At 32.3% G+C, this 109,158-nt stretch overlaps 5 protein-coding genes across 12 annotated transcripts; 3 read left to right on the forward strand and 2 right to left on the reverse strand.

Moving 5' to 3' along the window:
* The first annotated feature begins 3,274 nt into the window (after positions 1-3,274).
* LOC148625625 (uncharacterized) lies at positions 3,275-13,185 on the forward strand. Its single transcript, XM_088569252.1, has 15 exons — positions 3,275-3,622; positions 3,863-4,110; positions 4,342-4,482; positions 6,187-6,322; positions 6,680-6,841; positions 7,183-7,337; positions 8,111-8,266; positions 8,715-8,755; positions 9,357-9,470; positions 9,826-9,936; positions 10,216-10,329; positions 10,717-10,830; positions 11,220-11,344; positions 11,889-12,100; positions 12,285-13,185. The coding sequence occupies exons 1-15, from the start codon at positions 3,509-3,511 to the stop codon at positions 12,460-12,462; spliced, it is 2,121 nt and encodes a 706-aa protein (XP_088425378.1). The 5' UTR covers positions 3,275-3,508; the 3' UTR covers positions 12,463-13,185.
* Positions 13,186-13,721: 536 nt separating this feature from the next.
* Positions 13,722-67,487, reverse strand: LOC148625626 (cytoplasmic dynein 1 heavy chain 1-like). Of its 7 annotated transcripts, none has more exons than XM_088569239.1 (90): positions 67,144-67,486; positions 66,333-66,435; positions 65,950-66,123; positions 65,246-65,501; positions 64,042-64,228; positions 63,566-63,786; positions 63,001-63,221; positions 62,462-62,624; positions 62,035-62,126; positions 61,517-61,733; positions 61,236-61,322; positions 60,679-60,834; positions 60,202-60,336; positions 59,651-59,785; positions 59,338-59,409; positions 58,948-59,031; positions 58,581-58,760; positions 57,881-58,039; positions 57,554-57,700; positions 56,389-56,526; positions 56,151-56,254; positions 55,932-56,004; positions 55,631-55,741; positions 55,236-55,355; positions 54,335-54,574; positions 53,932-54,055; positions 53,501-53,646; positions 52,813-52,923; positions 52,259-52,468; positions 51,712-51,858; positions 51,188-51,354; positions 50,558-50,731; positions 50,192-50,357; positions 49,719-49,904; positions 48,977-49,180; positions 48,465-48,747; positions 48,047-48,147; positions 47,748-47,910; positions 46,986-47,220; positions 46,488-46,671; positions 45,930-46,142; positions 45,377-45,529; positions 44,810-44,895; positions 44,305-44,461; positions 43,607-43,840; positions 43,115-43,318; positions 42,560-42,727; positions 41,929-42,162; positions 41,515-41,689; positions 41,149-41,302; positions 40,772-40,937; positions 40,107-40,270; positions 39,460-39,646; positions 38,694-39,170; positions 38,215-38,306; positions 37,708-37,801; positions 37,107-37,295; positions 36,421-36,600; positions 35,847-36,000; positions 33,945-34,140; positions 32,648-32,981; positions 31,961-32,099; positions 31,723-31,823; positions 31,228-31,482; positions 30,117-30,263; positions 29,573-29,662; positions 29,295-29,355; positions 28,825-29,078; positions 28,240-28,374; positions 27,792-27,886; positions 27,133-27,235; positions 26,572-26,643; positions 26,014-26,089; positions 25,449-25,609; positions 24,823-24,934; positions 24,178-24,362; positions 23,466-23,489; positions 21,660-21,773; positions 21,124-21,294; positions 20,543-20,644; positions 20,234-20,352; positions 19,692-19,798; positions 19,035-19,201; positions 18,587-18,601; positions 16,980-17,172; positions 16,388-16,530; positions 15,630-15,740; positions 15,388-15,442; positions 14,902-14,998; positions 13,722-14,284 (listed from the first exon to the last, which is right to left on the reverse strand). In XM_088569239.1, the coding sequence occupies exons 1-90, from the start codon at positions 67,385-67,387 to the stop codon at positions 14,113-14,115; spliced, it is 14,007 nt and encodes a 4,668-aa protein (XP_088425365.1). In that variant the 5' UTR covers positions 67,388-67,486; the 3' UTR covers positions 13,722-14,112. The 7 variants fall into 7 exon arrangements, with proteins under 7 accessions (XP_088425365.1, XP_088425366.1, XP_088425368.1 ...); XM_088569240.1 differs by lacking the exon at positions 33,945-34,140 and adding an exon at positions 34,715-34,910; XM_088569242.1 differs by lacking the exon at positions 23,466-23,489.
* A 2,512-nt stretch (positions 67,488-69,999) lies between these two features.
* On the forward strand, positions 70,000-81,535 carry LOC148625627 (uncharacterized). Its single transcript, XM_088569259.1, has 6 exons — positions 70,000-70,135; positions 73,796-73,872; positions 74,370-74,417; positions 75,723-76,569; positions 77,546-77,619; positions 79,932-81,535. Exons 1-6 carry the CDS (start codon positions 70,078-70,080, stop codon positions 80,025-80,027), a joined length of 1,200 nt encoding a protein of 399 aa, XP_088425385.1. The 5' UTR covers positions 70,000-70,077; the 3' UTR covers positions 80,028-81,535.
* Positions 81,536-83,303: 1,768 nt separating this feature from the next.
* Positions 83,304-87,794, reverse strand: LOC148625628 (enhancer of rudimentary homolog). 2 transcript variants are annotated; one of them, XM_088569262.1, is made up of 4 exons: positions 87,719-87,794; positions 86,042-86,129; positions 85,588-85,708; positions 83,304-84,485 (listed from the first exon to the last, which is right to left on the reverse strand). In XM_088569262.1, the coding sequence occupies exons 1-4, from the start codon at positions 87,719-87,721 to the stop codon at positions 84,392-84,394; spliced, it is 306 nt and encodes a 101-aa protein (XP_088425388.1). In that variant the 5' UTR covers positions 87,722-87,794; the 3' UTR covers positions 83,304-84,391. The 2 variants fall into 2 exon arrangements, with proteins under 2 accessions (XP_088425388.1, XP_088425387.1); XM_088569261.1 differs by having other exon boundaries at positions 83,304-84,865.
* An 82-nt stretch (positions 87,795-87,876) lies between these two features.
* Positions 87,877-101,388, forward strand: LOC148625629 (zinc transporter ZIP9-A-like). The gene is made up of 7 exons (XM_088569260.1): positions 87,877-88,080; positions 90,786-90,891; positions 91,602-91,793; positions 93,356-93,436; positions 96,298-96,383; positions 97,533-97,667; positions 98,457-101,388. The coding sequence occupies exons 1-7, from the start codon at positions 87,985-87,987 to the stop codon at positions 98,700-98,702; spliced, it is 942 nt and encodes a 313-aa protein (XP_088425386.1). The 5' UTR covers positions 87,877-87,984; the 3' UTR covers positions 98,703-101,388.
* Positions 101,389-109,158: the final 7,770 nt, after the last annotated feature.

A 109,158-nucleotide genomic window follows, 5' to 3' on the forward strand; every position in this document is an offset into this window, starting at 1 on the left:
GACATAACTATTTTGAATACCATCACTAGGAGGGATAAATAGAGATCATATGCTTTTTAACCCGGGAAGACTCGTCGAGCAAAAAAACGTGTCTATAGATTAAAAATTATGGTTTGCATTCACTTGTATATTCAAGAGCCAATTATCGATAGTCTATAAATTTACTTAGCATATCAAGGAGGAAGAAAACACGTCAAACATTACCCTTGGAAAATTCTTTAGAATACTAACTAATCAGAATGAAGAGTAGGCACCTATGAACACTGACTAAAAAGAAAAAAAACAGGACGTAGTTTCAAAAATATGTATACCATATATAAAAATAACCTCTGCAATGATAAATTGTTCTGTTATCTCAAAGAATATGGGTCGAGTTGCTTAGTAAACGTTCTATGATAAGAAATATTTATTAAAAACATGAAAAAATTATACTTTATATATAAGATGCCTACAAATGTAATGTTACTTTTTGTATACATGTTATGTAAAAATGAATGCAAGGAAACGTTTCTAAACTGTAAATAACTTCATAGTTGATAAACATATAATGTTTTGGGTTTTTTTTTAATTCTTATTCTTTGCAATAACACGAAACTTAATCTGGTATCATTAAAAAGAATGTCCTGGTCTCAACAATTATTTCGTATTTATCATTCTTAAGTATTACTGCGGTTCAGATTGTGTATCCATGCGATATTGTTTTGGTGGGTGGGACCGATGCATTTCATATTCTCATCAAAAAATTTTGTCCTACCGTTACAAAAATAGTTATATAAGTCCATGTCCTATGTCAGTTGTGTATATAAAAATGGGCGCCAAATTTAATATGGTACAAATTAGACATGATTTAAAGCATGGAAACAGTACATCATCATTGCTTGTGAAATAAATAAGTTAGTATTTCAATTAAAAGTTTAGAAAAACTTTTCGGTGTTGGAAGTGGAAAAAACTTATCAGGGGTCCTATCAGAAGGGTGGGGGAGTATGTGTACTATTATATTTTGTACAGGTCCAAATGCCGTAAATATTGACAAAACACTAAAAACAACTATGTTATATTCTAGTCGTTGAAGCGTCTTTCGAACTCGGGGAAGCAGGGAATTACATCGAGGGAAAAATAGATGAAAGAAATGCGTTCACGAAAAACGATACTTCAACAAAAATTGAATCTTACAGATTTCAAAATTTCTCATTTTCTTTGTAATAAAACATTTACAATGTATTGTACTTTAAAATGAAAAAATAGAATAGCCTTGCATTATTTGCTTGAGAAAGTGGTTCCCTGTGTATTTTTTTTTTTTTTAATTTTTTAAATTGTAAAGGTATTATCAATTCTAACACACTCAAATAAAGGAAGCAAATAGACAGAACAGAACAATACGAACATATGAAGTATAACATAATGCCATTACCGAAGAAAAAAACAAACAGTATTAAATACTTTACTTATGAAAAGCGGAATATAGTGTCAGGCATTTTCTTAGTGTCTGGTTTTGTTAGTTATGATAATAAGACAAAAAATAAGCACGTTTATTTCAATTTTTAAAACAAATTGTTTCTAGGAACGCCTTAAATGAAGCTGTGAAATCAATGTCCTCCTTACTATTATGCTGGACGCCTTGTACGTGTATTAATTTTCGCACACGTTGATATATGATTACTTAAGAAGAAGTCTTTGTAAGAATCATGCACATTCTGTAAAATGTGATACACCTAAAAAAGACAACATATTTTTATTTTTGGTATTAAGTTGCTTTTAATGTCTATATGATGAAAAAATTCATCCCAATCTCTCTGCTCTTAGGAGATAATTCACACCAAAAATCTAATAGTTTCTATTGCATTTTGATAGTGTCATTTACAGTTATCTTCCTTAATTTTGAATATACAGACATTCTATATATTTTTTATCTCCTGTTTGTTTGTTTGTTGGGGTTTAACGTCCGAGTAGCAATATTTCAGTTATATTCAGACGATGAACATGGAATTGATGATAAAACGAACATGAAATGATGATGAAATAAAAAAGGGATGGGACACAAGGACAATGGGGTCGATAAATTTTGATTGCCACTGGAAATAGGGAGAGGTGGGTAGGGTCGGGCAATTTAGCCTCCTGTGGCGGAGCCCTATGGTTCCTACTCCGAGAGAATACCACAGTAGGGTTCTTTAACGTGCGAGGAACGTGGCATCTTTCCCAACACGGTGCACCACTATGGTTTGCGGTCAGGTTTTCCGTATTATAGCCTGACAACCCCAGCATGTAACACGCCAGGGGTACCCCATTCCACCACATGGGGCACACATCCCAGTTGCTCTGTGGGCAGAGCGCCCTAGCCCCCGGCTAGGATTCTGAGCACTATTTAGTCGCCTTTTACTACAAGCATAGCGCTGCTGCAGGCCTATTCTTTTGACACCCGAACCTGCACGGGTCTTTTATCTCCTGAGAGCCCGGGTTATTTGAAAAGCCACATGTTTTTTTCATGTGGTTGGCCTACATATATGGTGTATGAAATTGACACTTTACAAGAGTTATCGTTCATTATTTGATTGGATTTGTTTTTGTTTTTGTTTTTGTTTTTTTGTTATTTGTTTTTGTTTTTTTGTTATTTGTTTTTGTTTTTGTTTTTTGGTTTTTTTTTTTTTGCTCTAAAAAGTATTTATCTAAAAACTGAAAGGACTTTTGCCACATAAAAATATAGCATATGTAGACCAAAAGAAAGCATTGTTTGTTTGGTTGGTTTTCCTTTCCCATATCCGGTGTTTGAATTTATAAGGACTGGCCCTTTCTGTCGTTATAATGGGTGTCCTACGCTCGGATGGGGAGAGCTTTGCGTGTCTTTAATATCGGACATTGACTTTAACCTCCCTATATATTGTTCAAATGAGCTTGTGTAGATTCTGAAGTAATGGCAAAGTAGAAATCTATTTTTTTCCTTACATAATTGCCTGAATTTTCTTTACAGATATATTTCAATTCAAAGAAAAATGACTAATTTCGAAAATTTAAGAAAATAAATTATACACGCTAGCTCAAGTAATAGGCCCAGTTTTAATTTTAAAAGCTTTAGACAATGAAACAGTAATTCTATATGTACATTTGTTCAGATGTAAGTGGAAGTGAGGTGATAAATTACCTAACCATGATAGAAATACCATTTTATTAAATATCCAATGGTAGATATTTCCAAATTATATTTACATCCGACTTATATTGTCAACAAGTATTGGCACCGGTACAAAGTAGATATCGCTTGATATTTAAACCGATCCAAGACTCGTCGATCAAAGAGGAGTCTCACTTTCATCAAGGTGTCGAATGACAGATAATGTAATATGTATATATGGTTGTGATCGGAAATCAATGTCAGGAAAATAAATTCGAATAATGCTATCAAATTAAGTTCCGAAAAAAATCATAGTTACTCAATATTTTTTAGGAAATTTACAGTGTTACTTATACGGACGATACAGAATCGGGACTTTATTCTTTGTATAAAGAATTGATAATGAAGTCTGAAATAATATTTTCAATTTTTGTGATAAATTTTCGGACAATTTTTGCTGACTTTTACAGTGGAACCATCAGTTGGGAAACAGTAGCACTACCTCCATCTACACAGGTATTTTCAATTGAAACAAAGTAAATACAATAATAGTACTTGACCAATTGAATTTTTAATTTCTATAAGTTGTGATTGTAAAAGTGACAAGAAAATACGACATTCTTTTTGAATCAATTGAAATAATTACAATTCAATACTGTATCTTAAATATCTAGCACTTGCATCTTTCGTTAAGGGTGACGAAATACTAATTGTTGTCGAAAAAACTAGTTTAAGTTTTCATTATCTGAATTGAAGGTGCGAATTCATGGAAGATACGGTTTTAAATACAACAGCGGTCCTGGTTGTGGAAGTGTTCCACCAGGTTCGTTTGCCAGTAGCCTTGCCAATAGCAACGAATTGGCGTGCACACATGGGTGTTCTCCGGTACAGAATATAACAGGGGGCGATTTGAATTACTATTGTGCATCCTACACATCAGAGTGGGAACAGGGAGACGAATTTTTAACTCATAGCTTTCCATCGACTAATTCATTCACTGTTTCGTAAGTATATTTCAGTTTTCATTGCTATTAATTCGTGAATATTGCCATGCATTAAGTAAAACTATATTCATATGCAATTAAACAAAGTGAATTCAAATGAAAGCAATTTGAAACAAACTTTGTCGTTTCTTTTACGAAGTTTTTGCCTAAAATGAGTTGTTAAAATAAATGTCTTATATTTTAATGGTTGATGTCTTCTATTAATCTGCGATATAATTATTGAATATTTAGATACACGGGACCACCGTGGCTTCCCCATGACCATGGAGCACCAGGAAACGTCCACTTCCGGACAACAATCAATTTACGGACTAGAAGTGATACGGGTAGACCGAATTCATCGCCTGTTTCATCATCATTTCCAATTTATACGTGAGTATTAATTTTAAAAGATATTTCTTGTATAGAAATGTGCGGATTTAAAGATTTTCCGCATTGTATAAACATCGTCTTCTTTATTTGTGATATTTGGTCAGAGTTATGTGCAAAATATATATACAATTTGACAATTCTAACATCGTTGTGAATTTTTCAAACCCTTCTATATAATTATTTTCCCTGTATCAATTTGATTCGATGGAGCAGTGTAGCGAATAGAGTTTTCACATTCTAAGACGTTTGTATAAAATCGATTTGTTGTGACGTGTATCGTTAATGTGATCCTCTATCCTACATAATTACACCTAGATGAACTGTCCCCTACTACCATACATCGTGCACTAAAAATACGGCCCTAGATTAATCCTACGAGAAGGAATGACCCGACCAGCGAAAGCTATATTTTTATACAGCCATGCTGACTAAGTGGTCTAGGGCGCTGAACTTTGTGCAGGCGGTGTTACCACAGATGTCACAGCGGTACGAGTTCGAGTACTGCGGATGAAACGACCAAAAATTTGCTTTGCAAATTTGACAGTTCTAACATCGTTGGGAATTTTTAAGACCCTTTTGTATATATATATATATATATATAGAGAGAGAGAGAGAGAGAGAGAGAGAGAGGGAGAGAGTTTCTGTGTATTTTTATTTATTTATTTATTTATTTTTTGTATGATTCTGATCTTTAAAAAATAAAATTCAAACTGAAAAGACTCTTTTAAAGTTTTAAATTTCATCAACTAAGAGTAAAACTGTTTATTAAAATACATATATAAAACAACGACCAAAGTGGCTATAATCAGATGAAAATCATTTATGTAACCAGAGGGCGCCGTTATGTCTTGGATACGGACTATCATTTTCGCAGGCAAGGTCTCGTCGACCTCCCGTCGTCTTGTAAAATATTTCTTTCCCAGAAAAAATCTTCATTAGTGTAATGGACAATAAAAGGTTATTCAGAAGACAAGATCCTCTTTTTTTTAATTTCCTTAGATTTTTTTCATACATAAACTTATTCCGCTCTTATCAAAAAAAGTATCCAATACAGTTTGAATTGTACTTAAGTGGCTTTACTAAGATTATATTAAAGAACAAGTATAACAAATGTTATCAAACTTATTGTTTGGGTATATCACAGTAGTGCTCTCCGAGATTTTAAAAACATAAATTTGAACATATTTGTCGAACTGGCGGAGATATTTTTTTTCAAAGGGTAATATCTAATAATTGTCCAGGATAAATCTTGTTTGGTTGGTTTACAGCTTACGTGCCAAGATAAAATTTTGACGGTTGCGTTTATCTGGTTTGTTATACAATAACTTAACAAGGCCGTAATGTAAATGTCTCTACAGATTTCATTATGGCAAATGTTCTAAGCATTAAGTTTGATTAATTGGCAAAAATTCAATGTCCAGACAAAATTTCAAAATTCAAATTCGGCTTACGCCTTATAATTATCCTATCATCATAACTTAATGTGTCTGATTTCGCGAGTCTGTCATCTTTCCATGATATGATATATTAAGAAAGGATCATATTTTTCTACAGGACCGACTTTTATTCACCAACCCAAGAACACTTCATAAGTATGAATTTTATCATTTTTATTTTTAATACTTCATCACACCACTATTTGTTCTGTTAGACAACCATTACCACTATATTTCTATGGTATAATACATTTCCCATTTTGTTCAGGATTCCCATGGACTGTATCACTAGTATACAGCTACCAGTTTATGACCCTGACGATGACACGGTGGCATGTAGGTGGGCCGCAGGTACAGAATGTGGAGGAGTGTGTAACGGACTTCCGGCATCAAAGATTGATACGGTATGGATGTATCACTTTAAATGATATTGTCAGTAATTATATTTCTTACTATGCCCGAGGGTGGTGTTAGAGGGCCAAAGGGTCCAATAATGGATGAGGATACTTTACTATTTTCCATAAGATAATGTTACTCAGGAAGGGGACCTCCAGACTCTTGAATCCACCACTACCCGTCGGGTTGAATTTTGTTCATTTTTCTAAACCTTAAATAGTGGACCTGCCGGTAGTCTTTATCGAATGCCTCTTGAAAACTCATCAAGAGGTTCAGAGTTCGTTAAGTATAAAATATGCTCAGATCAGATTTATATGACCAAACTTCAAAATGTATAACCTTCATAAATCAACTGCGTTTTTCAGCAAAGATGTATACTGACAGTACAGCCCAAGTTAGTAACTGGGTTCAAAGCTAACGGTGTCTATGTAATAACACTAACGGTGGAAGATTTCCCAAAGAAAACAATTACAGTTGGACCAAACAGAGTTGGTCCATCGAACCCTTTGAGTCAAGTCCCACTTCAGGTAACTAATGGAATATGATAAAGCTGCTTTAATGCACTTACTCACAAATGATGTAACTTTCATGGGTCAAACTTTTTTCAAATACATATTTTCACTCAAAATTGGTTAATTCGTAATAAAACATTATGTCTTGAAATGTCTATAGCGATAATATATATTAACATTATATATTTTTGGATTAACCTGATTAAAACTAACTAAAACAAATGAGAACTAAAAATGAACGAACTTAATGGCGTGCATAGTAAGTCTTTTTAATCAATCTAATTATTTTTTATCACAAAAATATTCGTGTAATGAATAAGTACTATTTTTATAAAACAAATACTATTTTTATTAAGTTCTTGATCAAGACGGTACAGAAAACAACAGGAACTTGTTCCGATGTACCAACAATCAGTAACCCAACGCCACAGAACGGACAGGTGTACATCGTCCCTAAAACAGATACATTTACTCAGAGAGTGTATGCAACCTTCCATTCTCCAGCGACAGGGTAATGTGTATTCCATTATAAAATTCTCAAAGGCACGTCATATAAAGAAATTACGGCAGCCTGTTGGTATCATGGGTAGTTTTATCATACCTCCCACCAAGTTTGTTTTAACTTGGCTGCTATGATAATTTACTTAGCTAACTTGTTATTATAAAAATATGGAGAAATTTGTCAGATGTATGTCGGCCTTATTTTCCAGTGGCCAATCCAAGCGGGATTTTGGAGGCGGGTTCTCTGTCATTGTGATGGAAAATTTGTTAATTCGTGCAAATTTAGACAAAAAAATGAGCAAAATGATAACGTAAAATATGTTTTCTTGATGAAGATGGTACAGAAAACAACAGGAACTTGTTTCGATGTACCAACAATAAGTAACCTAGCGCCACAGAACGGACAGATTTTCATCCACCCTAAAACAGATTTTAACCTTTTTCTGAGCCCCTGTCGAAATTTCTGGATCCGTCTCTGATTTCATATCTTAACCATGACAATAGATACATTCGGATGGTTATATCAGTTAAGAGGTTATATAAAATATTAAATGTAAAACTACGTGTGATACCAACGGGATTCCGTATAAAACCCTTTTACTTATAAGATTACTTTTTGTACTGACATTCGTTTGAAGCTTAAAAAAACTATGGAATGGTTAAATAGTTTGCAAATTTTGTTCAATGTAACCAGAATATATATTATTTCAAACGAACCAAAATAAACCATAATTTTTTTTAAAGATGTTTATAAGGAAATTTATTTCGTGTCTGTATTTTAAGAATTCAAGATTTCGTTGTGTCTGTACCTTACGGTACCCGGAAGTCAGTGTTGAGATCAGAAGGCGGAACTACTTTCAGTATAGAGTTGACATGGCAACCAACGCAAGATCAATACTCTACAAACACATTATGTTTCCAGGCAAAGGACAATCGAGGGCAAGTATTTCAAATAAAGAAAACCATATGATGCTTCTAATGCTTTCATGACTATATTTGTTTAAAATAATTACCCATCTTAAAACCATTCATTTGTACTTTGAGAATTAATTAGTCTACACAGAACTGTCATTAAACAATACATTGCATTATAGTGTTTTGCTCACAGTTGTACAGACCTTAAACAATTGTGTTATTTATAATTGTACTAACTTAAATTCTTAACAGCGTGAACGAATATCTCTTTCCTTAAACTTAACCAACAAGTTACTGGCTGTACTTCCAAAGTAAAACACTTGCACAGGTCTTAAACATGTTTTTTTTTTTTTTTTTTTGCGCGCGCGCGAGGCAAGATTATTATTTATATAACAGCTCTCGTCTTGAGTTCCTTAATATGAAAAACTTAGTTTTTCTGAATTAAACTAATTATTACATGCACTGTTTTTAGGGTTTTCAGTGAACAACACTGCTTCACTATCTTGGCTGGAGGTAGGTTTTTTTTTCTTCCCAGCTTAACTTGGTGCATAGTTTAAAGATGGCTTTTTTTGGGGGGGGCATAACACATTTGTTAACGTTTGTAAGTTATAACAAACAAGTTCATAAATCATAACTTAAAAACAAGTATACATGCATTATTCTGAAAAAAAGTAAATGGAAATCTATTTAAAAGAATAATAAGCATAATAAGACCAGTTTTGAAAACAGTCTTTTCTTTTCAATTTGTTTTCCTGACACTTTGAAGAGATATACAATAATGTTACTGTTAGTCCTTCATTGTGTGTGTAACAACCACCAAGGGTATCCATCATTAAGAGGAGTTTGACCAACTTAGCACATAGAAATACATAACAGTTTCGATTTTAATGCCACAAATCAATGCTAAATGACGCACAAAATCAAGTATATAAACTTCGATAGACTTTCACGCTTTGCGTTGCTCTTGTTCGTATTTATTTAATCTTATTTTTAAAATGTGTATTCTATCTAATTGATAATCATTCTACTATAACCAAGCGTTCAGAAGTTATATCTGCCAGACGATAATTCATACATGTATCCTTCTAAAACCGTACTTTATTTCACATTTCAGTTGAAGACCCATGTAATGCCAATCCTTGCTTAAATGGTGGCTCATGTCGGGTAGAACTTGACAGTTATGTTTGTACTTGTGCAGCAGGATACAATGGCAAAAATTGTTCCATAGGTTAGTTTTAAAATTGTCTAGATTATATTTAGATGCTGTATTTTTTTCCTATCAGTTACCAGACGTCTGTTTAAGAGGATGTCCATGCAAAAATCAGGCAGTGGGTAGAACATAACAAATGTTGTTTTCAAAAATTGTTCACCCATTTCCAATCATTGATGCATCCTTTCTCATAGTTGAATGTTAGTTGTAGATAAATTACAATACTTAAAGAGAAAAAAAATACGTAGAAAGCATTGAAATTCATTGAATTCATTTGTTGTTCTCGATTTATCTTAGCGTAATTAATCTAACGGGGTAAATTGTCTTGTGATCATTTTCGCCTTGTCTTTGATGAACTGTTGTCCCCTTTTAGATATAAATGACTGTTTGAGTACACCTTGTAAGAATGGAGGTACATGTATGGACCAGGTTAATGATTATCTATGTTTCTGTCCAATCGGTTTCATGGGCAAGGACTGTACTGGTAAGTACGTGTAGTAATATAATCAGAACGTGTTATGTTTGAAGTACAGGTTTTAGATTAGTGTGTCTGTTTACTTTATCGGAAATACTGACCTCCAATATTCATCGACCAGAACTCCAATTACAGAAACACGAAATTGTTAATACAAAAAATCCAGAAAGTAAACCGAAGTTGTAAAATTCTTTGAACAAATAATGTTGCTTCATGTCATCAATTTTGTTTTGGGAATTAGTGCATGGATAAACAATCTCATTATATATAAGCTAATTCTACTTACAGCTATTGACCATTGTGCTTCATCACCATGCGACAACTTTGGAACATGCACCACGACCAACACTGGTTACATATGCACTTGTAGTACAGGTTATATTGGCCCTCGCTGCCAAACAGGTAAGACTTTGTTTCCTTCCTGAAGTAGACCAAGTACCATAATTATTTATTTTAAGTCAAATTTTTCTTCGCAGGCGCGAATTCATAGAATTTTTTTTTTTTTTTTTTTTTTTTTTTTGGGGGGGGGGGGGGGGTGGTGGTGGGGGTTGAGTGGGGGAAAGTAATTTGTTTACATGAATTCTTGACATTTTCATTTCTCGCTTCGCTCGATCTTTTATTCTATTTACGTGTCTTTTACCTGAAATCTTGGACACGCCCCTGGTTCATCTAATACTCTCAAGATGCTTTGTTCAAAATGGCAAAAATGAAAATGATTGATTAAACATTTCATTTTATAAGAATTCTGACTTTCCTGTGGTATATCAGTACACTTACATTTCTGTACAGAGCTTGACGAGTGTGCTTCCAGTCCATGTGAGAATGGTGCGACATGTGTAGACATGGTTGGTGATTTCTTCTGCCAGTGTCCTATTGAGTTCAAAGGCAAAAACTGTAGCACTCGTAAGTATTTATCTATGGTCTGATGATAAATCGTGAAGATGAACGATAATCAAGTGAAAAATGCATTTAAAGCGGTTAGATACCCAGATTTTTTGTACTTTTACCATTATTTTAAAGGTAAACAGCATGTTTACATACTACAGTGCATAAAGTCTCCTTTTTTTATACGTAAGAAGGGCATTCTAGCTAAATTGTTCACTACTACAAACTGTCCAGCGGGCATTACTGGGGTTACCTACTTAACTAAATTGAACAATTCTATAAACATAACGGATTTAACAGAGCAATGCATCACACATATCTATTCTTACCTCTTCCATTCTCTTGTTTCTACAATACTATCTGGATCTGAAGTAAAATGTATCAACCTCTTGCGCAATGTGTTTCAGCTAATGACTTTTGTAACCCGAACCCCTGCCTTCACGGTGGAGTCTGTACCAATTACGACAACAGCTATAAATGTTCCTGTCCGCGTGGTTATATAGGTCTCGACTGTGAGATTTATCAACCAGAGGTAAAAGCTTTACCCGGTTGGGGTCGCATAGCTATAGGTGTTAAGTCTCTCTCTTTCGACCGGAACCTCCCGATATTTTAAATAAAACTAAATATTCTCCCGCTTACGTGTCTGTTTGAAAGCGAGAGATATAGCCAATTCCGCAGATATTTGTCCCGTTAATTTGAATTTTCAGGATAAAATTGTAATAAATTACTTCAACACCTGTCAATAACTGTCGCAAAAACAAAAACTCGGCGAATCTCCCGCTTTAGAATTTTCAATAGATAACACCCGAGTCTTCATATAGATTCTTAGCTTTTCAAACATGCTTTTCAATCATTCTGCAAAGCGACGAATATTTTTATAAACTCGTTCCGTTTTGTTTTTGATTATCTTTGTCTTCTACTTAGATGTATTACAGAAATATTTTAATTAATATATAATAACAATACTGCCGCGGTGTAACTCAGAAAACCAGTTATTTGAATATTACATTAATGATTCAGTGGAATATAGTAAATGTAGTAATAGCTAATGGAATATGATAACTGCGTTATTGCAGAGCTGTAGTGCCGACGATGAAAACCACTGTATGTGTTTGTTAAATGGTCGGAGGGTAAAATTACCCTTCCCACAAGAAAAACAGGATGGCTTCACCACAGACGACTTGGTCGCTGGAATTGTAGGGCTTCCTATTGGCATTGCGGTAGGAGTGCTGGCCTGTGTGATTTGGCATAAACTTATTAGACCCAGATGTTGTAATGGGTCCAATGGGTGAGTAATTAAATATCTCCAAAAAGATCTTCACAATCCAAGAATAAAATCTAGGGTGTGTATCGATCAAGGTTTTAAATACTCAGAAAGAATTACCTAAGTCTGTAAGCTTCAACCTAGTACAATGCTATCAAATACTTTTATTGATAATTTCGTGATTTTTAACTATTTTTACTCCTTTCAGAAATCGTAGACCAAGGGAAAGGCCAGGATCAAGTAGTTCAGACAAATCCCTTATAAGCAGAGACAGCACGGCATCACCTAGCGACATAAGAGCAAGTGTCAAATCGCCGGTTTCAATGATTAGTCCTGCCTTTACTAATCCATATAGACATAATAGGTCAACTGACTGGAGTAGTTGATAAATATGGCTAGTTTTCACGCACTCAGGACGGATTTTTCTTTACACAATTCTACCTTGACAGTTCATTTCAAGTAGATAATCAGATTCTTTTCTCTTCATACTAGATATCTTGCTGCTTTATTGTCAGCTAATGATTTTGATGGATAGCAATATTGTATTTTTTACTGGATATAGAGATTGCTCTCAATCATACTAGTCCTGTCTAGGCACTGCAGCTTTTCAATTGAAATGAAAATAAAACAAATGACCTTACATAGGGACAATTATATACCAGTAGTTTTTGTAGTTACAGCAAGTGACATAGTTAACTTCAGGGAATAGGGTTGGCTGTCTCTTGATTGATTGACCATTACCTGATGAACTTCCTTTAGTAGTTAACTGAACAACCTTTCATTCCATAGGTATTTAAATCGGTGTCTGATATAAAGTTTCAACTCCTTTTAATTTTCCAATTAACTACCTACTATATTTCATTATGTCATGGTCATCCAAAGGAGTCCAAATCTATTCCCTGAAGAGAACTATGTTACTCGCTGTAGTAGGTGTTATTTCTAGTGTTCTTACCTTATTTAGTCATGAGTTGTTTATTTTACTTAAAAGAGCAATACATTGTGTTTTTGTTTGTTGATTTTATTTATCAGGTGAACTTTTTGGATGAGACATAAATAATTGTACATATATAACTCTGTTAATAAAAAATATAATAAAATGTCATACATAATATGTGATCTTCTTTCTCTTCATTGTTAAAGAAGGCCTTATAGTGAAAACAATGATGGCAGTTTCAGCCTGAAATCTCTCTATTTATTCAAAGTAATGAATCAAGTGTGTGGAAAAACTCAATGTGATATGATCTTTAAATAATTTGAAATTCTTTTCTTTTTCATTGTATCTACATCTGCACTACCACTGACAATGATTGTTGATACACACTCTAAATCATGATCAATCTGTACAAAATCTAATCCTTTTAGTTAGTACTAAGGTAATTTTCCACTGTATCTGGGTAACTCTTACTGTAACTTATGTACCATGAGCATATTACAGACCTGTTTATACTACTTGATGACAATCCATATTTTTTCACCATTTTCTATGGAAATGGTAGTTAAATCCTGAACGTTGTGAAATTTTAACACAGGTACTATGAAGATATTCACAACCCCTAAAGTGAAACTTGCAGTCAAAATTTGTAGAAAATATGGAGAATCCATAGATGTAAACATTCCTGATATCGTGTATAGAAAAAAAATCAAATACTGCACACCAAAGCTATTTATTTAAGAAAAGCAAAGACAATATTAAGTTATCAAAGTTTCATGACAAGTAGTACAACCCAACCAAGTTAATTTTAATTTCATTTTAGAAGTCCACACATCAAATTTCAACCTTTTTCACAACTGTGAATCATAATAATAATAATGGATATTGTATATTGTATTTTAATCAATTTTCAAGATTCTCATAATTACCATTAGCAATAAAGCCTAAAACTTCATTTCACAATACACAATTTTAAGCACTATCTTTAAAAAGCATTTTTTAAATGTAACATACGGAATAATAAAGACAAATATAGCAACAACAGAAAGTTCTTAACTAATTTCAATATCAAGCCAGTTCTTTATTTTGGACACAGTAAATTGGTTTAACCCAGATCTGAGGAGATGATGGCTACTCCTCTCTCATAGAAACTATGGTCGGTTCCTGATCCTTCACCTTCAGTCTCAAAGTCTAAAGTGAACAACAACTGTCCTCGTGTAGCATTCAGATAAACTGGCAGAGTTACCTTCCCTTGTCTGCCTTTCTCTGTGTCAATCCTAAAAATAGATTCAGTAGCATTATAGCATGATATATCATTTTTATTGCAAATCTTAACCAAATAATAATTATAAGAAAACTGAATGCAACTTTTGAGTAGATATATCATTTTTGTAGTTTAATTTGACAATTTTCACCATCAGAAACAAGGAAAAAGGTTGAGGTTTTCCATATCATGCTGGACCATAGAGTTACAATTTCATTGAAATGCACTGAAAATGAACATTTCAAGGGCAGATAAGTGGGTTTTTGACATGCATGTTTCTGATTTTCCCCATATTGCCTTATTCTTACAAACACTTGCACTTCATAACTTGACTACTATGAAATCCCTTGCTGATTTCAAGCTTTTTTCCTGCTATGATTTTAATACAACCCTTACATGAAAAATGAAAATATATCCGTTCCATACTCAATTTTTTTTTTAAGTAATTCATAAGAAGGTATAAATGTTTGAAAATTTGTATGTCAAGTTTCATGATGATTCAGAAAATAAATGATCTTCAAAGTTGAAAGCATAGACGTGATATCAATACACCATCTATAAATTTGCGTGCAGGCTATAAAAATGTAATATGTTTTTAGAATTCTACAACAACAAAATTTTCTGACTTACTTCACCCATCTTAGTAATGTAAGTGGTAGATCAGTAGAGATGGTGGATGACAGTTGTAGTTTATTACTCTTACATACAGCTCCTTGTAATATCAGTCCTGTGAACACAGTAAAAAAAGTTGTTTCATTTTTGTACATTTCTATGACGATTTACTTTAAGTTAATAAAAACATGAAATATCAAGTCTCCTTCATTGTTGTGCTAGGTATATCCTGACTAAGCAACAACAAATACCAAATCAGTATAAAGCCACATACCAAATTTGAAGTAAATTCAATAAGTAATAATCCAGATAATTTAAACAAAATGAAGGTAGACAAACAGAATGGCAGAGGGTGAATCTAATATACCACTCACACATTCTCTTATGAACAAGAAGGCTGGGACTTGCAGAAGAATGCCTTGACAATCTAACATATAGTATTAAAAGCAAAATTTATTCTTTTAGAGAATAATTGCCATATAAGCTAAAACAACATAAACCTACCTGAAATACCGAAGCTGCAGGCATCAATATTTTCTTTACCATCAGAAACCTTCACCTGAAATTCACAAAATATTGTTTCATTAAAAATGTTAACTTCATTAGTCTCTTCTTTATGTTCTACATTGTATGTAAATGAAACTAATGTTAAAAAATGCTATACAGAAAGTATTTGTGGTCTGTACTCCTACAGCATATGGATCAATTCATGAATGAAAGCTAATAGTAAACAAATTCAATCTTACATCCAGGTAAAGTTCCTCAAGGGACCAGCTGTTTGCCTGGGCAACATACTGTCTTGTAGCAGTAATGTAAGCTTCTGGGATGAACAATCCTCCTAGCCACACTGTCAAATTCTGGAGAAAAAATATTTATAATTTTAGTTATGAAATTTCATGTATACTATTTATACACAATGGAAAAATTAAGTAGCACTCCAGCTAAGAATCATGCAAAATGTGATACATGGTTGGAAAGCCTACATATTTTTATTTTTAATATTTAGTTTAAAATGCTTTAGTAAATAGAAATTAACATTCAGTTTTTCATTTAACCCGTGTTCTTAGGAGATAAAAATTATATAAAATGCACTGTAGATTTCAAAATTAAGGGAGATAACTCTGTAGATGACACTCAAATACAATAGAATCTATTGGATTTTCAATGTTGATTATCTCCTAAGAGCAGGCAGATTTCAATGAATAATTACACATTTCATAATACAGACCCATAAAACAACTTAATTACAAAAATACAAATATGCAGCTTTTTTTGGGGTGTATCACATTTTTCAGATTTTGCATGATTCTTACAAAGACAGCTACTTAAAACCTTCCAGTAACTTCTTATACAAACACAACATACTATACAAGAATATCAAGGGAACAAAGATTCAAGCATTAACTGAAAGAACATATTCCAAGGATAAAGACTCAACAGGGAAACAAAACCTGTTTTACAACAAAAAGACTGTGGCGTAAGAAAAATTAAGTTTCCTTCATACCTTCAGCTCTTTAGCTCCACCTTGTGTAGTTGCCTGTACAATTTTCTGTAATTGTTTAACACGACCTGAAAAGTCAGTAATCCACTGAATAACTGTGATACCCTGTGGTACTGTGTATCTTCTCCATGTCTGGGGAATGATTCCTACAAGAGAATGAAAAATATTAGCTAAATAGCTATAAAAAACATTTGTATTCTTACAGTACATTTACAGTTTTTGATATAAAACATTAACATTAGCTTTGATTCAACACACTGCATCATGCACTAGAAGAAAATTTCTGAATTTCAATTCAAATAAATCTAATATAATATATTAACTTTACTTGGAATTTTTAATATTAACATTCACACTTTGTATTTTAAGAAAGCAAATGTAAAAGAAAAGTAATTAAATCAATGCCTGAACTGAAAGCATTGAGTAAATTGAGATAAAATGGGAGAACAAAATAAATAATTCTGTAAAATATATAAATTGACCAGCAGTTGCGTGTTCGAAACAGAAGTGATCACGGGTTCAATAGATTGTATTGACTGATCTAAAAGAGATCAATGATGGATCTCAATTATGTTTTCAAATACTTAACACCTACCTTTAGCTAGATCAGCCATCATTGTTCTATGATGGTTAGTAGGTTTCTTTTCTCCAGCACAAACCATCATAACATCATTCAGATCCTGTCTAACATCATGTAAGAGCTGGGCACCAGAGTTAACTTCTCTCTCAAAGAATCTGAACAATGGATCCTTAATATTCTCAACAGTTCTCTTCATAACTCCTACAGTCTGTCAAATATAAAGTCAGCACATTTTCAATTACACTAAAGAAAGGTTTTAAATAACTTTTTTATATTCTCATGTGTAAAGGAGATTTGCCTTTTCAGGGTCATCATATTCACAAGAAAAATGAAAATATCAGAGCATTGGCTTTTCATTTCAACTGACAGAAAACGTTAAAGTAATTCCTTCCCTTAATATAAATTAATGGTATATACACCATTAGTTTACACTATTTTTGTTTAAATTAGTCATTTGCTTTTCCAAAAAAGGCAACTCTTAGGTGCATGTATGGTTTGGCATGTGACACTAGTGTGACAACTGGTGTTTACATAATGTTGTTAGTTCATGATAGTAGAATATATACAAATATTATCCATATGGTTGGCTATTAAGCATTTTTCTAAACAAACAGGAAACTCCCAAAATATATATAATGTTCACTACTAATAAAAGTTTAAACAAAACTTAAAATATCCCAAACCCAACAAAAGAGAATTAAAAAACTAAAATAAACCTTTCCAATAATTGTAACGTTGGTTGTTCAAAATTTAGCAGGATAGGGTTTAAAGTTTCTCTAACTTAACTCAAAAATAAAGTATTGACATTAGAGAACCATAATTGAGGTAAACAAGCTAAAAAGAAAATCTGCTTTATTCAGAAGATATTGAGGTGGTGAATTTACTTGTGGGACGCTTTACTTACCACTTCTTCATATCCCTGAGTTAGTACATTATTGTGTTAATATATGTCAAAATATTTTGTAATAATAAAATTGATTTTATATTGCATACATATGAAAAAGAACTTTAAATTGAACTAGGAATGTATATCTGTACTTTTTAATTATGAAAAAGAAAAGATGAAGAGAAAAAGATATCTTTTAAGTTTTATGTCCACAATGCATTAAAGCTGTAAATAATTCATAGCTTAAGGAATACGGAAACAAATTGAACCTTCAAGGTAAAATTATCAGTAAAGTAAAAACTTTCATATATATGTAGATTCTGAATCATGTAGACAAACAGCACTAGTCTGTCTCAAAAAGAGAGAGTCAACTTGAAACAAAAATGACATAGCCAGTCTGTCAAAAGAGAAGTCTACATGTTGAAATTCATGCTATGAAACTGTTTAAGACTGATGAGGACATTGCTTCAGATTTAAGTGCATGGTTGATCTGTATTTATTTCCATGGACAGAAAAATGAATACATGACATAAGGTAAGTAAAATTCAGGTCAAATTATATTCAACCCATTAACATAATATGTTGTGTTCTAAAGAATAAATCACAAAAGCAGTAATTTTAAGCATACAATACTTAGAAATTTGTTTCAAAATACAATTATCTTATAGTAATTTTAAGGCAACAAGTCATATATTCATTAGTGGCGAGATGGTCAGAGTAAGAGGGGTGTACTTACTTGCTCTTTAAAGCCCTAGTTTAGTCAGTCAGTTACATGTTAGTGTGTTGATTTACCATATATAATAAACAATACCACAAGGCAATAACTTGCTTTATGGCTAAGAATATATTGTACAAAAATTGAACTTTCTCATGACTTGACGACAGACATTCGTGATCACGAGTCCCTTACAACTAAACTTATTTAGAAAAGCTTTAAGTAACAAAAGCTTTATGCAAGATATCTTAATAAACAATAATACACTCTTTTAATTACATAAAAGTTATGTATTACAAGAATTGACAGCAAAACTATTGGACTTTTCTTCCAGTGTTATAAAACTGTAATACATTTAAATTAACAACCACACAAATAACATTACATTATTCAATTTGAAAAAGAAGTAGAATTTTTTTTTTACAAACATCTGAAAATAAAAGTAAACCATTAAAAATGTTTGCCTTACCTTAGGGACAAGGGTCATCCATGTTGATACAGAAGTATGAAGTGTCTTCATCCATGTAGGACGGCCATCAACAACTTTCTGTTCCTCATCGGGTGTAGAACTATAAGCCAAATCATCATCTTCTTCTAGAATCTGCATCTTCATCAAATTAGCAATTACCTCAGATCCTGAATGAAGATTTCAACAGTTTGATGAATGGCAAAAAGAGTTATTACTGAATTGACACCTCTTCCCCTCAAATATTAACTACTCAACACATGAGCTGTACTGCCTATTTGAATACATGGTGAAAGTACAGACATGTGAAAAGTCGCTTCCTTGAAGATTTTTAAAATTTTGTTCTATAAGTAAGAGATACTGTAGGTAAACTACTGCTTATACTTAACACTCCTATTATAAAAATCCTTAGCTTTAACATTGCAAACATATGACAATAAATCTCTTTCATTATGAACATCAAAATATAATCATGCACATATGTATATGATATAAAAATGTCATACATGTATAAAGTTTCATTATAATCTGTTGAACAGTGAAGAGGGCAAAGAGACTACAAAAAGCATTCCAATGTGATAGACTTTTACCATCCAACTTAATCAGCGGGGGTGGGGGGACGGGTGGGGAGTATATAAACAACTTTACATCTAACCTTACCCAAGTTAGTCAGAAGCACTTTCTCAGCATTATTGGGCAGTCCCAACCAAGATGGTGTCTGCCTGTCTCCTTCAAGTTTCTCAGAAAATTGAACAAACAGTTCTCTCCTAGAAAGTAAATTACATTTAACTACAGTAACATGTGTACAGTGACTTGGATTCAATGTAAAATACACACCATAATAACAAGCTAATGAAAACTACAATTCAATTTCCTCATAATACAACCTAATAAATTTTTTGTCACAATTAACTCAGTTAACTTAGAAAATGTCTTTCAAGATTGTCTTTCAAGATATATCATTCAGATAAGTGGGAAAATCAAATGAGGAAAATGTAGCAAAATGACACTGGAGCTCTAAAAGACATCTCCATGTCAATGAATATTTTAACTGTATTAAAACAGTGATGTTTAAATAGTTCCAAGGAGAAGAAAATCTCATTTTTGAGAAGAAATTCACTCCTGTAAGAGAAAATCATGACCTATAAAATATCAAATATTTTACAGTAAGAATCTACTAAAAATGTAACCTAACAACTTACTGAACACCATCAGGCATGAGTATCTTTTTGCCTTTACCATCCACATTGGCCACCAGACTGAAATCTCCTTCAAAACTCTTTGGTGAAAACAATTTGTTGACAAACGTAGTCAGCAATCTCTGCAAAAAATAATACAGTAATATAAAGTATATCTTCAAACCGAAAGTATATCATAATTTAACTTAATTTGACCAGAAAACACAATCTTGTTATACATATTTTTAGTTTTGGCTTTCTGAATTGATGCATCAGCTTGAACTAATTACATGAAATTTATTTTTTACACGTTATCAAGATAAAACAACAAACCTGATCGAAGTCATTGTCAATCTTTCCACCATAGATACACTGTGACAATAGAGTTCTGATAGCATCCCATGGTACTTTGTTGGGAGGTACATTAGTTCGTCCCTGAAAACACAATTACAACATAATCACAACAACGATATGGAATGATATGAAATACATGTACACATATATATAAACGTCTCAGAATGTGAAGACTCTATCAGATCAAATTGATACAGGGAAGATAATGTAAGCATAGAAGGGTCTGAAAAATTTCCAACATAAGAACTGTTAAAAAATTGTCAAATTTATATATATATATATATATCTTTGGTACACAGGATAGTAACAAAATTTTTGCTATTCATTTTCATATTTGAAAGTACGTCACTAAAATACAATCTTTGATAAATATATATAGTTATATATCTCATCAAGCATGAGATTGGAAAAATGTTGGATTCTGAAATAAATAATCTGGTCAAAGTGGTCTTTTATCCTCAATTTGGATCAGATGATATGTGGATGTGTAAGATGTATCAATCAGACTATATTTCACTATTTCAACCTTTTTCTTTCTTTTTGACGACGCTGGTACATACCATAGCAACTGAATCAATCCAAGTGTCCAACATGTCACAAGCTACCTTCAAGTCAGACTCGGTGAATTCATACTTCTTGGCCCATCCTAGAGGAGTATACCTCATTCTCTCCTGAACTATAGCATGGAGCCAGGCCAAAAGGAAATACAATCTAGACCTCTCATTAGGAGCCTGTAAGGTAAGAAATAATTAATAAACAGCTCTGTTAAGCACACAGCATGTTTGCCCCCTTCTTGAAGTGTTAAATGTCCCATACTTCTGGAATGAAAATTCAGAATTAAGAAAAACATAACAGAGTTCCCTTCCAAGAAGACAAACAGACAAACTCAGAAAGTGTATGAGTGGCCATACTAGGCATGGACAAATGAACGGTGGTGTACTGTAATGCATACATCAGACAAATGTCTTCTACATGTAGCTTATGATAAGTGCATAAAAGATCTATCAAATGCACTATAATCATTAGAATGTGTAATATTCCATGAAAACTGGCAACTTATCTTTATCCACTTACAAAAGGAATGATTTCTACTTACTTTACACATTCTAGATGCTGGTACTGTGCTGAATGTTCTCAACAAGTTAGCAGAGACACCTGGTGGTGGTTCAAATACAAACACTCTTCCAGCTCTCAGTAGGTTGGTTGGAATCTGAAATTCATGTATGAAAAAATATTTTAATAAACAATTAATGATGAAATAGTTTGATTTAATGCTGATGGTATACATGTAAAGAATGGTTAAAAAGTTAAGAAATATAATCATTAGAAAAAAGTCTGACCTGAGATCTACTAGTGGAGCTATTAGGAGAAAATTAACTAGATACATCCAATTGAATTTGAATTTATAAGTCATAGAAACTTTGAAGTGTACATAATAGCCATTTTATATAATGCATCACATGCAATAGTTGGTATACTTGCATGTTGGTAAGAAGCTGCATGCTTTAATGATCCTTTCAAGAACATTTATATAATAAATTTTGCATAAATTTTCAAATAAATTCAGGAACTTTATTTACCCCTTTTATTAAGGAAGAAAGTTTTTTTTTATTTAAAATACAAACACTATAAAGGTCTCTGTCACTCTCTGATAAGTTTTTCAGTATATCTAAAATTTAATATCAAACCCCTCTATCAGAAATTTCAGAGATTTCAGAAATCAAAAATGGTTTAATATATAGAAAGTTTCCTTATAATTAGGACACCATCATTATCATCAAATCAACTTCCCTCGGGTTTAATGGTGAATTTCTTCCCTAGTTCAACTGAGAAACATCATTCACAGAAACTTCAGATCCAAATTTGCTAAAGATATAGGATCAATTGAACTGGTTCACTTGCATTATTATTAATTAGATTAACAAAGCTTAACACAAGAAACCTAGCTAATGAAACTATACATTCTACTCAAATCTCACATGATGCAAAATATACTACATGTATATATTTGTTCTGCTATAACTGTATTAAGTATTGAGAGTTTACATGTGTAACCGGAAAACAAAAATTACCTCACAAATATTAAAACTGTTGCCACTGGGGATCTTACGCTAGACCACTCAGCGACATGTCATTGGCAAACCGATTTGTTACCAAGGTCATTTAACAGACATTTTAAATCTGATTACTACATGTACTACAATACAGGTAGGCCATCCCGTCACACATGATGAACTCACTAGTATATATACGAGTGATTAAATGCTAGAAAGTTATGGTTATATATAACACATGAAAGTTTAGAAGCTGTATAGTATAATAGTAATAGAATCTGTGTAACACACATAACAATATAAATGTGGTTTAATGACGATTACTACTGATCAAATATAAATAAATCTTCTCTTCGTCTTGAGTAGCTGAGATAGTTTCGTTAGCCAGCTATTTATAGATTATTTAAGGACACATGTACAAATGTACTTAGACTTTTCTTTGGGTATATATTCAGAAAAAAATTTATATATTGCCACATGAAATAATTAACATTTTACCTGAAATTAGAAATTTATTTAGTAAAAATTGTAACCCATCAAACTACAAATTTTTCTTTAGAGCTGGGGTAGCTTCCCTAGAAACACACAATTTACTGACCAAGACCAGTTATAACTGAACCAGGCAAAATGGACCAAATGCTTGCTTTATGAATTGCTTAATAAAATTAACAAAATGCCATTGAGTTTAAGTATTATAAATTTTCATTTATTTCTAATGGTCATGGTAAAGGTTAAAGGTCAAACCACACATCAAGTAACAAACAAGTCACACAAAACACTCAATAATTAAAAACAAAAGCTAAAACTATCAAGCTAATACTGTATTAACAGGAACACAGTGACTTTACCTTGAAAGCATGTGGATCAAGTATCTAAACAAAATTATCATAGCAATATAATAACTCAGAGTTTGAAAATAAATTACAACAGATTATACTTGCAGATAAGGCCTACATCACACAAAAGCGAAGACAATACACTGAAAGCTGCATATTTTGTATTTCAGTAAAATTAAATTCATTAAGTGTGTTCCTAAGTATCTCATACATGTACTTTGTTTCTCTTCCCTTTACAGTTCTACTTAGAACCAGTACATGACTGTGACCATGACTGGCATCATCCCTTTAATTACTTTTTTATCCAGAATTACAATGTCCATGTGACATCAATAAAACATTCAGGCCAAAGAAAAGAATAGGTGTGTTTACTGCCATCTGCTGAAAAAAATATAGGGGTCAGTAGGGGTACAGTGAACACACGTTCTATTTTGGCCTCACTTTCACTAATTAATACCAATACTTGTAGTACAGTAAAACATATGTAAAACAGTAAAAGACATTTCAAAATCTATCTTATAGGCATTTCAGAGTATATCCTGAATATTTTACATTTCTTTATTTCAACAAAAGCATTTGAGACCTTATTCATGACTACGAAGTCCACTTCATTTTGGGGGGGAAATATGATGAGACAATAAAATATTTATTGTTACCCCACTACAATATAAAGCCCACCACATTATAACATGCAGAGCTAATAGGTAATGGTTCCTCATCTTACCTTAGGATTAATCTCCATGGTAAGGAACAGTCTGAAGTTGGGATGTGGGGTCAAGTTGTGCAATTTCTTCTCCAACTGAACAAGCCACTGTGGTGCCAAGTGGACATTCTTCAACATGACCCATCTGCCAGACTTACTGGAGGCATTGATCACTTTCTCTGCTTGTGTGAAACCCTCAGCAGATCCTAAAGAAAAAAAAATGAACAAAAAAAGATAAAATTCACAAAACATTATCAAGACCAATATTAGTCTACTTTCAAAATTCTATAATATTGATAGGGTCAAAATTCTAAAGGTCACAAGAAATAAGAAGTTGTTAACAAAAACAACTTGCTATAACACATGATATTCTAGTCGCCCCTTTTTTCAGGGTTTCAGAACATCAAGACTCAGAAACAAAAGGATGGAAACTAATGAAAAATGAAGGAGAGCTTTCATCCATGTAGATCAACCTTTTACCAAAATAAATCTTGAAATAAGTCTAGAAGGACTTTCTGGGGTATCATACAATGTGTGGACAAATGAAAGTTCTACCAAGAAACAGGTGCATACAACCGGTTGGGAGAAGGAAAGATGGACACTGAACACTACAGGTCATCTTTATTATCCAAAAAAGCCTTTAAAACAAGCTGCATATATCCTTACCAATAGCAATTGGTGTCATCTGCTTGCCAAGCTCAGCAGCCAAATCATCTACCCATCCACTGGCATCGTAACCAGGTACGGAACACATCAGCACTGGGGTGTTGGCTTTAATCTGAAACAAAGAAAACCATTCTTCATATAATACTCATTACAAACATTTATTTTTTTAGATTTAATCAGTTAATACAGCTTCTAAACAAGATTTCATTAGGAATTGTGCAAGGTCATGAAGGTGTGGTTGTACACAGAAAATATACAGCCATTTTCTTTATTAATTGTATAACAAATGTTCTTTGCAGAAAGTTTCCTTATTTGTCTAGTGCTTTCACAGCATAGAAGCAGTTTTCAGAGTAAATAGTCCAGCAGTATGCTATGTCCTTCCAAGAAATTGTAGGTTCATGAATTCTTCCCATATTCTATCCATTATAAGGGCTATTAAAAAACAAATACATGAGACCAAACTAAAAAAATTAAAAGTACTAATTCGATTAAAATTGATTGGTCTGTTCCATATTTGCTTTTATACCATGATCAATATATTTGATTTTACAATTGTACAGACAGTGGGACACCCTGGAAACGGCCTTTCAATAATTCAACATATACATGCCAGAAAACAAATTTACCTCATCTTCCACAATAGCAGATAGATTTAGTTCTTTCTCTCCACTGTGTAGGAAAGCTGTTCCTAATGTCTTCTCAACAAATACTCTGGCCATAGCTATCAATCTGTCCGGTCTCAAGGCTTGGATTAGCAATAATCCATAAACTGCCTTTCCAATGGCATCTACAATTAAATGGGAAGCACACTTTAAATTTCTATCCAAATAACCTACAGATAAATTAAAAATGCTAGCAAGAAGAATATTCAAGTTAATTGAAATATACACAAAAAAACTTGCTTTGAATAACCAATTTTAACAATATTCTGAGAAAGTACTTATATTCATGAGATACCAATTTTCGTGGATTTCCATGGTTGGCTCAAACCAGGAAATTAAAATTCCAACGAAACACATATTTTCTGTTTATTTGTACAGTGGGAAATATCAAACCACAAATTTAAGAATCCACGAACCAACGGTGTGTCTGCAATCCACAAAAATTGATATCCACAAATAAAAGTACTTTCACAGTATGCTGTTCCATTATCATTGAAAACTTTTATATTAAAGAATGAAATCAACATACTGAATGGTTTGTCTTCTTCCCACAACTGTAAAACATCCTGTTCTGGTGTAGCACTTTCCATCCATGTCTTGAAATCCTACGAGACAATTGAAATGTTTCTATTAAATTTTTTTAAAGAAATACATGCTTGCTAGTAAATGGATTTAATCCAAGACAAACATGTCAGCTGTTAATCTTGGCTTGCAAATATAAAATAAAAGTTTACTTTCTACATGTATAAACAGATAACAAGAGAAAAGTGACAACTTCAATGCCACCCAAGAATTTCATAGTCTTAAAATGAATTAAAGGCTGTGTTAGTGCTGTGTCAAGATTGAAATGTAGGTAGTTGTCCTGTATTGGTTGTGTAACAAATGAGAATCTGAATGATTTCTAGTCCTATGCTAGCTCACTTTAAAGGAAGACAATTTTTCACTAGCACAGGGTATATCAAATTTGACATCTCTACCATATTGCACAGCTTCACTGGCATATAACATAAAGTTAAAATGCCCTCCCTTATTCTCCTTCATCTTAGGTTTTTTTTACTTCAGCCTGATTACATTTTATCAAACTTACATTGTTTCCTTTAATTTCCTTCACAAGTGTCCTGAAATTCCTCAGTTTGCTCAACCTGACAACTGATGCTTGCTGTAAACATAAATATTCAGAAATGAAAAAAAGACACATTACTATTTGAAAATCAATTAGGTAACACTGAATAATTCTACTAAAATACTAAGGGCTGTTCCATTAATAGATATGAGGTACCTGGTGAAGGCATTTTTTTTTATTTTGTCAGGAGACCTTAACACCCACCAATGTGTAGAAATAAAAATGCTTTCCTCCCCTTCCCTAACATGTCTTTCTGGAACCACCCTAAAGGCATTTCAACTAATTTTCACATCCTTCATTCTACTTTTAATTGACATCCCTCACAAAATAATGAAATTTTTAATACTGACTGATATCAGATGCTGAACAAATGATACAATTCAACAGATAAATTGGAAATTGAAACACCTTCCTCTAAAGACCAGCTATCAATATGTTTCACATGGATACAGAACAAGTACACATGAATTAAAAAGAACTAATATATATATTTCTCTAATGGACTTTACAGCCCCAAAAACTAACCTGATGTGGAGACAAGCCTGGTATATCAACTGAGGCCTTGTCAGTTAACATGGCTTCTTGGCTTCTCATAAACTGGTTAAACTCCTGGTCATAACTTGATTCACTGCAATGGAAATAAATTATCAAATGTTGATGTGATTCATTTAATAATAAACATTTTTTTCCTAACCCCCCCAAAAAAAACAACAATTTCTCCATTTGATATGACTTAATTAACAAACCGTTTTCCAATTGCTGGTATGTATTCCTTAATTTAAAATTTTGAAACTTGAACAAGACCAGACATGATCTAGTTCACAAAAGCTTATTCATCTGAGAAAAGGGAAATAAATTATTTTTCTTCAGATTATTTCTCAAAATCAGAACTTCTAATTTTTTAAAAATGAATACAAATAATATTAAGATACCACAAAAGATGTTAATTAATTTTTTACTGTGAACAGAATCAATGTCTTCAATTAGTCAGACTCAATTTAGCAAAACGACTACATTAAGAAGTATATAACAGTAATTAGGATTTAACTTCTTGAGTTACTCTGAAATACTAAACATTGGGATTTTTTGGGGGGTTGAAGTTGGAGTTGGGGCTGTGATTTGCACAAAAAGACACTTCATGTAAAACAGCACAACATGCGGTAAGTAAGTAATACCATATTTACCTCTGCATCCCCTGTAAATAGATTCTACACAACTGTACGGCTATAGTAGTTCTGTCATGGTGGAACATTCCTCTACCAACTCTACTGTAAGTTTCCTAAAAATACAATATACAATGTGAACGATATTGAAAAAAAGTCTGAATTAAACATAGTAAAATTTAGTGGCAAGTAGTATCACTAAACTATGACTGTCAGTGAGTACATTTTTGAAACATACTTATAAAATATAAGAACTTTTATTGGAAACTGAAATTCTTGATACTATCCACCAATCTGTCACACATAGGTACGTGTACTTCCTGAAAGGCTGCATTTTACCAGTACAAGTTGGTTTAAAAAGACAAACAATATGTATGCTATTTTCACCATAGCCCAAATTCTCAATAATGTAACTATTAGAAAGACTGTGTTTTCACTATGCCATCAGACAGCTACACATACAGCTTACCATAAAGAGTTCATTGGTAATGATAGACAGTCTGGTACCATAGTCCTTCTGTCCTTTCAGTTTCTCTGTGTTTTGTAAGACATAGTGGAAAATCTCCAGGAAAAACTGCAGCGAATGTTGGTACAAAAAATGCACCTGCAAACACAAATAATCAAGTTATATTTGTTTTTCTGATGTATTACAAAGACAAGAGTATAAATAGGCAGTGCCTTTAATAGATACTGAAATCTAAAGAAAGTCTTTGATAAAACTACCATGATTCATGGCTGTACATGTACATACATGATTCTGTTTTTTTTAAATTAAGCTGCTTTGACATTAGCTTTCCAAATTGCTTGTAATAATACCATAATTCGGTAATAATATACTATTATGAAGCTTCTGCTTGTGCACATAATTTCTCTACCTAAACAATATGTACAAGCCGAGTTTTTCAACCTTAGAGAATGAAGTTATTTTGAACAAGTGATTATCATGCTATGAAATGCTAAATTTCAGAGCTTTTCCTCTAGCATTCAACTTAACTATACTTGACATCCTAAACACCAATTTCATTACATAACATTTTTACAACATTAATCTTACCTGTTTAAGAGCCTCCAGAGTGAAGTAAATACTACTACATGACATAGCCAATGGTACATACTGCTGAGAAACAGTCTCTACCTCAGCCATTACAATGTCAGTTTCCTCTACTTTCTTAGCAACCTCTGCAGCCTCCTTCTTCAGTGTTTCAAGGTGGGTGATGATACTATTGTCATCCAAGATCTTACCCTTAGATTCATTCAGAGCTTGCAGTAGAGACTTTTCTAGGTGTCTCAGCTTCAGTTGGAATTCACCTGGTACAACATTGAAATAATGATCAATATTCTAACCAAATTCTTTTTCCCCTACATTTTCAAACAGAAAAAATCTAGATGATTTTACTACATGTAATTCTCTTATATTTAATGAAGCATTCTTCAAAAGTGTTTGTCTTGTTTCTTAAACAGAAAAACTATAACCGAATTAGTGTCATGCCTATTCCTTTGCAACTACAAGTGTATAACATGTACCTTGCAATTTCAGAAGATCAGACCTCTTAGCATCAACATCAGGTCTCTCAGACTTCAGCACCTGAAAGAAACAGTAAGCATTTTCTTTAACGTGTAGGATTGACCTATGTTTACATTTTAAACATTATCATCACACAGAAACCTAAAAATAAAATTTAATTAATATTTCATCCTTTAAACGAAGTAAAAAATTGAAGCAATTTTCTCCCTCAAATGAATAAAATTTTGACACAATGACCTATGGTTGACAGAATTTTCTTTTACATTAATGTACAGACCTGGTTCAAGCACTGATCCTGCAAACTTCCCTTAGTCACTGTGAAGTTAACAAATGTCACCCTAGAGCATAGATCTGGAGGGAACTCAACCTGAAAATAGAAAAAGCATTTAACTGATCATGTAAAAGAATGTTAGTTAAAACACAATGTCTAAAATTAAAAGCACTAAGTCTCAAATTAAAAGATCAAAGTTTATTTTTTCAGACAAAAACCTTTTGTCTCCCCCAGTTTCAAAGTTAAAAGGGGTATAACTCCAACAAAAAAATCAATGGATAAAAATACCTGGTTATAAGCACTACAAACATGTCAAAGTTTCATGAATTTGTTTCAGCAGTTTAGGAGGAGTTGGTGCTTACATTAGTGTGACGAACAGATGGACAGACAGACAGACAATATGTTTATCTACTTAAATTTCAGTGCATTAACAAAATTCTACAAAATTACTAAACAAGAACCTTATCATGCTAATGTTGTCATGGTTTGTACTTTATTAACAAATGTCAAATGTACTATTTTAAAGGACTTTCACTAAAGAGTAACTCACCAATGGATCCCTTGTGGACAAGAAAATAGTGAATGCTGGAGACAAATCAATGTCCTGATCTCCAAGGGTGATCAATACACGACCACCTGTTCTTCTCAGTTCTCTGTTCAAAACTGGGTTCAGAATTGGATCATAACTTTCCACATCCTAAAAATTCATAAAAGTTTAGAATATATAAAAGTTTTAAGCATATAAAACATTAATATCCCGAGGCTCCTTACACTACTTCTACCATAAATTGGAAGTTAGCTCTGCTTTTAACATAAATCTGATACAAGAACATGTTCTTCTTTCCTTGGTGTTTATCATACTGGCATGTGAAAGCTATTGCATATATATGTGTATATCCAGAAAATACAGAGGTAAATAAAACTGAGCAATGATCCAGAAAATACAGAGGTAAATAAAACTGAGCAATGATACAGAAAATACAGAGGTAAATAAAACTAAGCAATGATACAGAAAATACAGAGGTAAATAAAACTGAGCAATGATACAGAAAATACAGAGGTAAATAAAACTGAGCAATGCTCACAAAACTTGAATGATAAACATGTTAGGATTAGGCTACCAATACAGGTTCTATTATTTTACTACTTGCTTATGTCAAATTAGTAATTTTTCCCAATGAAATACATGTAGTAAACATAGATGTAAGAAAAACTGTCCAGCATGAAAAGGATCTACTCAAGAAGAAAGAGAAAACTTTATAATAAAAAAAGAAAAGAAATCCACTGAAAGTGAGCAATTAACTTTAAATAAATCTACTCTTTATTTTAAATCCAATCAAGTATGATTAGCACCAGAATGTGCCTTTAATATTCTTCTTTCCCTTCCTCTTTCATCTACCCTGGACTGGACTTTTTATGCGCAACTTGGTGGGTGTTTCTTGACAAGAAGAGGAAGCTTATCCTATCTAGTCCATGCTCCCAGTTATTAGTGGAGTCTTGAATTGCTCATTTACTTATGTTACTTTGTATGTATTATTTTGGTTATTTTATGTTCTTTGTTGTGTTTGTCGGTTTTTTTTATATCTGGTCTTTGAATTACATTCTTCTAATTTTTGCTAGAATCTTTGTTACCTTGAATACTCCTCCTATCACACTCATACCTGAACAAGCAGTGGGTTTCCAAATCTCAATGCACTTTCTAAGTTCTTCCTGAAAGCATCATCCAAGAAACTTGTCTTTGTGATTTTCTTTTCTTTGTATTCATTCATGATAAACTCAGTGGCCTGACCAGAGGGGTCAATGATCAATGGATATCTATTGTATCTCTTCAGCATGATAGCATTCTCAGTACACAGATCATCAGCTGGCAGGGTGTTAGCTTGCCATCTCAGTCTGTCATCAGCATTAGACAGGTACTGAAAAAAAAGATACTCTCATTAAACATTGTGTGTAAACATTCAAAATTTTAAAATTACATTCTAGAAAGCTACATGTATATCACTGACTTATTAAATTTCAGAATAATTTAAAGCACTAATCAAGAATGCCAATTCCTCTTTAAAAGTGAGCAGTAGTTTTTTTTCTAAATCAATCCCTGAAAGTGCTAAGACAGTAGCATAACTATAAATCTTGATCCAATTCAACAGTCTACATACTTCAGTTCTTGCCAGGTCATTTCTGAACATAACATGAGCTTGCTGGAGATGCGCTGACCATGCAGTAAATAGATTCCTTCTCATCTGTTGGTCAAAGTAACCTGAAAAGGGAAAGTATACATAAAATAGTGGCTAGGTAATCTGTCTTAACTAATCAAAAGCCATTTAATACTGCGAAATTTACCTACTCTTTTATGATTTTACAATAAAAAAACACAAAAAATTATATTATACTAACCAGCATAAGCCATGAAGGCAGATGACAACAGGACATCACCAATAATTGTAGACATTTGGCTCTTAAATGTCTCACTACCAGACTCCCATCTCTGCTTCTCTCCATCCAAACTCTTCAACAAAGCTACACTTCTCTCCACCTACAATGATTAGTAAAAGGAGTTGATATGAATCAAGAAAATCTTTTTGAAGTTTGTTTACCCAACAATCCACATATCTAATGATTCTATTAAATTATGCCATACCATCTACATGTAAATCAGTACAATATTATACAACTGTATACAATCTATCTTAGTTCTACAGCAGCCAGACCCTCTTTGATGACTAATATCTCAGTATTCTGTATGGATAATTTGTAGAAAAATTCCTTTGAAGTGTACTTGCTGATAACGTTTGGAAAAGCAAACTAACTTGATTAAAAGAGCTCATATGACATGAACTCTAATCAAAACAAAATGCCATTTATTCCATATATATACATAACAATTATGTGAAACATGTAAACCAAATCCTGTTTGGACTGTAGAATTTAGTTTAGATAGGTGCTCAGTTTCTACAGGTAAAAAATAATAAAACTTAAATGAAAGGATTTCTAAAGTCAGGTTTTTGTTCTTTTTTTTAATGGGTTGTTTTAGACAGGTTTTTTTTTTCAGGAATAGGTTCAGACAGTTTACATTGTATGTACCTTAGATTCCACAGCAGCCAGATCCTGTTTGATGGCCTGTGCTTGACTAATAAGGACAGCATACTCTTCCTTGTACTTCCCAATACTCTTCTCAAGTTCAGTGATCAGTTTGTTCACCTCAGCAGCTTTCATTTTGTTTTCACCAGCCTGATCCTCTAGCTCCTGTAACTCGTTCCTCAATGGTTCAACTCTCTTCAACATGTCAGCATACTGAATCTGAGCAATGGCCCATTTACACATAGGACCACAGGCTAAACTAGCTCTGTTGACTTTCTCATAATTATAGTCAGGATTGGAAAGGTAATTCTTCTTCATCTTGTTTCTTATGTCATCACTAGAAATCATAGAATAACTCAAGTAAGGATTTTCTTAACCCCTTTACAACACTAGGAAAACATTTTTGAATTTGCAAGAAATGTTTACTACTTTCAGTCGTTTACATTTTCTTGTATAGAGTTTTTCTTACTTGGGAGTCAATAATTATTTTCATTATCAAGTTTATTTGGTACCTTTTACATGTAACGGTTTTTGACAATAAGAAATAAAAAGGAAGTACTTCTAAAGATCTATTCAATACACTATACTCGGCGTCACATAAATAACATACTATTAAAATTTGAATAAAAATATTTTCTACGACTTTATTGACACATACCATCGTTTAAATTGTCTTAAATGACTTGCTCATACATTTAGCCAAACGGCTTCTCCCTAAACACTGAATCGTTAAATTCTGGTCAGATTTTAATTCTCTGTGCCAATATTTACATTGTAAAAAGTCAGCCATGTTTACAGTGATCGGGTTGCTAGGAGATGTTGTTTACGTTTAAATGGTTTGTCCAAAAACTGAAGAACCCAGAATGCATTTCAGCGTTATTTTGGATATCTCAAATTTATTTTACGCGAACAACGTACAATACCGAGAAGTTGATCAAGCAGACCATTGTCACCGGAGTTCAACAGGAACTTACGAACTTCATTTATAAACAAATTGTCCCATAGAAAGCAACATGACGGATATTAGTATGGGATTTTCCCGTAAGAATTTGTTACGCATGATTTAAGCTAATAAGCGATTCGTTGGTACTAACATGTCATGCATATATGCAAACTATCTTCATATTAAATAAAAGAGAGACAACTCTAGCGATAAGTCCCGACGGTTTAAAAAGTAGAGCTTCAATTCGAAAATGTGTTGTATGTGACGTCGAGTATAGTCATTGTGTGGCAGAATTATGACAGAAACAATCTAAGTCTTCTCTTCACATAACCTGCCATCACTAGAATGTGAACTAACCTGATATCATTTGTATTCATATTAACAATATTAGTGATAAAGTTGTCCTTGACAATAACAGCACGGAGTGACTTCCAATCAGACACCTGCTCTCCCAACAGGAGGCAGATAGATTCTAGTGTCAATTTGACAACCGGTGGAGGATTGTTCATAGATTTGACTTCTACTAAGTCCTTCTTCTTGATGCCTTTGACAGCTGTAAATGCCAATAATTATCATCAATATAGGTGTAGTGGTATTACTATTAGGTTAATGTGTACTAAGTTGCAAAGTTTGTTTTTCAGTGGATAATACAGTGAAACCTGTCTAAACTGAACCCTGAATAATCTAAAAAAAAAAATGTCAGAACCAGACACTATTTACTTCCCTTTACATCAATTTAAATGTATTTTGAACCTTGGTAAACCAATCACCTGTCTAAACTGAACCATTTTTTAAGTCCAAAAGGTGTTTGGTTAAGACAGATTTCAATATATATCCAGTTTTTCTTCCAACACCTATACAAAATGAGACCTTGCAACTTCATGTACACACGGCCAAGTTAAAATACCATTACCCCAAGAGTCACTGTTAGAATAGTTAGAGCAGCTCCAAATCCATAAAATATATAAACATGCAAAATTAGAAGGAAAAGCACTAAGTTTCAGAGTATAAAACACATTCCAAAAATGCAAATCAATTTTTGGATTTTCTCATGCAAGTACCATTCTAACACTGCTCAAAACTACTTCACAATTGGGTATCACTGCATATCAGCACACAACACTTACGTAACATCTTCAGTCTTGTAATTGATGATTAGAGAAATGAAGTTGTCCTTCATTATAATACTCCTCAGAGATTTCCAGTCAAAATCTTGTTCACCCAACATGAGGCAGATAGATTCGATAGCAAGCTTAACGAGAGCGGGAGGGTCACGCAGTGCTCTCACTTCGACAAGGTGCTGTCGTTTGATGCCTTTCACAGCTAAGGACAAAATAAAGTGCAACATAAAGGTACTAAGCATGCAATAAACTAAGGCAATTCACCAAAAAATGCATAATACAGGAGAGAAAATGAATGCCTATGATGCTTTCCAATATGTCTATGGTACCCATGACAACATGCTATATATATATAAATGTTTAGTCTCTTCCTTTGTTAAATCAATTAATCTTTCTTGATTATTAAAGATGGACCCAGTTACAGTAATTAGTTGGACATATAATGTAGTATTATCAATATCCATGATACCAAGAAGTGGAAAGCATCATTAGCAATATCGCAATATCGGGAAATAAGGATTTGAGGTAGAATTTTGATATGCAGGAAAATCAAGTTTAAGCAAGGTATAATCATTGTAAACTTCCAAAGGAAGGATCTCAAGTTGAAGAAACAAGCAAGATAAAGACAGTATTTTTCTTCAACAAAAAAAAAACAGGAAAAGAGTTCAATATACTTGTATTGAAATACCAAAGAACATTAACTGAAGGAACTATTGTGATGCAATGCAGCATTTCTGGCATCTTTTACAGTTTTCTCTACATGCAATATACCCTTAGATCTCCACAGTGTGTTTTGTTAATCCTGAACCTCAGTTCATGCAGTTCAAGTTATACTTTATCATTTCTCTGTTTATAATTGAAGTTAATATCTTATAATCTGTGATACAGGATGTAAAAGAACAATAAATACATCAAAAGTCTTGATAAAGAATGTAATTGTATACATGTATTTCAAAAACAGGTTGTTAAAATACTTTCTCTGTGGTGTTGTGTTTTTTGTTTTGCTTTTTGTTTCTTGAAAAAAGGTTTAAAATGTAGCAGATAAGACAAATGATCTCTGAACACAATTATCATTTCACAAATATGACATTTTAATACCAAAAACAGTAGGACACAAGCCTTGACACAATCAACAAACCTTGTTGGGCCTCCATAACAGCTGGTTCTACTTTAGCCAGGTCTTCCATTACATTGCCCTGCTTCTCATTGATTACTTTAGTCTGTTCCATCAAAGCTACCTGAATTTCTTGAGAGGTCACCTTCTTACGTTCAGCTTCCTGTTGGTCTTTCACCTGTGATAAATGGATTAAGATTCACAGAGTTTTTCATACGCATATAGTTTGTTATGAGAATTTTTTTAGATTCCCTTCTAAATGCAGAGGAACTGGATTAAGAAAATATTTTGCAAATATTGATTCCAATACGAACACCTAGAAATGTCAAATAATATATTAACCGATTTATCTATCCCTTGGCGATTCCGATGAAAAAAGTCTTTTAGTCATATTAGAATAGAAATAATTCATGTAAGACATGGTGTTGTGCTCATTTACACAGACGGCTGGCTTTCATATTTGCCTTTTATACCTGGCAAACCCTTGAATCAAATATAAAGACCCAGCTTATGTGTTAATGAGTACAACACACCTATAAATTATTTCCTAATTATCAACATATCAACATATTTGTCCTTTACAATTCCACTAACTCACCATTTGTTTCAGTTTAGCATTAGCTGCATTATTTTTCTCCTCCAGTTCTATACGTTTGATAGACAGTGATTTCTGTAAGTCCTCGACCTGGTCCACAGTCTCTCTGATCTTCTGTAGACCAATGTTCAGATGGAGCTGTTGCTCTTCCAAGTCTGATCTCTTTTCATTATACAGTTTCACCTTTGAAGGAATGGAGATTAATTTTATTCTGAACATTTTAATAATTTTTTTCATAAATAAATTATTTAATATGAGAAGCAACATATTTTCTGATTGGACAAAATATGTCCATTATCTAATAGACTAACTTTTGTAATGTGACTATGACATCATCAACCTTTTTTAATGATTTACACGTAGAATTTTGATACTAAAATTTAGTTTTAAGAAATGACTGTCTGTCTGAAATAACCACAATGTCTGTGGCGCACACTTGAAAATTAAGTGTGCACCATGTGATTGAGGTTATTTCTTCATAGACCAAAAAAAAATATATAACACTCATTCCTGAAATAAAAATTCAAAACTTTTTTACTTCAATGCAACTCAAATGCAATAAGTGACGGCAGTTAGCATTATTGATACACTGGGTATAACATTTTATTAAGTTCCAATATCAAGAATAAGAAATAGATGTTTTCTAACACTACTGCAGTTTCAATTTCAGAAATTAGTGCATTACTTACAAAGTGGTGGATGAAGTCTAGGTAATGTCTGGGTGTTATGGCCATGGTACGACCACCCCTCTTTGATACCCGGGTGTTTGCTTGGTGTAGAGATTGGTGGACAAACACAAAGGCATTGATCACTACATCTCTGTGTGTTGGAGGCATAGGCATGTTCTCATACATAGGCTGTATATCTGGGGGTTGGAACTGTAATACATAAAGAAATGGAACTGTAAACATCAAGAATTGTCAGACAGTGGTGAATAGCTTTTCATCCAAGATCCAAGATGCAAGCACAAAAAAAACCTTATCATACAGCATTAAAAGATTTGATCACTTTACTTCTAAGATATTGCTAAAATTTCAAATGCATAAAAAACAAATATTCATGTTACAATAACAGCAGAGCTAGACAAATGACACAACAATTCACTCATTTTCATACTGAAATTGAAAAGATGCTTCTTGCCATGTACACAAGCATTAAGCCAACTGATTATTGAAATCCTTCAAAAGGTTTTATAATGTATGCTAGGATAGACAGACAGTGGAAGACAAGACATTAATCGATGAAACCCTGTAATAATCATGATGTCATATTTGTTTACAGCTGATGTACCTTTGGTTTCTCTAGATCAACTTTGTTGGTGAATTCTTTTCCTACTTGGTAAAGAGCTCCATTGGACCAGTCACCAAACCAGTTCAATACACATCTGCAAAATATGGGTACTACTTCATACAAGCAATATGGTAACCCAAGGGATTGACATGTATCATAAAACCTATACAAATGTACAGCCCATATATTTGGATTGTAGTATTTTTTTTTCAGTCTAGTCTAAAACATCTTTTTTTTAAATTCTAACCTAAGTATCTATTTTATAGAAACTTTTAGAAGTTATTTACTTTAATCCAAAAAAAATAATATCTGTTTAGGGTTACATTGGATGAAAAAATAGAGTAGGAAGGCAGTTAAAATCATATTATTTTCATTTCTAGACTTTAACAGGGCTCAACTAAAAAATGGTAGTTAAGCTGCATCTTATATATAAAAAAAATACCAGTAAAATGTGCTATGGTAGGTAGGATATCCTTTAACAGACATATTTCTATTATCTGGCCATACCTGTTGAACAAAGCAGGAGAGGTTGAAGCCCTGTCCTTCAGTCCTTCACTTGATGGATTCATTGTGAACACAACATGAAGATTCTTCATTACCTACAATACACAAATTATACCAATTACTTAATTTAAATTTAACAATTGGAAAATATCAATGCAAAATATAAATGAAAATTTATCATAACTCCATAACCTAATGAATAAATATTACTGAAACTTTTTTTCTCTTTGTACCTATAGAACACTATCAACAAGACAAAACTTTTTCTGATAATGGAAACAAACTGGAAAATGTTTTTTTTTTAATGCAATTACATTAGAACTTTAAACTGGTAAAATTGAAGTCACAGTTACATGTAGCTCTGGAATTATAAAACTATCAAATACATGTAAATGTATCAAGAATTACCTATGTACATGTACATTAATAAATAAGTAACAAAGTAATGTAAAATAGAAACAGACTTTTAACTAACAACTAACCTGTTGGGTAAACCACTTGTACAATTCCTCACTGGAATCTAACATTAGTCCTTCTCTCTGTGCTCCTTCCTTACACTGTGTCATCAATGTCGTGTTCTCATCACCCTCAAACAAACCTGGTACTTCACCATTAGCCAGTAAAGTGTTCATTCTTTCTAAGAAACTTGAGTCCAATACATTAGATTCATCCATTATGAAAGCAATCTTTTCACCTTTACATCCAGACCTCCTCAAAACAACTCTGAGGTCTTCATCAAAGTCTGCTGCAGTATACTTGTTATGAACTTTAATCTGGTAAGTGGATAGACCATTCATCCAGGCAACAAATCTTGACAGTGTTGTCTTTCCTGCTCCACTAACTCCAATCAACAGAACGTGACCTGATGGCTGTCGGAAAATTCTGTCAATTCTCAGAACATGGTCTAATACTTCATCAAACAAGACCAATGGTACATCAAGCTCTTCTTCATAAAATACCTGCAAAAACAGTATTAGTTTTAACTAAGCTGACACCAAAAAAAATGATACAGAAATATTGGCACCTAAATATGATATTTAAAATTTACATATTTGATGAAAATATGATGTGCAAAGGTTAAAATAATCCAAACTTCAATGTGTTCAATTTTACCTCAGTGTTTTGATGTACACCAGTATTTCTCAGAAAATTAATTTTTAATAACTCCATTTAAAAACACAACCTTTCATGCCATACTTATCTCTTTAGCCCTTTAACTACAAATTGTATGATCCCACAACCACAAACCTTCAATCTAGCCTTCACATATTCCCTCAGTTCTTCTCTATCAACAGGTACATAGTCTTTACATAGCCAGTTACTAAACAGTATAGGTCTGGTTAGAGCTTCATCTTTGTTGATACTTGGGAAATGTTTCAGGGCTACTCTGTCTATGTTCTCATCTGTCCATCGTCTTTCTTCATCATCTATCAATCTAATTAACATAAAGATTATGCGATGAATACTGGTAGTCCTAAACAGAACATACTGTCAAAGTGTTATTATTGTTTGTAGGGTATCAATTTTTGTGGTCTTGGTGGATTTGGTAAACCATGAAATTTGTTCCCAATAAAAAAAAAAATTCCATTGCATTTGTAAATTGGAAACTTCATGAATTCAAAAATCTACAAACTAACATTTTTTTTCCTAAACCACCAAAATTGGTACTCACGAACAAAAGTAATTCCACAATATTAGAAATTAAATAGAATGCATATGACTATACAAATTTACTTTGGAATATCAGAAATAATCATCTTGAGGATAAATCAAATTATTATACATGTACATAACTTCTGCCAATACATGTACATAACTTCACATATTCACAATATCATCAAATAAAATAAGCAGTTTTAGAGAAAAAAAACAACACATTCTTCTTGTTATCATACCTGTCTTGGAATAATCTAAGAGCTTCATGAGCCCAGATCCTGACCAGTCCTTCTACTGACAGATTATCTAAAGGCCTTAGAGCTTCACATATACCTCGGACCCATCTGGTCATCTCACGAGGACTGTAGATATAATGGGGCTGCATGTCTTGGGTAAATCTTTCCTGGAACAAATAAAACATTATCATGAACGTTATCATTTCCATTAGAAAATAACATCTTAAAGTTGTTTATCAATTCTGATTATATTTAATAACTTTTTACTAAATTTGTGTAGCAACACATATTCTAGTTGTTTATAAACTGACCCAGAGATAAATTTCATTGGAAAGATAAACAACAAGAGTAGTGCTCCTGGTCGCCTGCCTCACAACCAAAGTGATATTATATGGAATATTAGTATTGCAAAGAAAAGTTAACCGCCACAATGTCAAAGTTTAAGTTTTATATTGGAATCTGAATTCTATACTCCCCCGCTGACCTCAACAGCTTTCAAATGTGTAAGATTGAGGAAAGTCTATGAAGGCATTCAAAAGTTATGCCCCAGGAAACCAATATCAGGCCAACAGACTGAAGAAAAGCCAATTCTATACTCCCCATTTTTGTGAATAGCAGAGGACAAAAAGACAAACTCGATGAAAATGATAACAGAGCAGAAAATTTACCTGTGACATAAGATAAAACTCCACCATAGCATTAGTAAGTGGATCAGCATATGGTTTCAGACTTGGAACCAGTCTTAACATAGCTCTATTGAATGTTCCATAGATTTGGGACAGTGATAGTTGTCCTGGGTAGTCAACATATACTACTGGGACATGTCTCAAGAATCTGTAATAAACATTAACAAATATGAAAGTGTGAGAACCAGCCTTTTCTATTTAACTGGTTAGAATTGTAAAAGGAAAGTTTCAAACATGCATCTCCTCACTACTTTGCAATTTTATCAGCTGGTTATCTAAATGTGCCACTGATAGTCAAAAACTTCAATAATTCAATAAGGTTATTAATGACTACTAAACAGTAGAAGTAATGCTTGTACCTGTGTGAGAGTGGTTTTCTACCAGGATCAGTTGGAGGATTACAGGCTCCAACAAATTGTATCCTTTCGAACTTGACCCATGCCTGGTCAGATGGCCTGTAGAATCCACCATACTCCAACATCTGTCTCAAGAATGATATTACTCTCTGGGTACCTGATAGCAAGATATGGATAAAATAGGTTATTCCACAAGACAATTTTAGACCACCATAAAGCACATGTTAACTTTACTCAAGTTCATATAAGAGACATGCATCTTTTTAAAGTCCTTTAAAACAAATACCTCATTAGTTTTTATATCACTTACAAATAACTTACACAGAAAAAATACATTACAATGACTTATAAAGCTTTCAGGAGGCCTACCATATTTGTCCATGTTTGGCAAGTTGATTTCATCACAGAAAAGGACAAGCCATTTATTTAATTGAATTGGAGACAGGATAACTCCATTGGGTGTTCTTCTGTATTCACAGTAGTGGTCAAAGGTCTTCAGTAGTAACTCTGGGGAGGTGGCACTAGAGAAATTCAAACCAACAACCTAAAAATGAAGATATATTGTATAAACTATACATAGATACCTTTGCAAACAACATAAAAATCATGTAAATCTACCAAATACACTGCTTTGCTATAGAACTGCATGACATGAATTAAAGTAAATCTCAAAACAAGATGTATCAGTTACTGATGTCTTTGGAGAATCAAATTTAACAAAAATGTCTTACAGTTTCATGCATTATCAAGAAAATATATGTTGTAATTTTCAATATCTCTTACCTCCATATCTGGAAGTGACCTAAGTGCACTGAATAGGGTCATGGTTTTCCCTGATCCAGGTGGACCACAGAGTACCAGAGGTTTATGTTCTGCTAACCAAGTATACAACAGAACCTCATGTCTGACCGTGTCAATGGTGGGGATAACAACATCAGCAGCAGCAACCTTGTGGGTTTCTACCTCTATCTGTGGTACCTTAGACATCCATGGTATCCATTCACCAGATATATTCACCTACAATTGAAATTTTTTTTACATTTCTTTAATTTTTTTTTCAAAATTCGTGCTAAAATATCATGCTCTTGATAAATATAGAAGCATCAGACATTTTCAGCCTATATTAACACTCACTAGGGCAGCGATTTTGAATAGAGGGGCCATGTACCATTTTTTGCAATCCAGCTAAAAATGTTCTATTTAAATCAAGAATGTTGAAAAATTTCCTACTGAAATTCTTGAGAACAATAAAAATGGCCCATTCCCAACTTTTTAATCCCAAGGATTACATTTTTACCCTAAGTATAGTGCAAAGCTGTTACCTACATAACCAACCTAATCATTAGAAACAAAAACATCCAACTTACAAGTGAAAAGCATATTCATTTTAACTAAAAAAAACATCAAAATTTACCTCAAAATCAATGATAGTGTTGTTAGTAGTTGGAGGTAGAGGTACTGTGGTAACACCTCTGATGAAGTTTCCCATCTCTTTTCTAATCTTCAGACGCCCATCTCCTGACATGGACCATAACAAACTATAGATCAAGTACTTGGATATGTACTTCTCCAATTGGTCTTGCTATAAAACATGTAGATAGTGGGTAAGTGTATGAAGTTATATGTGGTATAAAAAGTGCCAGTATAAAAAGTGCCAATACAAAACCTTATAAGTTTAGACTGATGGATTGATTGGGTTTTAAAGTTCTTTGGCAGTTATTTCATGCAGTTCAGGATGAAAACGTTTGACAAACAGAACAGACCATGTATTTGTCAGTTGGACCAGAATTTCATTGCACAACCTTGTAAGTAGTCAAAGAAAGGTTTAATATCATCATTCATATCACATCATTGTTATCCAAGTACATACATTTTCATTTTATATTGAAAAATATCTTGCCTTTCAATTCCATGAGGTGTATTGAATTGAAAATGATGAGAATAGAACTGCAAAAAGATGGGAACAAACCTGCATTTCGAAGTCAGCATGAGATGAGTTGTATGATAGAATGTTTCTGACTCCCTGGTTTAACATGGAGAAGAGAGAACTCAGGGCCCTTAACCTAGTGAAGTCCATAATATGATCTAAGTCATGAGCATACTCTAAACACTTGATAACTATTCCATCAGAAGCAAAGTATGGTGTAAGTATCGCTGCACAATCATTCTGGGTCTGAAAGGTAGAAACAATGTAATGTATTTTCATATACAGATCTCTTCATTCAAGTTTTAACAACTAACCCAAATATATTCCTATGGCATTCAACAAGTTTCATCAAGTTGGTAGTGACAGCATGAAAATTTTTAATGGGCAACTCCTTATTCAAAAAGCTGAATTCTTGCATTGGACAAAAATTACTAGAATACCCTTTATAATCATATAACATAAAATCTTTTCAAAAAGTCTTGATCAATACCGATTGGATGCGTATTTTTCTAAATAGAACATCTATTGTTTTACCTGTAAAGCTGGTGAAAGTGGTTCTTCCTCTTTCTTGGTACCAGTTGAGGCACCAGGAGGTTTAATAGCCTCCTCCTCACTATCCTCTACAGGTACATTTCTGAGGAGTTGAAGGTAGTTGTCAAAGATCATCTCGGTAGAGAGAACATCCTCACTAAACCATACCATACCACATCTACTTACAGTGGCTAAGGTGGCATACTTCAGGTCTTGTACTTCAAACATTATCCTCACCTGAATAGTAGAAAGAACTTCTATATTAAATTTAATAAATTTTATAATTCAACCATTAAATGGTTTATTTTAACACTCATAGAAAGTCAGTTTTATTTCAACAATTATTGACAATGATTTCTATTTGAACACTCATGGACAGTCAGTTTTATTTGAAAACTCATGGTCAGTAAGTTTTGTACACTCACAGACAGTCAGTTTTATTTGAACACTCATGGACAGTCAGTTTCAATATTTGTTGTGTCAATTTGAGTCACACAGATGTTATTCAGACATGATTTTATGAATCCAAACATACTTAATGAAATCGAAAATGAAAATATGATTAATAAAAAGTTAATTCAGTTTTCAAGCAGAAGAAAATAATTTTTGATCATTAATGTAAAAGTTTGTATGGTATAACATTCATTATTGTTGACCAAAGAACACTTTTCATTGTAAAAATAATTGTCTTTGTAACTTACATTAGGTGGTATAGCTAAACGTTCACCATTAGGCAGTGTCAACAATTTACTGTCATCCAACACAGAGTTGAGATTTTCTACCCATTCAGGGTCAACATCACCATCAAATATAATCCACTGTCTCTTTTGTAATTCTCCTCTTACATTGTCTATGATCCTGAAAGATATAAAAAAGAACTTTGTTAACAATTAATACAAGCATGGTTAACAAAAGGAAGCTGGTTAGTTCAACAATGACATCCATGCATTCAAACTTTTTGCAGTGAAAATGAGACCATTACTCCTAAACTACAGATACAATATATGCCATAATGAAACATGATCTGTATTTATACTCTACAGTTAGATGTTTAAGTAGAAAAGATGTAGTTAGTAAATCTTAATAAGAAACTAAAATGTTACATACACACAAATGAGGAAGAAACAAACAAATAGGTGGGCACCAGGTACCCCATATTACTCCTGAGTTGGGCAGTCATATAATTCAAGCATTCAATTTACTTACTTTCTAAGGATATGTGTGAACAATCCATCAGTCCATTCTCTAGTGTTGGGATCCAAATTACCATACAACAAGGCCTTGGAAATAGACTGAAAGAAAAATACTGTTGATAAAGCAAATCTTAATATGTATATATGGAAGTAAGCCTTTTTCTACCTGCCATATGACACCATAAAACAGTGATTTACATGACCTTTTATCTGTATTACAAAAATATTTATTGCCAACTTCATCATTTCTCCATTGACATTACTGCCTGATACTTTCCTGATAATCTCAGGTTATTATCATAATAAAAAAATATCAGGAATTTCCAATGACAATGTTACGTATATTCAACTGTGATGTAGTCAACAAACAGAAATAATGCCAGTTTTGAAAGTCTCCATAGAGCATTACATTTCCTCAAATTGAACACACTGTGATATTTTCTGTCACAACTTCAAAACTGCCGTTGTTCTGTACATCTTTCCCTCATTAACATTCAAAATTTGCATATAGAAAGAAAAGGTACTACTTCCACACAGCTATCTCATATTTTTTCTCTTAAATCTTAAATTTGTTTTTTACCTTCGGATCAATAACATGAGCAACTCCCTCTGTTCCCTCCAATCTTTCCAAAGCTTTCAGTAGGACTCTCCAGGCTTTAGATTTACCACTGCCACTAGGACCAACCATCATTAAACCATGGTGAAGGTTGGTGATCTGGTACAGCTGCAGGACCTGTTAAACATTACAAAATCTTAGTTTTACATCAAGAAAAAAATAGGTGAGACGGAAATTGCTGATTTCATTTAACAAGAAGTTTATATCCCACAGTCCTGAGAACAGTTCCAACCATATAGGGCCTTTACCTCATGCTGGTAACCAAATATCAAGAGGCTGCAATCTCAGTAGTTGCTGAGAAAAGTGTAACAAAAATATTTTTTACCGTCCGACCAATATTCACCATACTATAACCTGATTTTCAACCATGACAAATTTGGCCAAAAATAAGATAAATTTACAATTGTTTTGTATTAAAGTGTCTTTTGTCCTGTTCTTACAAAAACTGATAAACAGTTCAGTATGTAAATATGTTTAATAGCGAGAAAATACCACAACATGAGTTTTGTATAAATACCTTGTCAACCCACTGAGCTCCATAATCATCACCATCAGCATAGGTAAGATACATTTCCTTACAGACTTTCTTGATCTCTGCTCTAAGTGCCTCCATACCACTGGGTTGGTATTCTACACCAGGGAATACATCATGTAACAGACTGTTCAGTAATGGTATATCTTCTGCTACCAACTTAGGTACCATGGTCTCCATTACACTCTGTATCAAGATCTGTAAGGAACAAAAAATGAGAAGAATTATTTACCATACACAGACAAGACCATGCTAAATGTTGAGAAAATGCATCAAGTAATTACATGTAAGAATAGTATTAACTCCTACTTCTAACATACCCATAATTTATGTTTCATAAATTTCTGAAATAGTTTTCCACTATTTAAAAATTACATTACTGAGTGTCATACATGTGTAGATCAAACACTGTATTGTCTGAAGACAGCGTTACAAGAAAGTGACCTCTTCATTATTATCAGCATATATCTTCCCTTCTTCCTGTATATATACGATTGCCTTGAGATGTAAAGTGGACAAACCAAGCACATTTTCATAATTTACCTCCTGTTCAGGTAGATTTTCAGCAATCTTTCCTTCATCTACAGTTTCTCCTCTCTCCAACATTCCATCTTTAATTCTCTGTATTCTATCTCTCTTTACATTACCAGCACTGACCAATACACTCTTCAATGCTCTCAATCCAAAGTCATAGTGAGACTGAGGAGATAGCTGTTCATCACACAATCTGTAACAGATCAAATTCAATGTTATTATAGTTGCTACTTAATTATTCAGTGAGTGAACAAAACATTAAAAACTTGACTTACAAAGGGTACTTCCTTTTTTCCCAAAATAAATCTGTGAGGTCAAGTTTTCATTTTCTTGCACGTCTATCTTCTTTTTTTTTATGTAGCAAGGCATCATTGGGCAGGTCTTATATGTCTATACAATGTCATGGTAACTGAAGGATTATATCATACCAATTGTCGGCATTCTTTTTCATTTATTTCTCACATATCTCTACTATCATCAGTAATATTCTTTTCTAGCTATACTCACTGAAAGAATGGAACAATCTTGCTTGCCAATTTCTCAGCTGTTCTAAATCCTTGTGAATACAACATGACTTCAGCAATCAACAGTCTATTAGGTTTGGTCATAGCCAAACTTCTAAACAGTTTCTTTAAGTTATCAGGTAGATTAGATCTACCAGCATATCCAGGATTCATTGTGATGAAGATAGCCATGTCTGGGTTCAGTTTTACAGTCTTACCAATGATCTCCACTGATACTCCTATGAATAAAAGCATTACAATAATTTTTTGTAAGTAGCATTTTACACAGATTTTTCATTCTATAAACAGCAAGCATTTTCCAATGTTACATGTATCTTTTAGCTATACTATCAATAAGGGACAACATCAACTTAGTCAGCACCCATACATCCTGTCTGGTATTCACAAATATTTGTATCTAGATATGATCTTACAAAAATAATAAAAGCGGAATAATGTAACATCATAGAAAAGCAATATCTATTTGCCGAACAGGTCACAAATTCAATTTTTTTTTATGTACAGTGAAATTGGCCCAAACCAAACCCTAATTAAACTGAAAAAAATTCTGGACTGGGCATCTTCTAAAGCTTCTACATCTCTTTTTTAATGCATTTTGAACCAGTGTTAACCAATCACATGTCTATTCCAAAAAAATGTCCTAAAGAGGTTTTGTTTATTTACTGTAAACAATACAATACTAGATTTTTAAACTGATCCTACAAAAGAGATCAATTAAGATGTACCAATGTCTTATCCTACACACCTTTCTTCTTGTCAGTGACTCCTACAAGTTCCTTGAGACCCTCCTGTATAGTCTGTATTTCCTGTGATACAGCTGACAACATTCTCTCCTCCAATCTGTTAAACTCATCAAAACATCCCCAAGCCCCTACTTGACAAAGACCAACAAAGATACGACCCATAGCCTGTAACCAAGAGCAGTCATACATCAAAATAATTCCAAAAGCAAATAATTTTTTTTTTTAATTTAACAGTTCTATTTTTTTTTTGTTCATGCATTTTAAGACCTTGTATGTTAAAGAGAAAGCAAATGCTTCTTACCTGGAAATCAAATGTCTCATCACAGTTGAATACCAACACAAATCTACCAAGTTGGTTACCAAGAGCTTTCACAGATTCAGTCTTACCAGTACCAGCAGGTCCTGTAAATATATCATAGGACTTTAAAAGGGCTTAAAATTAAAAAAAACCTATGAACTAAGTTTTTTATAAATTGTTAATTTTTTTTCCATTCTGAAATAGTCTGGGTTTAATGTGAATGTAACAAAAAAAAATCAAAATATTTGCCTTTAAGGTTATCATTCCAGACTCTATATTCAGACATGATTTTCAAAACCCATAAAAAAGCTGAAATCACAAGTAAACATACAACAAAAAAGAAAAGAATGGTAAATTCCACATGTCTAAAAGAAAAAAATCATGTCTGTAAATTTTAAACAATCAAGCACCATACACTTACCAAATGGAGAACCTCCCAATCTTGCTTCAAGAGCCTGTGTCATGGTAAGATAACATCTATCTGTTAGTGGTGTCTGGACAAGTTTCTCCTGCACTCCAAGGTACTCAAATCCATAGTTAAACTTAGTATTAGCCATGTGAATAGATAACTGTTGTAAAACATCAGTGTTCTTAGGATCAAAGTAAAATCTCATTTGACAAAGCCAATCAAAATGTTTTGGGCTATTTACTTTGTGTGATACCAACATCCTGGTAACATCTCTCTGATGGACAAGTTCTGTGATCTGAAAATGATAAATAGAAATATGAAACAACGAATTATTTTATTTGTCATTTTAACAAGTATTAGGAAGCATGGATATTTCTTCAGCCATGGTTAGTTTCACTATTTAAGTGTCATTATTTAAAATTAATTATGTCTCATTCAAAAAAATCATAATAGTCCATAAAAAATAATTCTACTAGTGTCCTAAAAATATGAGTACACCATGTCACACTAGAAAATACACTTACAAGATGTTCCAGTTTCTTCCTCCTAACAGGTGGTTGTTCATGTAAGACAGAGTCAGCAAGGACATTGAGTGTTGACTCTACAGTGGTAAGGACTCCCTGCAGTGGGCCTAAGTCATCTGGTTTGTTGGATCCAGAGATAGTTTGTAGACTGGCATCAACATTTTCAGACCAAGCTATCTGAGATGCAAGAACCACCAACTGGGCCTTAAATTAGAAGTAAATTAAGAATGTTTTAATAGACACAAAGATTGTGTTCAAATAAGTTTAAATTACAAGTTTTGGACTGTAACTGAATGTTACAGAAATGATGTTATTTTCAAGCTTCATGTATTTAATAACTAAAAATATAGAAATACATCAAAATTACCACACTGACCTAGAATATTTATTTAGATCTAATCAGTGTCACACCAGGAGTATTCATTAGCAATTCTGTTGCAATATTTATTGTATTAAACTTCAAATTTCATTGGATAACATACAAAATTTCTGAGTATCAATTCCACAACTTTTTCAAATTTCTTTTACACATACCCAGATGTAAGTTGTAAGAATTCTACCTGTTGATTTTTTTTCACAGATGTATTTGACAGTTGCAAAAGAATGAAGGATAACTACACTGCACTTTTAATTTTTCATAGTAAATCCAGATTTACACATGTAACAATGGCAAACACGCATACCTGCTTTCAAACCATCAAATACAAAACAGTTATCCTTTATACAATCTACATGTACTTACCTGATATCTATCAATCCATTCCATGTACTGTTGGGGATCAATCTTGCCAGACTTGAATCCAGCTACTTCTTGAACAGCCTTAGCTAATAGTTTGGCTAGAGTTACTCTCATCTCTTTCTCAACCAGTGTCAACCATTCGTTAATCTTAGGATGAGCTGCTATGGAGACTTGTGTTACAAATTGTACCTAAAGAAATTAAAAATGAGTCAATGTAAGAGTAATCAATTGTTAGTTACTGTTATAATGTTTTATCACTCATTTTAGATTAAGCACTATGCTGTGACAAAATGAAAAGACTGTATCTTTTAGTAAATACAAAGATGTTACACTGATAAAAAAACACTACCATATAAAAACATAACTACTTAATTAACATTTATTAGCGACAAAGAAAGCTTTTTTATAAATCTGATTCCACTCTATCACTGAACAGAAAATGTTAGCACACTAAAGATATTAAACAGCTTGTTTACCTCTTCTCCTTCTTTAGACATAAGTCCAGTGACTTGAGACTCGTCTTCATTCAGAATGATCGTAGAAACACCAGCAAACATCTTTTTGAAATGTTTCTGGAGTCTGCCTACATTCTTGCTGTTACCAATAATTTCTAACAGATCTTCATCTCCAACAAAGTAGAATCTGAAAAAAGCAAAATTATTCAATTGATAAATTCAAAGACAATGGTGAAAACCACGAAGACAGAGAAATAGACAGAACTTCCAAAAAAATATTTACTTGTACTACAGAGAAGTTGCATGATTTACACATTGAAAAATGATACCAACCAGGAAGTTATTATATATTAGAAGTATATCTTTGTATCCAAACATAGGCAATACCTTGGGAATGATGATCTCTCCCTCTCCAGATATTCTCCAAGAGCTTTCTGTATTTTGCCAAGTAAATCTGCTAATCTCTCCAGCTGTTTCTGTACATTGGTTATGTTGACTACATCCATTACTAAGGGGGACTTGGCAACTTTCTTCATCAAGGCCAGAAATTCTGTGCTTACACTACAATAATGATGTCAATATTTTAAGACTTTTCAGTGGAAGTCTAGCACATAATTTATAAACATCTACAACACTTTAATGCAATAAAGTACAGTTTTATGAATAAATTTTTGCTTTCACAATGTTTTATGCATTTTTAATATCTATTAGTATATCAGACCAATACAGATTTAATCAAAAGCTGTCGCTAAAAAAATATCTTGAAAAATGGCAAGGTCCCACAAAACAGGAAGCTGATAACGAACAGCACCCTAAATCTCATCCAACTTATGCCCATCTATATAAACCACAAACCAAATTTGAAATAAATACATCAATTAGGAGCCGAAATAATTGTGAGGAAATTCGGATGGACATATTGACCAATGGACAAGATGATACCAATATATCTACAACTCATCGAGTGAGAGATAATAATTCTTTTTTCATCGATAACTAATTTACAATAAAACATACCCTTGGAATCTTGATGTCTCTACAGGTAGTAGATGTTTAATGTCAGCACTGCCAGTAAATATACCCTCCAGGTAAACCCATCTCCTCTGTACATCAATCCATACATCAAACAGTGCATTGATACGATTGAGCTTGTCTTCCCAGGCCACTGCATCATCCTCAAATTGCTGGGAATACAAATATCATTTTAAGTCAGAAATACAAGGATCTTTAAAGAAGAGATAATAGAGTAGTAAATAAACCACCAAATTTTTCTCTTTCCGTCATTTTTTTTTACTTCAATGAAAACATCACTAAAATTTCCATGTGCTTTTTCCCATGCACTTTCCAGTTTTCAAATCACTTTGATAGCACAAATGCCAAGCCTTTTTTATTCAATCTGATGCTTCATTACACAATAGGTTATTTTTATATACACGTGTACTTGAATTCAACCATAGTGACTTCACTATAATATTAATGCTATACTGAAGATCAACTCTTCCTCATTTTCTTAAAACAATTCATCGTGGAACATAACTTACTTTGTAGTATGGAGAGAGCTTCATGGCTGTGACACTGTTAATGTGTTCTTTGACCTTTGTGAAGAGATCATCCCAACCTCTGATAAGCTTACATTTGTTTTGGTAGTTCACAAGTTCTAATTCATAACTTCTCCATACTTCAGCAACCTATCAAAAGAAGAGATTCTAAACAGTCTGGTATTGTATTAAACATAAAATTTGACTGCCTTCATTTTTTTCAATTATCTATAGTTCCTTTACTATGCTTGCTTTTTTCATAAATTAAGAGAGCGTTTTTGTACTTGTTACATGTCAGGGGTTCAAATCTATTTTCAAAAGAGGAAGGTCCTGAACTTTTTCAAGTTTGAAATCAATGATCCACTTGAGGAAAACCAAGTCCTCAATAAAATGTTAATGAAATTTTCAAAGGTAGTAGATTGGATATTGAGAATCCCTGACCTAGGACCACCACATATTTGAACCCTCACATGTATTTCAAGTTAAACCCAATGACGTTATTCTTTCACTCACACATGTATGTCTTTCTATTATATTCACTTAAACATACCTGTTTTAAGAATTCCTCCAGAGCCATTTCTCCCTGGGCAATAGTGATGACATCTTTGACAACCATCTCATGTTTGAGGAGGTCAGCATCCCAGACATGTCCAAGAGTCAAGTCGGACAAAACCCATCTTACACCAAGCTTCCTGGTCAATTGTTTCCAGTGTCTCTCCTTCAGAGCTTCTGACTTTAACTCCACAATCATCATGTTCACCTAATACGTGGAAAAGATGAATTAAAAATAAATGACAATACAACTGTGAACATTTTATAATCCATCAAAAATTCTGTCCATGAAACAATTCAGAAAATACGTAGGTTTTCTTTTATGCTTTGATGAAAACACTATGGATATTGATACATAACAGAAAACTAATTTCAGAACCTTGAATTTGCAACTAAAATTGATGTAAGTATAGTTGAAACCATTAGGTTTAAAATTGGAGATCAAGTAAAATCTTCTCATTGTTATTTCAGTTTAGGCATAATGATACACATTCATATCTTAAAAAAAAACACAGCAGAAAACAGTCATTCAGAAAATAAAGTATGAAATACCTTAGCATAGCCTTGAACTTTCCTCTTTACATAGTCATAAGAATCATAAGATCTAAGTCTGGCTGGTAATTCCTTCAACTGGTTCACTAAACCATCAAGAGCTTGTCGAATCTGAAAAAAATTGCTAGGTCTGAAAACTTGTTTTCTCCCAGATGACAGAAATTTTGTTGGCTTGCAGACATGTACGTTACAAGATCATACAAAACGTGTTCTATCATTTTGTAAATTTATTCATTCTGTTTCCTTCTTTTCTGGTTAGATTTGCATTTATAGTGAATCTACCAAAAAAATTAATATGGAAGGATACTAGTAACATCCTATGTATGAAAGGGGCCTGGTACATAAATAGCTCAAATTGTTCTGTCAGAAACTAATAGATCAAATTGTTCTATCAGAAATGACGTACAACTTTTTTTATCACAGAGTGGATGTTCTAAGAAGACAAACATTTTCATGCTGGTCAAGAAAACACCAATTTAGTCTGGGATGATTTTACAAGGTCAACAAAGTGGAAATTGGCAAAATTGTAAGTAAATATACAGTAAAAAAAAGGATCATAACAATAAAATCTGAATTTGTTAACAAATTTGTTTGAAACAAATCATCCCTGTATAGAACTGCATTATCAACTGTCATTATTTGAGTATAAATTGCTTGGTCCCTCACAGTCAAAGTCTAAAATTAGTACCTTCCTGGGTTGTACAGAGAGCCATGGTTTGTCTTTGAGCTCATCAATCTGTTCCCAGATTTTAGACAGCTCAACCCATACTCCCTTCAGGTCTTGTAACTCTTCCAATGCTACCTGCATCTTCTCTTCACTTGGGCTCAACTGACCTACGATATGATATGGATCTTAAAACTAATGCACAGCCAGCAGGTATTTTTTATTCTAACGTGTACAGTGTATGTTATGTGGTACAGCTACCTATCACAAGAATTTTGCCACTCCACAGATGTTTATTGAAATTATCTAAGGAAAATTTTCCTAAATTTAGTTAGAAATTCAAGAATGCTATTCATCACATGCATAATTTATTGTCATTAACTTCAACCTGTTTAGATAAAAATATTTTAACATATGAAAAACAATCATAATATATACATAGACATTGTTTTTACCTGGTTCAGAAAGTTCAAGAGCTTCTTTAGCTTTCGTCACATTATCTCTCTCCTCCTTTAGTCTGGTGAATTTTCCTTCGAAGATAGTCAAAGCCTTCATGGCTGCATCAGGAGTCAACTCTCCCTATTAAAAAATAAAAAGAAACAAATTACAATCATAAAAAATATCGCAATCATATTTGTATATAATGAATCTTATGCTTGAGATATAAAAGCAAGTTAAATGTTGTTTTACTTCCGTTCACATCTAATGAACCTGTCTAGTTTTAATTCAACCTTCATGCATTTTCTCCTTTCGGTATAAATCTATTCTGCTCAATCTTTAATTAGTTGTTTTCAACAGATACACACCAAAAAAATGTTTACCATAATATAATGTTGTAAATGTATCTACAATACCTACCTCAATAGGTTTCTCTTTTTCCCATTCTCCTAACATGTCATGAGTCTTGCTTTCAATGATTTTATCCTCAGAAACAATTTTCATCTGTAGACTAGCCACTTGTGTCTGGATAGAAGAGTCCTTACGTTTCATAATGTCAGTAAATGCTCCCCATTCACCTTCAATATTGTCACTATATAACCAGTTAGATGGAAACTGGAATCTCTGTCTCTCTAAAATCCTCTGACTTTCATTGAACATCTGTAAAATATAATACATGACTCATGGCGTGTTCTAGAATTTCCATTTCCTGTCATCTTTGACAACTGAATTTTGACTAAGGGAAAATTGAATTTGACAGTATGTTGCATACATATATATGGTGGGAAAGTGATTTTTATACTATTTGTGATCCAGAGAAAGTGAAAACTTTAAATATATTCAGAACACTGATCACATGTGTAGAAACTTAAATACTCAGATAAGATTTAACAAACCAACAAAAAAGTGCAAATAATTGAAATTGGAAGTAAACATACAGTTAAAATAATTAATGGAACAGAAAAAAATCCAGATTTGAAATAGCAGAATACAGTTTTAGAGCAAAAGAAAATCATGTCTAAATGCTGCTGTTGCCACAAGTCATTGGCTGCTCCTAAATTATCCTTTTCAAAATCTACAATGCAAGCATGAATCACTGAAGCAGAAAACATGATAAAATTATTTTCAATTCAATTATAATTTTACTTCACTTTTACAATAAAACATGTAAAAAAATATACATGTAAAAAATTAAGTACAAATTGTGTACCATGCATATGTATTTCCAGAAAAAACCACTCATAATTTCACAATAAACAAGTACCAATTATACGTCTTCCCAGACAGACTACTTATTCCTAAATAAACTAGTGTAACTTACATCAACATTCTTCTCCCAGTTGATCATCTTGCGTTTCAGAGCTTGTACTTGTGTGATGAGACCTACAGCTTCAGATGTGTTGGCTGTGTCAATAGACTGTTGTTCTAATTCAGATCTAGCCTAAATAAACAAAATGAAATATTTACATACCAAATATAAATTTATGAAATTTAAAGCATTTCAAGTGAAACCTATGAATAAAAAAATGTAGAGTTATTCAAATTGAAACCCAGCTTTTCTAAGATGTAGTTATCATTTTTTTTAATTTAAGCAATGCGGTCAGTTGCACCAATTTGATTTATATTTGTTTACATCAAATGTTCTGTGTAAAATATTCCCACCATCTGTGGAAAATTGCAACATTTCTGAAATTAGTCAACTTTTAAGAGTCTTACCTTTGAAATAGTAGCATGGAACTCTGTCATTTCATTACCAAGGAAACTTCCAAACTTGGTAAGGACTTCCTTGTGCCAGGAGTCATACTTGAGACTAACTTTGGATTGTACCTAAAAGAAAGAGTCACACTTAGAGCAAATCGTACTATAATTCTAAAGATACAAAACCCACTCTAGCATCATTATCTCATCAACTCATAAATTCTCATGTAGATAAAAAAAAAAAACTTGTAAAATAACGCTTGAAAATTTGGATCAGCACATAGGTCTACTTTCATTTTTAAAATCATGATCACCTTACCTTTCCATATTGAACTATAATAGGTCCAAGTTGCTTCTGTGTTTCTGATGTATCAAAAGTCTTTCTGGAGGCCCTAGAAATAAACAACAAAATTTCATTTTCACTCATTTTACCTTTAACTGCCACATTCCAGATATATTGTTAAAATTTTCGAATAAAATTTTAACATTAAGAAAAAAATATATTCATCAGATTTACAAATGTAGAACAAAAGCTTACTTGATTTCTTCCAAAGTAGACATCCAAGTCTTCAGTTTGGTTCCTAGCCTGCTGTACAACACTTCAGGATTCAAATCCCATAATGACTGATACCTTAACCATACCTATAAATAATAAGAATTAATGAATTACTTTCATTAACAGCTTAAAAAAAGTAGTTTCAAAAGAGAATTGATTCATGAAAAATATGCTTCAAATTAGAGAATAATAATAGAGACCTAAAATCCAAATAACTTACATTGACATATTTGGAGAATTCCTTCATGACGGCCTCAATGCCAGAGTAGGCATCTTCTAATACTCTTGGTCCTGTTGGTAACTTTGTCAGTACTTTCTTATAGGTAGTCTCTGATTCAGATTCTGCTTCTAACCCAACCTGAAATAGAATTATCTTCTTTTTATGTATGATCCAAGCAATTATATCCCAATTCCTTGTAGTACTAAAACAAATCAATATCATAAATTAAGATACTAGATTCAATTAAATTTTCATATTACACAAAACAACATACCATCCTCTTGCTCTAACTTTTATATAGGTAGTACAATATAGTTAGGAAATTCTGAAAATTTGGTCTCATTTTATTGAAATAAAGCTGTTTTGAGGCAGTCCACACAGAAATTTCTAGTGTTTTGTCATAAAAAAAGCACATATTTTTTAAATCCTTGGTGTGTGGAGGTTCAAGTCATTTATAAGTAATTTAATGATTATTCTTATAAAATCCAGTAGCCATGGTAACATACTGAAAAAAATATTACTGAGTTTTAGTACAAATCAGGGGTGCCTTTCCAAAACTAACAGCTAAATACAATGTTTTAAAAAATATCAGGCACTTAGACACTACCACAGGATGAAAGCATGCATGGAGTAGGTGGAAAAAAGGTAAAAATAATAAGGCCCTTTTCGATTCATTCTCTCAAAATTTTAGTCCCAAAAGTTAGTGCGAAATAAGGTATTTTGAAAGTCAGCCATTTGACGCTGAGGAGAGAACCGAATACGGCAGAGGACTGGAACGTTCCGGATACCATTTTTCATTTAAATTACACCTGTTTACCATAACATATATTACATCTGTCTATGTATAAATGCTTATCTACATTTAAACAATATATCCACCAAATTTCAACTTTCAATTTTAAGTTTTACAAAATTTGACCAGGGTAACTTGATGTGCGAAACAGTGTGCCTTAATGTAACTGTATAGTGCACAAATAATCATATAATTGTCTATTGATCTATCGTTTTAAGTGAAATACTCAAAAGAAGAAGTAGAAACATACTGTAATTAAGTTGTTCATAATGCACATAGGAAGATTTAAAGGTCTAAATGATATTTGCATCCAACAAATTGTACTATTAAATGACAATGTATTCTTTTCTACACAAATCAAAACAAACATACTGTGTATCTGGAATGTCTGATCCTTGGTAGGCTAGTGATTACTGCTTCCCATGCAAACAATTCTTGCATGATGTTCACTCTAGCTTCCTCAATTGGTGGGTTCACATAGATCACTTGGTTTGTGATTCTCAGTTCATGGATCAAGGGCTAAAAAAGACGAAGCATGAAATTAAAACACAAATTGGCACATTTTACTAAAATAGGACAATAACAAAAACAAGTTAAAATTTCATGCAACTTCAGTAGATATTATCAATCAATACATTCTATTAGGATTTAATGGATGATGCCTAGTGAACAAATTAATTGTTTTTTTACAAAAAGTACCTTGATTTGAGGTTCCCCTCCAGGTTTGTGAGCCTGCTGTGGAGCATCAGTATCCATTGATTGGTCAGTAGTATCATCTTTGCCATTAGCTTTTTTCTTGAGACACTCAGTCCAGGCTTTTAGACCTGCTTCTAATCTCATGGCCAGAGCTTCCTCCACCTGAATAAGATGTTGTAAAATAAGATCATCTCAAAATATCTTTATCATTTGAAATACTATATATTCTTTCACAATATTAATGCATGTATGTATATCCCTTAATATGTTTTGTTCCAGGGATAAAAGAAACTAAAACAGAACTTGTCCATATATCTTACATTCTATAACAGGAAAGGTACAGAATGAGCCACCATAACACATGATAAAAATAAACTTTTCTAATTTTATTCAATACCCTTATTGAAAGAGAGACACAGTTATATAGTCATCTATCCATTCATTTGTCTAATTATCACAACATTTCTAGATGATATTTAGAAATTCTTAAATACAATTTTAAGACTGCACAACCAATTCTTCTCACAATTAAAAGGGAAAGCTGTGAACTATATAATACAGGTCAAGTTACATAATTGAGTATTTCACAAATTTCTGTTCCTCTGTTTAATACTTTTTCCACTTAAGAATACTGGAATGTTTGGAGATCTAGTTTTCAATCATTTTGAGGCCAGCATTTGTTTGAAAACAATACATTACTAACCCTTTGATCTAGTTTAGCCACCCACTGTTGAAGGTTGGAGTAGGCGTGGAGACTGAGATTATCTACAGCTTTCTGTATACGGTTCAGGATCTCAGTAAAGGTAGCATTACTGTAGGCACAGGTTGTTAGGGCTTTGACCTCTAGCTCTATCTCTGATTCCATCTCAACCAAATCATCAACCTAGGAATAACAAGACAATCAAGTATTGAGATACATGATTAAATCATCCATTCATTACTTAAGTGTGTATTTGTAAGAATCAGGCAAAATGGGAAAAATTAGAAACATCCACGTGAGTAGAAGAAAAAAACAGCTACTCTTCCAATCAAATGAGATTTTAAATCTAAGACTGACTTAAGGTTCTTACCTTCTCCTGTACATTGAAGTTTGTATCTGCAAGTCTCTGCACATAGGGGTCTAGTTTGTACGACTCCCATACCAATGAACAACCCTGAAAGAAAAAGTATAGGTGTAATTCTTTTTTACTCCTTTCACTATCTTGTGTTCTATGGCAAAATATTGTATTCAGTCTTGGTTACTTATCTACATATTGATTTAAATATCTGGCATTTTGTTGAAGGTTTCATGCAGACAACAATTATGACTTTGTCAACCAAATAATAAAGCATACCATTGAATATCCCGTACATATGCAATAAAATTTTCAATAGGAATTTTTTGTCACAATATTACCTTTTACATATCTTAATGATAGAATTCAATATTTTTCTAGTGTTGTGATAGCCATAATGTTTACCTCTCCAATAAGATTCTGCACTTCCTTTCTCAGTCCAGCAACAAGCAATATAATTGTAGGTCTGTCTTCAATCTTATAGATAAAATATTTCAGCATTTATTTTAAAACAAATCAATAATACAATTCATAAATAACTTTCTTTCATCATAATGCAAAGTACCTCAATGTTTTGACCATTAAAAAAAATATGAATATAAAATTAATGTAATAATGCAGCGAACTTGACATGAACTAGAGTTTTGAGCCTTATACAGCTTTATCAGTTACTGTAACCATAGTTATTTCATATCAAAACAGTGTTTTGCTATTGTACCTTTTCAAGAGTCCTCTCATATGTTTTGACACTTTCGATCAGCGAAATGGCAAATGGGTACAGCTGGTTAGCCTGGTGTGCTTTGTTTACAATGGCTAATGGAACTCTGAACCCCAACCATCTTAGATTTCTGACCTGTAATATACACAGTGTATTAAATTTACTATTAGATTCAAGATTAATCCTGTACTTACAATGGGATTAAAATTTCCTTCTGATAATAAATATTATATGTAATACAACCTTTCTGTGTTGAACTTTTATGCATGCTTCTGGAAAAAAACTATGAAGCACAAAACTTATACTGTAAATTAAATTGCATGCATTAAACATTGTGATTTTGTCATTTTAGACATAAAAGCTAATCAAAACTTTTGCAATTCTGAGAAAAAAATCCTGCGTCCACAATATCAAAAGTTTCTAACTGCAGGATTATATTATTGTGGTTTGTCAGCTGCATTTTTCACAATAATAAAAACATCACAATAATTTCTGAATAAACAGTAATAGTTCCTACCATACAAGAATTCATTACTTGAAAAAAGTTTTACCTCTTTTGATAAGGTGATAACTTCAGGTTGGAAATTGACAAAAAGTCTAAGAACATTTCCTTTCTTCATGATTTTATGTTTCACACTCTGTATGCTGAATATTCTTCCAGTAACAACTAACTGTCTTCCTTGAACCTGAAAAAAGAGAGAATAATGAAACCAATGATCACATTTTGTAGCTTAGTATAAGCCTAGTTAACATTTGACCCCTAAGATAGTTAGGGAGTGTTTGTCATTCAGGTTGTCTTGAGTTCTTTCCTTGTTCGGTTCACCAATCAAACTTAAGCCCTTTGTATCCCCTTCTCATGTTGCACTAACTTTTTATTTTGTAATAAATGATACATAATTGTTGATGCACTGATACTTTTATTTTGTTTGGCATACATTTTTTTGTAGATAAAATAAAATGCATATTCTATTTTCATTTTTTAAATTTTAGTAAATTAATTTCATTTTACACAAATAGTATTTTCATACTTTTCTAGACCAGTCTTCAAACAACTCTTGTGTATTGAGTTTCATCCTAAAGCTGTCACCATCAGCCTTCAGTTTTTGTCCTTCCACATGGTTCTCCCAACCTTTACCTAGAACATCTTCTACTCTCCTCAGATAAGCATTCAATTGGTATTCAATCTGAAGAAATAATACAAATTTTTCTCTTAAATGTATACATTTCATCTTCACATTAAGACAAAAAACTAAAAATACAACTTACGATTCATCGGTTTTTTTTTTTTTTTCAAAATTCTTTCCTTTGCCACGTCAGATAAGAATCACGCTCACAACATGCAAAAAAATTAAAAGTCTAATATTGAGATTTCGCTGTTATCAAGGTCAAACTATCACTGGTATCTTTTTGTTTACATTAATTGTTCCTAAATAATAATTAAAAACTACACTTAAAAATTGTCCAACTGAAACTTCATGATTAAGGAGTCTTTATGCAATAACTAACCAAGTTTTTGAGTGAATCCAATAGATAAACAGATGGTCAAAACAGATCACTTGTAGATTTCTTCTTTCACCTCACTTACCTGTCTAGACCAGACTATCCTCCCAGACACCTGGGGTAGATCTCTAACCTTGCTCATCTTGTAGGATTTACTCTGGGCATATTGGACCTACGAAAGGAGAAAAACACTTATGTATTAGAGCTGCTGATAAAATAACTATCAAAAGTGTTCTAGTCTACAATCTGTATATCATCAACTTTACTAATAAAATATATGACTCTATATGCTAAATGTAAATGAATAGCACAAAGGCTTTCTGAAATATTTCCTATAAATCCCTATAAAATTATTGTATAAAGTACCTTAAACTTTTCATGGAGTGACTCTATGTCTACTTTCACTCTCTGAATCAGCTGTGTCTGATATTCTCTAATAGCTCCTCTAATGTGTGGTCTGACAAACAATGCATTGAATCTAGAGAAGATTCTAAACATCTCATTGGCATTCTTAGCAGTACCAAGCTGGTCCCTTAACCTAGCTGTAATTCTGGTCTCAACACGGTCAATCCTTTCATCATATCTGTGAAACAAATAAAACAATAGATGAGGATCCTCTCACAATGCAACATTAATCTAGGTTAAGGCAATTCCAGAATTTAATTAATTTACTTAAATAAGTAGTTTCAGTGCTTGTAAACACTAAATACACCATTACCAGTATACATGCTAAAAAGTTTTTTTTTCCATTTTTAATGCATCCTTTATCAACAAGTCAAGAAACCTCAAGAACTGGATTTAAGGATGCAATATTAGAAAAGAAAATGTCTATCATAACTGTTAATTAAATCAACTAAAACATACAATTATTAGACTCAAAATACCTCTTAATGGCAGCTTCCCAAAATTCTGACCCTTCCTTTGAAACATCAAGGCCATCTACTTCTTTCACATTTTCATATGCCAAGTTGACCTCCTAAAAATACCAAAAATATATTTTAAAGGATAAACTAATATCAGTGTTCTTTACCTTTAAAGTGAAAATAAAGAAATACATTCACGAAAAGTAATATATATTAACATGTATACAGCGAAAACAGGTCTAAACCAGATACTTTATTTTGAGGTCCCGTAATATTAGTTAAAATGTATTCTGTACCCGAGTCAACTAAACTTATTCGCCAGTCAAAAAGGGTTTATTTAAAATAGGTTTCACTGTATAACGATGATTCCAAAAATTATACTGACACACCTCAAGATTGGAGTAAATCAAAATTTAAAGTAGTCATATAATATGAATTCATTTTTTACCTCAATTGCATTAGCATCTGCTGCTTCGTCCACCATAGGTTCACCCATCTTTTGTTCTGGTTCCTCAGCGGCTGGAGTTGTTGCTCTTGCTGCTGCTTTTGTAGTGGTTGGACGTAACACTCTGACAATAACTTGTCGCAACTGTTCATGTTGACGCCGGAACCTATAAAAAAAATTAAGTATGTATCAAATACAAAAACTTGGTCAAGATGATATGACAATTAAATAAACCTTTACTTCAATCTGTTTTAAGGTGCATTTAATCTAATGTTTACAATAAAACTCAAAGTTATCCATTTAATGAGGACTTAAAAAACTAGAAACTTTGTTAAGTAAAAAAGAAAATCGTAAGACAAAAGTAGTCCCTCCTAACCTATTTTTCAGTACCTGCTACCATTTTTGGAAATGAACCAATAAAACAAAATACTGCCTCATAGATACAAAATAAAATGGTACAGACTTATTCCTTTTTAGAAGACAAGAAACGTGACCCCACATACAATTAATTCAGGAACAGCCCTAGATCAATATGATCATACTTTCTCATGTGGTCCAATCTAGCCTGGAGGCGTTTGTGAGCAGGGTTGACTCTCCACACCATTCTTAAATGTTCTTCTCTCTTTTTCTTTACTAAATCTCTCAAGAGACCTTGAAGTCTATCATACTCATCATCCCATGTACCAAACACATCAAAGCAAGCATTCATCACTTTCTCAAATTCATCATAAGCAATGTGCATCAGCCTTCTTGTCCCAAGCACCTAAAGTTGGAAAAGATATTGATATCACTACAAGTTTTTATATTCATATTAAAATACAGTCAGCAATAGACACATCTGATGAAATATTTCTTTGAAATTGGGACCCACACACTGGCAAGTTTGCTTCCAAGCAAATGTTACCTATATAAAATTCTTTTCAGATTAAGGGTAGGGGCTTGTTGTCTGAAATTTAGACAGCAAAGACTGAAGGTCGTAATCAGCTATTAAGTATAACAAGTCAGTTTCTTTCATTCTTAGCCAATAATTGTAAAAGCTTTATATCTTATACATGTATATCAAATATTTGACTTTAAAGGCTATCTTTTATGATAAACAATTCCTACCTTGAGAAGCTGACTACTGAGATCTCGAGATATTGCCTCAACCAACCGTAGGGCTCTCTGAATGGGGTACTTAGTGGGTCTGATTTTTCTCAGATGAAGGAATATAGCCTGAAGAGCAACTCTTATCTTGTCCAACTCAGAGGCTGCCAGTAGATCGTTCAATGGGAAGTCTTTCATCAACTGGTTGTAGTCATTTACAGTAGCCATGGCTGTTTTCAAACCTGTTCAAATACAAATACATGTAAACACACTTCAATATGATTTTACCTTTATACCAAGATAATTCTAAATTCTATATTCAAATAGTTTTGGTTAAAATCTTGTACAAATAAAAGCTAATTACTTTAAAGACATGCCTTTTTTAGTTTCAAGTTCCTGTCTATATCTACATATAGATAAACTTAATTTTAGAAGCTTAGATCAACATGTTTAATGAAACAACCATTTCAGTCTATGTAAGTTACAATTGTCAGTACCTGTGTCAGTATCAAAGCTGACAGTAGCATGGAATCTTTTGCCATGTTTCAGGATATCTAGTGTCAGTACTATTTCAGAGCTTTCTCTTTTTTCCTGAATACGTAACAAGGCTCTCTCAAGATTTAACCAAAATGTAATCTCCTGAAGGGCTGTTCCAGATGAAGGGTCTCTGTCTAACTTGGTCACCTACATAACAAAAATGGAAAGTAAATCAAACCATCATGTACCAGTATATAATTGTTTAAAGAGTTTTGATATCCCTGTACAATTCTAGGGCCTGGAATAATTATACAAGTAACTTAATTTGATCTGTAACAAGCTTAATGATTAGTTGGTTCTCTTGAACAAACCAGTTAATTTTGTATAACCTGATTTGGTACTATGACATCATTAACATCAATTGGTACACACTCCGCAATTCAAATAATCCAAAATGAAACGTTTTGATAACAAATCAATTCTTATTATTTGGTCTGTCACACATTAGAAATTGGGTCAGTTAACACTTTTATAAACCACCTCACAGTTTGTAAGTGTAAACTGCCCCAAACCCGGTTATTGTGTATAACTTGTTAAAAAATTAGAAACATTCCTTAAATAAAGGATTTTACAGGTTTTATGGAGGCATGAAAGTCAAAACTTGTACAAAAATATGGACACTACATCCAAGTTTGATGCAGTTCTCAGTTTATATCGTTATTAAAATATTGACACAGCAAATGCTTCTGTCCCTTGTATTTAAATAAAGCCTGAAAGGTAACTCACAACAATAGAAACATCTTCACTAGCCAAGGGTTCCTGTCCTGTCCCTCTTCCCTTTATCCGATAGATGTTGTACCGAGAAGATCCAAAATACTATCGCAATCTGCAAAGGGTGAAGGGATGAGGGACAGGACCAGAACACTTGGCTAGTGAAGATGCAATAGAAAGAACAATTCATCAAAGTTTAATGAAAATTTGTGAAATTGGTTTTTTTTGTGTCATTGTGTGATATGTGAACAACAAATGAATGGACAATAGTATACTAAATACACCCAAACAAGAATGTCGGGTGTATAAATATAATTCTCTGAACCCCATGAATTGCTACCTTTTTGTTGAAAACAAATATTGACAGACAAAACAAAACAATAGATAACTAAATAAACATGTCTAAATACCAAAGCTACTATTTAAAGCTATAATTCAATGTGTTACAATCACCTTCTGAATTTCTCTGATCCATCTATTTACTCCACTTTGTAGGGCATTCAAGAATTGGGCATCTTCTACTTTATCACCGAAGTCCTCAACTTTAGCCTTCCTATTTTCTTCCTGGCATTTCTTAAGAACTGCTAACACATTGGGATGAATTGGCAGTGTAATTTCTGGGATGTCAATATTTTGTTGTAGATGTAAAAGTCCCATTTCAAGTTCAGATATTTTCTTTTCTACAGTGGGAGCCATTTTGTCTCCATCCCTGTATTATAAATGGTCAAAGATAAGAATTACATGTAGGGTAAGTGAAATAGTACTACTATACTAAAAAAAACTTCTAAAGCATAAAAAAGATTTCATGAAAAAAAAATGTTTTGACACCTGCATAAGCAACAGATTCTAGAATATTCACACAAATATAAGAGGCCTGTCAACAACAGGTCATTTTACAAAATTGAATACACTACTAGCATCTTTTTTTTTTATTTTATGCACACGCTTGTTATTGATTTGAACCTAACGTAAAGAGGAAATTCAGTGATATCTGATTTAACAAAAAAGCTTTAAACAAATTAGTCAAATGCTTATACCTGAGGGTCCTTAGCCATACTGGCCTGATTAGTTTAAAGTTACTTTTTAAGTCAAAATCATTAAACAACTCAAAAATCTGAACAATATTGATAATGAAATTTAAATACATTGATCATTACCTTTCAGCTTTTCCAGTTTCTTTGATGTAAGATTTGAAGTAAGGAGCCACTGCATTACTAACATAAGCGTGTAGTGTTTCATAAGGGGATCCTTCACTAAGATTCATCACTCGAAGTTGCTGTGGAAACCCTTTGTCTGCTTCAAGGATTGTCCCCCTCTTTATCAAAATCATACTAAAATATTTCAAGAACAAATTCAAGTAATGAGTTTTCAACATGACTTTGTATATCCACATGCATAAAACATAAATTGGCACATGATTCTATTATCCCAACAAAAAAGTAGAGACTGACAAGATTAGAAGTAAACATACAGTAAAAAGAGAAATGTAATGGTAAAATCTGGACTTCAAAAGTAGATAATTTACACTTGGTAATATTACCTGGTAACTTTGGAACTTGAATAGAATACTTCAGAAGAGATATGATAAGATACCATTCCTTCAGAATCTCCTTCTCCGCTTTCAGCAACTTCTTCAGAGTCATCTGCAAACCAAAGATAAATTTAAACTTGCTTCAAAGAAGTACAGACTTACAATTTTACTACATAGCCAAATACTGAAAGTTGAAATGATTTAATTTCGTCATGTACATTTGTACACTTTGTTAAAGCTAACCATGTTTAGACTGCAGTTACATGTACGGATAGGTCTAGAATTTATTCTGTGAGATTATTGCAGGCATTGGGAGCAGGCATTTACTTGTAAAAACATAACCGAAAGATGCATTGGCACAGTAGATCTGTTTTGTTTGTTGGGGTTTAACGTCCGAGCAGCAATATTTCAGCTATATTCAGACGATGGCACAGTAGAAAAAAATGTCTTTATTGGACTTTTGACAGGTTAAATCCCCTTGATGGTGAGTCTAACTTGTTCAATGCCACATCTTTAACGGTTTAAATTTACTTTAATGTCAGACTTCGCTCAAATTAAAGTCTGGTGATTTTATCCTATTTTAGTTTCATGTGATATATCTTTACTCAGACAAATTAAAATGCATTCAGCATCCACTATAGCTATGAAAATAAAACTTTCACATTGATTTTTGATAAGTCACATATGGTGTAACTAAGTTATTGATATGTTATATTGATTATGCTAATATAAGTACATCACTCATGACCAGACAGTCTGAACTGGTTCAAAGTTCATCTTGTGACTTGTCTGTACCAAACACAAAAATTCGTAAAATTACCTTTATTAGATGATCTTTGAATAAGTAAAGCAGGTGTTTGCGGGTCGCCAATGAATTTCTTGATACACTCGGCATGAACCTTTTCGTGCAGACTGGTCTTCAATGTTGATGTTGCTGAATCACGATCCTCAAGAAGGGCGGGTACAACACGACATAAATACTCCAAAAAAGAAGTGTGGTCTGCGACCGCTTGCACGGGCACATCAGAGGGAGGTGTCCCCTCCTGCTCTGAGTTGTCAGCCATGTCGCAACTCCTTTCCTTAGCCTTTAGATTAACTATTCACTGTGTTCGTCTTACACTATGATGTTGATGTCGGCGATGAGCTCATCATCCGGGTTACATATTCGAAAACCTAAAACCTGGACCTCTTATAAGAATCGTGTACTCTCACGGGCAGAAAAAAATTAATATAATGATTACAATCATTAAAAAAATATTTATGCAAATAGAAAACAATCATGAATAGAGGCAAATAAAATTAAGGCTGCCGAAAATGAATATATAGATATTTCTCATAAAGTGACAAGAAAACATAACTTCAAGGTGTTGAAAATTAAGGTAATTTTGTCTTTTAAATAATAACAAAATAGATATGGTGAAATGATAAATGCACCGGCTTATAACCTAAATGCAAAATAAATCAGCCCAGTCGCTTGTAGGACATACTCTGACTGCGTTCTTCGGTCAGGTACTCCTAAGCTTAGGCTGGACTCAGTCACCTCCAACTACTAACATACATCTACTAACACAGCCCCGTAAGGGACGGTCCTCCGAGATCCGTAAGGATAGTAAAGACCGTAAAACCATAAATTGTCGCCATTTCTAATTCCACAGTTCTTAAAAGCATCGTCCGGTAACACATAATAGATGTTTGAAATATAAAAAAGATATCAGGCTTGAGTAACTGATTAAACAAGCCCCTATAAGCTCAAAACTATACACTAATAATATTCCTCATCATTTCACAATAATGGACCGGATGCAAGTTCCATGATTGTACATATTACATAATTTGGAATGTTTATATAAATATTGTAAATTTACAAGACCAAATGATTTAGATTTTGGATTTTTGTAAAAAACAGGTAGATGTCGATGGATTTAGAGGGGGTCCATTTCGTGTGTATATTGGATTTCTAATTTAGTGAGAGATAAGCTGACCAGTTCATATTGTGAAATTACGAGGCCAAATGAATAGTTAGATTTTGGATTTTTGTAAAAACATGCAAATTTTGTATTAGTAGCATAAGAATTGTTCCATAGTACAATTTATACATATTAGGAACAAATGTTATGTGGCATGATATGTAAAGTTGTTTCTTGATCGTGGCAGAAATATGTCAAAAAAATGCCCCCCCCCCCCGCCAAAAAAAATTAATGATAGTAATAATAATAATAATAAACCAAATTGATAGAATATATGGATTTTGGTAAACTTGAAGTGAAGGTCAAGGGGCGTAACAAGTGATAAATGGAAGTGTAAACACCAAGCGGTAAGGGGTTTGATGGCCGCTAAATGTCCCCAGTGTGTCCAGTAGGGGGTCCTTGGGGCAAACCTCCACCGGCTGAAAATGGATTCAAGCATTCGAAATTTCAGACTTGATGAAGCTTTTTAATTACCTGGTTTTAGCCTATTTGTAAATTTAAAATGAAAATAAAGATTCTTCAAAGCCAGGATACAAAAAAAAATAGAATATATTCGCGAATAATAATTGAACTTTATTTTTGTTGGGCTCTGTACCCGTACCTAGACATTATTATGCTTGCCATTCATTGAAGAACCACGAGTCGCATTGGACTCTTTTATTTAGTCTTGGCTGGGTACACACCAATTAAGCAACTTCTGAATGACGAATATATACTAATATCTGGCCTCTGCATGTCTTGTTCCGTTTTCACCTTTAGTTTATTTTTTTTTTATGTTACTTGAGTATATACATGTAGGGGCAACTCTTTCGCTGTACCTGTGTATAATGACGTTTTGGGTGGCAACTGTAGCCCAACCTGTGGTATGAGGGTTTCCTCGTCGTAATTCATTAAATACCAATGGGTGGTCTTGGGCTGACATTTCATCCTATAGTGAGGTTGTTGTGTCTTTGACATATACACCATACCTATTCTCGTAATATTTCCGACACTTTGTTAAAAACTACCATTTCTCACATTTAAAAACAAACATAGACACACACATTTTTTTTAAGAGAGCTCAACAAATCACGACGGAAACTCAAATGGATGCAATCTAATATCATTTATCTAATGTTATTATGAATGGAAATAGCATACCAAAGTGACCGTTACCAGAAAACATGGACGACTTAACTCCTTTTTAGGCAAAAACGACTTAAATTTTTGTTATTGTGAAAATTGCGTGCATATAAGCCTGTGCTTTTGAGCTGCCGTTGATGTTATGCCCTGTCTTCAAGTAGTTCTTTTGTTCTATCAATGTAGGGATTTGCTAGCAATCGAAATTATGTTTATATACACATTATAAAACGGACCACATCTTTCGCGTTTTCATATTTAAAAGAAGGGAACAAAGCGAGAGATAGAAAAAAAAATGGTTTCTGACTTTGTTTCTGTGGGACGGCAGCAGTTCCGTTCAAAATGGGGCAATTATATATTTTCTTTGAGGTACAAAAATGCACGCAGCAAATCAGACGAACGTGGTATTTATTTGTACGTGGCCTTCCCAGGGTAAAATATATTCTTTCAGTATCATTTCGTTTTGTTTTATTCTGTTTCTATTTCATCATTTCGATTCATTTCGTTTCGATTATTTTTGTTTTGGGTGTTTTGGTTTCGTTTCACAGTTTATTGGTACTTATAGAGTATGGGCACGGTTATGCGGTCACCTTTTTGTACCATAAACCGTTTCAGTACGCATGTGCAAATTTACAGCGCCATTTTTTGATTTCTGAAGAAACGTAAACATGCCACCAAAATTAAGAAAAAAGCCAACTAAAAAGAAGGAAAATACTAACAGTTCAGGTAAATTAAAAATCATTCATCAAAAGTTGGAAAAAATTGACAAAACTTGCAAAAAAAACCCTTTTATGCTTTTACTTCATTGCTTGACACCTGCAGCCTGTAGTGCAGGTGCCCTGTTAAAGACTATGCTATAATTTTCTCTGACCCACCAACCCTCCTCTTTTTCATTTGGATATAGATAAGTCAGGACGATGTGCAATATAAAAAGTTAGAATACCGCCCTTAAAATGCTTCTATTCTAACAACTTTCATCAAATTGACATTGTCAATGATTGTGCGTCACAGTACTCACACCTACCTACACGACAGCTAATGACTATAGGGGAGTTCGCCAATCTCATTAGTGATGTCATATTCACAAATTTGCATATCTTAAATGTCAAATTGGTTTGCAAATAAGCAATTGACAATTTCATGATTAGAATCCCAATTTTCCAAACTTTTTAACTTTGTTATTTTATATCCAATTTTGGTTCTGTAAAATGTTTCATGTCTTGTATGGGAATTTATAACTCTTTTTACTTGAAAAATAAATTTGGAATAATATTTATATGTAAACCTCTTTTTTCATATAAAATTATTTTAAGAATGTTTTGCTCATATAGTCAAATTATTGAATATTTATTATAAGAGTTTTATTGGCAGTTTAAGGAACCAAAAGAATTTTTAGTTATCTAAATAAATGAAAAAATGATTTAATCTTGATGCCCCATGTCACTCAATGGATTTTTGCCAACCAAAACCAAATCACAGGTAAGTGATGACATCACAAAGAACTCTCCTATTTTGACAATTCCACTCGCCCACGGTGGACAAATCAGGTTATCCTCACTTTTCGCCCACCCTAGCATAAGGCTGTGAAGTTTATATTCCTGATATGTAATTGCAACATGCAACTACAAAATGTATGTGTACTGACCAAATTACCCACTTTTGGTTTACACTCAGGGTTGATGTACAAAAATAAATGATAAATAACTTTTAATGTCTTTTTGATACAAAGTTTACAAGAAGTGCATTTTGTAAAGGAATATTCCTGAAAGAAATTATTACCAGCATTCAAACTTTATGAACCTTAAAGTTATGCTTGAGTGGTTAAGTAATTGATAATTACTTTTCGTGCCTGATTAGTGTAATTGGGGAATAAGGTGATAAGAGTTGTAATTCGGTTGGGGTAATTAAATTGTAGACCCATCGAAATTTTTTTAAGCACATCTGACATTCGGTCAGACACAAGGTGATGACTTGTCCTGACCGAACGACAATTTGTCTGACCGAAAAAACTCTGAACAATTTATCGACACGCTAACATTTTTGATGGGGGGTGGGAATCTCCAAGTACATTTTATTATCAAGCTGATTTTAAAACTACTGGGTATGGGCTCTTGAATTTGTTAATTTGTCACCATTATTCATTTTGGCTAGAGTGTATCTGATGAGTCTTCATAAACGAAACATGTGTACTTTGTTTTGAGTTCTTTGTATTATATATTGTTGATTTTTTAAATTTGAAATAAAGTATTGTTATTAAATTATAAAATCTATTCTCATTCTCTGGCATAAAACATAATCATTTCAAAATTCAACATTTCATCTTGATAGTCAAAACATTCACTGTCTTCATAATCATCATCATTGTCTTTGTCACAAAGGCTCTCCACAATGTTAAGTGTTGAGTTAACTTCAACTTGTACATTATCAATATCATTCTTTTAAATTTCACATGAAAATTTGTTTTATCAGATGTTCAATTATTAATCTTTATCAATTTCGATGTAAAAGAAATATACTTTATTATTTTTTTCATTATTATTTTGACAATATAATGACCGCATGTTTCACATGTAAACGAGTAGCGAGACAACGGAAGGGACGATATATCAAAGGATGAAATGATGTGTAGCGAATGAACCGGAAGTTACATATTATTGTTTACAATCAAATTGATTGACTATCTCGCTAGACTGTAGACTAATTCACGTAATTATTAAAACGTTCTAGTTTTATTATTCACAAAAACCACTTCAGTTTTGAGAAAATCTTCTTTAACGTAAGAAAAAAACATCGGACACCCGGGCCGACAAGCAGCGTGTATTTACCGGACCCGGGACAATTTTACCGGACAGGTCCGACGGTCCGGCAGGCTTCGATGGGTCTGAAATTGTTAATTTCGCCACTTACAGCTCTTAATGTTTTTTTTGTACTTTCAAAGGTTTCAGGTGACAAAATCATAAAAGATTATTTTCGTCATTCTGAAAAGTCTTTTTTCAATGACGAAAATGACAAGCGCTAGAAAAATCACTGTATCATCTTAAGAAGATGGGACTTCAATCTGTTGTAATCAAGGCTCTGAAAAAAATGTCCAAATGCTGGTCATTTGTTAATTGTGGACATTGTGAATATGTTGTCATCATTCAATTTCAGCCATTATCTGAGAATTTAATAAGTAAAATTCTTTTCAGAGAGCTAGGATTCTCAGTTTTTGGCTAATACCTTTGAAATGTGTTTTTAAATGATAAAATATAAAAAAAATGTAGATGGGCTCAATATGTATTAATTCACATCTAAGTGAATTTTCTTACATGTATTCGAAAATGGTGAACTTTCTCATTATTATATGACTAAGTTGTCTTACTTAGAGATTATTTTGATTGTATGGAAGTTATTAAACTGTTACTTGTATATTTTAATTTACTCTTAATATTGTGAAATAAACATTTCTCTCATCTACAGATCCACATCATAGCTCAGTGTGGGAAGTCAAATGTCAATACCTGTGGGGCCAAAAATATGTGTGTTTACTGTCACATGCTGAAAAAAATAGGGTCTGTAGGTCACTTTTTAAGCTAAATAGAGAGAAAAGAAGACACTGTAACGGTGCACATGCTAGTTTTCTTTTTAAATTGATGGCAGTGCTGGCACTGGCTGCAGCCATTCTTGTTTAATACGATAAATACCGGTGACGGGAAAGGTGGGAATTTCTGGAATTTCAGAAAATTGCCAATAAAAAAAGTTAGGGTCATGTCTATAAAATGAGGGTCAGTCGCATGACTGTAAACACACATTTTTTTTGTTTGCCAAGAATTATTTATTTTTCCACTTGCATTGAGTGCAAACAACTATTTTGATCTTAGATTCTCTGAAATATAAAGAAAGGTCACAAAATATTGAAAATACACACGTTTTGTATTATACAAAAGAGAATTTTTAGAGGTGAAATAGAGGTCATAATGGAAGTGTCAGGAGGAATAGTGTTAGATAATAATGAGGTTATAAGAATTATTTAAAACTATAATGAATGTCACATTGTGGAGGTATTTAAAACTCAATTGAAAGCCAACTTATCTTCAAAACCACTTTTACAAACACACATTTTGTATTATACAAAAGAGAATTTTTAGAATTTGAAAAAAATATATATATTAGCACAATATGAAGTTTATTTATAAATATATATTTCTCTGTAACCCTCATGAATATTATTTCATTGAAATTGTCAAGTTTTTGTTTTCAGTTCTATTAAATTAAATTTGTAGTTTTTTTACAGGTAGATTTATTTTGTATATTGATTTTTTTAACATGTACATGTAAGCCATTAAGCAAGAGCCTAGTTCTCTGCAAAGAATGAATTGTTTTATTCAACCTGACTTTTGTTTTCAGAATCCCCATCATCAAATGAAGACAAGGAAGGTAAAAGAACATTGGAAATCATCACCAAACTCTCACAGAAATATTTAGTATGTTATAAATTTATACAATATTATTAATTTAATAAAGGATGTAGCTGATAAAATGATATTGACCAAGTCCTAAATCGTTAACAGCTTTCTAGGGTTGTATGCTGCATGTAATTGTCTTCAATTAGAGTCATTAAGCAGTACGAAAATTAATAGAAAAAAAATGACTGAAATTTAAAAAGAAAAATATTGTGTAAAGTAATTTTTTATCTCCTACTAAAAGGACCTTATAATAATCTGTGTTCAATGATTTTGTTGCCTTTTTTAAAAGCACTTCCTCCTTTTCAAATGGGATAATTTATCACATTTTTTATTAGATTGGGGAAAAAATATCTAAAAAACTTCTTGATAGGTTAAATTGATTATTAATATGTAAGATTATTCTGATGATTAAATTTACTAAAACAATTATAGGTCCATTTTCCTTGTCTTTCTGTTCTTTTGATACAAAAGACTTTGCATGGCCTTGAAGAAATTAAAATGTTTCTCTTTTTCAGAACACCGGACAAAGATCGTCGAAGAAAGAAAAATCAAATAATACATCGGTATGTTTACTCAAAAACGAGAAAGGGATACCATAGGAAAGATTTAGGTTTTAAATGACTTGTTCAAGGTTCCTCTGTATTTTGTTAATTTGTGTTCATTACATAAAGATGCATTTTAACTTTCTTTTTTTCAAAGTTGATTGGAAATGTTGAAACTCTGAGACTATTACATTGCTTATCATGGAGTTAGAAATAGAAATGTGACAGGGAAGCAAAATGAAAATCTGTACTACATGTTTGTGTTCATCCTTGCTTTTATTTAGTGTCTCAAATTTATTCTTTTGAAAGAACTGTAACAAAATTAAAAGCTTGTAAATAATCCCATAACGTTGTGTGTTTTTCCTGTGATGCTTCTTTTTAGCTCACCTGGTCGTAGGCCATGTGAGCTATTACCATCACTTGGCGTCCGTCATCGTCGTCTGTCATTGTCGACAATTTTTTCAAACATCCTCTGAAACTACAGAATGGATTTGGATGAAACTTAAGATGGTTATTCCTTAGAGTCTCCTGCACAAAATAACCATTTGGATTTTTGGCCTGTTGAAAAACATGGCTGTTGTTACTAAAAATAGAACAGGGGTCAGACAGCAGATTTTTGCATATATCTCCAAAACAGTTAGGTTTAACCAAATTCTGATGGGGTAAAAGTATTCAGCATGATGAGATCTATCTGTGGTCAAAATTTTGTGAAAATCTGTTGGAAATTTTTTGCTGTTTTTGATGTTATTACTTTAAAAAATCTTCCTCTCAGAAACTACTCTACAGGATTCAATGAAAGTTGGCACTTTTGTTTTATAGGGTATCCTTAATAAAATGACTGTTTGGATTTTTGATCAGTTAAAAACATTCTCCAATGAAACAAATGGAGTCTAAATTGTCACCCAACTCCTTGAAAGGCAAAAATTTAACCAGGTGAGGGATTCAGGCTCCTAGGAGCCTCTTGTCTGGATTCATTTCAATTGCAAAGCCTTTGTTTTTATACCCCACTACACAAAGTGGCAAGGTATTTCTGGTATGTGATACCCTCTGAAAAGTTGTGTGTGTTTGTTGGTCCATCCTCTGATGGTTTCCAGATGATAACTTGAGAATTAATAAAAAAAATTTTAATAACTTTGTATAATTGTTTAGTACCATGAAATACAGATAAAAAAAAATAAATTTTCAGCTAATCTGAAATCTAGTTTTTTGAGTTTTGAACATTATGCTGTACCCCTTTTTCACTATTATGATGCGGAATATCACTTAATGTTCCATTAATGCATCTATTTGTATTATTTTATGTTTTTTTGGGTTTTTTTTCTTTAGGAAAATGGCTATGAAGGGGATGAAGAAAATACAACTGGTTCCAGTGCTTCTTCTTCTATAGGAAGCCCCTATGACTTTGAAGATGATCCAATGTCTGAGGATACTGCAGCAACCTTTTCAACTTTAACAGGGAAAAACACTAAAAAAACAAAAAAGAAATATAATAAAAATAAACCCCAACAAACTGATAAAACCATCCAAAAATGCAAACCTGATTCTAGTAATCCTATTGTCTTGCCTTCAGTTGTTGAAACAAAGCCTTCACAAAGGAAGAGTATTAGGAAGTCACCTACAGCTGAAAATAAAGATATAAAGAACAAGCATGATAAAAGTGTTAAATTTCAAAATATTTCTGATATTGAAGAGAAGCTGAAATTTCCTAAAACTCCTGTCCCAAAAGATACTGCAGTAGCTTTGGAAAAATTGGACTTACAAATGGTTGAAGAGTCGCAAAGACAACTCAGGAAACGTAAATCTCAGACTGAAACACAAGTCACTCAAAATCCAAAAGTTACCAAGAAAGAATTGAAGGACAAATCTAAGTTGGAGAAAAAAGTGAACAATACTTCAATTCATGGTAAAATAGTACCAGAAATGGTTCAGGATATGTCAACACCTAATGAAATACTACGTACCAAAGCTTTAAGAAAAAGTGGCAATAACTCATGTTTTGGTTTTGAGGCAGTAAAAAGGACATCACTGCCAGTGTCTCCTGTTTGTAAATTACCCATAACTCCATTATCTGACTATGCTTCTATGGATACTTTCTCTCATGATGTGACAATGGAAGACAGTTCGCAGAAATCTAAATCAACCTCTCCATCATTATTCTCAATGGATGAAGATGGTAAGTTTGAAATATATTAGTTTCTTGCTAATTTTAGGCCCAGAACTTAATTACTTGTTGATGCAATTGAACATGGTTTTGTATGAATTAATCATTCTTATCTATACATATGGCTATCTCATGTTTTAGTACAATTAAGGAACCAGAATGTTTCACAAAATGCAACTAGTAAAAAGCTGATGCTATCAAAACATTTCATTTGCCAACAACAAAATGTAAATACTTTTTCTTCTAAATATATTGTAAAGATATTTGAGTGGGATCAAAATAGGGGTTCTTTAAAGTAAACATGTTTTAGGTGAGAAAATGATAACATGAATTACCTACATGTATTTGTGAAATAGAGGTCATAATGTAAGTGTCAGGAGGAATAGTGTTAGATAATAATGAGGTTATAAGAATTGTTTAAAACTATAATGAATGTCACATTGTGGTGGTATTTAAAACTCAATTGAAAGCCAACTTATCTTCAAAACCACTTTTACATGCATACAGTATATGCTTAATGGACCCTTTTGTGATAAAATCGATGAGCATGCGAGATATATATATATATATATATATTCTTCTGCAGGATAGGGCCTCCGTAGAACAAAAGAATTTTCATCACAGAAGTGTATATTGGAGTATGCGTATGCTCTACGTACATGTATGCTCATCAACTATCCTACAGTTAGCATGACATGGTCTATAAAACCTCGGACAAAGTAATCCTCTCTTGTCTTCCACATTTATTATGTAATGAGAGAGCATAATTTGAAACGCAAAATATTACCTCCACCACCAAGGATCGAACCTTGGACCGCTTGATGACAAGCCAGTAACAAACCAATTTGGCTCAAGAGTTAATCCTTCAGCTTAGTCAATCATCTGACTTTAAATCCCACTACCTACAACAACACAGGTAGCCCGTCCTGCCACAATTGTAATCGAACAATACATGCAAAAGCTGTTTAAAGTTGGTCTATTTTTTCAGATGATCTCCAAGTGAATAAGAGTTTACAAAGGTCATACAAACCAAGAAAGAAACAAATGTCAAAAAAGCAGCAGGTAAATGATTTATATTTATGTGGCAAGTTTGGCAATCTCAAATAAATGGCAGATCTGTTTTGTAGTTATCCAATTTAAGAATCAACATATTAAGGCCCTATCTAGCCATCGACAAGAAGGTTTGGTAAATTGTTTGAAAAATAACAATATTAAAAATATTAACATTTTTGTGTATGTAATCCAATTACAAAAACTTCTCCCTATCAAAGACAATTGGGAGAAAAGAATACAAACAAGAAAATATTTGCTCATTTCTCCTTCAAGATTTGGCCCTGAACATATTTTCCCAATTAAAAGAGGATGCGGTAATTTTGAATAAAGTCAACAATATCACTGTATTAGTAATGCACATGTAAATAGGTGTATATAGAAAGTATATGTAGAATACAAACAACTACTCTTTTTGTTGTAGTTTGTAATTCAACACATTTTTTCTGATATTGTGTTATGTCATTATCTTTGCCAGAATTGTAAATCAAAGAATATATAAAGCTCATCCAGTGAAACAGCTTACTAAATAGAAATTTTTGTCACTGAGAAGAAGGAGACTAAAGAGTTCAAACTATAATAAAAAGGATGTTTTTGTTTGTTTTTTTCATTTGAGGTGGTAACTGTGCAGTGTATAGAACTGTCAATTTCATTCTATACTACTGGTAATCATTTACAGTGACTTTCCTACAACCATGACACTCTTTTTTTACCAATTTGCTGAACAATACAAAGGATTGACAAAGCTATTGGGACATTTAAACTGACCAGTTGGTATTGAAAGAGTTGATGAATAGGTATCCACTCATCCATGAAAATTTACCTGGTCAGGTGTAAGGCTTTTAATACTGGCTATGTTACACATCATATGGAATTTTCTCAGCTTGTGAATATTACAATGTGTTTTGAGGGATTTTTTTTTTGCATTTGTTTATGTTCTTGAGACCTTTAACTTGAAAAAAGGCAGCTGATGATGTTGATTGTGACACTTCTTGATAAAATGATTTTGATTATAATACCATTCATGGGGCAAAGTTAAAATACAACACCACCCAAAGAGAGATAACTCCAATTAAATTGTATTGGCTTTTATCTTCTTTGAAATTACTACGCGGCCAAGCGCAAAAAAAATAGTTTGGCGTCTCGATTTACCCAGTTCGACAATATTTAGCTGAAAAATAACATTTAAAATGTTTGAAATATCATTCATTTGGGATATCGGTGAAATATTTAAAGTTTAAAAGAGAATCACACATTAATTTGAAGAAAGCATTTCCGTCCGTAAAGTTATCTGCCGGAAGCCCTTTTGTCATTCTTACACTTACAATACTCGAAGCCACTGATGTGACTTCCGAGTAAAAATGCACTAAATCCCAAACTATTATATATGAATGAAAATCATTGCATTTTAATAATCCACAAAAGTTTCAAGGAAAACAGCATTTAAATCCAAAGCTATAGATTCAGTGAACTGCACTTAATCCAAAAAAGTTTCAATGTAAATAACACTTATTCCAGATCTTAAATTTCATTGAAAATCATTGCACTTACAATCCCAAATTATAATTTCTATCAAACTCAATGCTCTAAATCTTAAACTATAACACAAATGAAAATTATTATTAACATGATACTTAATCCCAAACTATGAAAACCAGTGCAGTTAATACGGAACATCATAATTCTAATGGAAATCCTTCACATTTAGTAAAGCACTTAATGCACTTTTAAGCTTACACATACTCAAAATTGAATAAAATAAACTCATAGCACTATTTCAAAAATTGTAATTCACGTGAACCTCAAACTGTTTGCATTTTGTATAACACTTGTTCCTTATCTATAGTATGAATCACATACTTTCCTCTAAAAGGACACCTAGGTAGGCCTATTCCAGTTTTATGAAGGAGGGAATAAATATTAAGGTCTCATTTTTATAATAATATATAAGACTTCTGTGCAATGTAGTTAAGATAAAATAAATACTTTTATATACTATTCTAAATCATGGTTTTCAACCTTGTCAACAAAATACAAAACAAAACAAATATTATTAAATTTAAACTCCCCCAACGATGAAAAATAGAATAGCCCAGGTAGCTGCTTCAGATTTAAAAAACTAGGAGCTGGCTGTGAAAAGATTCATAAGTGAGAATTCGTCAACTCTTTCAATAGCAATTGGTCAGTTTAAATGTCCCAATGGCTTTGTCAATCCTTTGTATTGTTCAGCAGATTGTAACAAAAGAGTGTCATGGTTGTAGGGAAGTCACTGTAACAAAGCTAAAATGACTTTAATAATGGTACAATTTTTTGTTGTTTTCCAGGCAGTAAAGTCACAGGAGTGGGCACAACAAATAGAGAAAATGACAGTTGAATTTCAAGCTATTGAAAGCTTTGAATTAAGCATTGAACAGGACTGATGTGAAAAAAAGTATTTTGATTTTTTTATATGTACAATATCATGCAAGAAAGCTGCGAGTGACAATTTTAGTGGGTTTTATGTTTTAAAGATAATTTTTATTAAACCTGGTTTTAAACTAATTTCTCAATATCAAGATGTTAGTCTGTAGTCAGTGCATTTAACTTAAGCGATTAGCATTTGTGCATTTTAGCATCACATAACAAAGACTTGCTGTATACGTACATATATTTGTGAATAAAAATGTTAGTTAATTAGTATTTTGAATTGGTGGATTTCGGTATAGCCTTTAAGTTTTTTACTTGACATTCAGTAGTCATGTGTCCGTTAGTCCGTTCATCCATCCCCAGATCTAATATGCAACTCCTCTGTTACCAGTCAATGTAATTTAATGAAACTTTCACAAATTCTTTATTACATGATACTATTGTGCACCTCCTTTTTTGTTTTTCCATCTGAACGACTTTTGGAATTTCCAGATGCAAAACATTGACTTTGTCATTTGTCATCCAAGGAAGGCCATCTTTTAATCCACAACTCATCTGAATAAATTTGATGTAACTTTCACAAATTCTTTATCAATGCCATTGTGCACCTATTTTGTTTTTCCAACTGAATGCCTAAATCACTTATGGGGTTTCTAATGCATGTATGTTGTCTGGTGGTGGGGGGGAGTGGGGGTATCACAAAGTGTGCTTCGCTCATGCTTTTTCTAGTTTCATAGGGAATTTGAACAACAACAATTGGTACCCTGTAAACATTAATTCTTACACAGTACTTGATGGTACATTGTATCTAATGAGCGTAACTGTGAAAGGGACAATTGCTTACGGTTAAACTTTCCCTGTTTAGCCAATACTATAACCAACTTTATTGAAATATGTAAATTGGTGTTGTGTATATCTTATTTGTACTGTACATGTATGTTTTGTGTAATAAAAAACAATTATGTGCAATTTCAAAAAACTTGAGTCAGATTTAATGTAAATCCCACTCATGGAAAATGGCGGTACAATAGAAAGTTTCTCATGATTTCTGCCATGATGTAAACAACCTCTTCATTCTATTAATTTAGATTTAGCAAATTTTCTCGGTGTGTATACATTGTATCTTATTTCTCCATGAATACATTATGTATTGTGTGTTGCTCTTGTTTTTTTATAGGTTTTAACGGGGGAAATTAAGAATTATTTACAGAAGGATTTGTAGACACAAATCGAATTATATCAAATCTCACATCTTTTTTTAATTGGTAGGAAGCAAGGGTTAGTATGACAATACTTGATTTATAACATTATTTAGGAGCCAAGGATGGCTACTGAAAAAGCTGTTAGAACATGTACCATAGGTGAATTGAGAGTAGTTTAATAATAGTTCTATCATGTGTTTTATTAAAGGTTATAACACATTTTTTTCTGCAGAGGTACTGCTGGTATTAGATGTAATTTGGTTTGACTTTGATGTACATGTATATGGTGGATAATGAATTAAATTCTTTATATTTTGTTACGTTGTTTTTTCTTTAATAACCAGTTTTTCCAGGTGTTATTAAACAGTATCCTGATCAGAGGGTCAAAATAAGCACTCTTCTGCTGGCCTGTAGCAAGTAAATTCCATGAGCTTGTCTGGTGGCACCTAATTATGGATGTTTTTTGTCTGTTCAACATATCATAAGAGCAAGTAATCTTCACTTAGGGCCAGGTTAGTTATGACAATCCTTGTCTTCTTGACCAGTTGGACAAATTTTGCCGATGATTGCAAAGTGTGAATTATTTTGCTTTACTTAAAAAATTGCTTTCTTCGTGTTGTTTATCCAATTTAAATTACACCTTAAGTAGTACTCCAGCTAAGAATCATGAAAAATGTGATTCATGGTTAGAAAGCTTAGATATTTTTATTTTTGATATGTTGTTTAAAATGTCATAGTAAACTGAAAGTAACATGTAGCTGTTCCTGTAACCTTTGTTCATAGGAGATAAAATTTATATAGAATGCATTGTAGAAATCAAAATTAAGGGCGATAACTCTGTAAATGACACTAAAGTACAATAGAAACTGTTGGATTTTCAATGTGGGTTATCTCCTAAGAGCAGACAGATTAGAGTGAATAATTACATATTTCATCATATAGACCTATAAAACAACTTAATAACAAAAATAGAAATATATAGCCTTTTTGAGGTGTATCACATTTAACAGAATTTGCAGGATTCTTACGAAGACTGCTACTTAATATAGCTGAACATTGATTTACTGTTGATGAGCTGCATATTTTTATTCCCTACATCTCTGGTGTTGTGCATCAACAAATAAATGCTTTGCAGGGTGCAGCTTAATATGACCACAGTCGGGACATGTATGGACACACTTTTCAAACTTGATAGTTTTGAATTTTGATTATGATTACATATTTGACCCAGGTTAAAAATTTTACCAGAATTGAAGCAGTCACTTTTTGGCCTCTTATTTCTATTATGGTTGAAGTAAAAGCTTCCAAAATCAATCCAAACCTTCCTTTGCGTGTTTAGCAAGTTCAAAGCGATTCATTCCCTTTTATTCAATTGTCAAGAAATTGAAACTTGTTTCTGGCCCCACATTCTACTTGTTTCAAATAACCCAAAAAAACAATACCAATCTGACCATTGTGGTATAGAATATATCAATGAAATGCTTGTTTTGACCCCAAATTCTAAAACAGTTGGGACATAACTCCCTAATTCAATATTAATCTTCAATGGTTTTGAACCTTGTTATAAAATTTCATAAAGATCAACTTTTAATACTGACGACGATAACACCATAACATATAACCACACATTTTTTTGCTGTATATAAACTTCACTTGGACAATATTCCATTATAAACACTACTTTAAATTTACATTTCACTTGGTTAACAGAAAGTTGATGTTACACTCAAGCCAATGCAGGTACAACCCATCATGCTGAAGCTGCACATCAAATTTAGTATAAAGCTAATGAAGGATTTCTTAGTTATAGTTAGTAAAAAATTGTGTAAGGAATTGACCGTTTTCTTCCGAAGGGGAACTGGGATTTTATGCTGATTTATATAAGAAAACTTTTAATATTTTTAGCAGCAGCTGGAATTAAATTTTGTTTGAAAATTAACATTGTTAAGTAATGGAAGAAACATTGCATTAAGACATCTGTTATCATTTTTTTTTGCATGTACATGTAGGTGTTTTGTTCTACTAAGGCATATATATATAATTGTATAATTATATATAAATATATATATATATATAATTGAGATTAAATTAAATAACATGACTACTTTATTGATTAAATGAATGGTTGAAAAGAATGAAAAAAATATACATCATGACTTAAACCAGCAATGTATTCAATGTCCATTCAAACTAATATGATCATACACACAATTTTATACAATAATAACAGAACTGTCAGTATGTTGTCAAATTATTTTACAATTTCATGATAAATTAGGCTTTCAATAATTTTCTCTGCTCAGCTTTTGTAATTTATCTTCAATTTTGTTTCAACAAAAAATATTTGAACAAATTACTTCATAAGTCAATAACCTTTTTACCAATCTAAATTATCTAAGTAGTTATCTTTAAGTATTAAATAATTATTTGAAATCCCAACACTACACTCTTCTAATAAATTCCCATGAAAACAAGTAAAAAACTTCTGTATATATTTATAGCAAAACAAAAAAAACCACAAGTACCAATAAAGTAATACAGTTCAGCAAAGAAAAATGCATTTTGCACTGAAGAATATTTACACTTAGAGTAAAACTCTGCATGATGTTTTTTTTTGTAATTAACACACAGTGAAACTTGTCCTTACCGAAATATTTTTCTACTTACGAAATTAAACTGCTTACGCAAATATTCAATTTCCACAGACTAAACCCATCGGTAACCTGAAGAAACTTGTCCTTACCGAAATTTTTTTCTACCTAAGAAATTAAACTGCTTACGTAAGTATTCAATTTCCACAGACTAAACCCATCGAATCTGTTATGAAGCAATGTTAGAAGTCTGCACAAAATATCAAACGTAAAATTACTAGAATAAAGTTATGACTTCATACTACTTTGATCTATAATGATGTCATCACTTACGACTAACTTTATACTTTCGATTTTTTGTGAAAAGGACCACTAGTTAAGATTGGTTGCTGGTTCATTTAGTGTTTGGTTTAGACAGGTTTCATTGTAGTAAAAAACCAAATTAATTCAATTTTCATATGATTTCATCATTCTGACTGTAAAATATCATGACTTGGAATACAAAACAACTGTTATCTCTCACAAAATCCCATAATATAACAAATATTCGATAACATTTGTACAGTCGTGATATGTCTTTCTAGTTTACTTTCCAGCTTGTTTCCTTAACATTACATAAATCTTTTCTTTTAACCAATCTTTATTGTGAGGTTGATAAGTTCCATTGCTCTTCTGGAACCTGAAAATTGTTTAAAAATAAAATTTTGTTCAAATTATAATACATTCCTTATGCCAAAAAATATGTCCTGTTTCCTGCTACCAGCAAAGATAATAAGGTAGGATAGTAAGGAAATCATTTTACATTGAGGAAAGTCTAGACTTTTATAGTGCTTGAGTCTGTTAGCCCTAAAATGTTTACGGTAGCAGGAAACACAATTTTTTTGGCCTTACAAAAGTTTCAAAATTTTAATGTTTACTAATTTACAACTCAAATATACAGTCTGTCAATATGTCTATCACCGGATTCACTTCCCAGCCTGTTTTCTTAACATGACATAAATCTTCTCCTTTAACCAGTCCTTATTGTGTGGCACGTAAGTCCCGCTATTCTTCTGAAACCTGAAATTGGTTAAAATAACAAGAAATCAAGTATGATGTTGATTTTTTGTTATAATTACCACTTTATTTCCCAGACTGCTAATATGAAGTTCAAACCAAATTGAAATTAAAAAAAAAAATAAACAAGGGAAGCGTGAGATTCAATGATGTACCAATTAATCAAGACAGTCAAATCCTACAAAACATTGATTTAGTATTCAAAAGCATGTTACTGACTGAAGGCAGCTTCAAACTTTTTTTTGTTCAATTCTTATACTAATGACAAAATACAACAAGCTAGTGATATCATTAATAAAATCTAGATTCCTCAACTACCCATAATTAATCTCCTGACAACAAATTATCTTTCACAAACCTGTATAATTTTTCATTTAATATTTTGAAAGAGATGACGGCAAACAGTAATGCACAGACTTCACAAAAATTGACGGTCCTGATGGTCCTGACAGGTAAAATTTGGGTAGGACCAACATTTCAACCTCTTGCACTGGTCCCATGACTGACAGCGGTTAAAAAGATTTTGTGAAGACTGATTACATGGGATCAACAAATTTTCAGTGGAACTGACCAAACATTTGCCTTTGTAAGTCCTATTCGACAGCAGAAAAAAAGTTTTCGCAAACTCTGAATGCAAGTAATGCTCTGCAAAAATACCACATGGTTTCGGTAAAAGAATACTTTATATCATTATATAAAATCATGTAGCTATGACAAGTACTTACACCAAACAACTGAGGTCCATTAACTGGTCAACAAAGTCAAAGAGTTGGCTGATGTCATAGGTTATTGAGGGTTGATCTGGGTTTTGTCTCTTCAAATGTTCTTCATATATCTTGCAAATGCCTACAAATCGAAAATACTGATTAGTTAATTAGGAAGATACTAAAAAGAGCATGTTGGTGCCAATGTATTCATAGAAAATTAGAGTCTGAATTGTAAATTCATCCCATACTAAAGCTATAAACATGTAATATCAAGTAGTGCGAGTCTGCATGTAAACAATAATTCTTTCCCTGCATAATAGGGCTTATACGTAGATCTTGCAATTTTTCCGTTCAACAAGAATATGTTAAAAATAATCTATCTAAATAAAAGAAACTTAAGAATTTTTACTCTTCCTAATAAATTCATTCATGTTTTTCTTTCAAATGAGAGTCAACTTCTATATAAGGCTACCTTCAAGACACTCATTTAAAGATTCATAATCTGAGTAGGTTCTTGTGTCTGGACGACTGTTTGGCTGCACCAATAAGATTGTGTGAGACTGAAAAAGGAAAAAATATTAAGGCTACATATTTAAAAAAAAAAACAAAAAACGAACAAATATTGATATATCAATATATTAGACTTCATACAAAAAAAACACTAATTTCTATTGGATAAGCATTATGTGTTATTTTTGTATATTTCCTCCTAGCTTCACCCCATTAAATTTTTCTTAGTTGTTTCGATATATCACCATGATAATATTTCTCCCTCTTGACCGGAAATGCCTTCCCATGTCCATATGCATATACTTTTCATTTCCATTTACAATAAGATGAATAGTTGCAGTGTTCTTTTGCTATTGTTGATTTAAAAGAATACTTTAGGTCATTACATTAAATCATGTGGCCATGACAGGGTTCTCCATGGAGTAAAATACGGCACAATGTTTGCTGATGTCTACACAATCAAGATACGACAATTGTTTACTTTATTGTTTTGGGGTTTCAAAATTACAGTTACAATTATGATATTCTTCCCAAACTTTTTAAGTTAACTAGTCCTTGTTATTTTCATTTTTAGAATAAAAAATATCATGTACATGTATTACTCTGGCCTTCAAAAATATGTTGCCAGAAATCGTTGACAATTTTCAGGAAGTCATTATAATGAAACCAGCATAGACATTTTGGTGCAAAAATGCATTTTGAAACAATTTACGAAACTAGCAGTAGTATAAAAAAATTAAGTAAGTAGAAGAAATTGGATTTTTTTATGATCTATGTTAAAAGCTTTTTAAAAAAAAACTATAGTGCCAGCTATGATTCTAGAGATTACGGTACAACTGTAAATTGATGAAACCATTCCAAAACACAAACAGCTTAACATTTGCATTTACGTCTTAACTTGACAAAGAAAGGATATAAAATTTTGTAGGCTACATGCATGAAAACAGCAACTGTTACAATGAATGTCTTCCAACTGATGTCAAATCTCTATTCCCTTGGCTACCTATTGCAATATCTATTATCTTATGCATTCTGAGTGATAGTTGACCTGTATATCATTGAAGAACTTTTCCAGAACGGAAATCAAGTGAATGCGAAAGTAGTCAATTGTTTGAGTTACAAATGCTTGAATTTTGAAGACATTTTTGCAATATATGTGCTCAGATGTGAATTGCAACCACAGTTACTCTGCTGCTTAACTTGGGGTCTCTATAGCTCTGTCTTATAACCAGTTTATCAAAGAAAATGGCATTATTGTAGATATTGCTGTATAGCCTATACATTTGTAGGCCTCAATTTTCCACTGACAGTGACACTAGTGACAGAGACAAATGGTGTTTATACACCCTTACGATTTGTTCATTATAGACATTTGCTCTTAGTTTAAACTGACACTACTGCTGTCTAGGTATCTACAGTACCGAACAATTGTAACTTCCAATCTTGCATGAAACAAGTATCTATTAAATTGAAACTAAATGAGTAAATGAAGTAAATCATGTATGGAACTGAAACTGAAAGTCAAAAGAAGTGCTCGTAAACAATTGCACTTATTAATTAAATATATGCGACTTAGAGGAGTCTGTAGAAACCAGATTCAAAACGTTTGCTCACAGACTTTATAAGACCTTGCTACTACCATTTCAATGATTTTTCTTGCAAAAATCACGTTTCTTCAGCATCCAATATGGCTGGTATTACTTTCGGAACTCCTCAGAACTTTTCTTTGCTTTTCATCCGTGTTAAGTGGGCGTTTGGAAGAAAGGGGTTTATATAGTTTCATTTGTGATTTTTTGTGACACCGATTGAAAATTTGACACGACTTTCCGACTTGAATTGGACGATGTTGTTGACAGATTAACAAAATTTTCAGTACCCCTTTTTGACCCTATTCAACAGTTGAAGATGGATGAAGTGTGGACGCTTATATTGTTATGTCTTGCTATGTTAATTGGCTGCTATCTTTCGGGAATAATTCCATTGGCCATTACGTTCTCCGAGGTACCGTATACATTTTGCCTTTTGTCTATCTACCGGATCTAATACTTCATTTTTCCCTCTTACTTTGCACATTTATCAATGAACATTTATTTTTGTACATTACTATTTTCATCACCGTTTGGGTATTGGTTTCTCAGTATTGTTTTTGTTTTTGTTCGTTTTTTTATATATATATATATATATAATATTTGAGATTTTTTGTGATTTCATATCGACCTGTGACCCAGTGGATCTGTCACCAATTTCATACATAGTCCTGTAATTAAAAGAGATTTGCAACTAACTGATATTTCATACTATCACACTGCCGGGAACGAGATCGCGTACTTACTTAAACAACAACAACAATTTGACTTCAAATGATCATAATTAAAAAAGTACTGCAAATATATATATGAAAATAATTCTAAATTGAATTAATTATTTTTACATTAACCTATCACAACTTTTTTGTTTTTTAAATATAATTGACTGAAATCTTCAGTTTCCAATTTTCAGGTCTTCTGGTCGTCTGCTACAATTTATTTCAGATCATTTAATCAAAGGAGAAAAAGAATCCCATTTTCAGCTGCATGATAATTTTATCAATAAACCGGGTGACAATGATTGGAGAATTAATTGGAAAGAGTGAATAAAGAGTAATTTACAAGTGTGTGGAACTTGATCTGCACACGAGTTAAATCCTCAAGTGTTCTTGGCACGAGTAATAATATTTTGGTTATTCACAATAACCAGTTGATTATCTTATTTATTATGCAGATTTTCTTCATAATTTATTGATATTTTCAATATGAACTTTTAATTCTGTGATTGGTGGATTGATATCAAAATTGTGACGGTTTGGCAGGAGGAAGTGGGAGAGTGAAATTACAGAATTTATTTCACAGTGTGAATTATCAAAATTTATTACAGTGGGAACATTCAATAAAACACTGCTATCTACAATGTATATAATAAATAAGTTTTATAGGTCTCTGATTCATACAATTAAAATATTAAATTTTAATATTGAAATTATCTTATCCTTTTAGAACTACATTGTACCAGTATGTCTTTTCTTAAATTTTACAATATAAATAAATAGATTATATTTCATAAAATATTATTAGTATTAGCCCTAATTGAATACAGTTTAGAGTAATTACATGTACATGTGTACATAGATTGATCAACTTGGACCAAAAAGTATGAGTGATGGATCAACCTGCTACCTGTACCTTCTTTGTATGTTGATGGTGATGTTGGATGTACATGTAGCTAAAATGAGGAAGTTATTTGCCTTAATTCTAAGCAAAGTATTGATTAGGTTTCCTTTCAAATAAAATGGATTTCATGTCATTTACCATTTGTGTAAAATTGGATTTGATTTAGGCTAATTTCATCTGTGGGAGCCAGCAATAGATATTCCAAATATTTGTAATTTTATTGGTAAAACAGTTCCGAGTTTGGTGAAGAATGCTTTGTTTTACATTGTACTACATCCTGAAGTAAGTTTTTTTTTATAATGTATGAGGAATTCCAATCAAATTACATATGGGTCTTTGAAATGTTTAGTTTAGCAGGTGTTTTGACTACATTTCAAAGCTTCAATAGGCAGAGATGTAGCACTTTGTGTTGATGAAAGTTTTTTAGTGATCAATATGAGACAAATTTCTAACCATTTACATAATAGCGAGCAAAGCTCACTTACTACAAGAAAGCAGTGATTGTTTATAGGAGGAAGAGGTCACTTGTTAAAATCTTTATCAAACTGTCTGTCCATGTTGTTGCTATTTGTTGGAAACAGGTTTTTTACTATCAAGCAATTGGATGGATTTTGATGAAGTATGTACAAAAAATTCAAGATGAATTATTCGATTATGACAATAAATATTGCTTGTTTGGTGTTTGAAATGTTTCATTGTGATGTCATGAAATCTTGTGAGTTGGAAGTATATTCAGGTGCCTGGGCCCATTTTCTCCCATCTTGCAGATTTTTTTACCCATTGTATACAAATGTACGTGTACTTGTATACTGGTACATGTAGCTGTTTCTGAATTTTCATTTTACCAATTTTTGGACTTTTTGGACTTCTCTGCATTTAGCTCTTTCTGGGAACATATTAACCATTTAAAAAGTTATTTTTGTAGTCTTGTATCTAAAAAGACCTGATTTGAAATGTATATATTTCTCTTATTTTCAATAATAAAAAAAATTATGTTGCCATTCTCAGATTTTAATACATGTAAGTATATTTTAAGTTTTGTTGTGTTTGAATCCCCACAGCTAATTGGTTTTATGAAATTGTGTTTCTTAGGCAGCATTTCAGGTTTCCCGTCAAAATCGTCTGTAGGGAACAATACAATAGTTTACCCTGGACTTAACCTTTTATGAGCAACTCTGCGGGTGGTTCTTTAGAAGCAGAGGAGGTTTACCCTACAGGTGCACCTGGTCCATGCTCCCAGTTTTTTAGTGGAGTCCGAGTTGCTCATTTGCTTTTGTTGCTTTGTGTGTATGATTTTGGTTGCTTTGTGTTCTTTGTTGTGTGTGTCTGTTTTCCATGTCTAGTCCCTGGATTGAATTCTTTTGATTACTGCTATAACCTTGGTTTTCTTGAGTACTCTTTCAAATAAAAAGTGACATTGTGTTTAGCCAGTTGGGATTTTGTATTGTACATTTGTTTTTATAGTAATCTCTGTGTTATGATTAAAACTTTTTTTCTCAGGAGAAATTGAAATTAGTGACTGTGTTTGGGGCTGGTTTGCTAGTAGGAACTGCATTGGCTGTGATTATCCCTGAAGGAATTCATGCTATGTATAGTGCTGGTGCTGGTAGGTATTCAAATGAAAAATAACATCATATTTGTATATTCAGTGAATATGATACTCTTATATTTATTTAAGAGCCTAACAGCATGTATTGTTTGAGACATACATGTACATATCTAGCTCACACCCACTGTCATACCTGCCAATTGACCTTCCAACATGGCTTTTCACTCTACATTCATTTATGAACCTTAGTGAATTACGGTTTTCACCCACAAGTTTTATCACCTTTGGCAAAATGACCCAGCATAGTCATGATTGAACACCATTTTGCTGTAAATATATGTCATACTATATGTGATCCACTATTTCAAAAATTTCATAAATCAACACATCATGCTTGTTGTTGTATTAACAAAGAATTAGGTTCAAACAAAAAAGCTACGAAAAAAAGACTAAGCATCCAGATTCCATATGCACATATAGGTCTAGGACAAATTCTATATTATGTATAAATGTAGGAGATGTGGTATACTTGCCAATAAGACAGTCATCTACCAAACGTCAAGCAACAAACAATTAAACTTCTACAGGTCACCACATGGTCTTCAATGGTGGGCAAAACCTTTACCATAAAGCAAACTGTAAAAGGCCCCAAAATATTTCATGAAGTGAAATTATTCATAAAAGACTAAAATCGACCTAATCTATAGAAAAAACATGAAATGAATAGCAATGAAGTTCATTTTAAAGGATTTCTGGGTAAATTTCAGAACACCATGACCACAGTAGTGATCATCATCCAACAGAAAAAGAAATAGCAAGCCAAGATAAAGGTTCACATGAACATCATCACCATGGCATGGAAGACAGTCATTCAGTTATTGGTGTTACACTTGTTGTTGGTTTCATCTTCATGTTATTGGTGGATCAGATTGGTGGATCACACATGCATGGAGCTTCAGGTAATGAATAACAAGTCTGTACATCTGTGACCTCCCAAAATTAACATGCCTGTTTCCTGCTGTCCTTTCCACCCTAAACTTTTTGTAGCCATTTTTGTTCAAGTACTGCTATAGTCTACTGCTATTGTTTCCCCATTAACTGAAGTAAAATGTTTTTGAAAACTAAAATAGTTACTCTACCTACTCAATTTGTTTGTTTGTTGGGTAGCAGGAAACAAGACTATAATTTTTTTGCCCTAATCAATAATAAATTTGCTGTTATTCTATTTTTTATGCTTAACAGTCTATGATAAAATGTATTTACATTATTGTTTAATGTTATTAACCCAAGCAAAGTCTGGGAATTTACAGGAACCACCCTGTCTTTCTGTCTGTCTGTCCACATTTCTAGTTATTGCAACTCTGCCTAAACTGTGTAAGGGATTTTGATGCAATTTAATATGAAGGTTTGGCATTATATGTAGATGCATACAAAGGAATATAATAACTGTTGGAATACTCCAAAGGGAGATGATTGAAGTAATGGATTTTACATTTGACTCCAGTTTGAAGCAGGGTAGCTGTTTGTGAGCTTTCTCACAGTATCTCTAGCTGACAATGTTAAATCTCGTTTTCACTGTTGATATAAAATGAATGCTATAATTTTTTCTGGATTATTTCTTCTTGTTGTAAAATTCAGTTTATACGTTCAGTTTATAACCATGAAGAAATGAATCTAACAGTGTAAAATTTTGGATTTCATTCTCTGATTCCTACTGCTGTTTGCATTGAAAGTTGACATGAATTTGTGTAAAGTAGTAATTTTTCCAATTCTTGTTCTTTTTATGTGTATTTTTATTAACACATTGTAAAGGCCTTTGTTATAAATAAATGTTCAATGAGTAGTTTAGAATTGTCATAATATGTATGTTCTTGAAAACAAAAACACTATTGTAAAAATGTTTTTCTCTACTGGCGTTCCGTTATTTCTTGTTTTGCTACAGTCAGTTAATTAAGTAGTCTTTGTAAGAATCATGCAAACTCTGTAAAATGGGATACACCCCCAAATTAGGCTACTTATTTTTATTTTTGTTATAAAATTGTTTTATAGGTCTATATGATGAAAAGTATAACTATTCATTTCAATCCATCTGCTCTTAGGAGTTAATTCACATTGAAAATCCAATAGTTTCTATTGTATTTTAGTGTCATTTAGAATTATCTCCCATAATTTGAAATTCTATAGTGCATTATATGTAATTTTTATCTCATATGAAGAAGGATTCTATGAAAAGCCAATTTATTTTTTTCTGTTTACTAAAACATTTTAAACAAAGTATAAAAAATAAAAATATGTAGGCTTTCCAAACACCATCATATTTTGCATGATTCTTATCTTGAGCTAATTAAATCATGGAATTTTGAGAATAAAAGCTGTTATTACTGTAGAAACTGTTCTACAGGGTAAGATTCTCTGTAATTACTATAGAAACTCGATTTACATAGTAAGATTTTCTATACATGCTGTATTATGCATAATCAAGTTTAAATGTAACTTTTCACAATTCTGAATTTTATGGTAGATCCTGAATCACAAGACACATTAGTACAACAAAACAGACATAAAATCACAGCTACTTTAGGACTTGTTGTTCATGCTGCAGGTAAGTTTAGACAGCAGCCACTTTAGGACATGTTGTTCATGCTGCATGTAAGTTTAGACAACAGCTGCTTTAGGACATGTTGTTCATGCTGCAGGTAAGTTTAGACAACAGCTGCTTTAGGAAATGTTGTTCATGCTGCAGGTACATTTAAGTTTAGACAACAGCTACTTTAGGACATGTTGTTCATGCTGCAGGTAAGTTTAGACAACAGCTACTTTAGGATATGTTGTTCATGCTGCAGGTAAATTTAGACAACAGCTACTTTAGGACATGTTGTCCATGCTGCAGGTACATGTAAGTTTAGACAACAGCTACTTTAGGACATGTTGTTCATGCTGCAGGTAAGTTTAGACAACAGGTACTTTAGGACATGTTGTTCATGCTGCAGGTAAATTTAGACAACAGCTACTTTAGGACTTGTCCATGCTGCAGGTACATGTAAGTTTAGACAACAGCTATTTTAGGACATGTTCATGCTGCAGGTAAGTTTAGACAACAGCTACTTTAGGACATGTTGTTCATGCTGCAGGTAAGTTTAGACAACAGCTACTTTAGGACATGTTGTTCATGCTGCAGGTAAGTTTAGACAACAGCTACTTTAGGACATGTTGTTCATGCTGCAGGTAAGTTTAGACAACAGCTACTTTAGGACTTGTTGTTCATGCTGCAGGTAAGTTTAGACAACAGCTATGTAAGGACTTGTTGTCCACATTGCAGATATATGTAAGCATAGTCAACTTCTTTAGTATTTGTTGTCCAAGTTGCAGGTAAACTGGGTGAGGGATTGTAAAGATATTGATGCTAAAAAAATGTAATACTTAGGCTGTTAGTGTTTTTTTTTAGTATCAAAGGAGAAGAAAATTTTGTAGTGAAGTTTTAAGCTTAATAATTTTTGGTAATATGTGTTAGTTTGATTTTCTTTTTTTCATTTTCTGTTTTAAAGATCTGTAGATGTAAAGGAAATGAAATATACTGCATATGTTGTGAAACAGCTGTTTATGAAGTTTTTAATCTGTCATAATATTTGCTGTTCTAAACCTTGCACATAATTTGTGTCCTAGTTTTCTGTGTCCTGCATTTATTAAGTTTTAAATGGCCTTCAAAAATTTTATCTATATTGCTGTAGTGATAATTCACAGTACATGTAATACAAAAACAAAAAACAAAAAAAAAGATGATTTTATTTTAAAGTTTATATTTAGTAAACATCTTTTTTGGAATTTTATCTGTCTGTTTTCCTCACCTGTTAGGTCTTGTACTCTTTGACCATATAACTTAAAAAAAAAACACATTCGAAGTAGAGGTGATAATTCTTCAATTTTGAAATGCTGCTTGCTCTAAGGACTGAACTGACATAGACATTTTCACCTTCTTGTAACTGGTATCAATCATTTAATGGGTCAAGTAACTTCTTATCAGAGACAGTGTTTTAGTCTACTTTAAATTAGAAAGTCATGCAATGATTAAGATAGTCATATGTGTGTGGAAAATTAAACTTGGTTTTAAACTGGGCATGATTGTTCCTCGGAGTGTTCTGCACAAATTGACTGTTGGGATTTTTGATCCATGAAAAAACATGGCCACCATTACTTAAAATAGATCATAGGGGTCACATCACAGTTTTTTGTAAATAACTCAAAAATTATTGCCTTTAGCAAATTTCTGGCAGAGTAGTATTGTTCAGCATCATGAGTTGAACCCATGGCGAAATTTTCAAAACGATTCGTCAACTGATGTAGGAGTTAAGGCCCCTGAAACAGTTTTTTTTTTGGCATTTGTCGCATGTGCAACTTTGGAAATCATTTCTAAAATCATTTAAGATCATTGAATGAAAATAAGCATAATAGTTCTTTAGTGTACTGTGCTCAAAATGATTGTTGTGATTTTTAATCTGTGAATAGATATGGCTGCCTATAAAAAAAATGGAACTTGTGGGTCGGAAGGCAGGTTTTTGAAAATAATGTTGCCTTTAGCAAAATTCTGGTTCAGGTAATGAAAATGCTATTAAAAGCATTTCCTGCATTTGACAATTAAGTTGATTTTAACTTAGCCTGTCTCATTCATCAAGTTCTTCAAATGAGCAAATGGTTAACCAGGTGAGCGATTCAGGCTCTGTTGAGCCTCTAGTTGAATTTTTATTTGAAGGGTTTTGAGAAACTGAATTTCAGATATTTCAGAATTTCTTTTTGTTCATGGTCCAAGTTCAACATAATTGTTTAAGGTTAGAAATTAATTGTTTACTGCCGACAAAATTTTGTTAAGTTTGGGATATGTAGCTAGAAAAAAAATTTTTTTGATTGCTGAAATGATAAGGCCTACTTAGAACTTTATTGGGATTATGTTGTAGGATGAATCCTTATAAGTTATTGCTCTTGAAAGGCAAAAAAAAAAGTATCTCTTTTTATATAATTGTCAGTTTTTATCTTAAAAACTGTAATATTAAATAGAAAAAAAAACTTTCTGTTGTCTAATAATATACCTGTTATGATTCTTATGCTAAGGTATCTAGAAATCTTTAGTGGTGTTAGAATAGACCTGTAAATGAAAAATACAATGTAAATTAATAATTATTGTAATGTGTACCCAAACAATATGGCCACCAATTTTTTTTGCAGGTGAGCCATTCAAGATCTTAAAAGCTTCTTGTTATTTTAGTTTTCGCAAAGGGAAATATTTTATGACAGCTTTATCAGTACCCCCTCTTCCTGTGATATTACCCTTCAATACAATAATTTCTCCATTTACATTTTAACCATGTTGGCATTCCCAGTGAATGAGATAATATGTTGTTTTGCAAATTAAATGGTGCTGGAATTGCCACCCTTTCAGGGTTTTGACATCAATTTCATTTTTTTTTTCAGCTGATGGTATTGCACTTGGTGCTGCAGTAAAGTTGAATCATTCTTCTCTCACATTAATAGTATTTGTTGCTATCATGTTACATAAGGTTAGTATAAGTAACTCACATTCAATTTCTAAATCTCTCGGATATATTTGAAATGGATGTTGAGTTTAAGCTGTATACTGCATAATTAACACCTGGGTATATGGTATTTGAATACATATTCCTAGTCTATCAAAATCTGTGAAATTTACAAGTACAGGGATAAATATGTCTTCCTTTGTTTTTGTAGTCCATAGTTTATCAAGCAGCTATTATTTCAGCAAGTTGAACGATGCACACTAACACATTCAATACACAAATCATCATTTTTGATTGAGACAAAGGTGTTCCTATTTTTAGCTGTATGATATTTCCTTTTTGGTGAATTTGTGGTGTCACATTAAAACATATTATGATGTCTTGTAAATACAAAGGAATAGCAACAAGGAAGGTGCTCTGGATTGGCATACTTATCACAAAATTAATTTTGAATATGAGAAAAAGAAACACCACAAGAAAGGGGAAAGGTAAGATTTCAATGTTCCCAAACTTGGCAGAGCCTCTTTAGAGAACTTCAGGGATTTCTGCGGTCTCAGTGTTGTTAGATACTTAAGGAGGTAGACGTATGTTAAGGGACACTCTTACAAATCATTGGAATGTTTGTATTCAGCATTTGACATCAATCTCATGTAAGCATCAAAGCAACATGGATTGATTTCATTCTGTTTAAAATGAAAGTTTGATAGGCTTTGGTGAAATTGAATATAGCTTGGGTGAAATTGAATATAATACAAATATATCACTGATTTCAAGAGTTATGTCCCTTACACTAGGTCTATCTCCTTAAAATCTGTATTTAAAAAAAAAAAATTAAAAAGATCCTACAATGCTGATTTATAAAACGAGTATGCAAATCAGACTTAATCAAAATTCAAATAGCAGTTTCAACATTTACCCTTATAATCTTTATTATGCAGAAGCATTCTTTTGTTTGCATAAATTTTAAACTCTAGATTGTGCACCCACAATTGTACCTTAATTCCTTGTCTCCACCTACTTACCAAGCCCTAGTTAGTAATGAACCCGAGTACATGCTTTTTTTTAACTTTTACAGTTAATTTATTGTCACAAAGAGTCAGTATTCATATTTTTATATTATAACATTGTAATAATGTTATAAACAGTGTAGTTTACATTGTTTTTATCTTTCAGGCACCTGCTGCATTCGGTCTGGTGTCATTCCTTTTACATGAAGGGTTTGATAGACCAAGAATAAAAAGACATTTATTTATTTTTTCTGTTGCTGCTCCTTTGATGGCACTTGTAACTTTTGTTATTCTCAGTCAGGTAATGTACTATCCTTGAAATTTGATTGATCTTTTGTGTATTAAAATACATTTAAATTGATATAAAGGGAGCTTAAAAAGTGTCTGGTTTAGACTGATTTTTGGATTATTCAGTGTATTGTTTAGACAGGTATCATTGTGATACAAGAAAAATGTATCATTAAAAAATATTTGTTAAAAAATACTTGACATTGACATAAGTGAAGATATAATCAAATTATATGAATTTGAAGGAAATTCTAAGAGCAGACTTTTTTTATATCATTTAATTACAAATAAAGCATTTTTATGTACAAATAAGATACTTTTTGCTGCTTTCCAGAGGTTCAGTATGAAAATGAATATTCACTACAACACTAATTTTCCATTAATAAATAAATCCCAAATGAATTAATCAGCCATATACCATATTTTCTGTAAATACGTGTATATGTTGAGTAAAGGTTACAAAATTGCAATTAGAAAATACCACCAGGCTCTAGAATGTTATAAGAGAGGTGTAATATAACCAAATAGTTGACAGATAATTTAACAAATGAACACAAGAATAAAATCACCTTTGATCCAATATTTTTTTGGATATAAACCAGATAACGGATCCTGCAAAATGTAAACTTTCTTTGCATTGCAATTGAAAGACCTAGTAAATCAGCATGATTAACAGAGGTAAAAGGTATATTTAATTTGAAAATAAAATGAATTTTGTACTTCCAAAATAACTTGTTGTACTGCACAAGTACATTTATATACAAATTAGTACAGGAAAACATTATTTTCTTCTCTTCCACAGAGATCTGCAGAATCCTTGACTGATGTCAAGATGACAGGAATAGCTATGCTTTTTAGTGCTGGAACATTTTTGTATGTGGCTACCGTCCATGTATTACCTGAAGTCTCTGCTGGACAGGTGCGACATACTAATCCTGATGGAACAATTGTCATCCATGAACACAAAGGATTTAAGTCTATAGAATTGGTTGCCATAGTTATGGGTTCTATTATTCCCGTGATATTGTCTATTGGTCATAAACATTGATACAATCTTGTTTTATGTTATTTTATGGGAGTATGTTTTGGTCTTGGGTTTTTAGTGATGACCAGTATTTAATTGTAGTGAAAAGTGATATAGAAGGGTATTAGAGGAAGCTAGAAAGTTGATTTTTAAGGAAGTAATAGTTCAAGCAAGTTGTGAAAGTGTCTGAAAAGGGTGTTTTAGTCAGAATTTTTCAGTATGTGTCTGTCAGTTATGTCTCATGTCATTTAAAAATTACACCATATGTCAATCTAAGCTTGATATTACTTAGTGACGGTTAATATGGAGTTGTAATCACAATGTGGAAACATAGGAGAAATTTGTCTTTGATGAAAAATGTTCTTACATGATATGATCATACATCAGCTGACTAACCTGTTCTATCAGACATTGGGGCTGACAGAGTAACAAGTTTTGCCAAACGTATATTTTATACCAAAAAATAAAATGAAATGCTAAGGAATGAATTTTAAACTGATTTCAGATACCCTGTTTAGTTGTAACATAGTGATAATTGTTCCACTATCCTAGTTCAACAATAAAATGCTTAACAATTTTATTGATTTGATCGGCCATGGCCATATTTTCTGACAAATAGATCTCCTTCCTGAAGAACAAAATTATAATACCAGATATGAAATTGTTTGGGTCAAAATGAACATGGTATGAAATGAATAGAGTATGAAAATAATGGTTCCTTATGTGAGATTAAAGCTTTGGTTACTACAATAAAGTTGATTACATTTTTTGTTTAAACAAAATACAATGAGGACTGACAGAGAATTAAGTTTTGAGGTCTCGTGCAGACAAAATATTGCTGGCCAGAAGGTCCTGCACAACAATCATTTTTGTTGGACCTTCCCGTTAGGTCCAGCAGGTCCCACGATAAGTTGCATTTCTGCTCAAGAGCTTATTTTAAGAAAATACTATTTGTAGAGTATTTGTGATATATACATTTTCAGTGCAAAGATGGGAACATATGGTTTAAATGCACTTTTGCTGTTACCCTCTGATTTAACGTGATATCATTTAATGATATGGGCTGATATATTTTATCAAATTTGATGTTGTTTATTTTCTTTTGAACTGACTGAAAGTTAATATTCTTTAGTGTTGCCAAACATTTGGTTGTAATTATACTAGTTTGTTTAGAACATTATAGTACATGATCATTTTCTCTCTTTATGCCCGTCAATCCTTTGCATGGTATTCATTGTATACTCCTGTACTACAGAAACCTGTATTAGACAATTCACAACATTGAAGAAAATGCATATTTTTCTTGCTGTTTTTATAATGAGCTTTTTTTTCATAACATTGTTTCTCCGACTTCAAAAGGTACTGGGGTCATTCCAAGCAGAATGGTGTGCATGGATTTATGTATATAATCTTCAAGTATGAAATGTGAATGTACCTGTTAGTGGAACTACTTTACACAACTGAAAGAAGCATAATCATTGGAATGGAGGATACATCATTTGCCTTACTTTACTGAAGTTAGAAAAAAGGTGTAATCTTGACTCTTTAAAATCCATTTATAATTAATTACTATACACATACATGCGAGTTTTGTTCACCGCTTGGAGACTTTGATTTAGCTTTTTTTTCTTTTCTTTTTTACTAGTTGAACTTGATCCTTCACAGAACTTTTTTAAAATAGAATGTAAGCAAATATAATATTGGCATGTGGTTTTAAATGGAATTATTGGTACCCTCTGGATGCAGCACCTTGAAGTCCATTTTTTACCCACATTGAGTTTTTGTTTATTTTGTTTATTACTTTCTCAGTTATTTCATTTATTTGTTTTATTTTGGTGTTAGCTGAAAATTGGATAAAAGTGGAGTTATGTTCCTGGGATTATTTTGTGAATGTATGAGGATTTGACATTAAAATTTTGTAAACCTTTTCAATTTGGGCAAGTTGAAGAAAAGTAAGCTGACCTAATTTGAAAACTTGGTTTTCCTTAAGGTTCAGATTTTTGCCATAGACCAACACATCGCCAACAGGCCATATGCCCAACTTTGCACCAGCCATTTAGGTTAATTTATGTTGGAAAATAAATAAAATGTGGTTGTCCTTTGGTAACTGTGATTTAACTTCTAATTGCCCAAATGGTAAGTTTACTTAATGTCAGATCCTGTGTAACATAATCAATTTGTAAAAGCTATCACACATTATGGTTAATGAACCAGTAAATATTGTCATCAATTGTTGTGAACTGCATTTAGGTCTCTTATACAAATCAGTTCTGTAATGTATGATTAGATTCAAATTGGTTCCAATGAAATTGAAACTATAGTTTACCCATCGTTTTCTACATGCTTTATGTTAGCACAGTACTTTGGCTTATAATTTGATTGAACCAATTTCTAATGAAATCGATACTGTCTATATTTACATGCCATTTATCACATTTTTGTCATTAAATAAAATAGCACAAAATCCAGTAGTAATTGAATATAGTTTTTTATTGATTTATGTTTAGTTTTCCAACACTTGTCTTTATAGGGATGTGAATTGTTTCTTGTTCATATTATTTTATTTAATGATAGTATTTACCACCATTTTTTTAGTTAAAAATATAGTTTAAACATGCTACAAATGATGAGGGATAAAAATAATTTATCATGACTTTATCATGTATATTTTTTGAACCAAATATAATAAACACACATATTTAAAAAGAAAGAGTTATCAGTAATTGTATGGTATGATTAGTTTCAGTGGAGAACCTGGAGATTTGGTATTAGTTTCCAGGAGAACCTGGAGATTTGGTATGATTAGTTTCCAGGTGAACCTGGAGATTAATTTTTACTGGCCTATATTTGAATCTTTTAGTTTGTTTGGACCAAGGACAAGGATAGTGAGACTAAATTTGGACTGATCTGACCAAAATTTTTTTTTTTTAAGAAGAGGTCATTTTATTGTATGTTGTTAATTCATTTCCATTCATTTGCAGCAATTTTATCAGTCTACAGTTATGAAATCCATACTATTTTTTTTGGTTTCCACATGTTAAAACTAAGTCATTGTTTGTTTTATGATCTTTAAGTATCAGTCTTTATAAAGATCAGACAGGAGGTGATTCATGCATGTCAAAAACCCACCAACTTTTATTAGTTTTATTTCCTATTCAGAATCAATTACAGACCATGTAACCAGTCTTGGTCTTTCATTTGGGTGTTGCACTTTTGAGATAGAATTTATATAGATTGGACATGAAATTAGCACCTTGTAAGAGTTATTGTTCTTGATTTTTTTTATTTGGTTGATTTTGGTTTGAGATGAATGATTTTCTCAAAAGTGCAGGTCTTAATACAATAAAGTCTAATGTTACCTAAAAACATAGCATCTGAAGTTTGTTCAGTGGGTTTTTCGACACCATAAATCATCTTACCACAGGCAGTTTCTGAATTTTATATGGTCTGGTACTAAAACAGAATTATTGTAATAAGTATTTCTAGGAGCACTGGAAATGTATATTTATCATGTACTGTCCATATTATACCCCCACTTAACTAATTGATGGTATGGCCACTTAACAAGTAGTTGGTATGTTTGAATCATCTTGTGTTGAACACATGAAATTCTTAATGGCTTATTTGGTATAATGATCCTACTAGAACCAAAATTTACCAAGGATACATTTTTATACTATAACAATTTTCTCTATACCACAAACAAATGAAAGTTTTTTATACAACTGCAGTTGTATAATGTTATGGTGCAGTCATCGTCGTCTTCATCTGGGGACACATTAATTGTGGTGGACCAATTGATATGAAATTTTGATACAATTTAACCTACCACTAAAGGAAGGTTCCTTTTAAATATGGACATCTTGGCACCTATCGTTTTAGAAAAAGAGGTAAAAAGGGTAAAAATTAGTGTTTAAAACCAATGTATAATGTTTTTTTTATTAGCTCACCTGGGTGAAGGTCATTTGAGCTATTGCCATCACTTGGCATCCATCGTTGTTGTCAGTCATTGTTAACAATTTTTCAGAACTCTTCCCCCAGACACTACTTGACTAATTAGAACCAAATTTGGTATGAAAAGCATAGAACATAGGGGTCAGACAGTAGTTTTTTTTGCATATATCACCAAAACCCTTAGGTTTAGTCAAATTCGGACATAGGGTAAGTGTTCAGCATGATGAGATCTATCTGTGGTCAAATTTTCATTTTAATCCATACAGCCATGTTGGAAATATTGCCCAAATTGTTTCAAATGCCGAAATGAACCTTATTATAAGGCCTACAAAAGTCTGCATTGGATCAAAGTTTTTTGGTGCTTTGATAGAGTTATTGCCCTTAAAAGGTGAAAAATTACAGTTTTTTTTTAACATTTTCTGCCAATATCTTGAAAGCTATGATAGATAGAAAGAAACTGTTATTTGCTGAAATGATCCTTATGATAAGGCATACAAAAGTCTTTTGGGGGATCAAAGATGTTGGAGTACTCATTGTTAGAGTAATTGCCCTTGAAAGGCAAAAAATGATGTTTATACCAGTTTTCGGCCAATATCTTGAAACTATAATAGGTAGAAAGAAACTTTTAATTGATGAAATTATCCTTATGATAAGACCTACCAAAGTCCTACTTCAAGTCAAAATTGTTGGACAACTCCTTGTTAGAGTTACGGCCCTTGAAAGGCAATAATTAACCAGGTAAGCATTTCAGGCTCCTGGGAGTCTATTATTTATTTTTGGTCTTATTTTGAAAATTTTTAATTTAATTCAAAATTTTGTGTCCAAACCCTTTATTGTGCCCATAATGAATTCTGTCTTTATGCTTAAGTGTGTCAAAAACTAATACTGTGTCCACATTTTCCCCCACTATTCAGGATTTTACCACTACGGTTGTATCATGCTGCGCTTGGCGAAGCTATTTATTGGATATGATAATATCTGTTACTTCTGTAGTTTTCCTTGGACAGTCTGATGGGTAGATTCTAGTGTTAGGGACAGATCTAGAGATTTTGAGGAGGCAGCACTTTTGTTTTCATCAAGAAAAATGTGGAAAAAATAGGATTCACCAGTATATAATACAATACTGAAAAGGGAATTTTCATGATGATTTATAGAATTATAATATATTTTTTTAGTGTTTTTTATGTGAAAATATATATAATTGTAACTATTTAATCAAATAACAATTTCACAAGCAACCCCATCCCTCTCATTTGATCTATCTGTGTGAATATCTACTATAATAGGTCGGTACACTTCAAATTAAGCTAGGTTAATACCAGTAATTAAGAAATAACAAAAAAAATACAAAAACAAATGAGGTGTTTTGTACAATTTGTTCTTGGTATGGTGTCCTTTTGGTATTTTTTCATTTGTTTGTACTGTCATCATTGCTACATCTTTTAACTTGATCAAAATATTGTAGCATTTTCAAGCCAAATTTTGTATGTGAATAGAAATGTTATTCTCTGTTATGGTTATTGTAATGCTTTGCCTAAAGTTTATCTTATTGATAGGTAAATTCAGTTCAATATATATTACCAACTTAAGCTATATGTATCATTTTTAAATATTTCATATTCATAATTTTATATTTAAACTTGAAAAAAAGCATTGGACATTATGTAAGTCCAGTAGTATGAATAGCAATTTGTCAGTCAGCTCTGGTTTCATCAATTATATCTTAAACTTAAGGAGGAAGACCTAGTGTAAGGGACATAACTCTAGAAATCAGTGATATGTTTGTGTCATATTCAATTTCATCAAAGCCTTTCAAGCTTTCCTATGAAACAGAATGAAATCAGTTCAAGTTACTTTGATGCTTACATGAGATTTATGTAAAATGCTGAATACAAATGTTTCAATGATTTTTAAGAGTTGTATCTCTTACCTTAGGTCTACCTCCATAAGTTTAGATTGCTTTTGTTTTAAATTTAATGATCTTATGGATCTGTTAAAAAATATGAAGTCTCTTTTAAGGAAACAAATTTGGAAAAGTGAGATATTTTTAGGTAAATATTTATGTACTTTGCAATTTTATGAGTGAGGTTCCATTTTTATGCATTTATTATAATATGTGCACTAGTAACCTTTATGAAAAACAGAATTTAGTTATTCATTTTATGGCATATCTAAATCCAAAATTGCATTTTCCTACCATGAATAGTGCCCTGCCTGGTTTTGACAAATAGTTGTACAGGGTAATAATTTATACAATGAAACCTGTCAAAACCACACAATCCTGAAAAACCCAAAAACCTGTCTAAACCAGCCACTTTGAAAGTCTGTTCATATCAATTTATATTTTTTTAAAACCTATCTTAATAGAACAAATTTTAAAAGTCCAATTTGGTGGGTTTTAGACAAGTTTCATTGTATAAACTACTGTTTGTATGCCAACAATACGAACTCAGGTTAATGGTTGTTGTAAATAATTTTATCTCTAAAAAAATTATGGAATTACATCATCAAAACTGATACCTATGTTCATTTTAAGTTTTGTAAGAAAAGTACATGCTGGGCATTAATTTTATCTTGTTCATTTTCTGATAGTTTATTAGATTAATTTTTTTTTTTTGCTTTCATTAAAGTTTTTTTTTTTCTGTTGTCATGTTCTCAATGTATTTCATCTGTATTGTATACTCATTCTTACTAAAAATGTCAGTGGAATGTAAGCTGTGATCTGATATTGGTTTCTTGTATGTGTAAATTTAGTCCTCTCAAAATGTCAGTGTAAATACATGTTTTCTTTTAAAATCTTTAAAAGTATTATAAAGAAAAGTTATAAATTGTACAAAGTTTGCATTTATTTTGTTGTTCAACTAATTGTGAAAAGTAGATGCACAAATAATTTGATGTGAAAAAGGTGCTACCTTAATGGCCAGCAAAGGATTAAAATACTTTTACAATGAAATTAAATCATAAGACTGGATTTAGCTGTACCAGGATTGAATTCTGGTTATTTGTTCTTTTGTCATGTGACCAAGCAGGATTTCTATGGTCTCTTCACAATTTAGAAATTCAAGCAAATATTTTTCTCATGAAATTAATGTGATTTTCTCATGTGAACCACTTTCCATGTACTTCACATGAATATTTGACATGAAATAATGTTGAAGGCTCAATTAACTTGAATTTCATATGAAATTCATTTGACAATCATTTTAAATAATTTTGGCCTTGAAGTACTCAAAATTGCAAGATTTCAACCAAACTTATAGAGTAAATGACTTATCTAATCAGCAAATAGTGTAATCACTGACTTGTGAGAATTAATAGTTTTTAATTAAAAAGTCAGTTTGAAGTCAATCAATATATATATATAATACTGTAAACATAAAACATATTTATTTTGTGGTGTACTGATTTTGGCTATTTTTGAAAAATAGTACTCACAATGTTGATTTTAACACTGCAATGCTAACCATTTTTTGAAATCATGAAAATTGATACCTGTGAATATGTTAAATTGAGAAAATCTACAAAAATTAGCAATAGTGAAAATTAATACATTTTCCATTTTTATGATTCACTGCACTTTCAAAAAATATTCTGTAATTTTTTTCATTCTATGAAATCATAGATTTAATAAAACATGTTTTATTTTACAATAAGTTTGTAAATGTCATATAGATCCACAAATCTGTCCACTTTCTACTTAATATAGCAAATATAAGATATTTGTTTGATTGACAAAAAATTGCATAATATCATATTTGGAAAGTGGAGTGTTAAATCGCATATCAAACAATCTCTATCATAAAAATATGTAGAATCTCGTTACTTTATAGGGAAAAAAAACTTCAGATGTGCTTGAAAATTTTTTTCCATAGAAATTGTTTTACATGCATCATTTCACCTTTTTTTTTTATCTTTCAGTAGTTTCAAATAACATTTACTTTAAAATAGTTAACTTATGACTCATCAATTTTGGCAGTTGTGTGCTGCCTGTATGTTTTACAATGTACGAGAAACTATAGACTGTTATGGAAGCAGTAGGTTCGGCACACTATAATATCTGGTTTAACCTACCTTTCATTTTGAAATGCCTGTACCAAGTCCGGACCATTGTGATGGTTTCCATCTTTACGGGTTTTTGCCTTGATATTGCCATTTGTTATACAGACTTTCCTTTTGAATTTTCCTTTTGACTATTGCCTAGATTTTATCAGTTCTATAATTTGTTATTACCCTTAATTTTTCATTTTTAATGCCTGTACCTAGTCAAACCATTGTGCTTGTTTCCAAAATTCTTGAATTTGCCTTTATATTGCCATTTGTTACCTGGAATTTTCTTTTTTTGGCTATTTCCTTTGACTCTGAGTTCAGTAATTTTTCATTACCCTTTATTTATCAGTTGTAACTCTGACTACCCTCAAATGGGAATATATGCCTCAATTTTTTTTATCAGAATCATATTAATCATTTTTCTGTTTGTAAGGCATTCAAAGTTTAGATATGTACATATTGTTTGTGAACATGTCTTTGATTATTTCATGTTTGAATTCTTAAATTTTTGAATTAAGTATTTTCTGATTCATATGATATTTGCTCATAAGGTTTTGCCACTTTTATTGTAAAGTATAACTATTAACTCATTCATTCTGATATCGATTCTTATCTCCGAGTTCATATAAAATTGAAATAACTTTGTAGTGGTTCAGACATTTTATACAACTTGTACTTTAATTATCGGTTTCCTATTTGTACAATGTTTCATTAAAAAGGAAGTCATTGTATTATCTGCTGTATGTGAGATTTTGTCACATATTAAAGAGATGTCAAAGTTTTCCAATTTTCATTTCATTTTTTTGTGCATTTTACCTTTCATAATAGACTTAGACTCTTTAAAGTCCTATTAATTGTGGAATGTTTATTAACCATTTCCATTATTTATAATTTCAATTACTGGAAACGGGGACATAAAGCTTCTGGATTTCATAAAGTTAAAGTAAGTTGGACAAGTCACCTTTGTATTGTCTTACAAGAGATCCGAAACTGGTTTTCTGTATTTTTCTGCAGTGGCTCATTTACTTTTGTTGCTTTGTACATATTATTTTGGTTATTTTATGTCTTTGTTGTGTGTGTCTGTTTTCCCTGTTTGAGTCTTTGTGCGTGGAATACATTCTTTTGATTTCCACAAGAACCTTGGTTCCCTATTTTACTCTTTAACATGAATTCCATGTTGTTGGCAGTATGACACAGACTATAAGACTGATATAGTCACACTATTTTTTTTATTTATCTGAGTTATCTTTGAATGATATCACACGTTTTTATTGAATCATGAAATTGAACTGTGTATAAACATATTAACCAAACTATGGGATATGACAAAAACTAACATTTGCTCAAAATTGGGAAAAGACTTAAGTAGCTGTCTTTGTAAGAATCCTGCAAAATCTGAAAAATGTGATACACCCCAAAAAGGCTACATATTTTTATTTTCGCAATTAAGTTGTTTTATGGGTCTATACTATGAAATGTGTAATTATTCATTCAAATCGGCCTGCTCTTTAATAATCAACATTGAAAATCCAATAGATTCTGTTGTATTTGAATGTCATTTACAGAGTTATCTCCCTCAATTTTGAAATATACAGTGCATTCTATATAATTTTAATCTAATTTTAACCCATGAATCACATTTTGCATGATTCTTAGCTGGAATTTACTCAATAAGTATTTTTGTCGATATTGTAAGTTTACTGTTTTCGTTTATTAGTTATTTATGTATTTTTCATGTTTTTCTTTCCCTTTTTTCATTCCATTATTATGTGCTTTAATGTTTGTAATTGTTATATGTTTATAAATTTAATACTTGAACTTTTCATTGTAATTTTATTGTATGCTATACTCTTCTGTAATCGTCTACATGTTTTAACAAACTGTAGAAATCTTCCTGGAATATCTATTATGGTTTAAATGAAAATGCTTCCACAGATATAAATTGTACAGGTGGATAAAAATGACAGAAACAGAAAATGGCTGTTTATAGTTCAAGACTACTTTTCTGTCAGATCTTCATGGACTCACCCTACTTTTTTGCAGGAAATTGTTTTTTCACATATCCTTAGAAATGCTACAGAAGTGAAAGTTTTATTGAATCAATTTACATATTTAAAAAAAAATCCTGAAAATGTGCACTTCACTGTAGAAGTCTATGGGAATATTAATGCAATACTTAGACCATGTGGCCTTCCCTTCGTATGCCTAAAGTTTCTTTATTAGTTAATGAGTTTTCTTATTACCACTTATCCATTAAGTCTGTTACATTTTAACAGGTGCTTGAGATACAATTAGAAGTTAAAAATGTTGAAAACTTAATTTTAGGGGCACAAAAGAATATAATTAGTGTGTACAGAGGTTTGATTCCTTGACTACATGAAAAACTGTCTGAATCAACAAATGTAAGCCAAGAATTTATGCTGGACAACACAGTTTAAAAGCAAAAAAAAAAACAAAACCTACCAATTTTAGGACTAAT

Source organism: Perna viridis, chromosome 2 (genome assembly GCF_037379345.1).
Source record: "Perna viridis isolate PV_CMFRI_1.1 ecotype Kerala chromosome 2, ASM3737934v1, whole genome shotgun sequence".
In the NCBI taxonomy this organism is placed as follows: domain Eukaryota; kingdom Metazoa; phylum Mollusca; class Bivalvia; order Mytilida; family Mytilidae; genus Perna; species Perna viridis.

What these genes read in the sequence shown, in the direction of transcription:
- LOC148625629 (XM_088569260.1), top strand. Translation starts at nt 87,985, where the DNA reads ATGGATGAAGTGTGGACGCTTATATTGTTATGTCTTGCTATGTTAATT. An exon ending in TGGCCATTACGTTCTCCGAG is followed by an intron (nt 88,081 to 90,785) that starts GTACCGTATACA and finishes TTTTTTTCTCAG; the next exon opens with GAGAAATTGAAATTAGTGAC. An exon ending in ACTTGTTGTTCATGCTGCAG is followed by an intron (nt 93,437 to 96,297) that starts GTAAGTTTAGAC and finishes TTTTTTTTTCAG; the next exon opens with CTGATGGTATTGCACTTGGT.
- LOC148625627 (XM_088569259.1), top strand. Translation starts at nt 70,078, where the DNA reads ATGCCACCAAAATTAAGAAAAAAGCCAACTAAAAAGAAGGAAAATACT. An exon ending in AACTCTCACAGAAATATTTA is followed by an intron (nt 73,873 to 74,369) that starts GTATGTTATAAA and finishes TCTCTTTTTCAG; the next exon opens with AACACCGGACAAAGATCGTC. An exon ending in AAAAATCAAATAATACATCG is followed by an intron (nt 74,418 to 75,722) that starts GTATGTTTACTC and finishes TTTTTTCTTTAG; the next exon opens with GAAAATGGCTATGAAGGGGA.
- LOC148625625 (XM_088569252.1), top strand. Translation starts at nt 3,509, where the DNA reads ATGAAGTCTGAAATAATATTTTCAATTTTTGTGATAAATTTTCGGACA. An exon ending in CGGCATCAAAGATTGATACG is followed by an intron (nt 6,323 to 6,679) that starts GTATGGATGTAT and finishes TGCGTTTTTCAG; the next exon opens with CAAAGATGTATACTGACAGT. An exon ending in GTGAGATTTATCAACCAGAG is followed by an intron (nt 11,345 to 11,888) that starts GTAAAAGCTTTA and finishes GCGTTATTGCAG; the next exon opens with AGCTGTAGTGCCGACGATGA.
- LOC148625628 (XM_088569262.1), bottom strand. An exon ending in TTTAAATGAGTGTCTTGAAG is followed by an intron (nt 85,709 to 86,041) that starts GTAGCCTTATAT and finishes TTCGATTTGTAG; the next exon opens with GCATTTGCAAGATATATGAA. An exon ending in ATGGACCTCAGTTGTTTGGT is followed by an intron (nt 84,486 to 85,587) that starts GTAAGTACTTGT and finishes AACAATTTTCAG; the next exon opens with GTTCCAGAAGAGCAATGGAA.
- LOC148625626 (XM_088569239.1), bottom strand. Translation starts at nt 67,387, where the DNA reads ATGGCTGACAACTCAGAGCAGGAGGGGACACCTCCCTCTGATGTGCCC. An exon ending in TCAAGTTCCAAAGTTACCAG is followed by an intron (nt 66,124 to 66,332) that starts GTAATATTACCA and finishes GAAATATTTTAG; the next exon opens with TATGATTTTGATAAAGAGGG. An exon ending in GAAACCCACTGCTTGTTCAG is followed by an intron (nt 30,264 to 31,227) that starts GTATGAGTGTGA and finishes ATGAATTTTTAG; the next exon opens with GATGTGGAAAGTTATGATCC.